Genomic DNA, 144,179 nt, shown 5'->3' on the forward strand with positions numbered 1-144,179 from the left:
TCCATGATTAAAAAATGAAAGTACTTCCATCTCCATATAGTGCATAATTTTAATTTAACAGGAAAATCTGTTATAAGTTTCCATTGATGCTGCATTCTCTTCAGTTTATGAGTGACATGTTTTTGCTATGGTGGTTTTAAGAATGGAATTGAATGGTGAGTGGATAAAAAAATAAAAAACAATTAAAAAGATCACACAGCCTAACTGCCACAAATGCAATCCTTGGGTATTTTGCAGCTAAAGGCGGCTTCATCAAAAGAGTACAATTTATTTTATCATTTTAGCAAACTAAAATATTTTTTCAAAGTATAGTATAGTAAAGTACAATAGAACAAATACTGTTAGATCTGGTGGTACATGATCACCAAGTTCTCAGGAAAGGCACTTTGCAGAATACAAGATTTTTCCCTATTACAATACAGATGAAGTATGTTTTAGGAAGTTGAGCCTACCTCCAAAATATACCTCTTGCATTGTAATGGTTCTTTTGTTTCAATCAATCCTCCGCTCTTCTTTCCTCTCCCATTGTTCGTATTTTTTTAGGTGTTGCCACTTGTTGATGTATGTAAAATATATTCATTCATTTGATTGTATTAGCTCAAAAAAGACTTATTCTGAACAGTTTAACTAGCTACATCAGTATGTTATAAAGTGCCCTTGTAAAACTCAGCTCACAAAAATCTAAAGTGTCCCTCTTTGGCCTCCTGAAATTTGGAAGATAAGCAAAATTCATACTACAGAATAGGTGTCCGTTTGTATGTAGACAATACCACTTCCATAGTGTAAAATGTATTAGGCGAATTTCCACATATGTCTGGAATAAGAAAACATCATAAAGACTCTGGATTGTGAAGCACCAGTCATAATATCTGTCCCTTGACGGGTCTGTTTTGTAGTTTATTTCCTGTACTTTTAGTTTTCAAAGTTGTCGCCGGATTCATCATCAGCCTCAATGTCATCTAATTCTGGCAGTTCATTGGAAATTTGGATTTCAGTAGTGCTAGCTTCAGAACCTAACAAAAGAAAAGAGAATGGTTTCATCTTCTAGTTCTTTACCTGATGTATCGTGTTTCACAGCTTTTCAGAATCACATAGAAACACAGAATTGGACAGCAGATAAGAACCATTCCGCCTATCTAGTCTGCCCATTTTTCCTGATTCTTAATCAGTTATTGATCTTGTCTTCGATTCAGGATAGCTTTATGCCTACCCAATGCATGTTTAGCCCCTACCACTTCACGTGGAGGATAAGTGAAACATGTGCCACGTTATATGTGATGATCAAAACTTACTGGAAAATAATCCTTCTACCTGCTTCAGTATGTGGCTTTGCATGCATGCAATGTAGGACCTCTAATGAATGATGGTCATAGACTGACCATGACTACGCATGTGTGTGCATTTAGCAGGCATCCAATTTACTATTACTAGTTCACTAAGCAAGACATACATACAGAGGATCATTCATTGAATGTATAGAAGCAGCAGGTACAGTAGATAGATGCATGTCATTTTTATAAATTACAAAAACATTTACAATTTTACAAAACATTTTTAATCATATATTATAGTATACCATATATGTATATACCGTATTGGCTCGAATATAGGCCGTACTTTTCCCCCCCACTTTAAGTCTTTAAAGTGGGGGTGCGGCCTATATTCAGGGTCTAGCGCCCGACGCCCGGGACATGCAGTCCCGGGCGCCGGGCAGGCAGCGGGGTTAGGATACAGATCCCCCGCAGCGGTGCAGAGGACCCGTATCCTACTCTCTGATACGCTCAGACAGCCTCCCCTGCCAGCACTTCCCACGGGAGATTGTCTAAGCGCATTGCGCAGACGTGCAGCGGCGATGTGCGTAAACAGCCTCTGAGGCCGGCACCTCTGCACGATGTGCTTTAACAATCTCCCTTGCCGGGAATTCCCACGGGGGGAGTCCCGGCAAGGGAGATTGTTAAAGCACATCTTGCAGACGTGCCGGCAGCGGAGGTTGTTTCTGCTCGCATCGCCGCTGCCGGTGAACGTCTACGCGAACAACCGGAAGTTGAATAGGTGTTATGTGTAGAGACCCCATGGAGTCTGCACTGGTAAGTCTGGTGGGGGGGGACATCTTGGGGACAGAGTGGCAGCATATCTTGGGGGGGGTAGAGTGGCAGCATATCTCGGGGGGGTAGAGTGGCAGCATATCTCGGGGGGAGAGTGGCAGCATATCTCGGGGGGGGTAGAGTGGCAGCATATCTCGGGGGGGAGAGTAGCAGCATATCTCGGGGGGTAGAGTGGCAGCATATCTCGGGGGAGATAGAGTGGCAGCATATCTCGGGGGGTACATGTTCGTGGCAGCATATCTCGAGGGGGCAGAAACTTTTTAATTAAAAAAGCACCTAACTTTTAGGGCGCGGCCTATATTCGGGTGCGGCCTATATCCGAGCCAATACGGTATATATATATATATACTATTTGTAAACAGTGGCATAGGAGTAATGAGCTTCCAGTTTGAAGTACCGTGAAAAAAGGTGTCAAGACCTGTGGTTATTAGCATATATTCATTGATGTATTATTTGCACAATTCCAGAGTAAGGTATACCTTATATTTGATAAATAATAATGGTCAGTCTGAGAATTTTCCTCTGTAACGCAACACTTGCTTCCAAGTAGAATTTCAGAGGACAAGTGATGAAGATTTGTATGTTCCCAACTGCGCCTATTACAGACTAGGTTGCTTATTAAAAGTGAGGAATAATCCAGAACTCATTCATTTTCCAACTGTTACCTCTATTATGCGATGTTGGAAGAAACGCCCAGAGGGAATTGCTCTTGTATTGCACATCGGGAGAACCCTGAGCAGTCAAATAAAATATACACCTGAAGATTTATGGGCCAAAACTCATTTAAGATGACTTGACTGCGCTTGGTTGAGCATGTCTTTAACATTTGTTGGCATATACTCAACAGGTAATCACACACATACAAAAAATACAATAAAATGTGTTTAAAGTTTTATTTTTAATTTTATTACGATTGCTAATTCACATTTATGTGAAAGAAATTATGGCACTTCAAAAACAGAAGGTTCTCACTGTCTTCAGAAACCCAAATCTTTTTTTTGTTATTTCAACTGGCTTGACTATTTTCCCTCTTACATAATTTCATCTTCTTGCTTTAAACAATATTTTTATAAAACAATAAAATCTTTACACTTTCCCATTTTTAGTGAGCATGCAGAAAGTAGCCCAAGCACCTTTTGTATGTTTAAAAAAAAAAAGAAATTTCATGGTGGTGCACACAAAGGATATCAGGAGTTTATGAGAACAGGTTTTATCATGCAAATGTGCCAATTTTATATCAGTCAATCACTGGCTAGTGAACTAGATGACAGTACAGTAACTCTTTCATAACCTTTATAGCCGTCCCTTACGAAAAAATTACTGCAGTTTTTCTGAAGTAATACTGCAGTTTTTTGGACATTAAAAAACTGCAATACTGCACTTTTACTGCAGTATTACTGCACATTTACTGCAGTTTTACTGCATTTGTACTTCACTGTACTGCAGTTTTACTGCAGTTATTTTTGTACGGAAGTACAAATGCAATAAAGCTGCAGTACATTGAAGTACAACTGTAGGTTTGCAATATAAAAAAAAAAGTGCAGTAAATGTGCAGTAAAACTGCGGTAAAGTGAAGTACAAATGCAGTAAAACTGCAATAAATGTGCAGTAATACTGCAGTAAAAGTGCAGTATTGCAGTTTTTTCATGTCCAAAAAACTGCAGTATTACTTCAGAAAAACTGCAGTAATTTTTTTGTAAGGGTTTAGTGGAACTAAAATAAAAAAATGGATGAGAAGCCTGTTTTATTCAGTAGTTCTACTTCAGTTTCAGATTGTATTTGGACTGGCTCCATACCTGGAAACTTCCCAGGGTGGGCCATCCAGAGCTCTCCCTCTTATGGGAGAAGTAGCATCACATTGAGGTAGGAAAGTGACCTGGAGACCTGAGGTCAAACCGAGGTATGGCTGTCTCATTTAGAAGGGTTTTGGCAGCCATTTTGTTCCATGTGCAACACATAAAAAGCTGCAGCTATTGGTGGTTAGTAATGAATTTTGAAGGTTTGAAGGCTGCGTTTTATTAATTTGATTAAAAAAAAAACATATATTTTCCGGCCATGCCCTTTAGTTGTGAAATTTTTATTAAACCTAGTTGGATAACTAATATTTTTTAACTTGAATTCAAAAACAGACCTCACTGACTGTATACAAGTTGTTGCATTCGGTTTGACAGCATTTACATCACACCTATTATTTGTTATTCTCATGTTCATCAAAGTAACATTGAAAATGTAAATACTGGCTATATAAACCATTTCAACACAGAGATGGGAGGTTGGAATGGGTAGGTAAGAATACCAAAATATGATGTGATAACTACCAGCCTTGGTAAATTGGGGAGTTATTGTTTAGTCTCCCATATATACTCCCATTACCTTCAGAGAGCATGCTCAGGGCTTCGTCTGTTTGCTGGCTATTTTCCATTGCAGTACTCTTGGGGTTCTGGATATAGCCAGGATAGTTCAAGAAAGAATTAAGTGCACCATCCTGTGCTGATTCAGAAGCAACAGATGTGGATACTGGCTCCCAAATAATTTCTTTCTGGCGAAAGTTTAAGTCCACATCACATCCTGTCCATCCATAGAAAGCTAGTGTGAAAAGGAAGCCCTGCATTGGGTTCAGTATTGCCTAAAACCGAAAAGTTGAGATGAACAATTATTACAGAGGGGTTTAATGCAGAACTGCAGAATATCTCACTTTATTGTAGAACAGGGTTTCTAGATGTCATTCATCCAGTACTCAAAATATAGTTGTTAATCAGGTGCATGTTTTCTGGATCTCCAGGTATGGCTCATATCCCTAAAAAGTAGACCTTTGCTACTAATGAATACAGTGTTTTCATTATGCATTAGGTAGATAAACTGTGGCAGGTTCCTCAAGTAAAAAGGGATATGATGGCCTTGAATGACTCAAAGTTGAATGATTCACCGCCATTTTTTGGACCAAATTCATTTTATGGTCACACTACACCCTAGTTTGGACTTTCCCAACCAGTGTCCTGATCTCGGAGGACACACTACCTGTGCTCAAAATAAGCAGAGCTGGAACTGGTCCTAAAATGATAATTGTGCTGATAGGTGTCAACACAGACTGCCCGCATTAATAGTACCTACAGTATTAAAAGGCTGCTATGTATATAAGGAAGAATGTTGGAATGCTGGACACCTCCAGCATGTATATGATTGCTAAGTGTTATTTCTGAATAGCCCTTTTTATTTCCCATGCAAATGCATTGAGGGATTCACAAGAAACATCTCTTATACATTTACTCTCATTTTCCACCACATCCATATGTACTGAATATGCAGGATACTTACTGCAAGCAAGTTCTAGCTTTGGGTTTCAAAATGGTTCCACGGGTCTAACAAGACACATGCGCATGCCTAAAAAGTGCGTCCACTGATTTTAATAGGAACTATTTTCTGCAAGTGACTGACTCTTCAGGCAGCAGAAGGTGGACAGCAGAGCATTTATAGCAAGCTAGTATTTTTGTATGCTTTTCTTAGGTAAAAGAATGTATATTGAGTAATTTAATATGCTGTTTTTTTGGTGGGGCACTTAACTGATCAAATTATGACCTCCTGTTTGATACTAAATATTATTTTACACTGCATAAACTTGGGAGTCGGCCTATTCTTAATGATATGCTGTTGCCTGCATATGGTCTAAAGAGGGAGAGTAGAGACCCAAAAATGAGTTAAAGTCATGCCTGGCTTACCATTATGAACCATGTGATGAGTGCTGCATTCTTGACATTTTTCAGCAGTTCCCCATTGATGTTTGGCTGCAGTTCCAGATAGAACAAAAGGCTCTCATTGATTATATTGGACATCCAACTGATAAGGAGATAAAAACGAGGCATACGATTTTTTTCTGGTGCCAACAACATTAAGAGTTTTTTTATTACTATTTCTTTTATTTTCAGTTCTATTTTTTTGTCTTTTTAGAATAGATGAGCCATTGTATTATTACTGAAATGCTAGAGTGCACTCTGCTATTGTGACATCTTATCATTCATCTTATCATTCACCCATCACTGACTTTGTGGAATGTGTAGTTATTGTAATAAATTAATTGGATTTTTTGTTCCTGGCAACAAACAGGTTTTATTATTTATTTTTTGACTTTTTTAGCAAATGGTCTCATAGTAAGGTGTGTTTTTGCAGATATTTTTGCTACAGTTAAGTACATTAGAAGAATTGTAGGCTCGGTTGAACAAAGCCCTCCTAACCCTTTGTTTCTGTCCAAATTGTTATGTACTACTTGTTATGCTCTGCTCACCCATTGTACAGTGCTGCAGAACATGGTTGGTTGTATAAATCAAAAAATAATAGTTATAAGAATGATTGGGAGCATGGCAGCTGCAATTTAGTATTGATAAATGTAAAATAATGCACTTGGGATGCAAAAATCCAAAAGGCATTGGGGGTACTATGCTGTCAGCAACACAACGTAAGAGGACTTAGGAGTAGTTATTTCTGATGACTTAAAGGTAAACAGACAATGTAATATAGTTTTGGAAAAACCAAGCAGGGTGCTGGGTGGTATAGCGAGAGGCATTAGTAGAAGAGAAAGGGAGGTCTGATGTCAGACCTTACCTAGAGTATTGTGTGCAGTCCTGGAGACCCCATGTCCAGAAAGATATTGACATTCTAAGCAAAGTTTGGAGAAGGGCTACTAAAATGGTTAATATTGTGTAGGAAAAAAATTATAAGGGAAGTCTCAATATGTATTGCTTGAAGAAGAGAGAAAGGGAATGTGATAGAAACATTTATTTAAATGGGGAGAAATGTTAGAACAAGAGGACTGAATCTAGAACTAGGGAGTCAAAGGCTTAGGTTTAGGCTGCTTGAACCAATCAACAATAATCAGCAATTTAACAATAGGGGAGAATATACTTAATTAAGTTAAAATGCCTGCTATCATGTCATACATACAGGGCCACGGGGATCTGCTTTATTGCAGATGGCAAAAATGCATCATATTTGATACAAGTTATGTATAAAATACAAGACTTTTTATATTACTTAAACCATTATTTATACTGCACTTTCAATTAAGTCATGTGCTGTCTGATAGAAAATAATGTGTTTTGCTCTAAATAACACACTGGGTCCATCTTTACTACAGGGTAAAAGCTCTGGCCCTAAGCATCTTCAGGGGACAAACCGCAGCTGCCCATTTCTCCACTGTCTTTTCAATGACCTGGCCCCAGGGCAGTCCTCAGATGGGGCAAGCAGGGCTCCTACTCTTCCATACACTTGTTGTCTCTGTAGCACAGAGGTGGAGTGCTAGAATATGATACCATATATCTGAGCTCGGCTTTGCTTAAACATGGAGCGGCAACGAGCAGAGAGAGATCTATAAGCAGCAGAATCTGGAGTGGGAGCCCCTTTTGCCTGTGCTTAAGGGAACCCCTTCCTTGTGTACAGTATCAAGGGTCTGATTAGAGATAGAGAAGCTGCAACAAAAGTTATGTCAAACTTAGTAGAAGACGTGTCCACTGGCAGTTCCTGTCTGGAGCATGAGCAGGGAGTGCTACCTGTTATAAGGTGTGTGTCTATCTCATAGGAACTCTTCCTTTGAAGGATGTTTCTTTCGTGTGTGCAAATGCAGATGAGATGAGTCAGTGAGTGTAGTATACTTCAACTTAAAGACAGCCCTGAACATACTGAGTCACATTTATAACTGTGTACTATGCCAATTGCTAGAAGTAAAATCCCAATGCATGTTATTCACTTCAACATCTTACCACCATACATATAACAATGCATAATATAGCTAACATCTCATTCTTGTACATTAATATACCTACCTAACTAATACTGTATGTCTCTAATACAATTTCTAAGCAAGCATATTCTTTTTACATTGAATCCAGTTGTATTCTTAAAATAAAACAAAAAGAAATATTTACCAAATTACAAACACCAACATGATCTTGAAGAAACGGATCTGAATTTCAGTCCCAAGTCGTCTTTCATTTTCTGTGTAGATTCCTTGTCTTCCCTTTAGTAGAGTAGCAACTGAGAATTCACCAAAGCACAATATTCATTATATATATATATATAAAAAATATATATATATTTTATCATATTATTGGCCTATATACGTACATGTTCATTGGGAAGCCAATAAAAAACAATGTGACATACACTACACATTGGTCCGTTGACACACTGCTCTCACCTGCTGATACTGTTCTTCTAAATAAGATTGGATTGACTATCATGACAAGTAGAAGAGGAGCATATGTTGTGACATAATGGGGAATTGCATGTTCCAATCCATTCTCGCAGCTGCAATAACAAAACCACACATTTTTATTTCCATATTTACATTTCTTGTATACATGTCAGGATATCAACCTCTTCAAGTATACAGTAAAGGTTAATGATTTGTAGTAATCTGTAGTAGCACTAATAAATGTTTACATAATTAATGCCAACAGCAAATGCTGGTACAGAGAGTACTCCAACATGTTTTTTCATAAAAATATTAAGATAGTATACCCATGTTACTGCATAGTTATAAAATGATACTATCCCTTACTCAATCCACCACTTCAATTGATTCTCTTTCGTTTTGGGTCTTTTCTGATACTTTTCTTATCTGTTTCTTAGCTGTCTACTTTAGTAGCAGGAGTCGAGGGGTCAATAATCGTAAAGTGATTAAAATGTATGGTATTGTAAAAGTATATGATCCTGTAATTCCCCTTTTCTTTTCAGTACCCATATGCTGATGTCTTATTTTTCAAAAATATAACAACCATTACAATAAAAAACTTTAATGCTGTCCCCATTCCCTCAAGATTGTGAGCATGCCAGCAGGGCCCTCTCCACCTAATGAATCAGTCTGTCAATTATAGTCTTATCATATCCTTATACTGTATGTATTGTAAGAAGCGCTGTGTAAATTGTTGGCGCTATATAAAGAAAGATAATAATAATAATATATTTTCCTAAAATTATGGGTGCTCAAGTGGCCAAAAGTTACTTGTAAGTTGAGTGGACGCTGCTTAGAATGTTTTCAGCGGAATTCGCCAGAGTGTAAGGTAACCAGTGGCTGTTTCATTTGCAGGAATGGTCTAACTCTTCGTGTTCGTCTTCGTCGGGGGTATTCTACGTATTCCGCGAATATTCACCCGTTCCTGTGTTCCGTTCGGGTGAATATTCGTGTACATTCTTCGTATTCGTTTTTTTTTCGTAATTTTTTGTAGAAGGGGTTAATACGGGGTTAACGCGGTAAGGACTACGCAGCAGCTTTGGCGCCAGGATTTTAAATGCCCGTACAAGCAAGTATATTGGTTCCCCGCAGGGGCCTCGTCTGCCATCAATGAAGTACAGGTGTACATCATTGGTTAATGGCAGCCTACGGATTTCCGCTTCCGTTAACCCCTGCAATGCTGCGTAGATAAAGTAGGCTAGATGGTGAAGGGACCAGGGAGATCTACGTTTTGCCCCAATTACGAATGCACAACTCTAGTTTTAAAGTGTCTCACTCATGCCCCAGACACCGTGGCATAACTACCCCTTCTTCCTATCCTTTCTAAACTATTTTGAACCAGCACAAGGAGACAGGAGTGTATTGGAGGTCATGTGACCCTGCGATGAAACCGAGGCTGTTCGATGTGAGAGGTAAGCGGGGAAGGTAGGAGGTTGGATGTGTGTATATGTGTGTATATATATATATATATATATATATATATATATATATATATATATAAAGCATGGATGTGTAATTGTGTATGTGAGCATGGATGTGTAAGTGGGGTGAGATGTGGTATGTGTTAGCGAGTATGAGTAAGTATGTGTAATTTGTATGTTTACATACTGTATGTTGGAATGGGGGGCAAGGGGCAATGATGGCACAGACTAGCTGTTGAAGTTGGGGTGCCCACCGGGGCCCCATACTTATGCCCCTGCCCAAACTGTTTATGAACTTAACATTGGTTGTTATTAATGTGGGTGCATTTGTAAATACATGAGGCAATGCCATATGAAGTACACTGTACATAATACTTACTTGGATACAGAAGGGTAATAAAGCATAGCAACACCTTCAACACACAGTAGGATTGCCAGGCCCCAAGTCATCATGTGATACAACATAATTGTGCTGAAAAACAATGAAAAAAACCTGTCATACCTTCATCCAAAGGACCAGATGGTATACACTTAAAAAAAAATTAAATGGCCATAAATTGCTTAGCCCACCACTAGCCCACCCACTAGTAACCCAATTCATTTTTCATGGCTATATTGCTTACCAAGGAGCTGAATTAGTGGCGCTGCACTGCATTTTAACCCAAAAGAGACTCTCATGCAATTGAATGCCTTCTCATGTGCTTCGTAAACATGCACAGTATCACTCCTTTTGATGGTAATGGGGATGGTTTCAATTGGAGTGCTACAGAGCACGTACAGGAAGCATACTTAAGTATACTTCTTGCTTACACTTCCTGGTTTCAGTAGAGGCAGCCACAAAAGAAGAATACTGAGACAGAAGTCTTATTTTCTAACTCCAGTAACTACAGAATGCCTCGGCTAACTTGAATGCAGTAAAATTTAATGGACGCCACGATGCATTAAATAAATAAAAAAATGGGGAGGGGGCATTTCTGTAAGGAGTACATTACTACTGCTACTAATATTAATCCTGGGTCAAAGTGGGCCTCACATCACAAGTGTATACCAAGTGCTGTTGCTAAGATTGGCTTTGTTGGTTAGGAGCCTGTATTAGCCAGCAACCTGTAAATTCCTGTTTTTCTAAACAGGAAACATTCTAAATCACGATGTTCCTGCATAAATTATACTGCAAGACTGAGTCCGTGAACAATATTATAAATAGAACTAAGTCTTACATTCAGAAGTTGGTAACCTATGAGTAGATGTGCTCACATAACCAGCTTTATCGCTTCATGGATCTCGAAAGATCCAGGTCATCTGTAATAGATATAGCCTGTGTAATATTCTATTGAAATCAATATACAATCATAAGAAAAGCTATGACGAAGAGCCCAGAACCGACCTTTTCAAACCTCAAAGCACTCGCTCTCATGTGAAATGCAGATGAGCTTTCATCCCGCCTGTGGCTATCCACAGAAACTAACAGCTATCTTTGTATTACATGAATTAAGTGTAAATGGAAGCATGATACTAACAGCATGAATGAAATTATTTTTACAGAGAAACGCTGTACTCCGAGCCAACACCAAAACGGAAGCGATCATTTTGTAATTTATAATTGAGTACCAATGCACTCTAAGGGTTAACTGTGTATTTTGGGGTTTTTCGCTATTTATTTCTAGCTAGGCCAAGTGCAAAAAAAATCTCTTTCCTCCCCTGCTATTTTGTAAATAAATGTATGCAGAATTTAATCACACAGCCAGTGTTCCTCACAAAGGAGAACAGTCCAGAGTTACAAGTCCGGAAAGAGACTGTGAAAAATACCACACCCTGTTGATCGTGCAGGAACAAAAAGTGTTTGCGAAAAACAGAAAAGATTTTCATAAGATGACATTATTTTTTTAACCCTTCACTCAGAATGCAACAGTAATGCACGCAGAATTGAGAAGTAATGATGTGTTTTCCCTAATTTATCGAATAAAAGAGAAACAAAATTACAATAATATCCAGAAGCTGTTTTCATTTGTAAGAACCATAATTAATAAGTTATTTTTTCCATCTCTGTTTACTCTTAACCGCTTTCTTCTTTTAGTCCATCTTTCTTTCTTGTCTCGTTCTCTCTTTATTTTGTTTTATTTTCTGCTGTATCCCCTCCTTTTTTCTTCTCTCTCCCTCTGTCTTTCTCCCTTCCTTTCTTTCATCTCAACCTCTTATTTCCTTTAACAACTTGTACCTTCTTTCTCTCCCTCACTCTCTTTTTTCTCTCACTGTTTCTCTTTTTCCCCCTCTTTTTTTGTACACCCTTTCTTCCCAATACCTCTTTCTTCCTTCCCTACTACGTACTCCCCCCCCCTTTCTGTTCCTCATTTTCTTCTATTTCCCTGTAGATCACTCTTCCTCACTATTTACTTATATGTTTTCTGTCTCTCTATGTCCCTTTTTCCTTCTTTGTTTTTTATGACATTGGGGCTGTAGCATTCAGGTACACACTGACTGATCACACACACAAAGTATTATGACAGGGGCAGGCGTGAGCATAGGGTTAGTGGCATTCAGCTTCAACACCCCTATGTAACCTATACACAACTATACTCACTTACCTCTAAGACTATAAACTTTCACATGCATACATATTCTCTTTCTATCGCTTTACACCCTTACACCATACACTAACTCACACACACATGCTAACACCATGAACTAACAAACTCAAAAACTACATGCTAACACAGACGCTCAAGGTAACACCATAGATTAAAACTCACACTCTACCACTGTGCAGGGGCAGGTCAGAGGAGAGGGATGCTAGAGGGAGTGGGTACGAGCATAAAAGAGATTCAGCACATTTTATAAGAGTAATTATAGGACAAATTTTATTTGTAATTCCACATGAAACATGAATTGCTTTTCAGTCACTGTCCAGCAAGGTGCCAGGCTTGCATTTCGCAAACGGTGGTAGGTGGTGTATCAATATATAAAGCAGGTCTCACATCAGGATAAGAGGGAACTGGGGGGCAAGTTGAAGCTGTGTGGCGCAGAGGTACAGCATGAAGCATGTGTACTCTGATCAGGCCCTACTTTAAGCCCCATCCAGCATGACCTACAATTCCTATGTTGACAAGGGTATTATATATTATATAAATAAATATATAAAATCACATACCCTCAGCAAGCGCTACCAAGAGAGAACACAGATAGAAAATATCATTGTTACCAGACAGATCAAGATCAGGTGGGGCCCTGGGCAGTACTGTAACAGGAAGCAATTTCCAGTGTCTGGTGTTAATCTGCCTAAGATTCAAATGACCGATATGCCCATCATTTAAATTAAGTACCAAAAAATAAATTTAGTAATATCAAATAAATAGATGAAACAGGACTCCTGGGCCCCCTATTAACCAAGGAAATTAACAAATGCCCATCCTGTTCCCCCAGCCATGTGCTTTGGTATAAGCCTTGTTGGTATCGGTTCCAACTATTATTGGCTTCACCCTCATCCTCTGCCCAGAGAGACATTCCTTTTATATGTACTGAGATACCTTAATCCTGCTGATCTTCGAACCACCAGGTAAGCATCGACCGCGTAACAAAACAACCACCAGAAGCTAGCACTGTAAAAGAGCTGAATCCACATCTGCAGATACAAACCACACAATAGTTAGAAGAGCAGTTTATAGAGCAATGGATCTGGATTCCAAGAAGGAAAGGGTCTTTCTTTCATTGTGTTTACTTTTTTCCACATTTAGTTTCAAATTATTCATAATATGCAGGTCCCAGACTGGCCATCGAAAAATTACTGCAGTTTTTTCTGAAGTAATACTGCAGTTTTTTGGACATGAAAAACTGCAATACTGCACTTTTACTGCAGTATTACTGCACATTTACTGCACTTTTACTGCAGTATTACTGCACATTTACTGCACTTTTACTGCAGTATTACTGCACATTTACTGCACTTTTTTTTTTAATACTGCAAACCTACAGTTGTACTTCAAAGTACTGTAGCTTTATTGCATTTGTACTTCCGTACAAAAATAACTGCAGTACAACTGCAGTACAGTGAAGTACAAATGCAGTAAAAGTGCAGTAAATGTGAAGTAATACTGCAGTAAAAGTGCAGTATTGCAGTTTTTTCATGTCCAAAAAACTGCAGTATTACTTCAGAAAAACTGCAGTATTTTTTTTGTAAGGGGCACACCGGGCAAAAACCCAGTGGGTGGATGGCCAACAATGCCCCAATACCAGCACATTATTTCCTTGCAGCCCCAACAATGAAGAATGCATATTCAAGTATTTGTAAGTATTTTAATATGCATTATTTAGCCGAAAGGAAAAACTATAAGTCAATGAGACTGCTTTATGCATATGAGTACATAAGGTCTCCTTAGAACAAGTGGAACTCTTGTGCAAGCATTTTTAATTTAAAAAGGGATACTGCACTGCATCGAAAAATTCTGGCCACTTAATCTCATTTATTGCGAAATTTTGTCACATGGATCCTAGGTTAACTTTGAAATGCATGATCTTTAAGTGGGAGCTGTATTACAAGGTTGTGTGGAAAGGGAACACCAGCCATTGTATGTAGCTGGGTAGTCCTTTTGCAGATGTAAAGGGAGTACATTCTTTTACGGTAACAAAGAATACTAATAATCACATTGGGACTGATAAAACATTCAGAAAGGTGTCATACTTACCCCACTTCCCACACAAAAGGCAGCGGGCCACAGATCTGTTGTGTTTGATAGCGACATGTTCCCAATAAAAGCTGGAGACGATATCCATATTGTTGATCTAAGGATAAGGCCTGTACAGAGTATTAAAAAAATCACGTTTTTTAAACATTTTTGTTTTATATTGTTTTTAAATTAATCTTAAAGGTATTTTATATTTCATAAATCAAAAAACCTACAGCAAAAAACCTCTTCTCTACTTTTTATTTAACTTGTGGGGTTATAGGCTTTGCAGGGGATACTTAGAATTCATAACACAAAATACGAATACATTTTGAAATGGTTCAACACTATCCTTAGTAGATATATTAGTAATGCAGTGACTTGGTATTTGAAAGCATGATCTAGAGCGTGACAACATGCAGCTGTCTCCAATTAAAGGCAATGTCGGGGGTGTGCCTAGGATTAATGGTGCCAAGGGGCAGTATATAGGAACCCTCACGGTTACTAAAACACATATCATACTCTGAAACACCATACAGTATACAAAAAAAGAAACAATTACTATCACACTCATGCTAACATCATATAGCAGCACACATATATTGAAGAAGCATACACTTACAAATTGACTGTCAACACCTGGCACCTTACAGCTCGGGGTTGCAATACCAACCAAAATGGTTGTATAGCTTTCCCAAAATCCCACAGGCTCACAGAGAACTAACAATGTCATGACAGCTCGGTTAAAGGTTGGACATACTGGGGTTGAGATAGTTACAGGGCGCCTGCAGAAAAGCTGAACATTCCAACTCCCTGATATTATCATGCATTATCAAGGACCAACCCAAGTGAACTTCCCCTGCTGTGATGAAAAATGTCTGAGTTGGCCCTCTAAAAAAAAAAAAAGGTAATATGGCAGATTTCAGAAAGCTCTCCTCACTGAAGTAGCTATGCATTATAAAAAAAAGCCTGCTCAGCCCTTCCCGCAGGAGACGTTCACTGGGATTAGCCCTTCATACTGCATACCTCCAAATTAAAAGTGTTGAAATTGCAATACTTTCGTGGAGAGGGGAAGTAGGTGAGAGGACACAGCTGGGACTGCCTGTCTACCTAACCTGAAGAGCCACCATGTGTCACAAGATGACCACATGGGGTCTTTGATGGAGGTTCTGAACTCCAACAGCTCTTACCTCCATTGATTGTACAGCTCCTTAGACGAGTACGGGAAGATCAGAGGATCTCCCCAACTAGGCTACTGGTAAGACAATAACAAAATATCAGGACCTTTTCACAGCAAACAGGACTGTTGAGAAGTATGATAACGTATAGTGATATCAGGGAGGTAAAATGCTCAACTGTTCTGCAAACCCCATCTTAAATATATAATACCTTGAGAGCAATTAGCACAAAACAGCTTACAAAAATAACTTACAAAACTGAATTTTCATTCATTTATGTTACATTTGCCATTTCTTTTTGGTTCATTCATTTTTCAGTTGATAGTCATATTGCAACATGAATAACTGTCTTTTTCAAATGTATTAAAGAATATCAATATATATTAAAAATTAAAGAATGAATGACTTATATTTAACATGTAAGAAAAAAGTACACTTTTTATTAATCTCTAGAATGAGTTTAATCTGCTGACTTTATTTATTTTATAGTTATTTTTCAGTTTTTGATCATGTATTTGAAGTAAACACTTTATTTAGCCGTTTTAACAATTTGGTAAAGGGGAATATACACATTTATTTAACTGAAACATGAATGACTGTTTGAAACTTCAAACCTTCTACAAACATTTCAAGAGAAAATTTTTACATTTACAATCATAGATGAGTATGAATAAGATGTCCTTACCTAAGCAGCCCAACTGGTCACAGATAATGACTAGGAGAAGGATCTTGGATGAGGACGGTTTAGGTAGAGCAGATCTTCCAAGTTTCTTATAACCTTGTTTTGTTTTAGGAAGAAGCTGGAAGATAGTGAGAATTATGCTTACCAATCCACTACCAATGCAAAGAGAGCCAAAGACCTCGGCTTGGTAATCAAGGACTAGTTGCGTTGCTAGGTCCCTATTGGGGCAGCAAAAGGTCTCCAGTCGTGGAGAAGCCATAACTTAGTTGGGAAACAGGTCAAGCACACACAAAGTATGAGCAGATAAGAAAAATCTAAGCAGACACGCTCTTAGTTTTATGCTTCATTCCTTAGTTCTGTTGATCACGAGTTTACTCTGATCATGTGCCCTAAAATCCCCACAGCTATGTCTCTGCCTTGCCTCTTTCTATGAAGTTTTATAGAGCTCTGCTAGTATGGTGTGTAGCTGTCATACCACCAACAGTGACCCGCTTGTTAGAAAGGAAACACAAGTTTGACATCAAGTTAACGAGGGGCAGAATGCATTTGAATGGTTAGACATGTCTCTAAGGAGATTTTGAAGGGTGTTTTTTATTTCAGTTTGTACTGATTTATCTGTAAGTTGCACATGCAGACCTTCACACTTTTAGAAAAGTTTAGAAAATGTATCACTCCTCTGAACAGGACACTATTTACTTCTATACGTTTCTACACTGATATATTGCAATAAATAATGAAGATCAATGTAGCAAAAATACCTAAAACGATGCTATATATTCTGTAAGCTTTCATTTACTCCTTTGGTGGGTACATATGCAGTGTTTACCACTTGAGAATATGCATGTATTAAAAAAAAAGAATCTGTATTTTGTGTAAAGAAAGTGTCCCGCACAAAACTTGACTAGAGAGAAACATTAAAATAAAATAAAACAATAAATAAAAAAAAGGTATGTCATTGATTGCATGGTCAGATAAACTTTTTAGGAGCCCTCATGCACAAAGCCTACTGATGGCACTGCATACTATATAAAAGCAATGTCAATATGATTATTGGGCAGTGCAATGGTATGACATGTATGGCACATAAGCAATATGGTTAGAACATGTTTAAAAATGGATGAGGAAGGAATAGTTGCTTCATACATTTGTCACCAATAGAACCTAGGTGCACATCCAGCTTGACTTGTGATCCATGCCAGCACTGTGTTGTTTTGTGGGGACCTTTTAGCACAAGCTGTCAATACTTAAACCACAAAACATTTCCAGATATTCCACAAAGTATATCATACAAACAAAATAAAACAATAGAGTTATCGCTTCTTGATGAGTCTCTTCTCATTGAGTACTTAAAAAAACCAGAGAAACGTATGGTTGCATAAAAAGTTTTAAACAATTTTACTTTCATCCTCTTGCTAACTTTTGATTTTTTTCCCACTCATCTTAAAAAAAGTCAACGTTTCATCGTAAAATCAAACCAATTAACAAACGCTGTGAATCTGGCAAACTAATTACGACTTTAAATGTTGCATGTGAAAAAAACAGCAAAGATCAAAGGGATTTGGATGAGTTCGACTTGAGATTTGTTTAAAGGAAGATACTTAACTTCAAAAGTGAGAAGTCAACTTAATCCTAACACATTCTCGGTCAAAATTCTATTTGATTTATTATGCTGAGTGTTACGGGAAACATAATTGATGTTTATAAGCTCCAATAAAGGAATCACTGAAACCTCCTATGTTAAATAGAGATTTATCTACTTAATTACATAAATAACAAGGCTGACAAAATAGGTGTATTCTTTCATAAAATCTCTGTAGACATATCCAGACAAAGACGAAACAAATAAATGTTAAAACAATATTACATTTTTAGGGGGAAACTGGATTTTTACTGGAATTTTGCCTTTTAAATCATTTTGTGAAATCCTACTTGACGTGCCCCATTCTAGTGCCATTTGTCTAATCAAACCAAGTCTTACTGTTACATGTTGTTGAGACTTGCCCAACCAAGAAAAGGTAACGCTTAATAGCTCCCAAATGATAACATCTGAGTCCCAGGTATTTATGTCATATGTGGCTAGCAAAACTGGACTACGAACTACGAACGCTGCACATGGTAATGTTGTGGGGGATCAATATAGTGATTGCTATAAAACCCAATTTGTAGTGTAGTTTTACCTCTTCATGTGTTTGAATGTATATTCAAGACTTCTGTCATGCAATGTATGGTTTGACTTAAAATGGGTATCTAGGAATAGCTTAACTGGTATTTAAAATATATGTATATCAAACAGTCTCAAACTGTTTTTTAGAAGTATTATCTTTATTAGAATCTTTATTAGATTAATCATGCTTCCTAGATCAATCAGTCATAGCCCATTGATAAAATATGTGAGTTGGAACCTAAATTTTTAACTTTATACTATTTACTTATTATTCCCTAATCATTCCTTAGTCAACAATTTAGGAATTTCTGACAACACAGATCTGTTCTTTTATAATTATATCTTTTGTTTGTTGTTTTTCAGTTGTCCATTAGGGGGCGACATATGCCAAGAAACTTAAAAGAATGCCAGTGGATCAGTGAACATATATATATACATTTAAAATAGGTTTCCATTACTGGAAAATTGTTACAACTCCAACTGTAGTCTCATGTGCCCGTACCCAGTGTTTCAGCACCGTGATGTACTAATGTTTTAAGAAAAAAGGGGACAAAAATAAAAAAGGAGTTCAGATTGTTGTCTGAAAAAGCAATAAGTTAATGGAGATTTGTACCTTGCAAACATCTAACACAATAAGGCTGTGGTATATCTTAGCGATGTCCTTTTCATCATTCTGCGCAATTACAACTTTTATGAGAAGATGGATGTGTCAATGATATAATTGAGTTACCTCTATGCAACGCCCCTTGATACCCAGTATGTGCTTTACTGTTGTAACAAGTTGTTGAGTAAAACCAATCCAAGAGAATTCGTTAATACCCTTTTTAACAACTCTTCGTAACAGGAACAGATAACTGGAAATACTTGAAAATGCATTTTACATTGCAGCAGCCCTGTGCCTTTAACCCACTAAACAAAATTCCCTATGATGCCTACAAAAACCCCAAAGTCAACATCTGTGAGCATACCCACATACATCCCTAACAACAATCTTTAGCAGGGACAGTCCCTATTTCAGGCCTTCTAAATCTTTGTCAAGGCATTGTGCTGTTCAAGTTCAAGACATTGTGATGTTTGGGCCCAAGAATTAAATAAAAAACCATGCCTACATCTATTATGCTATATTGTGATACATACATGCTCTCTCACACAGGGCCGCTGTCAGGGGGGTAAAACTAACACATCTGTAAGGGGCCTGGCTGTCCTGGGGGGCTAGCTGCAGAGGCATTAAAAGGGGATGGAGGAGGAACCCTCAATGGCAGAGGTCTTGTTGGTCTCTTGATGATATGTGTGCAATGAGACTGGACGTGATTTCCTGAACATCTTCTCAGTGCCCCCAAACAGATTGTCTGTGCCATCTTTGCCATGAAAAAGCTTGTAATTTCCCCCAAACAGCCTGCCTGAGCCATATTTGCCCCCCAAACACCCTGCCTTTGCCATCTTTGCCACCAATAAAGATGAGAAGGGCAGAAAATCTTCGTGGTGTGGGGGTCCCAAACTTTCTGATGGCAGCCCTGCTCTTATGCTCTCATCCACGCCCTTTCACACTCTCATTCACACTCTCTCTTATAACGTACCATCTATGATATCATATCCCAACACCCAATAATAAGGACAGTGGTGTGGAGGGTGTGGCAGGCAATGGTAAATGCATCACTGACTCTAAACTTATATTGCCAAACATTTTCTGCTGCATTAACTATACTGTGTGATGTTTCTTGCACTTCTAGGGAAGTAGCATAGCCAAAGCCTCCAAGACAAATCGTGAAGGCATACATCTAGATCGAAGATTTAAATTTGACAGAAATTAAATGTATCGGAAAAAATATTGTACACAATTGAAACCTAGCTTATACACAATGTTTATTAAAACAAAATTTTCAAAACTAAATTTCTGTGGATTTCTTCCATAGGACTGGTGCCACCACTGAACAAATAATTAATGTTTACCAACTTTGCACTTTATATCTATATTTCTTTTTTTTATACAATTTTTGCTTCACTTTTTTATTTATTATAATTTTTTTGTTATGCTCTGCTATTAGAGAGCACAGCGACATAACTAGAGAGCACATTGATGTCTTTATGGATTTCTGTTGTAATAAGAGAGTAACTGATAATGACTGAAGATATTCTTGGGGTATATATATATTTTTTTTTACCTGTATTTTTTTTATTACGATTATTTTAAATATTTTTCATTTCATTTTTGTTCAAGCGTGAGAAACCCCATCGACTCTTCACTACATGGACTACATTTTTTTCCAGTAGTGTCAGCATTAACAATGGAAATGCTCCCTGAGAGGCAGGATAAATGCTGGCTCCTGCTGACAGTGGGGTGCCTAGCCTGTCAGTAGACAGCATGATTTTCCTTGAATCAGCAGGGACCTCTTCAAAATAGCAGGGACATTCTAAAACATAATAGTTGTTGCATTTTTCAGGACATAATAGTATATCCTTAGGTTGTCAAAGGGTTAACTATATTTATTTGTATTGGCGATTTTAAAATTTCCGGATAAAAGTTTTAGTTGCACCCAAAAAATACCCTTTTTGCCCTATCATTTAGGGCACCCATTGGCGTTTTATACTGGAGATGTGGGCCATATAGTGCAAAATCTGGGGAGGTGTAAGGATCCACTGTGAGAATGGAATGTTTCTATAAACTATTTCCAAAGTTTAACTGTATGATATATCTATACATTCACTCATCTATCACAATGTACAGTTCCTTACTGTATATATAAGAAGACATGGATTTAGAATTTGGCAGATGGTATAGATCTTCTCTTAATTCAAGTAGTAAAGTTCATGGGAACAGAAACGATATGAATAATTGATGTATCATTTTATGCCAAGAACTGGAGTTAAATCTTAGGCCCAATATCCACAGCTTTTCATAGATCAGTGCGGCTAACAGTTACATCCGTTTACTTTTTCAGAATTCCCCTTCTTCTCCGAACGGTTTCACGGTACAAAAACAAAAGAGAAGTACTCATGGTGCCTGAAAGCCCTCATCGTCTCTCAAGACTGAGAGCAGTCTCCCAACAGAAGTGGTAGAGACAAATACAATGAGGAAATTTAAACATGCCTGGGATAGGCACAAAGATAACCTGAATCTAAAACGAGACCGAGAAATGATTAAGGTCTTTACATCAAGAAAACTGGACAGACAAGAATGGTTCTTATCTGTCGTCAATTTCTGTTGTTCTGTGTTTCAATAGCTGCTCCAGTTGTTGAGAGATTTTAAGTAGATATAGCTATATGAGCTTTGTGATTTAAACTATCCATTAACCTCAGAAATGCTACCTTTGCATTTTAATGTACCAAAACCTCAAAAAGATAAAAAAAATTATGTTTGTGTATATATATTGGTAGATACCTAAATGATATTAGCGAGGAGTTGGAAATCCTCAACACCTTTGACACGGGAGATGGTTGGAAGTCAAGTGATTTACCAATGTAAGAGGGAGAAAAGGAAAAGAGGAAAGATTTTTACACCAGGTGGCTTAGAGATGTCTCTTTAGTGGCATCAGATTGGCAAAATCTGATTAACCAAATGTATTATATATGTTATGTCTGCATGTTTTTGCATATGGATCTTGGACAGGGCCAGGTGGGTCATGGGATGTAATGCTGCCACCCAAACCATGCCCACCAAAACCACACCAACACCCATTATGTCATGATTAATACCGTAAATTCACTCTCTCACCTTCTCTCTCAATATGGCACATATTTTTACACATATTCTCACATTTGCACTTATAGACTCACGCTAAAACACATAAACACACATACAATTACCAACACCCTACACACTTATGTTAACACATACTACCTCTCACACGCCTTCTTATGCATAAACATCCATGCTTGCACGCAGACACTTACACATCCATGCACACTCGCAGACACATAGTTGACAGACTAAGACAAACCGATAGATTAGGTAGAGAAAGTCCTGATATGATAATCCATACCTTTGTCTAGAGTTCTCTCTTTTTCCGGTGTAGTTGATTCATGAAGTAGTGGGGCTGATTTAAGTTTATTCCAGAGCATAGACGGTGTGAATGGTCAGGTATCTTACAACTTTGTAAGATTTCACCCAAGTATTTCATCAAAGTTGAAACCACCCTCTTGCCAATGTATAGATGCCACTAGGTGGGAAGCCTTATCAGGGAACTCGATAAGAAATCTTGATGTTTTTGAGAGGGGACTAACATAGGTAGGGGGCCATTATTCCATGTGTAGTAATCACTAAACACTCATTAATTAAACAATGACCACTTATAAAAATTGTAGCTTGGGTACAAAAATCTCCAAAACTATCATGCTTCAGAGGCAGATCAGGTGCTGCAGCGTGCAGCCGTCGGCTGGATAAACTGGGTAAGCATAAAAGAACAACGTGTTGTTGCGCATGCCCAGTCGGTGGCCATACATGTCATTTGGCGGCCACTGTCCTTAAAGTGCCAGGGCCACAAAGTCATTTCTAGTATGTTCCTACACATTATATTATGTTTATGGAAACAATTATTCAGTTCTTTTCAAGGAGGTCTGCATTAAAGTCTCATTGAGCAGGAAGAAAAAGTTGTCAGGACAACTCCTATAAAGCATTCATACAAGTGTTAAAAAGGGGGACAGAACCTTGCTACCATACAAAGGTAAGTAGATCCACTACATTCATGTTGAGGGGACATTTCAGCCATCATAGGCACTTATGCATATGATAGCTGAGTGATCCCTTTAAATTGCCAAGGTGTTCACTTTTATTTAATTTTAACGAATGTTTATTAAAGTACCTTAAAATTACTTTAGTATGCATTATTTTGAATAATCTTGCCAGCTCTTTTAACTAGCTTCTTAAAAGAAGAGCACTGTGCCAGGGCTGCCTGAGCATGATAAGAGTTGTATCAATATCAGTAATATATGTAAAGACACATTATAAACAATTTAAAGTTGCTACATTTTATTTGGCCAACCCAGAAAAAAACATGTAAAGTTACATAAACTTTCAGGAGTCTAATAAATAATAATACAATTCAGATTAAAATAAAAAAAATAGCGTGAATTTTAAATATAAATTCTTTAAGATATTTATATATTTTACATTTTATCAGTACAAGATACAATCAGTTTTTTAAAAAAAATAAAAAATTTTTTAACAAATGTACTAAAGTTAAATAAATATATAAAAAAAAAATTAAATAACAATAAAAAAAATAATTAAAATAAATGTCAACTTTAATCCAAGTCTTGTTAGTGGTTGACTTAATGCATTTGCCCTGTCTAACAGTTAAAGCAGGAAGAAACAAAAAAAGCAACAATGTTTAGACATTGTTACAATGACACACGAATTCTCTCCAAGGGATAATCAGTGAGTGATTGCTAAGCAGGAGATGGGGGGAGGGGAAGGAGACAGCAGGGAAGCCTTGCAAACTCCCTTGGTCTCTTTTATTTAGTGTCTGCACAACCTTAAGGCAGCTCCCAATCGCCGATCGCAGTCTAACAAAACAAAAATAAGGGATCCCTTGTGACAAAAAAAAAGCAACAGGGTGAAGGCGAAAAACAGGAAAAATCCAGAGCTGATTGTTCATTCACGTTTGAAGCAGGAAGAGAGAGAGAGAGTTCTCCTGAGTCAGCCCTGCACAGTCACCTCTCTGTATGAACATAGGAGATCGGATCTTCAGGTTGTACCAGGAAGGGAATCCAATTAAGGAAACTTTGGATCTGGAGAGGTCCCTCTTTGATAGCACTGCCACTGGATTTATTCTGGATTTTCTGTTTGAACAGGTGGCTTCTGGAAAACTCTGCAAAGTGAAAATAATAGGAAGAAAGAGGAGGAGGAGGGGAGTCACAACGTTGTGTGGCTGAGGCTTGAGTGAACAGGATCCAGAAGCACAGATCGTATTTTTTCATTGCTGTATTTTGCACAGAATCCGAAAAGATCCATGTCACCTGCTCTCATGAGTGCCACTGAAGACAGGACATGGACATTGTGCTTGGAGGTGTAGCAGGCCCAGGTTGGACTTTTGGAGAGCATATGTAGACAGGGACCAGTTTTTTTTATTACTTATTTTATTTATTGTTTTCCTTTTAATAAGTCCAGATCAACTAGTTTTATACTTAAATGTTCAATACTGCCTGCCCATGACTTTCTAGTGCTCTAAGAGCTTCAGAAAGTGAGTTGTTTCTCAACCGAGATCTTAAGTATAAACAAAGTATCTATTGGCTGCTTGAGACTAAATATTTCATTTTTTCAGAATAGCTGGGAAGTTTTTGATCACCATCTGTTTATGGAGTGGATTCTGATTTAGGAGTTTTATTGACCTTTGGAGAACTGGAGATAGGAGTGTCCCTACTGCCCAAGATCATGGATAACTTGGACTCAAGAACTGGACAGGAGAGGTTCCTAAGTCAGGATATGAGGCTGCATCCAGGGCACACGGTGATGGTGGACAGAAAGACTCTTGAAGGTTACAGGCTTGTGGATGTATTAATTACCGGTGGAGCTCCTTGGGGATTTACCTTAAAAGGTGGGAGAGAACATGGAGAGCTTCTGATCATCACCAAGGTAAGAGAGTCTGTTGATCAGGGGATCAGAAAAGTGGTTAAAGACACTTCCTTTACTCTTGTACTTGGAACACTTTCTGTCCAACTTTATAATAAGATATCCAATGACATACAACTTTCTTACAGGTGCTGTGCTAACTTTTTTGTTTTAGTGTAATAATTAGAATTTTGGAGGTGAGGCTTCACTAGTATTTTTTTTTAATAAAAAAAAAGGGGGATGAATATTGAGGGTGCTGTGTCCCATAATGTTATATTTTATTATCTTTTATTTATATAGAGCCAACAATTTACGCAGCCTCTTGCAGTACATACATTCAATAAAAACTAGTATCGACAGACCAAAACAAACCGATGTTTTGCTTGTGTGCTTTCATAATTCCAGCCATGTCCAACTATAGTTACACTTTTCCGTCACGGGGAATAAAATTTTGTATTTTTCGCAAGAATCTATACCTCTCAAATATTCGGAACTGGTATGAACAGTGCAACTTTGTATGTCTTTATCGCTCATTCAGTATGATTCAGTTGTCGGTGCTGCCTGCGATGTTACAAAAAGGACCACATTGGGTGCATCTACAACAGCAACTCAATTTCCAGAAGCCCTGAACCATCTCTGCTAGTGTTAATGTGCAAGCGAAATACTGTTCCCCACTTGCTAGCAGGCACTAAGGGGAACGCAGCCGTTCAAGCTTTGAAATTTAAATCTCCATGGTACAACGTGAGAGGTTTCCATGACCACTGGATCAGCAGGGATACCCCTGCAGAAAGGTGTGTCAAATCTGGAATAAAATCTGCTTAAAATTCCTACATTGCCTGAATTCATTACATAAACTAAACCAAGTAACAAGTACAAAGGCCTAGTTGCTGGCACGCCAGAACCTAACTAAGCTGAACCCTCTTAGCCAGCAGATGCTAATACACATGATGAAGGTTTAGTAGTCGTGTGACAGAAGGGACGCGTCTGGCTGTCCACTCTTTACCGCAAAATTATCGACAGATTCAATAAACGGTAATAGTCAACCATTTGTGGACTGAAGTACTTGTATACACCAGTTTAATTTCTTTATTTTGTTCTCTTTTGTGATCGTTAATTATTTATTTTTAAAATTGCTAAAAAAATTAGGGTTGCCTCCTAGGCACAACCTTATCAGCGGACAACTTTGGGCAGTGTGAGCAGGGACAAAAATATGTGTATTTATTATTCCATTTTCAGTTGGTAACGCAACACGCAAAAACTTCTGAGACCATACTTAAAACACACTATATGTGTGGGTTAATACTCTTGAAAGCTTGTATTTAAAATGGAATGTTAGTCCAAAAAAAGGTATTAATCTTTTTTGCGGTACTCCATATTTTTGTTAAAAAAATAAATAAATATATATATATAATGTTAGTACCAGCTGTGACTGGAACTTAAGGATTTGAACCCAGGTTTCCCTGGGATCATTTTCAGAGGTGTAGCAGTCCGCACAATGTCTCTGAACTACAGTTTTAACACCTGGAGGCTGAAATACAATATATAAATTATATAACCTTTTAGGTTTGGAAAAATACTGGAACATTTTTTATATCTGTAGTTTGCATCAAGCATAGATATAAACAAATGGTTTGGTCGTAGGCTTTGCTCCGTTGTTGGCTGTACCAAGTAGTGTTTCATTTTTCCTTTGTGGCGACGTCTGTTTTGAGAAAAGGGCAAGTAACACAGGCCGTGTGTGAGTCACAGTGCCCATAAAACATGCATGGGGGTGCTCGAGAGGTTGCCTAGTGATGTTAGGCTGGCAACTATACACCATGGGAGATGTGGAACAAGACAAAAAAAAACAGGAAAAATAACTAAAAAATTGACAAATAGAATACATAGTCTAAACCGTATCAGGGTAGTTAATCACTGATTTCACTTGAGATTAATTAAGTAAACTGTGTGTTTTAGTAGATACAGTAAGATTACATTTTATATAATATTACAATTTTTAACTATGTTGCATGAAATTTGCTGAGCCTTGGCCTTTCATAAAGGATCATTGGGCTCCATCTCAACTTGCTGACAGCTCATGGTTTAGTAAATAAATATAACTGTCATAGAAGAGTTGGCATCTTCTCCATTTTGAGGAGTGCATGAACGGAATGACGGGGCAACTCTGTCCTCAAATAGGTATGGAAGGTCTTACTCGACAACTGGAAAGGCCATTGCAAACGTTTAGCCTCTTCTCGATATTATGGGTCAGCACAGTACAGCCATGAGCCGTACGGTGTGCCACTCCACTGTTTGGATAAACAAACGGAGCCAGTATATTTTATTAGCTTTTAAAGGACACTTGCATCTTAGATGCAAAAAAGGAGATCAACTTCAGTTGTGTTTTTCAGGTCTGTGTGACATGGCGAATAAAATACACAAAAAGATATGTGCAAGGTGGTTTATTTGGAAAAAAAATTTGGTTTTCCCCCATAAATATGTGATCATATAAATTATACCCAAGAATAGAAACTCATGATTACATATATAGCATTTCCCGATTACAGCGAATGGGCGAAGCTTGTGTAATGGCCTATTATTTCCTGGATGATTTAATTACATTAGCCAGTGTTTGTTCTCACGGCTTGAAAGTAAATCCATGTTTCCAGACTTAACAAGCACTTTATTGTGTTCATTCATCATTTTCAGTATGGGTTTATACAATCAAAAGAGAAATTACCCACATGTTTATTGTGCTTCAAAAGAACAACATTTTACAAGCTAAGTATGGAAAAGAAATAATCTAAGGGGTGGATGAGACTACCAATTATCAATTATCTGTCTTTAATGCTGTTTATTCGTGAATCTTTTTTCTCTTGGCAGCCCAGACCAGGAGGCTCGTTTTTTGTTACGTGTGTGTGTGTGTTGTTTCAGGATTACCAACAATTATAAACCATGAAGCACAACTTTCTGGGTTATAGAATGAGCTATCCGAAATCTGTAAATCTACAATTAAAATGAAAAAAAGGCCATGTGGTCATATATAGCTCTTCCACAGAAGCTCTTTCTGCAAATACAGGATCTCTCGATTAATAATGAAACACGATAGCCACTACACTACAGAACTGTTTCTTGTGCTTTTGATAAGGAACGAGCTTTGCCTGCTAAATCTAGAAAGTCGTTGGCTTAATAATTGTTAGATCTGCCTCATGGAAATGGTATGCTAATATTATACAAGGTATTTGGTTTCTGTTTTATTTATTATAGAGGGTTTCACCTGTTTACGCTCACATTAATATGACCTTGAACATCCCTGAGGAAAAACACCTTTGTGTTCCAACTGAGAAAATGCCTTCACGTTGCTTTCCTTTACCTGTAAAGTTGTTGATGATTATTGTTGAATGGTTCGTGCAGCCTTTGTAGGGGTGGGAAAGAGAAGGAAGGGAACTTCAGGACCGAAAATGCCATCATAAGCTGCACTGATTGACAAACACAAAGTCATAGGTAGTTTCAATAACTTATTTTATAATATGTCAGACTGTAACAGCAACAGTTCCCTGTAAGCTTTGCCTTTTCTCAACCCTTTTCACAAAGAGGTTGACATGATGATATGAAAGATGACTTGTTCTATCTTGAAAATGAACACAATAATACTAGATGGGCCAAATGGTTCTTATCTTCTGTCACATTCTCTGTTTCTGTCATTATCCACATTGGAGCCAATGGGAAGGAGCACATTTTGCAATAATGTGTGGGCAATAGGATGGGAAAATTTTTGGGTGTGTGCAGACAAAACAGTGAATGTCTCCCTCCACTTGTGTTGGTTTATAAAATCCCAGACCGTTTCTTGGCATTTGTGTATAGTAAACAAATGAGTGATAAACATAAAAAACATATTAAAAATACATAGACATATTTAGACAGTTAAAGAATCAATATAAATGTAATAGTTAAAAAATAACAGACTCAAGTGTTATCACCATGACATCATAAAGGGGACCATCCAGTTCCAAGAAAAATAAAATAAAGATAAAATGGAAATCTGGTTCCCAACCACCTTGTGCCCCGCTCTATATACCGTATTGGCTCGAATATAGGCCGCACTTTTCCCCCCCACTTTAAGTCTTTAAAGTGGGGGTGCGGCCTATATTCGGGGTCTAGCGCCCGACGCCCAGGACATGCAGTTCCGGGCAGGCAGCAGGGTTAGGATACAGATCCCCCGCAGCCAGGGCCGGCCCGACAATGGAGCCGAGTGGGGCAACCGCTCCAGGCGGCACTTTTTTTTTTTGTTTTTTTTTTTTTTAGAGAGAAAGGGGCGCCGAGTGGTTTTCGCTTACCAAGCTGTCAGTACCCGCTCGGCGCCCCTCTCTCTCTCCTCTGCGGCGAGTCTTCCTGTTCGGTCTCGGTGCCTGCTTGTAATGCTGAGTGCCGGTGCTCAGCATTACAAGCCGGCACCGAGACCGAACAGGGAGACTCGCCGCAGGACTGCTGAAAGGTAAGCACAAGGGGGGGGCGAGGAAGGGTAGATAATTGGGGGCGGGGCAGCAGGGACGGAGGGAGAGGAAGGGTAGATAAGGGGGGGGCGGCATTTTAAAATTCGCCCGAGGCGGCATTTTGCCTTGGGCCGGCCCTGCCCGCAGCGGTGCAGGAGACCCGTATCCTACTCTCTGATACGCTCAGACAGCCTCCCCTGCCAGCACTTCCCACAGGGGGAGTGCTGGCACGGGAGATTGTCTAAGCGCATCGTGCAGACGTTCACCGGCAGCGGTGAACGTCCGCACGATGCGTTTTACCTCTGCCCCCAAGACTTACCAGAGCAGACTCCAGGGTGTCTTGCGGGGCCGGCGGGGGACACCTACGCAATGTTATGGAACCAGAATAAAAAAAAAATTTTCTTTAAAAAAGCACCAAACTTTTAGGGTGCGGCCTATACACGGGGGCGGCCTATATCCGAGCCAATACAGTACATATAAAAAAACCTTTCTTGCCCCAAAGTACAAAAATAAGAAAAAATAGTGTAGAACATAAGGGGGGCCTTTTATGCCCTTATAAAATAGCAATATGCTACATGTACTTATTACTAGACTTGTGCATTCGTCTTCGGGCGAACATGAAAACGAACACGAAGAGTGCGTTTTCGTGTTCGTTCCGAAGACACGCCGAAGAGAAGAAGACATCTTGCTTTCTTGTACAAGTGTTACTGGAAAATTTAGGAATAAAGTACAAGAGGACTCCCTGATGTGAATCTTAACTTTTAAAATAAATTCCTGTTTAATTTAAGGGAATCCAGTTATTAAAAAAAGGAGTCCATATTCATTTTATAGGTTTAGTGATTTCATGTGTTTAATATAGGCCATAAATGGCTTAATGATTTACAACTCTTATTTGAGATCCCAATTCTCATCTCAGCATATCGCATTTTTTTGTTTGACTTTATTATACGTTTCCAACAATCAATGATTGTAGCACAGGCTATCTCTGTTATTAAACACCTACTGATTTACTGTATTGGGCTAATTTGGTCAGATTATTACCCACAGAGTAAAACGAGTCCTGCACATATTTAGATTATTGCTTTCCCGGCCCCCTAACTCAGCAAAGCACATCTGTCGCAACCTATGCCCTTGTGGTATACTCTCTGCCAGGCAGCTCTGGTGCTGGCCTATGGAGAATTGGGGTTAGGAGGTTAATAGACCCTACTGTGTGCAGAAAGAGCTCCTTGTGACTTAAACATTTTAATTTTACAGTTTTGATTTTGTTTGCTTCTTTCTAGAAAGGAATGGTTTATTAATGTTTTGTACAGTTTAGGAACCATACACATTTAGGCACCAACCTGATGTTTGGGGAAAGTGTTTTGCAGATCATTAGCATGGCAGCTATAGATCAGCGATCTCCTTTTTAACTGTTCCACTGAACAGTGGTGCTACATGGAGCCTGATCAGACCTAGTTGGCCTAGGCCCACTACACCACTGGCATTAATGAAAGAAAAACATAAATATAATATATAATAATAGATTAACTCTAGGAAAAACTAATGTCAATAATAATTCAGTATGTCACAGGGTCTGATCAAGGGTGCCTTATAGTAAGGTGATATTATATTGGACATTGGAAACAGGTCCCTGTGGCTAGATTAGCCAAATAGGTAAGTGAAGGTCTTAATATAGAATGACTTTAAAGATATAACTTGCAAACTAATTTTTTCTAGCCTTATATTAACTGATATAGGGCATATTAAATGTCTTACAGTACTCTGCATAATCAAACATTTCTAAATTTCACAGAATTTTAAATTATAATCTTGCTTTAGTCCATAAATTGAGTGCCTCTATGATACGGAGCTGGAAGCAAAACTGTTTACTTTACTTCAGCAAACAGAATGGTTATTAGTGTATGATCAATAGGCGTGGTATAAGATTTCATTCATTAGTTCTATATGCATTTGCACTCGTTGTAATTAAATATGTAAGAAGATTGTCCTTTTTAAAATACAAACCTTCAGAATTTAAATTAGCCAATTTCTCTAATTGCAGCTCAATTGAAACTAAATTATTAATTGACTGGGTCAGGTGAGCACTGCAGTTCCTAAACAATCAAGAAGATGAAGCTGCTGAAAGAATAAATAAAAGCTAACAGTTTGTCTTGATTCAAGTCCAAACTTGTTTTCCTGTGGTGGTTGGATGGTAGGTTCCATGACATCATCCTCATGTATTGTCTTTAATGTATTGTCTTTAATAGGTCATCAACAGAAACGATCAGTTAAGTTCTATGTTGACAGTATCCTCTTTATATACTATTTGCATAAAATACTTATTGTACCGAGTGAAGCAGATTGTTCCTATTTCTCCACTTTTGTTTTATTTGTATTCTGTGGAGCACATCCAAGATATACTTTTAATTACCTCCATTAGCCAACACATTTTGTTTTTCTCACCTGAAATGAACAGGAGCCTAAGATAATTAACTAGAGGCAGAAACCACGTCTTAGCTGTCATGCAAACCCTAGTGTGGCTCAGGGCAAGCTCTGTGCTTCAACCTTTTTCATATTAAAAGGACACGCTAGTGCCCCGTGCAGCTCCCCCAACAAAGAATGCATATTATATACTTTATATGTACTTTAAGATTCATTCTTTAGCGGAAAGAAAAAATAAATAAAAAGAACACCTTGAGTAGAAGCTGCACCTCCAGAGCCACCGTCCATCCCTCCTCAGTGACTGGCTTAAAGCAGCCGGTCACTGGCAGGAAAACTCCCCCCAATGTATTATGATCATACCTGGGAACTCTCCGGGTTTGACCCGGAGATTTCCCGGGCGAGCGCTGCTCCTCTGGTTCAAGACCCGAATCCTCTGACACCCCGCTCCCCGCCAATTTTTCCCTTGAAATGGGGGTGTTTCCCACCAAGGTCAGCGTCCTGCCGGAGCCAAAAAGTTCCCAGGTATGATTATGATGTGTTAATGTTTGCACATACATACACATGTAAATACGTCCACTGCCATTGTAGAATTGTCATCCTTCTGGGTTTATTAGAAAAGAACGAAGAAGAGCCGTTGTTACTTGGGAAGGAGCTTAAACTGTTGGCGCTATATAAATAAAGGATAATAATAATAATAATAATAATAAAAGGAGCTAGAAAGTTTCTGGCTTATAACCTTTCACCGTTAAATCACATGAGCGCTTATCCATGTAGGCCCGGTTCATATTTCCTTTTTGCCCTTTTGTAGAAGTTTTGTGTGTAAGTTTTCAAGATAAAACCTGCTCTTTTGCATGTATTTTAATACGCTTGCCATTTTTTGTTCAAATTCTTGTCAGAAGGACGCGGATCAGTCTTTGTTTAAACTGATATCATTCATGAAATGTGCCGAATGTAGGTAGCGCTTTGCATAAAATGGAGGGCCCCACAATTTCCACTGACTGCCGCAAGTATGTGAGTTGAGCGTCCATTGGCTACTAGACTAGATTCATTTTAACTAAATTTGCCAATTTTGTTAATTCGTATGAAAGTCCAAAAATGAGGAGGGGTCCTAATGAACAAGCAAAAATAAAGCAGAGAGCTCCAAATGTCTCTCTACTTTTTCCACTGACTGTTTCCATCTCCCTGTCTTCTTTTCCGCAGCATTGCTTCTTCTCCTGCCACTTCATGTCCTTCTGTCCTTTTTTCACCTGTTTCTCCCCAGTCTCAGCATACGTTATCCAGTTTCTTCCCCAAAAAAGACGGAGCCTCTCCTCACACCCTCTCCCCTTGATTGGAAGAACAGGGGAAGGCTGTCCCTATGGTCCTCACAGTGGCCCTGCCATTTTGTGGAAGTTCTCCAAGAGGCCAGAATACTGGAGACGCAGAGAAAGAGAAGCGTTTCTGCACCTCTCTTTTACCTCAAATGTCTCAAATGTCTCTAGCATCTTGGAGTATCTGAATAATGGAGCTGATACCAAGGAGGAGCGGACAAAGAAAGAACACAGAAGTAGAAAGAAGACTATATTAGAAGCATACAGGGACACAGGGTTGTCAGAGAAGGTAGAGAGACATTAAGAGAGATGGAATGAGAGAGTGTGAGCATGAGTGAGGGTGAATGGGCTCTAAATTTTGTCCAAACCGAAATGAGAGGAAATGGTCTTTGCTGGACAAATGGACCAAAATTGAAAATATGCCCAAATAATTTTTGGTTTCTTTTGCACAAGTCTAGTGCCTACTACCCTACGTATTACAACCACACTTAATTTTATCTGCTAACTTAGAGTTTAAAATTGTAGGTTTTTCTGCTATGTTTATATGTCACCTTTTACTCGCAGATCTTAATTGGCTTTGTGGCAAAGCTGAACTAGTCACTAACATATCATTTTCCCTTTGGGACTTCTTAAGTTAAATAGTCCTTGTGGGGGTTAACTCCAAGGAATTCTGATGTTTGCTGTGATGTAATAAAAAAAAAAAATCTTGCTTTTCGTGTAATGAACCAAGGTCAATCAGATTGAAGCTTTTAACTTGAATAAAGCGAGTACACAAGAGGCAAAAATACTGTCGGGAAGGAAACATTTCTGTAAGAGTTTCAACTCCTCTCTCTTTACGTAAGAACCCTGTCTGTAGGCAAGATATCAATGGAAGCATGGGCTTAATGCCTGTAAGCGCATGCTGGTACAGCGAATTCACTGATCCCTAAAAGAAAATGCATTCGAATTGCCTCATTATTACAGGCAGATTATACATTCGATAAATTGGCACTGATAACATAAATTGATTTATCCTTCTCCTTAAACTAGGGAGTGATCAGAGATCTAGAGCACGTGTTACTGATTTACATTCCTCATTCCTAACAAGTATTGTCATGGCAAATATTTAGGTGCCTTTTAACTACATACAACCATGTATTGTGGGGAAATTACTGGTTAAATCTATAGATTTTTACAGGCTACCCCTCCCAGTGCAGAATAAACTATCCTGAATTCTATTATGTCAGCTTTAAAAATCGGTAGACTTGATGGACTGATTGTTTCTTATCTGCTGTCAAATTCTGTTTCTATATTCAGGCACTTACCATTGACGTTGTTTTTTTAGCTGGTTTCTTGCAATGTTAGGTCACACAATTATGCATCACCTACTTTACTGAGCGCTGCGTAAATTGTTGGCGCTATAAAAATAAAAGATAATAATCATCATCTGAGATGGATGCAGTTATGTTGTGCATGGATAATAACCCTGGATGTGCTGCCTTGGGATCCAGATTGGGGAGGTGGGTAGAAAAAACCCCAAAAACATGAGCTATGTATCATAATGATGCCTATTATTAAGCGAAAGTGTGAAATATGTAAGGGGCTTTCCGTTTACTCCTGGTTATGATTTTGTAAGAAAAAAGTTTCTCTGTCCTACGAGCCAAGGTGCTACTGCATTGAAGCTATTAGATTATGTGATCTCTCTATGTGAAGTTGATTTTAAAATGCCAAAACCCTGACCTAAACTGTTGCCATTATAGGGACAAGATTAGATTTACTAACCTAAATTAAAAGGTATTTTTGGGCCCATGAACACATCCCCATCCAAGCAGTCCTCTGCCCCTCAAACACTGACTAGGGACCTTTTCTTCTTTTGTACAGTTTGTTATTGTGTGTGATTACATTTTTTTTTTTTTTTAATTGTAACAGTGCTACAGAATATGCTGGCACGATATAAATTAATGTAATGAAGCCCAGTTTAATTATTTTAAAACAACCGTTCTCAAAAGAAGCCAACACAAAGGAGCTGACTTGAAAGGAACAAGACCGAGCTATAACCATAGAGATTACTATAAAGTGGCACGAAAAGTTAGGAGCCAGATTTAAAAATCTAGGATCCCTTTCTATCTCCCTCCTGGAATTACCTGTATGTTTTATTACGTTTATTTAGCAATGCTAAAAGTGGTACAGTTTGAAAGTGGACAGGTGAAAGATGGTTTGTATGTTCTTTTTTGTCATATCCTCCCCTTCATGGTTTACACTGAGACCTTTATTCATATAAAGGCTTGCCGGGACTGCTTTGAATTCCTTCTAGAGTAAAAAATCAATTTAATAGGAGTGTATGGGAGTGGTACAGACATTTGTGTGGGAGCTAATGCTGCCTTCAGAGGTTAAAGCTCCCATTAGAAATGTGGGGAGTGTGCTGGTATCCAGTAAAGTGCTTTATTAAAATTATCATTACGTCCCAGTCATTTTTTATACTATGAACAGACAAGCATATTCATGTTTTAAAGATAGGAAAAGTAATTATAGTTGGCTGATAAAACAGATATTTTTTTAAACGGTAGTACCCTTTTGGTTTTTTCGTTTTTTCTTTTATACGTTTTGAATTCTATTGGTTCATGTTTGCCTAATGGACCAATATCAACAAAATATCAGAGTGTATTTGTATCAATATAAATTGTGAATGCATATGTTTCTGTGGTGTCAAGAACAATGATACAAACATATACTCAACATTCATGAGAATTTTACGTAAATACTTGATTTCTGGGTACCCTACCCATTTTTAAGGTCACAAGGTAAGTTATGGACCTCAAAAATTCCACGTCTGTACCTTTATAACAGTTCAACCTTTGGTCAAACAAAGAAGTTAAAATAGAGTGTAGAAGAAACATTGGTTATGTTGTGCGTCACTGGCCACTCTCCTAAAAGGGATCCCTCGTTTGGGAAAAATTGCCAATTTTTAGATGCAATGGAGCATATCTGGGGTCGGTGAATTCCAAGCCCTTGTAACAGAGTCTCATATGATATCAGCCATACTTCCTTAGCTGGGGGCCATTGAGTGAGAATACACCTTCAGTTGCTTTTTAGTTCCTTGTTTATCTAACTCGCTTTCATAATCGTAGCATGACATGGTGATGAGTGTGTTGTGACCTCACCCATTGGGAGGCTTAACTCTAACTGGTCTTAAGTGACACCTTTTGTTCCACATAAATAGTTAAGTTAGCCTATGTTATTTTACAATGATGCTTTAACAAGGCAGTTCCATTACTTTTTATCATCACGATTATACGTTTATAGATAGACATAGTCATAAAAAGGGAGCCTGAAAAAATAAGTTATGTATAAATAGTCGACATTCCAATATAGAAATAACAACAATGGGTGTTTTACTAACATAACAACTAACATGGGAATACTCAAATATGTTTTTTTATTTCTACTATGGCTGTATGTATACAAATGGACTGTTAGTAGTAGTTATTAAAATTAGAGTGGGGTTGGCTCAACAGCTAAAATTCATTGAATCTTCTCGTTCAGGTGTTGGTGTCAGCATTCAGGAGCTTTACTGAAATAAGAATGTTCTGAGTTATAGAGGGACCTTTCTGAATTGACTTTAACATGTACATTTTGTGTTTATCAACTTTATTGTTTCTGTTTTCTGAGAAAAATAAAAATCCTTAGTAATGAGCACTCAAGTACTGAACATGTTAAGGCTTCATTAATTTTTTTACTTAACCTTCTAAGTGACAGCTAGAAGCTTTACACAAGGAAATTACATTCTTGGCAGTAAGTTTCTGTTTATTATCTAAATAAAGACAATAGGTTTTCATCTGTGTTGGTTTTCCATTTCTTTCCACATAAAAATGTGCCTTTCCTTTCATTTGTCTTAATTTTGTATTTTTTTTTCTTGTTTTTTATAACTTGAGAACCTCAGACATATTTTTAAATATCGTATCTAAAAAGATTATGATTTGCTTTTTAACGTATTGTCTCTTGAATATTCCATTGTTCTTGTATGACAGGATAAATGAATGCCAATTTCATGGTCCATTATTTATGTCTTTGTTTTGACACTTAAACACCATCCATCTTGTCTCCTATTTTCTCTCTGTGTAACTTTCTCCTAAAATGTTTCCCCTTCCTGGCTTAACTCTGCCAGTTAACATCCTCTGCTATATACATGGTTTTTCTTCGACCGCCTCACGTTTTGTGGGAGCTAAAAATGCTGGTGTCAGCAGTAGGGTTGTTGAAAAAAGGAAAACAAGACTGAAAAAACAGGAGGTCCATTGTAATTTTGGAGTATATGACACCAATGAGTAAATCATGGAATTGTGGTGAATGTTTTACTATTTCTAACAATGGGAGCTGGGTGCCCCAGCATGTCTTGTCTCATTGTGGGGGACTTGGCCAGGGGTGACTCTTACAAGTTATTAAAAAATAATGTGTAAGCTAAGGAACAAAATACATATGACCACTTTCATCCTATAAGGGACCCCTTACTTCATATGGGCTTTAACTAGCTGCTTAATTCCCATATACCTGTCAGGCAGTATCTATGATGTTCTAGCATGTGCTGGGCTATGACATTATAAGCATACCTGGGAACATGTGGGCTCCAGCTACCTGGTGCCTACCCTTGCGAGACAAGGCTAGGGCTGCCCACTGACGTCAGTGGGCGGTCCCGCTGCGATCAGTGGTCATTCCTGCCGCTGTCCGCTAATATCACGGGAAAAACACTCCCATTTAAAGGGCAAATGGGTGGGGAGTGGGGTGTGTCAGGACCCCCCTTCCGTGAACCGGAGGATTCGGGTGTTGACCCGGAGATTCTGAGAATCTCGCATTTCCTGTAGTTCTACAGGCCAAATGCGGAGAGTTCCCAGGTATGAGTATAACCTTACTTGGAAACTTTCCAGCATAGTCTACCTGAAGCTCTCCCTCTTCTGGAGGATCGGCTGACCTGGAGACCATAGGGAGCAGCTCTTCACCCAGAGATATTGCGTCAAAGCCAGGGAGTTCCTTAGTATTGGCATAAGAAAATACCCTGTGTATTGCATCTGTATGCATCAAAAGCTATGACTTGGAGAACGGTTACATCTGTTGAAGGAAACAAACTTCGACCCCTATTGTTAAGACTAAATACAATGACTTAAAAGTAAATGAGATTTAAAGAAAACATGCAGGATAGTGTAAAGTGAAATATGAAGTGTACAACCAGAGTACGAAGTAACAAAACTGAGAAGCAAAGGTTGGGAGGGCAAGATGCATGCTGTAACCTGACTCTTTTGAATGCTTTTTTTCTGGGTTTGTCCAAATAAGATATCAATCATAGTTTTTTATGTGATTGCATTAGTACAGTTTGGGGAGATTTCACCTTTTTAGGCACAGTGGGGCATCTGTCCGATTGCTTACTCTTTGACAGCTATAGACTAATAGAAAGGAATGTGCAGATGTCCCACATCAAACATCTAAGTCACATCTTTTACTGTTTATACAATAGCAAATCCTTTCCAGGTAGGAGACAATTAATTATAATAAGCAGTTGATCAGCCGGTTTTTGTATTTCACCTGGAAAAAAAGTTTTCACATAGGGTGACATTTTTGATTAAGATCTACTTTTTGTTCATTAATGCCACCATTTTTATTACAAGCATCAGACTAAAAACACATTTTATTGTGCCGTTTTCTTTTTAAAAACAGTTCTAGTTTGTGTAATATGTTTTCAGACAGCTGCATATTAGCCTTTTATACGTATTCTGGCCCTGTTATCTTGGCCAAATCTTCCAGACAAACTCCTCCCTGGCACACTGCCTGTGCTAAACAGAATGGATCATTTTTAATAACTCGGCTAATGAAATAACCGACACTAAAGTACGTTTAGTTCCAATAAATCTGTCAGTGCTCATAAAAAGTGTGTGAGTATGTATATGTAAGTATGTGAGCATGGATGTGTATATGTAAGAGGAACTATGTGTTAACATGGGTGTGTAAGCGTGTGTGTTAGCATAAGGTTGTAGGTGTATATGTTAGTATGTTAAAGTGTGTATGTGTGAGAGCCAGTGCATATGTGATTTACTGAGTGGTCAAGGGGCAGGTGAGGCCACTTGGCTTTACCTGCCCCTTGGCAAGAAGGTGCCAACCCTGGGCAGTGGTCTTTTTAGAATTATATTGATGATGTGGAATTATATGTCATTCCTAACCTCTACTTTTTGCCTACCCTTCAGTGGGTTTGTCTAGTTATTTGCAACCTTGATTTGCATTTTTGTTCTAGCACAGGCTCCTCTTTGAATCTAATTGCAAAGTAATAAGGGAAAAGAATTACTCTTTCAGTTCGCTTTCTTATCATTCATAGTGGTTTGCGATTTACACTGAATTTGAAAAGATCTTTACTTTTCTGTCCCATGTCATGGCAATTTTTTTTACCTTGTCAAGTGTAAGTGCTATACTATATGCTGTATGATTATATGGTGTGTATGTGTGTGTATATTATATATATATATATATATATATATATATATATATATATATATATTGTAATCATTTAAATTCACAATTTTTACATTCATCTGTTCACTGTCACTCGTTTGTTAGAGATGAAGAACTTGTTTTGTTTGGCAGAAACCCAGTTGGCTTGATCACTTTTGTCTTCAGTTATAATTAACTACTATGTCAGATTCAGCCTATATAGGGACTATTGATATGTTCGAAACAGAGAAACAGATTTGATTCATGGCTTTGACTTTTAGGTGTTCAATCAGAAAAATATTTACTAGATTGAGAATGTGGCTTTAAATCCATACACCCAGTTAAGAACAACCTTCTTGAAAACTCAACTCATAATAGGTCACATCCAACTTTTATAGTATGTCTTCAGGTCACTAGGCTCCTTGAAGCTGTCATTGAGTAGGGCTGTACATTACTCTGTTTAGCTGGACATTGTTTAGCGTAAGTGCGATCAGGATTTCACGTTTGTCTAGCACACTGTTGTCAGAAGCATTTGTATTATGTGAAAACTATTATCGTTTTGAAACAGAAAAAAATAATAAAACTGTGGTGGGAGTTCTCCTGTAACGTACCATATGTATAGCATTGCAGGAGGCATGTAATCCTCCCTGAGGGCCTTTTAGTAATAATCCGGGTAAAATCTGTTTGGTCAAATTATTATGGCCCATCCTTCATTAAAGACTCAAACCTTAATTGGTCCTTGGTCTTGTCTCATATACAGGATATCCATATGGCTATGCTATATATATATATATATATATATATATATATATATATAATGTCACACGTATTTGCCGTGTTTTACAGAATTATTAATTCTAGGCAACTATCCTATTCGTTTATAACCCAATTGAGATTTCACGTCTGCTATTATTGTATATATTATTTTTCCATATTTGTCATTTTGGAACTGGAAGCAAGTTGCTTAATATCAAGAACTTCTTCTGTATAATATTTTTAACAGACTGTCTTCTTGAACTGAAAAACCTTTTGAGTAACAGTTTGAAGCGTCCAATGGTATTTGAAGAGCTTTAGCCCAGTTTTATATGGTGAGGTTTTTTTTGATCTCAAAAGAAAGAATTCAGTGGTACCAGGAACCGTCACATAATGAAAAAGCGGTTAGAACGTGTAGCAGATTCTTAGAAACACGCCAGGGCCATCTGGCTTTGATACCGACTTTGATTAAATATACGGAACAGCTCAGCTGCTATGACAGTTGCCAGAGAGCTGAACTTTAAATATGGCCTAAGACCCTGCAGTGAGTTAATCTCCTTAATGCCTTATGGTCACCTGATCTTAATGTAGGTTGCTAGCCGGGTCTACAGTACTACTTTGTTACTTTTTTAAATGTATTATTTAAAAAAACAAAAACCAATGGAATTCATTACCTAGTGAGCGATTGTTTTAAAGGTTTACACAGTGATGTGTTCTGTTGGCAGTCTAAACACAAAGCATATTTATTATATTGTCTATGTTAAACTACAGTAGAGCCAAAACAATATAAGTATTTTAGTAAGATATTAGTGAAGTGTAAGCATTAAGGGGAGCCATTTTGTGTAGATCATGTAATGCCTAATTATTTCTTTGCATTTAAGTATATTACATTTGAGATCAATAAACCCCAGTGGTCGTGGGGAAACCGTGATCACTTACGCCAATTAGTTTTTATTTTAATACTAACTTTGGGAGATTATCCATTAGGCACCCTAAGTATGTGACCGGGGGGGGGGGGTCTGAGTTCTGGGGAGTTGTGGTGCTCTGATTGATAACCTGCCGACGCACTGCCGCCGGCAGAATAGAAGTAGCTGCCTTGTGCAGGGAGACGGGCACGCCTGCTGCGTCATATAACAGGACCCTGCAGAGTACAAGTACAGCAGCTCTCGTCGCAAGAGTGCCAATAGGCTGAGATATTTTTGTGTGTGCATGTGTTCAGAGGCTCTGCACGGAGTAACCGGGCGTGTGGCGGGGTTCAATCCTGAATGCAACTGCTAGGGGAGAATGGAGAACTTTGCAGATCTATGAAAAAGATTAATGCCCCTTTAATTCTTACAGTTTGTTTTGTATCTTTTAATCAGGTTTGGTAGAACACTATTAATATGCATATACCAATGTATGTGTAGATAGATCATCATATCTATATATGTATTGGTCTTAATTTTAATGTGATTAATGTAATCACTGTACCCCTGTTGTAATAGCGCTACAGAATCTGCTGGAGCCCTATAAATAAATGTAAAGTAATAGTAATCATTTTGTAAATAGTCTAATCTCTTAAGTGACTATTAGCGCAAGTAACATATAACAACTGTGTGTCTACAAAGTAGCGTTTACTTCCAACCTTGAGACGTAGCTCACGTGTGCTTTCTGATACTGATAAGAATACTAATGATAATAGTTAAAAGCAATGCAGTGTTATAAAGATGGTTTATGGGTTTAGCATAGCATTGTATTTCCTTTCATATTAATCTTTGACAGCTTCCTATTATAAGCTATCAATTGATTTTATGGCATAGCATTTTCATACTTTCTCCCTAGATGTATTGTTTTTTTTAAAAAATATTTTTATACAATATCTCCCAAAAGTTAGTACACCCCTCACATTTTTGTAAATTTTTTTTACTATATCTTTTCATGTGACAACACTGAAGAAACGACACTCTGCTACAATGTAAAGTAGTGAGTGTACAGCCTGTATGACAGTATAAATTTGCTGTTCCCTTAAAAATAGCTCAACACGCAGCCATTAATGTCTAAACCTTGGCAACAAAAGTGAGTACACCCCTAAGTGGAAATGTCCAAATTGGGCCCAAAGTGTCAATATTTTGTGTGGCCACCATTATTTTCCAGCACTGCCTTAACCCTCTTGGGCATGGAGTTCACCAGAGCTTCACAGGTTGCCACTGGAATCTTCTTCCACATCACATGGCTGGTGGATGTTAGAAACCTTGCATTCCCCCACCTTCCGTTTGAGGATGCCCCACAGACGCTCAATAGGGTTTAAGTCTGGAGACATGCTTGGCCAGTCCATCACCTTTACCCTCAGCTTCTTTAGCAAGGCAGTGGTCGTCTCTGAGGTGTGTTTGGGGTCATTATCATGTTGGAATACTGCCCTGCGGCCCAGTCTCCGAAGGGAGGGGATCATGCTCTGCTTCAATATGTCACAGTACACTTGTCTTTGTGCTCCTCACCTGGTTGCCGCCACACACGCTTGACACCATCTGAACCAAATACGTTTATCTTGGTCTCATCGGACCACAGGACATGGTTCCAGTAATCCATGTCCTTAGTCTGCTTGTCTTCAGCAAACTGTTTGCGGGCTTTCTTGTGCATCATCTTTAGAAGAGGCTTCCTTCTGGGACGACAGCCATGGAGACCAATTTGATGCAGTGTGCAGCGTATGGTCTGAGCACTGACAGGCTGACCCCAACCCCTTCAACCTCTGCAGCAATGCTGCCAGCAGAAAACGTGAGAGGTTTACTCACTTTTGTGAGATACTGTATATATTATATTATGTATATATAAAATATTTTTATGCCCCTGTGTCTCACCCTTTGGGACACCTTTTTTTCAATTGGCCTATTTAATTTGTAAGTCGGTGATAAAGGGAAGGCGTGTAGGTGTTTACTTGTTCATGACTTTTCGCAATTACTCTGCAGTAGTCATTGTGAAATATTTAATGATAAGCATCTTAAAACCAGTAAACAACACAAGTGGGCCAAAGGGATTGGCGCAAAATGAAATCATCCCAAATGGAAACACCAAAATATCCCTTCTCAAAAATAACACTGTTGCAACACAAGGTTACAATCGAAAACTAGAGGGTCGGAGGTTTAGATGTAATATTAGGCAGGTTTACTTTAATGAAACATGGAATAGCCTCTATGCAGAAGTGATAGAGGTTAAAACAGCAAGGGAACATAAACATGCATAAGATATGCAAATGGCTATAGTGAATATAAGCCGACACCAAGGTTTGAGTCTTCACATATGGAAAATGGGCAGACTAGATGGGCCAAATGGTTCTTATCTGCCCTTTGTATTCTAGAAGTGTTTAATAGTGCACACTATATGAAGCTATAAGGCTTAAAGCTAGCAGTATAGGAGGACACACAATTTAATTTTGCTTTTCCATGTTACCTATGGGAAAAAAAAACAAGCGTTATTGCCAGCTTACTGCACGGGATTCACTTTATAAACCATCACTTGTGGGGAATTAACAAGCGTGTAAGTTATATTCCATGTGTGTTCTCTGCCCTTATTACCTGTTCTCTCTAAAATGTAGTCTCTCTTCTTTCTGAACCTTTGTGTGCTGCTTATGCCCTAATCAATGTATCTGATGATCAAAAACTTGCTAGCCATCTGGCTAGAAAAATCTCCAGGTCAAGAGTTGAGTTGTGAAGTGGAGCCACGTTCAATTTAACACATTGTCCAGTATTTACAAAATGGGATCGGTTTACATGGTTATATTTACCTACCTATCAAGTCTGATTTTAGACACAGATGACTTAAGGATTGTACATACTGTAGGAGATGTAATTTGAGAACCATTTTATTTTTTAGAACTAACTGTACAAGACCTGCACTTTTTTGTGCGGGACCACACAGAATGATGCCCTTTGTAAAACAATCACATCTGTGTGCTTCCTGCCTTCCCATGAAGGAAATTAATTTATGTGAAATCAACCTCTCCGGATCAACTATGAGAGATCTACACTAACAAGTTGTCATCTTTGATTGAGGCTTTCGCTATGTAATCAGTTCCTCCAAATGAGCTGGCATGTATCTATCATATCGGTTATTATATACCTTGTTGATGTGCCGTCTGGTGACCAGAAATACAATGGACCCTTTTTTTCTCCTTTGGAATACAAAAATTATAGTGAGGTTTACTTACTAAATGACCAGTTGTGTAGACATGGCAGCGTAGACTAGCTAATGGCTTACCTATGTTGCTCTTAAGACAGGGCTCGACAAATGCCTAGGTGTTTGTCAGCCTGTTACATTCACAAAAAATTGCCCCCGCGTCACCACGTGGGGGCGCTGCTGCTGTCTGCCCTGGAGTCTGGGCAGACAGCACAGCCACTCCGAGCCCGCCCCCAAGCCTGAGATCACTCCCACGGAGTGATTCTGTAGGCTGAAACCGCGGTTGCAGGAAAACCAGCAATCGCGTTTTCAGCTGCCACAGGCAGCTTCAGGGAAGCGGGTGATGTGTTAACACACATCCCCCTGCTGCCTGATCACTCCATGAGAGCGACAGTGCAGCGTTAACCCCTTCAATGCCGCGATCGCTGCATTTAGGGGTTAATTCCCGTTTTGTACGGGGCTCTGCTGCTGGTGGTCTGCCTGGAAGCCCAAGCAGACCAGCAACAGCAAAAACGAGCCCCTATATAGACCAGCAATTGCGTCCCAGATTCCAGAGGCAGCTTCAGGGACAGGGAAGAGGGTTCTTCGGTCTCCACATGAGTGTGGAGACCAGACCCAACACCCCCCTGCTGCCTGATCGCTCCCTGAGAGCCCCTTGTCGCATTGCAGGGGTTAACATTTGTCCCCACATGCTTGTGGGGACTAAATATCAGGCAATGCTGTGCTACAATGGAACATCAGCATTGAAAGAGTAAACCAAAAAAAAACAGTACTGACCTGAAAGTCCAGTGTGCTTCCAGGTCAAACGCTGTGATTTTAGTAAGTGGGCTGATGATCAGATCACTCCTGACCAACTGTTAGTTTAAAAAAAAAAAAAATCCTGGCTCCCAACTTTTTTAGCTGGCGCCTAGATTCACAACAAATTTGTCAAGCCCTGTCTTAAGAGATCATGACCCAACTGGCAATAAAAATAGGCTGTGGCACTTTTTACTTTTTTTTTTACTTTTTACAAGTTTTACTTTACAGAGAGGATAGTAGATAAGTGGAACAGTCTCCCAGAAGCAGTGATAGAGGCTAATATATTTTGAATCTAAGACAAGACCATGGACTGAATAATGTCTAAGCCTTTACATCAAAAAAGGGCAGACTCGATGGTCCTAAAGGCTTTTATCTGCCGTCGGATTTTGTGTCTTATATGTGGCCAAGTGTATCCATCCCCATGCCTTTTTATCCGATTGGCCACCCAGGCATCATTAATAGTGGAAGTTAATGATCCTTTAACTATATTGTACAGAACATTCTCTGATTTTAGTCATGGGTGGTTGGAGACTACTGTGGACCTCCTTGCTACTGTGTTGGGTCTGGTTTATGTCACATGGAAACATATTCCTTTTCTGCAAAATAAAATCTATAGGAGAAAAGTATAGTTAAAATGATACCATTTATTGACTAACTGAGAGTTTAATTGCGATACCATTTATTGGTAATGATACCATTTATTGGCTAAACTCTCAGTTAGCCAATAAATAGTATCATTTTAACTATACTTTTCTCCTGTTTTCTCAACGGCTAACACGGTACAAAACCTTTTTATCAAATAAAATTTATGAGAGATTGACTTTGAAGTATGTTGGTAGTTTTTACTTAAAGCGGAGAATCATTTTGCTTATTAGTGTCTTGCGCGAACAGGAACTGAGTGGAGTCATGTGATGCGATGTGCATTCACGTGACTCCACTGGGTTCCTGTGTCAACGTGACGGATCAAGAGACCCTGCTGAGCAAAACAGGTAAGCAGCAGGACCCCTTTCCGGTCCCCTTTTTAGTAAAAAAAAAAATAAAAAATAAAAAAATGTAAAAAATCTGCCACCACTGTATAAGACGCACCCCAAATTTTTCTAAAAAAGGTGCGTCTTATACATGAGGAAATACGGTACTTTGTAGAGGGTCTCTATGGTCCTTCCCTATTGTTGACCAAGATGCAGTATGATAAGGACCACATTGTTCTCAAGATGTTTTTTTTTTTGTTTTGTTCATTAATTTACGAGAAATGGTTATATGTATGTTTGGATTAATGTCGCAGGATTTTAAGAATGTCTTCCATCAGTTCTCAAAAAAAAAAAATTGACTGGAAAAATATTCACCTAATTCTCACTTTCCCTTTATATTGCATATAATTAAATAACTCTGTATGGGGCTATTTACCCTTGTAACATTGTGTGTTGCGGGGGATGTTTAATAGAAGAATGCTTTTGAATGGAATGCTAAGTTCCTTTGTAGTTGGCTCACTGGAGCAAAGCAAAGCTAATAAACTATTGGAATGACTGCACCGATCAGACAAAAATGTCTTTGCTGATAGTCAGAAAATGTTCTAAGTGTACCTGCTATTGTATAGTGCAAAATAGGTTGCCTATACCAAGTATTAGCCACTTTGTGAAATACTGATGTGCTATTTTTGTGTCATTTGACAAATGTTCCCAGAAAAAAAATATAAATGAGTTTGCAATATAAATTCTTGTAATAAAAATGAGTATATAATATTTGTAAATATTTATAAATATAAATGTTATTTATTTAGGGGGGTACTTTTGGCCATTCAGTGGTACTAGGAATGATGTTTTAATGGTGCATTTAGTTAAAATACAAATTCATGCGGGAAGTCAATAAGTATACATGAGGTCATAACTTGTATAGACATTACATAGCGATAAAAAGCATTATGTATGGTATTTGCACATTTATATGCTTTTGGGATTTTTGTTTAATCTATGTTAATATTTACATATAATCAAAGTTTTCATAAAAATGGGTGCAAATTGCTGAGGCTCTAAAAAATAAGTAAAGAAATAGGGAGATATATACCATGTTTTAGTAATATCTCAAGGTTGGTCATGTATTCACAATGGAAGTATTATACTGCCTCCGTATTGCAGTATACATTGCTTGCCAGATTCTTCTGCATACCTTCTCATTACTAAAGAATCCGAAACTACTTTAGCTGTCATCACAGTCTAAAGATAGTACATTCTGCAATTACGCTGCATTTAGTGAATAGACCGAGCTATAAGGAATCTTTTTGTCTGTTAGCAAGGAATTCCCCTTCCCTTTCAATGGGTCACCGGATGTTAATTGTATAGCCTGCAGTGCAAAACTACCTTTCAATATATGTTCTTAGCTGCTTGTATGTCTCAATTGATGATGAAGCTTGAAATTTGCAAAAATGTCGTGTTCCCACGTTTCACATTAACACATTATGATATATAACTACTACCTAGCAACGGTCCAGGATCCAGTAATTATTATCTGGGATTTGGATCCTAACCATACCTGGGAACTTCTGGGTTCCAGCTACCCGGAGCCTGCCCTTCGGGGACGCAGCCAGGACTGCCCACTTACGTCGGCAGGCAGTCCCACTCATGGTGGGCGGTCCCACTGGCATAGGGGGTGTTCCTGCCGATGTCAGGAGGTGTTTCCACTGACATCATGGGAAACACCCCCATTTAAAGGGAAAATGGGTGAGGAGTGGGGCCTGTCAAGACCCCGCTCCAGGGACTCAGAGCATTTGGGTGTTGACCAGGAGAACCAGAGCTTCTCCCGGAGTTCTCCAGGTCAAACCCGGAGTTTTGACCATGTTTTCAGCCAGGACATTTTTCTGGCTCCTTTCATCAGGACCCTCCTTACCTTTTAATTTCTGCAAGTTAATTATATTATATATGTTTATGCATTGTACAGCACTGTGGAATGTGATGGCGCTATATAAAGCAATACATAATAATAACGATCCTAGGATTACATGGCTTTTAAATTAAATGTAAGTAGGACATACCTAGTCATGTGGTGTCATAGGTTCAAGGATTGTTAATTGCCCATATTATATTCTGCAAATAATGGAGAATGACTCAAATCCCCATTGTATAAGTGACTGCTGTTTTTATAATGTTCATTTTTAGAAGGTAAGACGTTTGTTTAGAAACTAGGCTTATAATATTCTTTCTAATAAAAACATACATGGGTTTCTGCTACACTAACAACTTTTCTTCTCATCGGCATGCTCGGTTAAACCCCTCAAAACAATAGCATGATTAATTTGCGCATTATTTTTGGCTTGCCCTTCATTTTTAATGGTTGCGAAAAATGAATACAAGAATCTTAAAAGGCTTAATGCGTGTTTTGACATTTATCTTGTGGTGGCTAGATTGCTAAATAGAGCGTCTGACTATTCTCAAGTTTGTGAAATAAATTGGGCTTGTATTGCTTTGATAAAAATAGTTTTTAAGAAGGACCAGTTTGAGATACCTAGCAGAAAATAATTAATTTATACGAAGCCATGCGTTAAGCTGTAAATCTTGGATAGCGTTCTCTTATTTCCTCATTTTCTAGATTATTTATATGCACCAGGATAGAATATTTAAAGGTTTATTTTTTAAATGGCATCAATGTTTTCTCATGAAGTGATAGGTTGCAAATGTTTGCCCTATTGTCTTTAACTGTGCATTATGAAGGTCCAACTCATGCAGGATTCTCCGGCAAGAAATGTTTAATTGGTCCGGCATGGTTAATAATTCTTCATCTCAGTACTTACCTGTCCCACGAATAAATTCCCCCGACTACTTCAGCTTGTAGCTGGAATTTTATGTTTGCCCAGTTAGATATTTTAGTAATTTTAAGCTCTATGCTTAAGTTAACATGAAAAAGTAACAAACTAAAAATATATATATACTGTATTGTCCCGAATATAGGCTGCACCTCTAAAGTTTGACGCTAATCCTAAAGAAAATTAGTTAAAATAAAAAACATTTCATTCTCTCAATGTCTACCTACTTTATCCGCAGTCTTCTGCTTGTCCCAGTGTGTTCCGCAAAAAGTGGACATACCATTATGGACAATTCTTTTTCTAGTTTGGAGAAGGGTCTTTTTTATGCTAGCATGACTGTTCCCCAGCACACAAAGAAAGGTACATAAAGACATGTTGGATTAGTTTGGTGTAGAAGAACTTGACTGGTCCGCACAGAGCCCTAACCTGAACCCCATCGAGCACGTTTGGGATGAACTGGAACAGAGATTGCCTGACCTCACAAATGCTCTACTGGACAAATCGGCAAAAATTCCCACAGAAACCCTCCAAAATCTTGTGGAAAGCCTTCCCAGAAGAGTGGACGATGTTATAGCGACAAAAGGGGGGAGCCGAGGAGTTCCCAGGTATGCTGTTGGGTGTGCAGCATTAGAACAAAAATGTAACATGCAGCCGTACATGTTTAGCCGGCGGCAGCTGGCCTTAAGGTTCTAGGGCCACCAAGTCATTCTCAGTTCGGCCCAGGTGTACAAGACAACCCTTGTGACCTTAGTGGATAAGTGTGTTTATGTATAAAAGATGATTCTTGTACAAAGTTTGACTAGTTGGGCTTGTCACCATAGCAACTAGTGTAAGGCTGCTGTTATGACAGTTCCATTGGTTACTGTAGTGAGAAGATTTCAATGGTAGCTACTTTTTTTGCTTGGTATACAAGAAATACAAAAAATGTAAACTAGCTATTATATACAACCCAGCTTCAAGTGATGCATGCTGTTTTGCAAGTATCTATGATTTACAAATTTGTGAGAAATATCTACGCAGTAAAAAGCAGCTTCTGCTGAGATTCAGTGGTCATGTAGCAGCCCAATCTTCTTCAGAGGCTGCACTCCCAAAGGGAATATGCAGCGCCTTCCTTCCCTCTCAGACCGAAGTCAAGGGTGGACCGGATCTTCTAGGATCCACTGAAATCTTCAAGGGGGAATGGTGGCTCACCCCACCACCACCAAATAGCCAAGTCATCAGGGACTCGGCTCCGCTGTAGCAATAGATTGTCCTTGTTTCTCATGTCACCTACACACCATGTTTTTTTTCATGGAAACTGTGTTCCTTCTGTGCTGAAAAACGATATAGAGGTGCCTGATATGGGATGACTTGCCCTGGTTGCTATAGTTTAAGAATAATCTTGCCAAGTGTGTCAAGAATGTACATGTCGTCGTATGTACTTGTGGTATGTTTGGACCAGAACCAAAATAAGAAGAATTAATGTAACTTTTGTAAGGGGTAGAAAAAGGTCCCTTTTCAAATATATCCATAGTTCTTATCTGCCGTCAAATTTTATGCTTCTGTTTAGTGTGATATATACAGTGAATTAACATGGAGAGAAATTATTTTAGTTATATCATGTGATCAGATGCACATTTTCATTAAACCATGTATCTATGAATAGCATATATAAAAGTTATTTGTAATAAAATAGGTGTAAACACTAATGTGGCCTGGGCCACTACTTACGGTGTAATATGAATGTACTCTCAAAACCAAACTAACATTCTAAAGTAATATGTATTTTACTAAATTTATAAAGCCTTTTTTCATGTAAAAACAGATTGTTTGTAATTTATTCTGTGGAATGTGTCTTTTAAATACTTGCAGCAGCTCCAGGTGTCATGCTTCATCTTCTGAGAAATTATTTTGACATGTCATGAATTAAGTTCCTTGTAGGGGGAGCATTTTTAATAAATTCCTTTCCTGTTGGCCTTGTGCCTTCAAGAACGAGCAAAGTTCCGACCACAGTAGAATGCGTAGAACAAGCTAGAAAACCTGCTGCTAGTTTATAATTCCATTCTGGTGAGATAAGGTTATTTTCATTTCATCTTGCTGAACATGCACATTCTTCTGGTTTTTTTTTATAGTTGATAAATTCTCCAACTTCTGATGAAACAACATTTTTAATAGGCTATGCTATGTATTCTTAAAATTGGGATTTTTGCCCATAATCTATAAAATGTATAATTTGACACAATATTACTGGTGACTTTTAGATTAACCGAAAAATAAAGACTTAGATCGGCCTATGGGCTCTCGGTTGGAGAACCCTAAATTATGCAAACTTTTTCCATTCTAGTGTTATGTTTTTGTTTAATCTGTAACTGTATATGAAAGGATTTTGGATATAATTAGGTTTTTGGTGGTATGGGTTTTTCCCAAAAGAGGAACGGCTGATGTCCCTCTAGATTAGGGCTGCAACTAATGATTATTTTAATAATCGATTAGTATGCCGATTATTTTTTCGATGAATCGATTAATCGGATAAAAAAAACAATATGCAAATTTTTCATTTATTTAAAATAATTTAATGAACTGGATGTTAAAAAACAACGTAAAATTTACATTAACATTCTTATTTTGTTATGATGTAATAAAAAACAATATTTTCAAAGTACAAGAACCCAAACACAATATTTATGAAACAAAATAACCCCAAACATTCTGAAAAGAGGTGGACTATTACTGTTCAAGAAACTTTGCCCCAGCCCTGGCACTTTGCACCCAGCACTTTGCACCCAGCACTTTGCACCCAGCACCCAGCCCTGGCACTTTGCACCCAGCACTTTGCCCCAGCCCTGGCACTTTGCACCCAGCACTTTGCACCCAGCACTTTGCACCCAGCCCTGGCACTTTGCACCCAGCACTCAGCACTTTGCCCCAGCCCTGGCACTTTGCACCCAGCACTTTGCACCCAGCCCTGGCACTTTGCACCCAGCCCTGGCACTTTGCACCCAGCCCTGGCACTTTGCACCCAGCACTTTGCACTGTGCCCCTGCACCCAGTCTCCAACTCTGCCCTGCCCCCACACTCACACCCTGCACCCACTCTGCCCTGCACCCACACTCACACCCTGCCCTGCATCCCCACCCCCACTCTGCCCTGCACCCACACTCACGCCCTGCACCCAGTCTCCTGCCCTGCCCTGCATCCCCACCCCCACTCTGCCCTGCACTCAGTCTCCTACCCTGGCCTGCCCCCCCACCCCCACTCTGCGCTGCACCCACACTCACACCCTGCATCCCCTGAAACCCCACCCCCACCCCCGTGAATCGCTCTGTGCGAATGGAGCCACTCGCACAGAGCGATTCGCACAGACATGAAGAATACTTACGCATTCCGCGTCACGTAACTAAAAGAAGGCGGAGACTGCAGAGCGTGTAGCAGAAGCGGGGAACGCTCGCGGAGGTAAGTAAAAGGAGCTGAGTGCTCCAACAACGAATCGATCACTCGATTAATCGATAACGGAAATCGTCGACAATGATTTCCGTTATCGATTATTATCGATTTTATCGACTCGTTGTTTCAGCCCTACTCTAGATTGTAAGCTCATTTGAGCCGGGCCCTCCTCACCTGTTTCTGTAAGTCTAACTGTTGTGTTATATACTACTTGTCATGTCCTGCTTACTTATTGTACAGCTCAATGGAATATGATGGTGCTATATAAAACAATAATTAATGGTTTGAGGTTCTACTGTGTTCAATATTCAAACCCTGGAAGACTGCCTCAAGAAGCAAAAGTTTAAAGGTTTGCTGTCAAGATGAAAGTCTTATCTGGGAACATACCAGGTCTGATCCCTTGAAGCCTCGTGTTTATTTAAAGTATATAGCAGGTCATTACTAGCATGGTTCTTATTGTAAGATATCCAACAAAACTTATCTGCTGTGCTGTAGGTTGTATATTTTGGAAAACTTGACCCCAGTCTCGATATGTCCAGGCCTGCTTGTCTGGGTTGCATCTGTTTGCTTTGATGACCTTACAGCGCCAAGCACTTATTTGAAAGAGAACCGAGACAGATTGGATCCGGACCGAGACAAATAAAGGATTCAAACAAAATTATCACTCCTTGATAAATCCTATTATTAGGATATTTATTGAAACCGTTTCCGACTGCATTTTGCAGTTCCCGTTACCAGGAATGTTTTCCTAAGCGCGACTTCAGTATCCCGTGAATAATGTCTCATTGTTTAGGCAGGTGCTGGTGAGAATGCAGCTAATCAATTTAAAACAGGAGATAAACTCAAATATGTGTTGTGCATTAGGCATTGTGTAGATATACTTCTTTTAGCTGTTATTGGAACGCTTCTAAAAATCTGCTCTCACGTATAATCTTACCTGGAGCTGGCCAATAAAAACAAACACTGTCACATATATTTCCCGTATGGTAATTGACTTGCTATTTTCATACAGAATGCATGCTCGACCAAATGGGCCAGCAGTAACAGTTCAGTTTATGGAATTATACCATATAATGATGTAGATTCAATAGATATTTCTTTCATTAGATTGTCCCAGGATGAAACATGGGGCATTTTCTTCAAATTCAGGACTGTTTGTGTCAATTTGGGAGACGTGATCACCCAACCAATACCAAACATTTCCGCCTGACCTATGTCGGGTTACATTAAGTTTAATTAAAGAGCCCCAAGGGATTCTATACCTCTATTGCAATAGAAGAGAGTGAAAATTAACAAGATGGGACAAAACTAGCATTTTTGCAAACATTATTGAACTGTAGGATTTAAAAAGAAATGCTAAGAATCCTTTCTATATGTTCTTTGTTAAATTTAATGTTATATCTGACTTTCTTATGACAAGCTTCTTCATGTCAAAGTTGCATACGTGTAATTGTGTTTTTTTTTCTTTCTTCCTACTCAGAATGGAATTTACTTGAAATGTAAATAAATACATTTTCATCAATAACACAAACCAGTTTTTTTCGTGATTATTTTTCTTGAATGCTCACTAGAGGTAATTACACAATCATGTGGGAGTTCCTGTTTAATGTTTAGATTTAATGGAAAGTCACATTATTTACCAGAAATGTTCTTTAATTATTTTATTTCATGTTTAAGTTATGTATAATTACAGATAATGTCAATCATGCAGTTATACATTGCTCATACTGCAATATATATATATATAACCCCTACACGAGAACCGGCATGTCTCTTGAGCATTAAATATCTTTGGTTTATTGCTATAGATTGTCCTACTTGTTCCTGACGAGTGCTTGCTGTTCATATCAAGACGTGGTTACCATCTTTACATTGTTACAATACTAAGTAAGTCTGATTTTGAGCAGAGATGTAAAGAGAGCGTTTCTTATATTGCTTTTATTTACTTCTCTTTCAGGTTGAAGATGGGAGTAAAGCTGCAGATATCTTAATGGCTGGTGATGAAATAGTTAATATAAATGACCAACCACTTTCCGGTTACCGCCAGGAGGCCATTGCTCTGGTGAAGGGGTCTTACAAGACACTGAAAATGATAGTGAAGAGGTAAGAGGTCAATACTTTCGTGTGGTTGGTATTTCATACCATAATGTACTTTTAAAATATAGACGGATTCATTAAAATGTATTAACGAAAAAAATGTATTTATTTAAATGTGGGTTTATTCACTAAAGGGACTTCGGAGGAGGATTGTAGTTTCAGCTGACCAAATTGAAGGTCCATCTTTGGCAAGTTTCTCCTGCAGGAAGAGTGAGTTGGCCCTGTTTAATCTATAGTTCAAGAAATCTCACTGATACAAGGCCAGTCAAGCTCTTCATACAGCAGAAGCTAACTAGAGTTGGCATTCCATAATGTATAGCGAAGTCATGGAGATGAAACCACAGTTCTCCTCCAAACTCTTCTGCCAGCTCTCCCTTTAGTGAATAAACCCAAGTCTCATTAAGTTTGATGATAAACATATTTTGAAACTGATGTATTTCTTTTTTGTACATGGATGAGAAGGCGGACCCACTTTCGGGATCCCCGTTCCTTGTTTGGAGGACACGTTGTCTCTTCTGTGGTTTACTTCCCGTTTTCTGAATAATAGATGTGTTTAAAATAGCTGTTGCAGTTTCCGTTTCAGGGCAATACTTATCATTTTTGACCAATGCATCCGGACAATGATAACGTAAAGTGCTATTTTAAGTAATATTGGTTGAATGTTTTAAAGATAAATGAGCTGAATTCAACTTGTATATCATCGAGTGCGGGCTTACTGTAGCTGGACTGTCATGTAAATAGCCAGCACTGGGTAACGTAACATGTTGAACATACTTTAATGTATATAAGCAGGGGCGTAACTAGAAACCACAGGGCCCTGGTGCGAAAATTGTCCCGAGGCACCCCAACAGCTGGTTTGTGCCATCATTGCCCCAAACAACTTGTCTTTGCCTTCTGTGCCCCTTGCTCCCCTTCCTACATACACTCTGGCACACGTATGTAAACACACATAAATTACACACACTCATACTCACTAACACACACTCCATCTCACCCCACTTACACATGCATGCTCACACACAATTACACATCCATGATCACACACACACATAAATACACAGTTAGACATCCATGTTCACACAGACACACAATTACTCATCCATGCTTACACACACACACACACACTTACACATCCATGCTTAAACACACACAGAGACATCCATCCTCACACACACGCATACACATCCATGCTCACACACACTTATACATCCATGCTCATATTCATACATACATACATACACCCCCCCACCACCTTCACCAGCTTACCTCTCACCGCTCCTGCAGCTTGCTATCCGGCTTCCTGCACACGGTGCGCGCAGCCTCTGTTTTACTGCAGGGTCATAACGTGACCCCGATACGTTCCTGTTCCCAGCTGGTTCAGAATAGTTTAGAAAGGGCCCTTCTGACCTGGAGCAGTGCAGTCCAGGTCGGTAGTACCCTTTCTAAACTATTTTGAATTGGTTTGAGGAGACAGGAACAAGGGGTCACATGGGTCGCCCCTGGCATGCTAGAGGCATGCTGCGCCCCCTGTAGTTACGCCAGTGTATAAATTTTTTTTGGGGGGGGTTAAATGCACTTAGTTCATATTTATCCAAAATCATTACTTCAGGGCCACTATAATTGGAAACAGTAAAAGGAAATAGCTGACCTATTTTTAAACAGATGCAGCCAGTCCTTGACTCGTCGTGACATTTTATCAGGGAATGACGCAAACCATTCAACCGCTTTTGACAGTAGAATGATAGCTCATATTCAGCAAAACCACATTTGATACAATTTATTTATTTAAAATTGCGAATGGATATTTTTATATCTTTTACTAGCCATAATGGCCATTATAAATTAGCCATTAAAATTATATTGTGGTATTTTCTCTTTCCTCACTGTGTTTCCCCCCTTGCCCTCTCCTTCCAATTACTCTGTTCCTCTTGGGTCTATTCACTAGGAAATTAAGTATAAAAAGTAAGGACCCCCTATTAACCCCTGGTGAATAATAATATGAAATTCAGAGGTTATAGGGCCACTACCCCATTCATCCCACAGGGCATGGTGGAGATGCATTGTTTTAATTGTACTTTTAAATTTTATTCAGTCCTAACCCTGTCATGGAGTGGTGTTCGGGCTAATCGTAGGAGCATTAATCTCTCAATCTTCCCATTTTTTTTAACTTATTTTGATCTTTTTATTATTTATGTTTGGGGGAAGGAGGGGGCCGCATGTTACCTCTCATCCCCTTCGGAATGAATTGCCGAATGCATGTGTGTGGTCAGAGGGTGCAAACTGGAGTGTTGAGCAGGACAGGATGAAGTGATAGTGTTTGGACCTTGGCTTTAAGTCCCACCCAACATGACCTACAATTCTCACAGTGACATGGCTTTTATATTTTTAGACATGTCCCTTGTAGATTACTTTTTGACCTACACAAGAGTTTATACTTATTTGGCTTAAAATATAGTTAAGAAATATGACGTTGACACAAACCCCTTGTATCTGATGCTATGTCCAATTATCTTAGACTTTCCACAGTTTGAGATAATTATAATATGATGTAGGAGTATCTTTATTTTTAGTTTTATTCATCTTTTTATTACTATTATGTTTTAAGGGAAAGTTACATCCACAATATAATTAAAGGGGTTATATAAAGAATGATTCTGGTAAAAAACAGTGAAAAATGTTCTGTGAAAAAACAGAGTCCAATGAGGAAAGTAGAAATAGGAAGAAAGGAGTAGAAGGATGTAGAGATTGATTTTATTTAGTATGTGAAAGATGGTTTGGTCTCATAAATTGTTTTAAATACGTGGTGTTGGATATCTTTTTATTCTAGTTGTGCAAGACCCAACATCTAGCTCAAACCATCTCATCAGAAGTGAAGAAGTGTGACCCGACTCTAACAAAATATGTTCCAACTTTACATAGTATAAGTGAAAAAAGGGAAGAATGAAAAAGTAGAGACTGGTACAGTACAGTTCCAAGACAGGGCACATATTATTAAAGTGACTTTAGGGTCGCTGATTATTTTTTTTTTTAATGTTAACATTTAACAGAGAATATTTTATTCTCTTAATTGTGAAGTTGTGAATTGAAGTTGTTTTTAGCTGACAGGTCTAAGTTAATAGCAGTTTTGTAGGTTGATTGATTCCTTTGTACATAAAGCAAACATTTTCCATAACAATGGAAACCACCAAATGCAGTTAAAGGGTATGGAACAGAACACTTTCACAAAGACCCAGTCATGGGCTAGGTAAGACATTGTTTGGTTAACAATGGCCTAAGTGCTGTGTCCTTCCTGATATCACTCCTAGAATTGTATTTCGATATCTTTAGGGAAGTGTACAGATCACGCTGTTCCATAAAACTTCTCCATTTTAATTAGACTATTCAGGATTCTTTGTTTTGGACTCATATGAAATCTTGGTCATGCAACAGACCTCCCCCATATGAAGTAGCCAAGATAGGTAAAAATCTAGAAATTAACAGTCTATGGAACTTGGTATAGATGACCAAATATTAACAGATCTCATCTGCATATTGCTACAGGCTTTAGTCGATTAGGGAAGGGCATTCAATTTTGGAATTTGCAGCACCTTCTTAAATGGAACATGACATAAAGGCCAACAATTCAATTGGCGGAAGGGCATGTTAAGTCTGTCTCTATTTCTTTTGCTGCTGGCAAAAACCACCAGATAAGATCTGCTGCTGGTGAAGAAATGTTCTACATCCTGGCTAATGTGATCTATGTCAACGCATGGAATCAGTAATCCTGCGACCCTTATTATTCCCCTTAATTTACCAATTCAGTATGTTAATAATAATATGTTATAATATTTATATTATACTCATGTTTAGCTTATGCGTTACCCTAATTAACCAGCTAGGTTTAGATGTAGAATAGTTAAAAATATAAAAAATGATCACCTAGGTTACATGGGGCTACCTGATGACACTGCAAGGTGGTGCTCTGTGTAAAGTAAAAGGGCAGCCTCTTCTCCAACCCTGCCTCTAGCCATCCCCAACAGGTATCCTGAATGTCAGCCTTTAAGTCTTTTCTGTCTCTAGATAGTAAAAATGAATGTTTATATATGTTTTGCTGTGAGAGTAGCATTTTGGCTAAGATCAAGTAAGTACCTGTGAGAGAAGAAAGCTTGGTCCCCTTGCATTAAGGCTGGCATAGCATGAAGACTATGTCCCAGATCTGGGCATGTGTCTCTATAGGTGTAGTAGTGTGGGTTACACTGTACACCTTTTTTTTTTTTTTTTTTTTTTTTTGACACTGCTGGTAAGTGCACTGTGCATGGAGACCATTCCAAGCACTTTTATTATTATTATCTGTCACTAGCCTCAGCCTTTAGGCTATATTTGTGATGCAGACCAATTTTATGATGTAAAGGCTGGGGAGTAACGGGACATTTTTTATGTTTTTGTCTAGTGTCTTCATGATGGACTTTTGATTGAAATATTTTATTCAAGCAGACAGATTTTTGAACACTGAAAATGACCAGAGGGAAGCCAGATCCCCCTAAAGATGTTTTTGTTGAGGGAGGCATAGTAGCCATTGTGGGTAGATCCTCTCTGAAATGATTTGACTCCAGTAGTCCTAAGCAGAGAAGGACTAAGGAGATCCGACCCTCCAACAAGCGTTTGGGCCATGGAGGGAAAGAAGGTGTTGTATATCTCTTTGGGTAGTGCAACTGCAGAATAGGAAGATTAGGGATCTGGTCCCCACCAAGGCCTTTAAAAGACACTTTAGCACCTGTTCGACTTTTACTCTTTTCTTTACAGTAAGGCACTGACCACAAGGTCAGAAGGTTGTCAACAAAGTGGGAGTACAACATGATGCTTTTGGTTCTCTGTTGATTTAATGGTGGTGAGCAAGGCCAGTAATGATCCTAAACCCAATAGCCTAAGAGATGCCCTCTTTGGGTCACATCACACAAAGTTGCCTTCTACATATAGAGTTTTTGTACAGCCTTTTAAGTACATATTGCATAAAATAAATGTCATTGATATTTGGCTTGTTAGAAGCTGTGCAATCTTCAGGAGAAATTTCAGAACAGGGAAATGATAATCCAGACAAATGATGCAAAGGTCTGCAGATTTCCTGTCAAAAATAATGAATCTCTTTTTTTTTTGGAAGGAAAACAAGTGTAATTTCCTTCAGATACATAATAAGTAACAACCTCTGTTCTCTTTAGCGTTGCATAAAATGCTAGTCAGCCACACAATTTATAAGCCGTTATTTTAATGTAAACTTCTATAAGAAAACTAAATATTTATAACATTGTGAGATGCACTGTTAATATTATTCTCATGTTTACAAATGCAAGGTGAACTTGGTGGTTTTCACCATAGCCACAAACGTTGTGAAGGAATTTAAACATGCTTAAGATAGGCATGAAGCTACCTGAATCTAAAACGAGACCAAAGATTGATTAAGGTCTGAGTCTCTACATGAGGAAAAATCGACAGACTAGATGTTCTGAATGGTTCTTATTTGCCATCAAATTCTGTGATTCTAAAAACCCAGCTAACTGTACAATTCTGTTGTTGCAATGCAGACCAGTTACCAACTTAGCAAAATCAAAAGGGTTAAGCCAATGATGTCTGATTCCATTCCTTAGGGACTGCACTTAGGGACTGCAAAGACAAAGAGTTTTTGGACAGATACGGTTTACAATGTGTTATATAGAAGGTGATCATGGTGGAAAGGACAGAAGGTCCGTGACCATAGCAAAAATAATATTCCTGCTGATTGGAACATCCTGTTGGTGGGTTTTCACACTTTGCACTATAGTCATGTTATGTTCATAAAACTGATTTTTTTTTAACTGGTTAATTTGATTCTGTGTTAGAGAAACCTAATGGATTTGTGGCCTACCTATGGTAGGGTAGGACACCACTAGATTAAGCACACAAAGATACCAGGTAAACAGGCTAACAGTCTATATAAATCACAGACTGCCTGGCCACCAAAATATGCATCTGGATGTGTATTATTGTATTATCATCATCCATATTCTATGCTGTACGATGCCTGACAAATTCAATTCAACAAATACCAGCGACTTCAAACATGAAAGAGACCCTGTTTGCAAGCTCATACCAAGCAATTATAGAAACAGGTCCTGATAGTACCATGTTATCATTTAAAGTTTTTGGCTCCGAATTGGCACCCAACCCATGATGAGTCCGCCCTGAGTAAGAGGCTTTTGTGATGGCTACAATTACAAGGACCACTTGGTACAGGAAATACTTTATCTCAAAGTAGAGAAGGACAGCTGTGAGTGTATCTACTCCTACCCCACATACCTTAATCAATCTAGGAACCATAACATAGTGACTCATATTAGACCTTTTTCCACTATTTGGCATGAAATAAAGACTGATGCTATACTCCCTAGATTTAAAAGGCAGCTGCCTTGACACCATACACACCACTTATTTATATTTTGTCTGTTTTCATCTCAACTCATTCCCATCTGAGTTGTGGTGTGCAGCTCTGACCTGTGACCCGCCGACTTGCCAGAATTTTGGAATTCTTGAATGAAACCAAATGTTTATCTTTTACATACTTAACATTTTGTTTGCCATTGGGGCTGGGATGATGACCACTAACCGTGATCTTGGAGCATTGAAGTTACTCTTAACTCTTTGAATGCCAGCAGGATGATTCTTTTGAGACTTTGGTTACGCAGTCTGTTAGGAACCGGTTACCCTTCTGAATATTGTTCTCCTTTTATCGTATGTCATTTTCTTGTACAATTTCAGAAAGCTGGTGGCTTCTGGGTTTGATACACACAAAATAATTTTCTTTGTCCGTGCTTCGGGAGTTTCCCTGCTGAGTAGCCTCTTTGTGTGTAAGTTAAACACGTTCCTCCCCATGAATTTCTAACACTAATAAATGCTCTGCATTCCTGCGCTGACTGGATCATGATAACCTTGGCACAGCAGAGCCAACTGGTCTGCACGTTCACCTACATGCTTGTTTTTGAACGGTTCTTTAACATGTATTATACTTTGTATGTTAGAGTCCAGCAGTCCTTAACCATAACCAGGCGTCTAGGCGAAGCAAAACAGATCAGCTACAAAAGAAAGGAATAATCCCCTCTATTTAGCAACATTTTTACGATGTTCTCATGTAAAACCGTAATTTTGACAATATTTAAACTGTTTACTCAAAATGTCTAATTTTTCGATTCAGATGAAGTATGACTGTGATTAAAATATTGTTTAACACCCTAAAGCAATTCCAGCTGTTTAGTACATTAATGCCAGATGTGACGAGCTTAAGTACAGTGGGTGGTTACGTGCAAAGACCAATTTTTGCGCAGAGTGGGCTGTCACTAGTGGAATGTGCCTGCTGGTTGCCAAGTCTTTAAGGCTTTCAAAGACCTCATAGGTTCATCAAGATGTAGAGGTGGGTGACTGGTAGGTGGACTAGTCAAGCCCAAATCCAGACTTGTATCCAATTTATTGAAACCGTATCAAATAAAGCCCTATTTTGTTCAGTGTTACACTATATCACTGTGCAGTACTGTATTTGGCACTCAAAAAAGTTATTCCCTTTGGGATTCGCCTTTATATTTTTCATAAATTGTCAGGTAATAAGGAAGGTTAATGTATATACAGCCTATTTAAACCTAAAGTAATGTATGTGTGCCATTCATTTTTCTGTAGAGAATATGTAGTAGTTTTAATTTGAGGGAACATTTAAGTATTGTTTTACTATGCTTTCAGATGTATTTAATAGGTTAACTTTCATGTTTACTTTCATGAGGCTCTGGAGTTAGCGTAATTTTTTAATAGTATTCTTTTTAATTTCACATTGTACAGAGCTGTGGAATATGGCACTATAGAAATCAATAAATAATGTAATATATTAGCAATTTCGTGGCTAGTATTATTCTGAACCATAGGTCTTCTAATCACTCATCTTGTAGGTTCTTACTAATATTGTATTGCAATTTGGTAAAGTGGCTTGTAGAATAAAGGGTGTATGTAGCACCATTTTAAGAGTCTCAAGAGCCACTTTTAGTGTACAAATATTAATAAAGCCATTTGGCTTGTTTGTTGCAGATCGAATACGCTGCCCCCTTGTGGAACAATAATGAACAACATTTTTGTTAAGTTAACTGAAATAATGAAAATATACTTCATATATACTTTTTGTTTTTGTGATGATCATACTTGAGAACTCCTAGGATATCGTTTGACTTCTTAGGCTAGTACAGTGTGTGGCTGGATTCTAAGCATGCATTTTACTAGCACTCCATAGATGAAAATACTTCTTAACATAGACCGTTACCTTTTCTTTTACAAATTAACCACAGTCCATGCGTATCTTTTGGGTGTGACCCCCCCCAAACTTTTGTTTATGTAAAATTGCCAAGATTAAGCATTTTCCTTGCAAGGTTCAATGTTTGCCCCCATCCCCCCAAGAAATTAAAATAAAATAAAAATACATACACATATACGCTACATTAAAATAGGTGGTGCCCTCCACTGCAAAAAATCCCTCCCCAATTGGAAAAAAATATATATTAAATGCACAGACACTTTTTTTTTTTATTAAGTAAAAGTGAATCGTGATCTTCTATATACTACAACTCCCACCCCCTTCTGAATGATAATGACTTGTTAGGATTTGTATCCCTGAAAAGTGGGTGTACTTGCAAAAATGTGTGTTTTATACCTATATTTTATTTATACCTATATTTTTATTTCTTTTTTTTTTTTTTTTTTTTATTTCTATAGCATAATTTTGGAACTTATCCTATTGTTATGTGTGCCTACTCTGCAATAGTTTATGTACTGTCACCAACACAGGCTTCTACATGTATGTACCATTACATAAATATATAAAAAATGTACCTAGGGGTGCAGGCTTTTAAGAAAATGAGTTTGTTACTTTTGCTGTTTGGTTTGGCATATATATGGAGGAATAGTGGGAAATAAACTATTTTTCATACTATTATATCATGTGACGAGATGCAACATTTGCCTTTAATTAGGTATCTGAGACCTGTTACATCATGTATAGATTCATAGACAGCTGTGTGACATCACATCACTCTCAGCAACATCATCAAGGTGTGTTCAGCATGCAGAAAGACCTCGTTTTCTGTGTGTTCAACACCCATTTAGAGCAATTTACTTATGTGGCAGTCAGCAATTCCACAAAATGGTACATAAACCATCTTGGTGGGGCTGTCCTCCTAAATTCAGGACTGTCAGCAGCTATATTACAACCTTTCATTTAAACGTTATTACTAAATAGTCTTTGGCAAAACATCTGTCAAATATAATAGAGGCTTATTACTTTTGAAATGGATGAATACAAATAATGGAACTACACTCCATCTATTGTTTGGCTGTTTTGACGTTATGCAAAATACACTAGATAATACTCAGTATGTGCCGTGCCTTTTCTTTGAAGTAATCCGACCCACAGTGTAAGTTTGCATTGGAAAATTTGCAGGGTTAAAAGGAGACTGAAATGTCCCAGGAAGAACTCAGTGCATATTAATATGCATTAATTTCTAATTAAATATGGAAAAAAAATTACCTTAGGGATCTCCTTTTCTTCTCCATGGCCTGACCATTAGCGACACTTGTCAAGGGGGACACCTCGTAAATTTAAGTGAAGCGCATATCATTGGTGGAGTGTCTCTTTTAAGAAGATGTATTTTTATTTTAATGAATTTACACAGTGGCAAAAGCTGGTCCGGTGTCTATTGAGGTAAAGGGAGATATCCATTCTTATTATTTTGGTACAATTTTAAGGATCTTGTTCAATTTCCAAAGTTCAGGTGGACCGAAGAATTAGGGCAATGTTAACAGTTCCAGGGGATAGTCTTTCTGCTATCTGGAGATAGTGTTTAGTACAGAAGAACCTTCTTGGCCCATCAAATAGTCATATTTCCAAAAGTACAAAACCCATCCTCCTTAACCATTTGCCCTAGCTTGGAATGATACTGATTGTAGTTGAAGGCCGCAGCATGAAATGTCCTGGTTCCCGCTAGTGATTTACAGAGCTGCTGATGTGAAACATTGTTTTGCCTCTCAGGTATAGCAAGGCTCCTTTTGTGAAGCTAATTATATCTTATAAGCCTTAACAAAGGGCCAGATTAATGTGAAGCGCTAGGATACCCTAAGTTCAGCAGCCAGCAGGGGTTTCTCTTTGTTATGCACAGCTTGTGGGCTTTGCATAAGGGCAAACAATGATGTTTCACTTTCTGGGAGTGACAGTTGTGTCACAGTCTCAAGACTCTTCCTACATTGTCATGCGTTTATCGTGTTCCCAAGACTTGAATACATTGTTCACACATGGCTTTCTAAGACCTCCTTATTCCAAGTCTTCCCGTTTGGCTCTACCAATTCCGTTCTTCCATTATTAAGGCAGGACTAGCTCAGTTCTCCAACTAGCACATTTTGTTGGTTTTTGTTTTCTGGAGGTTGGATCTGCTCTAATGAAATGTATCATTATAGGCCTGTTTGGTAGTTCTCTTGGTCAACTTTACTTTACAGACTAAATTGCTCCCCTGGCTTCGTCCTCTATGAAGGTAGGTATTACATATTTTCTAGTACTATTATTATTATAGTATGAGCCAAAATAAAAAAAAATATTTTTATATAATTTATTTTTTTAGCTATACCTTTTTAAAACTGTGGTTTTCTGTCCACTGGTGCTATTTGTTAATAAGCCCGGTCTGTCAACATAGTTTGAATTAAATTGTAAAATCACCTGAATGTACAGTATATACTCAGTAATTGAACCGATTAACAAAATTATTTTTTGGTATATTTTAACAAAACTGCGTTTTCATAAAATTTAAGTAGTATGTTGTACTTTAAACTAGTGCTTAGGGTTATTGCAAAGCCACTCTTGATACATTTAAGAGTCAACATGACTTAGTTCTGATAAAAAAAAAAAGTTTATTCATTAAATGTCCTGATTTAAAGTATTTTTGCTGGTTCCTAAGTTAACAACAATAGCGCCACAAATGATCTTTGTAATTTGTTCTGAAAATGTTGGAGCGCTTAGTGGCTCTAGTGTCATCCGTATTGAATTTCTAGAACGCTGCTTTTGCTCCTGATTAAAAATTGATTCAGGACTGTTATCTGTTCACTGACAAAGCAGGTCTCCCATCCATTGTGTTTCAAATACTCAGTGCATACGGTTGCCGTAGCAACTGACAAACACATCCTGGATGGATAGGTCAAAATCTAACATGTGGATTATGTCTGCGTCTCGCAATTACTCTCAAAATAATACCAGAAGGCTGTTTCAGTGCTTATTTCTATAGAAAATGGTATGCTGCATACCAGCCTTGAAAGAGGTCTCTGTGTACCCACCTTGCCTTCTTTGGAGAACATCTGCAGAACAGATGAATACCTAATGTATCTGTAAGAAAACATCACTTTTACTATTATCCCAACTGATAATTAACTTTATTATAATTATATTATAAATTATTTATTTATATATTTTATTATTTATTGTTTTCTTCAAAAGAAATGAGTATTGCAGTATAAAATAATTCAATACTTGTTTGTTTTTGTTTTTTTAATTTACACTACCTCTGCCTTCCTGCACTCTGTAGAGTGTTTCTTGCTTGGTCTTCGAAAAGCAAACGCTCCCCGCTGAAGTATTAAAAATATTAATGTTACTAATGAGATATGTACTATCCTTGATGAGCACCGTTCTTTTAAATACTTGGCACTTGCTGCTACTTTACCTAATGTCTGCTACCACTAGAACCAGCCTCCAAAACCTTTTGTAGAGCAGCCTTAAGCTCTCAACTGAAAATGTTTGCCAAGCCTTCACTTACATTCCATTATGGAAATCCAGATATGTGTTAACATGTGCACACCTGTTAAGTGCCCTTTTCTTGTAATGTAGAACATAAGATATATGTGTTTATAATTAATTGCATGGGAGAAGACAATTGTGCAATTAAAATAATTTTTTATAGCGCTGTAAAAAATAATTATAAAAACTATCATATTCTTGGGCTATTATAAAGAGTGCATCCTATTCTTAAAAATCCTTTGATTTATATTTTAGCTGAAGGGAACAGGCCAAACAAAGGGCTTTACTTTACTTGTGGGTAAAATTATGGTAGTCTCTGGAGGATAATGAGCATTGCTGGGTTAAGGTTGAAATGGATAACAACACACCTTGATTGATACTACAGTTTAGTGGACTGATCTGGGGAGAGCCTTTGATCTCCTCAAATGGCCCATGATCACCACTGCCCACAACACCAGGACATTGCAGTGGCACAGAATATAGTAATTGAGGTACATCTCGGTGTATAGATAATAGGACTGCCCCACTTAAAACCTGACAGTTGGGAAGTAGGTGTAGTGGACTATTGGCAGGATTGTGCAGTGATGTGACATCGGCATAGCTGTTAGTGTTGTGACATGCTGTAATTTCCTATCTGGCAGGCCCTCAGCCTCAGTCCATCACGATATTCCATACTTGAGCAGGGACTGCAGGATAATATTAATTTTGCCCAACCGAGAAGGGTGCCTTTCCCTTTGCAAAACCAGACATTATAATGTACTGTATGTAAGAGGTCCATGAAAGGTCACGTGGGGACTAGTAAAATACAGCCTATTGTTTCTAAAGAGTGACTCCACTTATTAGTATTTATTAATTGTTTTATATATCCTCACCCCATTCCCTCAAGATTGTAAGCAGGGCTCTCTCCACCTAATGTATCGGTTTGTCTTAGTCTGTCAATTCTAGTCTTGTCATAACCAGGGCCGGCCCTACAATGGGGCCGACTGGGGCAATTGCCCCAGGCGGCACTTCAGAAGGGGCGGCACTTTGCCGCCCCAAGCGTTTTTTTTTTGGTTTTTTTTGAAGCGGAGGAGAGAGAGAGGGGCACCGAGTGATTTTCGCTTACCCGCTCGGCGCCCCCCTCTCTCTCTCCTCTGCGGCGAGTTTACCTGTTCGGTCTCGGTGCCGGCTTGTAATGCAGAGCGCCGGAAGTGACGCGAATTTCCGGCGCTCAGCATTACAAGCCGGCACCGTGGCAGCACAGGGAGACTCGCCGCAAGACTGTTTTAGGGTAAGTACCGGGGGGGGGTAGATAATGACGCCCCCCCCCGGCGTCGGCGGGGGCGGCATTTTAAACTTCGCCCCAGGCGGCGTTAAGTCTTCGGCCGGCCCTGGTCATACCCCTTGAATATATGTATTGTATGAAATACTGCATAAATTGCAGGCGCTATATATAAATAAACGATAATAATATAGCGCCATAATATTCCTGAACTCTGTACACTTATTTTCCCTGCCATCCCAGGTGACACTAAGGATAGACTCCTCCTCCGTACCCGATAGGGCAGGACTCAAACTTTAAAAGGGCCCTCCCCTCCTACTAACACCAGTTTTTTTCCTGCCCTACCAGGTAGGGGGACTCGTCTACCTTTTATTATTTTCTTCGGCTCTAGGTTGAGCCATTTTCCCCGGGCTAAACCCCCATTCCTGGGGGATACCTTGCACCTTAGCCGGATGGCTGGTGCTGCGTCGCCCAGCGCTTGTCCCATTTCCTGGACGCTGCTGCGGTGCCGCCGTCCCTGCAGTGATCGCGGCAGCGGTGGCGCCGTCGTCCCGGCGGTGATCACGGCCGCAGTGGCGCTGTCCCGGCGGGGATCGCGGCTGCACCGCCGTCGTCTCGGCGGTTAGCGCGGCAGCTCCGCCGGTCGTGTTTTGGAGTTGCCAGCATGTTTGCCGGCACCTCCTATGGCCGGGGACGCCTGCTGGTCTGAGGATTCAGCGGCTAGACGCCGCTGTTGCGGCTTACTGGCTTCGGCCATAATGGCGTCTGCAGATTTCCGGTTCGGGCGTCTGCACTTCCGGTTGTGCGTTCCAAGCCTCGTTTTGGTCACAATTCAAATTTTTTTGGCGCCAAACTCTCTGCTGTTGCAGATTACAGCCTAATTTCAGCTCCCTTTTCACTATATATATAGCAGATAAGTGATTTGGCTGCTATGTGTGTTCCTGCTGTTTTCTTTTGGTCAGGTGCTGTTGCATCTTTCATTATGTCGGCCCCTGATAATTCTGAGCCGCCCTCTGTTGAGGACAAACCTAAGAAAGCTGCTATGAAGTCTAAACATGCCCAATGCTCCGGGTGTCACAAGGCTTTGCAGGATTCTAGGAAGAAACTCTGCTCCGCTTGCCTGAGATCTGTAGCGGATTCTGAGCCGTCTGGGGGTAGGGAGTTTTTGACCTGGCTTAAAGAGGAGATGCAGTCTACCTTCTCTGCCTTCCGTCAGACTGTTCCTGCCTATCATCACCTTCCAGCGGTACAAGACCCCGCTCTCCTGGGGCGTCAGCCTTTGTACTCTGAGTTTGACTATCCTGAGGTAGAGGAAGGTTCCTCAGAGGAAGGAGAGATCCGGGAGGAAAGTTAATTTTTGTTCCAGGTGGAAGAAATTGAGACTTTAATTCCTGCTGTGAGGTCAGCTATGCATTTGGAGGAGGCCTCCACCCAGAAAAATGACTCTTTCTTTGGTGCCAGCTTCTCCAAGCAGTCTGCCTCATTTCCTGTTCATCCTGCGCTTTCTGACATTATCAAGCAGGAATGGAACCACCCGGAAAGGAGGGTTAACCTGTCCAGATGGGTTAAACGCATGTTTCCCTTTGATGAGAACTTTGCTGAGTTTTGTGCTACCCCGCTGGTGGATACTGCTGTTATGAAGGTCTCCAGGAAGACTACTCTGCCGCTTGAGGATGGCTCTCATTTTTCTGACCAGATGGAAAAGAAAGCCGAAGCTGCGGTTAAGAAATCTTTCGAGGCTTCAGCTGCTGTCTTTAAACCGGGAATTGCTTCTGCCTCAGTTTCCAGAGCTGTCAAGATTTGGCTCTCCCAGATCGAAGAGGATATTGCTGCCAAAACCCCCAGGGAGACTATCCTCAAGAATGTTGCTGCCGTGAAATTGGCCGTGGATTTTCTCTGTGATGCCTCCATTGAAAACATCAGAATGACGGCCAGAGCTTCAGCGCTTTCGGTTGCAGCTAGAAGAGCCTTGTGGCTCAAGGCCTGGGCGGCGGATAATGCCTCTAAGAACAGACTTCTTAATATCCCTGTTAAGGGTAAGACTTTATTTGGGGAAGAGCTGGAGTCCCTTTTGGAGAAAACCACAGGGGACAAGCATTGGATGCTTCAACGTAAGCCTCCTTCGAAAAGACGGCAGTCCTTTCGGCCTTTCTTCCCGGGACAATCTAGAGGCCATAGTTCTAGATTCAACCCCTCGTCCAGAGAGCAAAACTTCCGAGGCAGATTTCCTCGTGGAAGGGGGAGATTTGACAGGATTGCCTTCCCCAAAGCGTTTCAAGACCCCAAAAACGCTGCATGACGCCTCCTCCATTCCGGTGGGAGAAAGGCTCCGTTTTTTCACCGACAGTTGGTTCTCACTCACCCGAGACCCTTGGGTGAGAGCCATTGTATCGCACGGCTATCAACTTCAATTCCGGACCAGACCTTCAGACCATTTTTTGACCTCCCACCTTCCTCCAGACCAGGCAAGGCGGTCGGTCCTGTTATCCACCATCCAGCGGTTGTCAGACCTCAGAGTCCTGGTTCCTGTCCCCTGACCAGAACTGGGCCAAGGGGTTTATTCTCTGGTTTTTCTGGTCCCCAAGAGACCGGGTGGTCTTCGCCTAATCATAGACTTGTGTTTTTTGAACAGTCACCTCCAGTTCATCAGGTTCAAGATGGAAACCGTAAGATCCACCCTCGACACCTTATGCCTCAACGACTTCATGGCTTCATTAGATCTAAAGGATGCATATTTCCACGTTCCTATCCATCCATCTCATCAACGTTTCCTGAGAGTGGCGATTCCTCGGGGTTCAACTGTCCAGCATTTTCAGTTTCAAGCCCTTCCATTCGGATTGTCGGCGGACCCAAGAGTCTTCACGAAACTTTTGGCAGTTGTGGCGGCCCATCTCCGAGTTCAGGGAATCTCAGTCATTCCTTATCTGGACGATTGGCTTATCCATGCCCAGTCGGCGCAGATTCTTCGGGTTCACCTTGCCACGGTGGTCGACACATTACAAGATCTCGGCTGGATTTTGAACTGGGACAAATCCTGCACCGTTCCCTCTCAACAACTAGTGTTCATGGGTCTTCGTCTGGATTCCTGTTCCGGGAAAGCTTTCCTTCCGACTGCCAGGATAGAGGGGATTCGATTCCTAGTACGCAGGATTCGCTCTGCGCACTGCAGCTCCTTACGGTTATGTATGTCCCTGCTGGGCAAGATGGTCTCTGCAAAGTATGCAGTGCCCTGGGCTCTGGCCCACATGAGAGTACTTCAAGGATTTGTCCTCAACCATCTGGAAGACGACCCTTTGGCTCTGGACAGGCGTGTCTGTCTTCCTCCGCAGGTCAGAGCTTCCCTCTCCTGGTGGCTCCAACAGAACGTCCTTGCCGCAGGGAAAAGATGGTCTCTTGTCGCCAAAGTACTTCTCACCACCGACGCCAGCATCAAGGGATGGGGAGCTACGTGTCAAGACCTGTTTTTGCAAGGTCTCTGGTCCCCAGCTATGAAACTTCTTCCCTCAAACTGTCTCGAGTTACTTGCAGTAGAAAAAGCTCTGCATCACTGGGAACATCTGCTCGCAGGCAAGGACATTTTGCTTCGTTCCGACAATCAGGCAGTGGTAGCCTATGTCAACAGACAAGGGGGCACAAGAAGTCCTCGGCTTCTCCGTATATCGCTCAGGATTTCCTTTTGGGCAGAGTCCCATCACATGACTCTGGCCGCCGTCCACCTCAGAGGAACTTTGAATTCTCAAGCAGATTTCCTGAGCAGAACTCCTGTGCTAAGCGGCGAGTGGGCTCTGCATCCGGTAGCCTTCAATCTAATCGTCCAACGGTGGGGCTTGCCCGAGATCGACCTGATGGCATCCAGAGACAATGCTCAGATTCCTGTTTTCTTTTCCCTCAGACCTCAGGATCATCCCTTGGCAATAGATGCCTTCTCACAGGAATGGAATTTCCATCTCGCATACGTCTTCCCTACGTTTGCTCTAATCTCCAGGGTCCTACAGAAGATCAAGAAGGACCACACCTCTGTGATCCTGATAGCACCAGACTGGCTGAAGCGAGTCTGGTATTCCGACTTGATCGCTCTAGGTCTCTCTCCCCCTCTGAAGCTCCCAGCTTGGAGAGACCTTCTGCATCAGGGTCCGTTCCTACACCCAAACCCTGCTATGTTCCACCTGATGGCCTGGAGATTGAACGCAAACTGCTGAGAGCGCAAGGTTTTTCTTTTCCTGTAGCTGAGACTCTTCTGCAGAGTAGAAAGAAGGTTACCTCTCTGCGATACATTAAGATCTGGAAGAGATTTCACAGTTGGTGTTGTTCCAGGGGGATTTTGCCAACTGCCTGTTCCTCTGCCTCTATTCTGGACTTCTTCCAGGAAGGATTCGACTGTGGACTTCAGCCTTCTATGATCCAGGTGCATATTTCTGCCATCAGTGCTCTCCTCGGGTTTGAGCTTATATCTCTGCCTGTGATGAGACGCTTTGCCAAGGCCATCGTCAGGATGCGTCCTCGTTCTGTCACCAGGATGGTTCCGTGGGACCTGAATCTCGTCCTTCGTAGACTTACATTGCCTCCTTTTGAGCCTCTTCAGTCGGTTTCTCTGTATTTATTGTCGCTGAAGACGGCCTTCTTAGTAGCCATTACCTCCGCTCGTCGGATTTGTGAACTCCAGGCTTTGTCTATGAAGGAACCGTTTCTCCGTTTTTTCCTGGATAAGGTGGTTCTGTCTCTACCGCCAGAGTTCGCACCCAAGGTTCAGTCGCCTTTCCACAAGAACCAGGAGATCGTGTTGCCTACCTTTTTTCCTGCTCCTGGCTCAGCTGAAGAAGAGGTTCTTCACACTCTAGATCTGAAGAGATGCCTCACCATCTATTTGGAACGGATTCTACCCCTGCGTAAGTCCTCTCGTTTGTTCGTGGCCTCTTCAGGGCCCAACAAGGGTGTCAGCATCTCCAAGTCTTCCATCGCTAAGTGTTGCGACCATCAACTTGGCATATTCTGCAGCCGGCCAACCTGCTCCTGTGGGGATCCGTGCCCACTCTACTAGGGCAGTCTCCACTTCCTGGGCCGAAAGATGTTGTCTTTCGCCCGACCAGATCTGCAAGGCGGCTACTTGGCGGACTCTCCACGCTTTTGTGCAGCATTACCGTCTCGACCAGATGGCTCAGGAGGACTCTCTTTTCGGTCGGAAGATCCTTGAGGCTGTTTTGTCTCCTTAGTTTGCCCACCCTTCTGTTTTGGTAAATCTATCCTTAGTGTCACCTGGGATGGCAGGGAAACAGGAAGTTCTACTTACCGAGAGCTTCTTTTCCCTGTCGATGCCTGGTGACACGTTTTTGTTCCCTCCCTTCCTTTCAATACATTTTGTTGCATCAGATTGCTTTGCCTGTGTGGTCTTTGGTATTAACTGGTGTTAGTAGGAGGGGAGGGCCCTTTTAAAGTTTGAGTCCTGCCGTATCAGGTACGGAGGAGGAGTCTATCCTTAGTGTCACCAGGGATTGACAGGGAAAAGAAGCTCTCGGTAAGTAGAACTTCCTGTTTCTTACTTATGGCCCCTGCAACCATAAACAGTACTCTTGCAAATCTAACTGTTAGGTGTTCTATTTGTCCTGTGGGAGCAGGCAGATGCGTAAAAAGGTTTTGGTTTTTTTTTTGTACTGGCTATTGCGTATTATTCAAACTCCAGTAGCCACTAACAGTTACTATGGTTTTTCCAAAACAGTTGCCAAAACAACTCAAACCAAGATATTATTAGGTTAAAACAGGAAGTGCTGATCAATAAGTATTTACAAGGGGCTATTAAGCATACTTGTGAACTTTCTAAATGAGCTGACCCTGAGACTCTTTAAATATTAACCCCTTAAGAGCCCATTGTGATGATTATATGTAGTGACTTGTCAAACGTGTTAACCAAATGGCTGTAATAACAATTTGCATGGAGACGTTGACTTGCCATTATCTAAAGATTCAGTCACCTGCATTCAAGCAGAGATATCAACTATGACACACTAGTGGCAAAAAGCACAAATTTGGAGTCTTCTATATGATCACAGCAGTGTAGAAGAGGAATGGCTTGTTCCAGCCTGTGTGACCCAGAGAATCTGCCCCATCACCCTGAAATTGGGGCAGAACCCTGAGGTTCCCGGGTATCGCTCTTAGTTTGTACATTCAGCTATGAGTTATCAGCAAAGTACAGGTAAACATTACTAACCTGTCTGTATATACCACTAGGGCTGAAACAACTAATCGATAAAATCGATAATAATCGATAATGAAAATCGTCAACGATTTTCATTATCGATTAATCGAATCGATTTTTATCTCAAACAGAGATCGGATTATAACACTAGACTCCAGATCCCCCGCAACGCTGCAGGGGACCTGTATTCCCCTCACTGTCGGCCGGTCTCTCACTTCCGTCTCTCTCCCCCTCCCATACACCCCTCTGACTCCTCCCCCCTCCCATACATCACTCTGCCTCTCTACCCGGCTCCGTTACTGACTTCATAGAAGCCTCAGCGTAAGTGAAGGGCAGTAACGGAGGCTGTCTGTGCGCATTGTTTAGACCCCCACCGGCTGACAGAGAATCATCCTCTCTGTCAGCCGGTGGGGGTCTGCATCGCACAGACAGCCTCCGTTACTCACCTTCACTTACGCTGAGGCTTCTATGAAGCTGCAGTGAAAGTTCCTGTCAGTAACGGAGCCGGGTAGAGAGGCAGAGCGGTGTATGGGAGGGGGGAGGAGTCAGAGGGGTGTATGGGAGCCACCCTCCCATACACCACTCTGGCTCCTCCCCCTCCCATACGGCACTCTGCCTCTCTACCCGGGTCCCTGGTGTCTTGTGAACCTCTGTGGCTGACAGGAGGCAGAGTGGAGTATGGGAGGGGGGAGGAGGCAGAGTGGTGTATGGGAGGAGGCAGAGTGGTGTATGGGAGGGGGGGAGGCAGAGTGGTGTATGGGAGGGGGGGAGCCAGAGTGGAGTATGGGAGGGGGCAAAGTAACATAGTAACATAGTAACATAGTTCATAAGGTTGAAAAAAGACCAAAGTCCATCAAGTTCAACCTATATACATATTGTGTCCCTACTGTGTTGATCCAGAGGAAGGCAAAAAACCCTTATGAAGCAGATGCCAATTGCCCCATACCAGGGGGAAAATTCCTTCCCGACTCCAAATATGGCAATCAGAATAAATCCCTGGATCAACGTTCTGTCCCTATTAATCTAATATCCATAACTTGTAATATTATTGCTTTCAAGAAACACGTCCAGGCTCCTTTTGAACTCTTTTATTGAGTTTACCATCACCACTTCCTCTGGCAGAGAGTTCCATAATCTCACCGCTCTTACTGTAAAGAACCCCCGTCTGTGCTGGTGTAGAAACCTTCTTTCCTCCAGCCGTAGATGATGTCCCCTTGTTATAGATACAGTCCTGGGTATAAATAGGTCCTGGGAGTGATCTCTGTACTGTCCCCTTATATATTTATACATAGTTATTAAGTCCCCCCTAAGCCGTCTTTTTTCCAAACTAAATAACCCCAATTCTGATAATCTTTCTGGGTACTGTAGTCCTCCCATTCCCCTTATTACTCTGGTTGCCCGTCTTTGAACCCTCTCCAGCTCCACTATATCTTTCTTGTACACTGGTGCCCAGTACTGTACACAGTATTCCATGTGTGGTCTGACTAGTGACTTGTACAGGGAGGGGGGAGGAGGCAAAGTGATGTATGGGAGGGGGGAGGAGGCAAAGTGATGTATGGGAGGGGGAGGAGCCAAAGTGCTGTATGGGGAGGAGCCAAAGTGATGTATGGGAGGGGGAGGAGCCAGAGTGGTGTATGGGAGGGGCAGGAGCCAGAGTGGTGTATGGGAGGGGCAGGAGCCAGAGTGGTGTATGGGAGGGGGGAGGAGCCAGAGTGGTGTATGGGAGGGGCAGGAGCCAGAGTGGTGTATGGGAGGGGCAGGAGCCAGAGTGGTGTATGGGAGGGGGGAGGAGCCAGAGTGGTGTATGGGAGGGGGAGGAGCCAGAGTGGTGTATGGGTGAGTTATAGTGGTGTATGGGGGGTATTATGAATTTCAGGGCATATAGGGGGTATAAGGCATATCCATATTAGGCATATCAGGGGGGCATAAAACATATCTGGGGGTAAAAGGTATATCAGGGGGCTCAGTGGTATAAGGCATATCGATATTAGGCATATCAGGGGGCATAAAACATATCTGGGGGTAAAAGGTATATCAGGGGGCTCAGTTGCATATCACTGGCATATAAGAGGTATAAGGCATATATGGGGGCAGAGTGGCAAGCTGGGGGTCAGATGGGCATAACTGGGGGCAGTTTGGTAAATAAAAGAAAATATATGCAAGGCTTTTTTCTCATAGTTTTTATTAAATATGAAAAATAGTTAACATATGAATTAATATTTACTAATAACTTTGTATTAAAACCTAGTTTGAGAAACACTGTGTTTGGGTTCTTGTAGCTTTTATTATTATGTCAGTAAAATAAGGTGAATAGAGAGAGGCCATTGTGATAAAGAGATGAAAGTGTAAATTGTACGTTTTTTATTACATTATTTTAAATTGAAAAAAAAATAAAAAATTTTTTATCCGATTAATCGGCCAACTAATCGATTATTAAAATAATCGTTAGTTGCAGCCCTATATACCACACAATCTGGTATGAGTTTTTTTATGTAGTATTTATTGGCACCTTTCCATGTTTTTGTGATGCCAAATAGATGTATATTGATTAACCTGTTGAATGCCAGAATAGGAATAAAGCAGGAAGATTCCTTGTTTACTGGTTAGTTCACCAATTGTCCAGTGGAGAGAAGGTTGGGGAGCTCTCTGGCTCCCCCTGGTGTTTGAAAGTAGTAAAAACCTTTATTCATTCTATATGTTATAAGTGACATGTGTTGTCTTAAATATATTTAGCCGCACAAATTAGCAATATTCTGTTTGCATGGCACCAAATGCAACAGATTTATGTATACATGATGTATAGAACATTTAACTTTTTTGGCTATCAGCATATTTAGTGTGTTGATAACCAGTTTTTAGTAACATAGTGACTGTAGTTGCTAGAAAAAACCCTGCCTCTTTTCAAATACACGTAGTTTCAGGATACAGGTTGTAGACAATGGATGAAATTATTCATCTACAAGTCTAGAAAAATAATTAGTGCTCTGGTCCTCACCAGGTGTCCAACGAGAACAGGAATGATGGCTTAATGAATGTATTGTCTTAAAGAAACGTGTTCTAATGCTGGTAATACTGTGGTTCTTTAGAGACTTGATTGATTTAAGGGACTTGCAGTGCTCTTTGTAGACCAGAAGAAGGCAGGATGGGACTATTGAACGCTGGACAACTTAGTATGTAAATCAAACCAAACCTGTTGGGTAGCTTCTGAATTTCATTTATTTTAATGCTTTCAAAACACGGTGAAAAAACAGAAACAATAGGGTGGTTCACAACTGTTTAAGGCACTATTGTTCTGCTCTACTTGCAACCAAGGTAATTACACTTTTGTTTGCCTCCTTCTACTTTCCCCGGTCCTGTATACCAAAAAACTATATATCTTTAACTGCAGAAAAGTTGACGGAACAAAGCACGTTTGTGTATCCAATGTATATACAAGCCCTTGGATTGCATAGAAATGTGGAACAAAATCTTTAATATTAAAAACATCAAAAGAGAAATCTGTCACATTGATGGACTTCTCATATTCTGATACCGTCAACAAAATCCACTTCCCTGCTGCTTTACTGAGGATATGTGTTGTATCTTTGCATAAACGGTCTAAAGGTATACAGTAGTATGTTTATTATGTGTGTCATCATAAACTCTTTGGATTGCAAATCCAAGAAAGTTTGCGGGATCCTGTGCCAATGTAAATAGATATTATGTGGTGTTTGTTGTATAACCCATGCCGGTTTGTTCCTCTTATTGACGGGCTGCTCAGGAGGAGAAAAGTGGTGGTGAATATTATAAGACAGACAATGCCATCAGATAACGATGTTCTTGTGGCCAGAAATTTTCTAATGAAGATCTTAAGGAGTTCTATGAGGTATAGTAAAGATGTGTAGCATGCTGCATTTTGATCACAGTGGAGTGAGTGAACTTCCTGCTTGTAGGAGAATCCTAGAACATTGTCCCCTTCTGTGTCACCACTGGTCCTTTGTTGTGTGTCTAGAGCGACCACCCCTTATCAATCCCTGCTCTTACTGGAATACATCTCCCATCATCCACCTCCATGTTATGCCTAAGAGGGGACAATGGCAGTTGTACTCACAAATTTTATCATTTGTTCTTGTTGTAAGTCTTCTATATCCGTGATATGTATTTATACTTGATATCAGTTGCTTAATAGGGTTCATGTTGCAGTTTTAGCATTATTATGGCATGGTACTTTGCAATGTTCCCTTGTATATGATGATGAGCCTCACAAGGTCTTCTCCAAATAAGAAAATGGAGGCATACCTCAATTACTATATTCTTAAGTCATTTGTCACCTCCGGAAAATGTTAAGTGAAAAGGTCCAATATTTTATAGGCTTTCACACCACAGCTATGGCATATAAGGGGAACTTTGACCCTGTGACTCTGCCATTTATATGGAAGTACCAAGGCCTGGGAACTATGTAGGTTTGACACGGAGTCTGTGGGGTAAAGTCCTGCTTTCCCGGGGACCCTGGGTCAGCTTCTTCTATCTCCTAGATTTATATATGGAAACAAATTAACAAAAGGTGCTGTTCCACTTAGGCAAATATTAATTGAACATTAGTTTGTTGGTAAAACCTAAGCAGATTTCATTATTTCTTGAAAATGTTTATTCATATAAAGATGTCGATTTAGCTTCACTAGCAACAACCTATTAGTATCTGTTTTTGTATCACGTGGTAATTAAGTGTTCCCAGCAACATTATGAATATGGCAAATGGTTAAATATATATTTCTAGGAAATAATTGGTCATTCACCAGTAATAGATATTATGTTGCTGATGCTGCATTTAGTTATGGATGTGTTAGACTCAATGGAACACATGGAACAACATTTGTAAATCACTATTATAATATATGTTAGTTTCTAAAACTTTAGATACAAGTTGATGTAGAAGGCATTTCTTTGCATACGCCTTTGGCAGACTTTGGAATACTTAACATACATGTTCCGCAATGTGTTATCCAATTTAAGGCTTATATTTATAAGGCAGAATTCCTTAAAGATGCATTAGAGAAAATTTTGAATTCCATTGACTACACTGATCCTTTTAAAGTGTATTACCAAGCACCTAACTATTTTCTGTCTTAACCTGGGAAGATGTAATAGAACCCGGTTTCTGATCATTTCTGGGTGGTCCAAACCTCAGCAGTTAGAAGTTACCTAAAAAGAGCAGGTTTGAACAGGTTATGTGCTGATGTGATAGATACCTCATTAACCTACTTTTAATTGTCTTTAAATTGCCTAATATGTTGCAGAACTTTAACGTTTGGAAATTAGCCCGTACTTGCTTGGGGTCTCATGCTTGATGGATCTGTGGTCTCTGTTTCTATCAGTCCATATGTTTTCAATGGACCTAATCATTAGACGGTTTATGACAAGACTTCCAACCATAGGCAATATTGTACAAAGTATAACCACTGTGAGCTTAAATGAGATTTTTTTTCTTTGAGCATTAAAATACTATTGGTATTGGTAAATTGGTTGGAGTATGCAAACAGAGCCTGATTGGATAACTATTTCAAACATCTGAATGTTAACACGGTAATTTCAGATGTCACATACAATCCATACAATCCTTATTGAAAAAAATCATGGGTATTGGTATGTTTTAATCACTGCCGAAATTCATTAACACATTATTGCATAGAACAGCTAATATTTAAGGTTGTTTGTGTTAAAGGTTTTGTTCCACAAAAGAAAAACATTATTTTCACTCAATTATATCCTTATTTTTCCTTTCCTCTGATATAAATGGCATAAAAATGTATTTTTAGCACATTTTAAGGAAGCTTTTCCAATGTCTATGGTACCAACTTATCAGTTCCTACTTTTTTGTCACATTATTATTATTATTATTATTATCTTTTATTTATATAGCGCCAACAGTTTACGCAGCGCTTAATACAATACATAAATTCAAGGGATATGACAAGACAAGAATTGACAGACTAAGACAAACCGATACATTTGGTGGAGAGAGCCCTGCTCGCAAGCTTACAATCTAGAGGGAAAATGGGGTGATAAACATAAGGCATAGAGAAAGGGTGAGAGGTATTGTGGGGGTTGTATCAATGACAAGGATGTTCTAGCAGCTAAGATGGTATGCTTCTCTGAAGAAGTGGGTTTTTAGATGTTTCTTGAATGTCGGGAGGGAGGGTGAATTCTGAAGGTTCCTTGGGAGCAGATTCCAGGGATATGGGGCAGCTCGAGTGAAATCTTGTAGACGGGAAAAGGAAGAGGTGATGAGTGAGGAGGAGAGCCTTAGCCCATGGGAGGAACGTAGGGATCGAGTAGGAGAGTATTTGCTAATGAGGTCAGAAATGTACGGAGGAGCGGTATTGTGGATGGCCTTATATGTCAGTACCAGGATCTTAAATTTAATTCTAAAGGTAATCGGAAGCCAGTGGAGGGTTTCACAGAGGGGGGAAGCAGAAGAGGAGCGACGTGCAAGGAAGATGAGCCTAGCAGCGGCATTAAGGATAGACTGTAGTGGAGAGAGTCGAGACAGTGGAATGCCAACCAGAAGAGTGTTGCAGTAGTCAAGACGGGAAATGATAAGTGAATGAACCAGAGTTTTTGTGGATTCTTGGGTGAGGAATGGGCGGATACGAGAGATGTTTTTTAGGTGCAGGCGGCAGGATCTGGCGAGGGACTGAATGTGAGGGATGAAGGAGAGGTTTGAGTCAAGGATGACCCCAAGGCATCGGGCCTGGTTAGTAGGAGAGATTGTTGTGTTGTTAATGGTGATAGAGAATTCAGGTAGTGGAGTGGAGATGGAGGGAGGGAAGATAATGAGACATGACAAGAGTGCCTTGCAAACGTTTACACGATAACATAATTTCTGAGAAGGGTTTTGGCATTCAACTGTACTAGAAATGATAGGTTAAATTCAGAAGGCTTGGTGGAACAGCACCTTTAAATTCCCAGAGCAAGCTGTTAACCATATTTTCTAAATTATATAAACCTGTACTTTTACAGTTACAGTTTATTAAAATGTTTAACATTCCTTTTTTTGTTACTGTGTTTCAGGAGAAATGACATTGCATGTAGGCCGCATTCCTGGCATTCGGCAAAGTTTCTTGAAAATCCGATGGAGACCCCACAGCTGTCTAATTCCAGTGTCGGTTCTTCCTGGAATTCCAAATACCACTCCAGGTATACCTCTAAGGAAATTTCAGTTTCAATGAGTGCATTATTGTGATGCTTTCAAGAGCACTTGGGTCACGTCTTTAGGCATATTAAAATATGTAATAAAATATTCCCATGGATAGTGGTTATGCATTAAAAGTAATTCTGGTGTGAAGTTTGAAAAAGTGGTGGTAGTCAGACTGAAATTCTAATTTATTACCAAAAATATTGTCTTAGAAGAAACAGACCTGTGATTACAGTTCTCCCACAAATCATTAAACGATGAGCTGACATTCTAATTAATTGTGCCAATTTGCTTTTGTTCTTCCATAGCTCTTCATCTCATGACCTGACAAACCCTTGGGAGCAAACAAATTTGCAGAGGACCTCCGGACACTTTAGCTCCATGGGTAGTATGGACAGTATTGATCAAACCTATCAGTTTGGAAGACTCTCCTCTGCTAAATCTAATAACAGTATAGATCATTTAGGAAACCAAAATAAGAGAGATTCAGCCTATGGCTCTTTTTCAACTAGTTTTATGAACCCTGATCACATCCTGTCTAAATCTGGTTCTACTTCAACTGACAACATTCTGTATACAGTCGATGAATGGGATAATACAAAGCAAGGGTATGGCAAAGCAAGTCAGCTTTTGAATGAATATAGAGAAAGTGAAGATAAACCAGTATACCAAACTCCTCCCAACGTTTATGAATCTAATAAAACACAGAGGACGGATGAAATAACTGATGGTAGACATTCCAGCAGATCCAACTTTGGACCAGTTTGGTATGTTCCTGATACGAAAAAAACTACTTCTTCCCCTCCTCCCCCGCTTCCACCTCTACGCAGTGATAGCTATGCAGCAACAAAAAGTCATGAGAAGCCTTCTGGAATTGCCCACTCAGACATTACACCAAGCACACAGCACTTTACTGTTGCAAATATGCCTCACCAAAGGTCTGACCTGAACCCTGAGATCCCTGATTACCAACAAAGACTTGTAAAAGTTACTGACAGGACTTCAGCAGATATGAGGAGAATTAGTAATTCTTACCACACTGACAATTTTAATCAAGGTGCATCCTCCCACAATGACAGATATCATAACAATGCACCCAATGCCAGCAGATTGCAGTCTTTATCCACCAACGATGTCCGATATGCGCAACCTACTTACAATCATCATCACCAGCGGCAATACAGTGATGAAAGCACTTTTTATCAAAATACAAGAGCGTCTGTTTCACATAAACCACAGCAGCAACAAATATCTTATTATCCAGGTTACCCTGAATTGGCTGAGTCATCTCTTCTGTATACTCAACATCAAGCCAGAGTCTCTGGTTCTTCTTTGGACAACAACAGTGGAAAACAGAAGGTGGATAACAGTAGCCAGAGCCGTATTAACAATGTCAGTACAAAACAGCCACCTCAGGAAACCACAGCGCATCATTATAAAGAGGACCATAGTAAACCACAAACAAGTTCTGATAGACCATCTGTTCATCATGAAAACGTGGCCACTTACACCCAAGTGACAGGTCACTTTCTACCTCAACAAATTTGTGAACCTTCCCTAGAAAACTGTGAAACATTTAACCTAAAGATATCTGAGAAAAGTGACGGCCACTTCAGTAATAATGCAACATTCACTCAAAAGAAAAATACAGATTATTTCAAAGACGAGTATAACAACCAAAATTTTGCACATCATGGCTATACAGATAATAATGCCTTAAACAGTAAGCACAGATCACATCAGCGAAAATGTAGTTGGGCTGAAGAAGGAGAAAAGATAAACCCTCAAGTCACACCTATGCTGCATTCCTTAGCTCAGGAAGGAAGAAAATGCTCTGGTAGTTTTTCAGAAACTGGAAAAGAAAAGGAGCCCTTCTTAGACGGAGGCAAGCAATCACGTAGGAGTGACCGTTTTGCAACAACCCTACGGAATGAAATTCAGCAGAGGCGAGCACGTTTGCAGAAGAGCAAAAGTACCGCAACCTTGACAGATACCAGTGAAATGGAGAATTCAGAAAATTGGAGTCAAGATTCTGTGGAAAACATGAATCCTCCTTCGGATGGTTCATTTTCAAGTACATACAAGAACCATCTAAAGGAGGCTCAGGCAAGAGTCTTAAGGGCTACATCTTTTCAAAGACGAGACCTTGAGCCTAGTTTGGTGGAACATCCTTCAGTTTCTCCCGAACGTAGAATCCATAGCGCAAATATGTCCATGTCTGTATATTCACCAGAAACATCTCCTTCGTCTACAGATCAGATTCCATCAAAGCAAAATGTAGTCTCTAACAGTTCTCAAAATATATCTCGTATAGGAGGGAGAAAACGGTTTACTGCCCAGCAAAAACTCAGATCCTATTCAGAGCCTGAGAAAATTAATGAAGTTGGCATTTATGAAGACGATCATTATTATCACAGTGCTGGTGCAACCAAAGAAGCTGTGGGATCTTTTGCAGACAGATGGAAATTTTTTGAAGAGACCAGCAAATCTTCACAGCCAAAACATGTCCCCAAACCAATCCCACTCCACCAGGCAGATGTAAGAAATGGTGCACACCATATTAAAGAGATTGAAAAAGAACCTCCAGAACCCTGGCATGACAAGAGGGCTCGGGCTGTATCATTGGGACCTGCAAACTTATTTGAACGGAAGAAGAATCCCACCGAACAATTTCAGGATGTTACTAGTAGGAGTACTGATAATATTTCATCTGAACAGCCGCAAAGGTTAGGGACATTTGCTGAATACCAAGCATCTTGGAAAGAACAGAAAAAACCTTTGGAGAGAAAGAATTCTGGGAGATGCCATTCAGCTGACAACATTCTGGATGCTGGCCTTGAGCAGAATCAAAAAGCACAGTACATTCATGAGAGGTCCAGGTCATCGCCTACAACAGATTTTTATGCACAGGTAAGCTTTAAATATCTCTCACTAACTATGCAGTCCAACTATATACAAATTGGTTGTGTCCTCTGTTGACTTGTGTGCTTGAAATATGTTGGGGAATAATCAAGGTCAAGTTGGTTGTGTATGCATTTAAGGGTGGTCTGGATTTATTAATTGGCATGCACTTTAATTCAAACATTGGCAAAATCAGGGCTAAATCTGACCTCCACTGATGTCACAAATGGATTTTAACCCTTTTAGACATAATTATAGTTTGTTTGCCAACATGTGGTACAGTGCAATTAAGGATGGTCTGTAAAGGTTAAACTTTATGAACCTTACTGCAGGGCTCGACAAATCCCAGGCGCCAGGTCGCCATGGCGACAGAGAATTTTGTCCTGGCGCCTAGGTGTTTGTCAGCCTCTTACATCTGCAAAAAATCCAGGAGTCTGGGCAGACAGCACAGCCACTTCGAACCCGCCCCCAAGCCTGAGACCACTCCCACGGAGTGATCCTGTAGGCTGAAAACACGGTTGCAGGAAAACCAGCAATCGTGTTTTCAGCTGCCACAGGCAGCTTCAGGGAAGGGGGTTGTGTGTTGATTGGGTCCCCACACAAGTGTGGGACCTGACACAACACCCCCTGCTGCCTGATCGCTCCATGAGAGCGACAGTGCAGCGTTAACCCCTTCAATGCCGCGGCATTTAGGGGTTAATTCCCATTTTGTAAGGGGCTCTGCTGCTGGTGGTCTGCCTGGAAGCCCTGACAGCACTGACCTGGAAGTCCAGGGTGCTTCCAGGTCAAATGCTGTGAGTTTAGTAAGTGGGCTGATGATGATTAGATCAGTCCTAACCAACTGTTAGTTTTAAAAAAATCCTGGCGCCTAATTTTTTTAGCTGGTGCCTAGATTCACAACAAATTTGTCAAGCCCTGCCTTACTGTGTATAGTTATAGGCACCCTACCAACAAAGCAGTCATTTTAAATAGTTTAAAGTGAGGAAGGCCCATTATTATTCCCAGTTAATGTTTCCTTTTATATAATGTTGTAGGGGTTGTAGGGCCCACGTTGTCCCATTAGAGATATTCTTGAAAAATAATCAGTCTACACCCTCCAAAAAAAAAAGAAAAATCCAGTTCAAGTAAAATATATTGACCCACTTATCATTAAATTTATTTACCATACTCCATGTAATTATTAAAATCCCCATCAGGCAATTTATTTTATTGACTACTGTCTTTAAATAATACATATTTGCAGTTTTAGTGTGGATACATTTCATTTTTATTCATTTAGTATAGTGGAAACTTCATTATTTTACTATAAAACTGTTGTTAGTGTACCACCAGAGCAGTGTTCATCCATCTATTGTTAAGCCTGGTGCCCTGAATAAGAGTTCTGCCTCATAATATAACACATCACAGTAATTCGATTCAGTCCCCCTGGAACATAAAAGCATATTAAGTGTAACACAGTATCTTGCTTTAAATTCCATATGATGACAGTCTGTTTTGTCACGAAATTGCGATCTTTCCTCAAAGATCTTACTTAGTCCAAATAAATATTAAAATTAGTTTTTTTTTCCTCCCACAAAAAGTTTGCTACTTTTCGCTTGAGCGACTTTCTCAGATTGACACTTCTCGTACGAAACAGATCTGTAATGGTTCAAATGGTTATAATTATATTAAATAACCTTTCTTAAACCATACTAATGATAAAAAATGCAAGGACTGATATCTTATGCACCCCATGCTCAAAACCTTGAATGACTTAGCACAGGGCCTACAAATCCAGACCTCAGAGGCCACAGACAGGCTACTAGTCTTGTGTAGCCTTGCATCAGAACAAATAGCGTAATAGGTTTGACTTGAGCTGCCTGTTCTCAAGCTCAAATTGCGCCCTGTTTGCAGCCAACAAGGACTTTGTGACCGCTGGTCTAGCACATAGTAGGTATAGGTGGAGAACATTGGTTGGCCAGAAGAAGCATCAATATTACACTTAGATATCGACAGATTTCCATATGTTGAAGCTATGCACATTCACAATTTAGTTTTGCCTCACAAAATTGTGTCTACATTTGAACATCCCCTGTCTATCACCCTTCAAAACCTCCAATATATTAATAAAGAGGTGTTTTACAATTTTCTACCAAGAAAGACTAGCATTGCATACTTTGTCAAACTGTGCTTGCATCACTGATCATCTTTTCCAAGTGCTCAGTGCTGTTACCCTGCAGAAGAGTCAACATTCTGATGGTTTCTATGAGACTTTCAGTAGGCTACCTTACAAGGCAATTGTGTCCCTAAACGTCCCACCTAAACTTTAAGATATTTGGAATAGTCTTTATGTTAGAAAGAAGAGGTCAGTATATCCCATGCTATACATTCTATATCCCTGGGTCTTCATTTTGGGAGTCATTGAAGTCTGTAAAAGAAAAGGCAAAAAAACAGTTGATAGGTTGTAAAAGGTTTCCAGTTGTAATGTTATACATGTGGAAGTTCTGATGGGATTGGGTTCCACAATATGCAGGTCTAATATTTAGAACATCTCCTAGTTCATTAATTTACACTTCTTATTCAATGTTACTCACTTTTTTATATAGTTGTAGAGTCCAACGTTCTACAAATTAAGAGGCTACAAGTGTTTGAACTTTTCTTGGCTCTCAATCTTGTGCTGTTTACATTTTGCTTCGAGATAAGAGCACTGAATGAATAATAGGGGAAAGCACTGCAAATTGTGAGTTCATGGAGAGTCATGTGGTGTGGTTGCTACACTTCGAGCCAAACCAGCATGATAGGACAGCGCTTAGCTGGCTTCATGTACACTGAAGCAGACCAAACCCACAAATAAAGGCTTCCATAATAACACATTTTCTCCATCCTGTAACTCGATGACTGAGTGTCTGACTGCGCTTTGAAATCTTTTCATTTTTTTCCCCTACAGGGAGAAATTGTCGATTCAAAAAAACAGCCAGCAGGCATTGCAAGGGAGAGCTCTGAGACGGCTTCCCTGACACAGTACAGCAGCAGCAGCAGCAGAGAGGGCTCTTCTGTAAGGTAAGACGCGTTCCTGTTCTTCTAATCAAGGTCAGGGCTACAAAAGTACAAAAGGCACTGGTGAGGAAGTCCTGCAATGCTTTGGACAGTGAATGAATGGTTCACGTCTCGTCATAATATGTTGCTAGCCAAGACATAGTCTGATTTATGGATACAGACACAAAAGGATGAAAAGCTTTACATTGAAGATTTACATTGCTAACAAACCAAATTGAATTCCTGAAATCCAGCAAGCTTCATTAAGGACGTTCTGGTTCAAACGGTCCCAATTCATATACCTTTAATAAGAAAAACCCCAACATATTTTGTGGATGTTACTAAATACATAAAATATGTACAGACATTTGTGTGGGTTATTTTATGAGCTGTATCATACAACTAACAGACAAGAGCTTTTTGTCTGCGTTTACAAGTAGCTTGTGTTCTGTGCCTTTTTTGCCTATGTGTAGTAGCCGTCTACTAGAATATATTTGATTTGCATTACTGTGTAGGAGACTGAGCCAGAGAAAGGGGGGTGCAGAATACTGCATGTTTAATTCTATAATGCGTAAAATCTGCCATAAGTGGGATGTATACAAAAAAAAAATCTGCGTCCTCCAGGGAATGGTACTGACCTGATTTCATGAAAGTGAGAATAATAAATTAGAGATACCATTATTTCTATACCTGTGCTTATATGTATCTGTGTATACAGAGTGATAAAGTGTGTTCACCACCAAGGAAATATTTGACCCCCAGGGAGGAAAATAATGGAATGAACCAAGGGTAGAGAAAGGAAAGGGCAGGGGGCATTGGGGGTTGCATGTATAGGATTCTTTGTACAATCCTGATTATTTACCGGTTACATCTGTACCAGAGCATTATGTGGTTGGTACAGTAGTTCGATGACATATATAATTTATGTTATTCCACAGCATAGAGATGTAGATTATTATTCTTTTTTTGTATAGCGTCATAATATTCTGCAGTGCTGTAAATAGATCAACAAAGCAAGGAATCGGTGAGGACACCTATCATCCTGTCTGACCTCAACCCAACTCCTGGGTTTCTCTTGTCAGCCCAAATCATGGGTTTCTTCTCCCCTTCTCATGTCCATACCCCTCCCTGTTATGTTCATATTCCAATGGTAAAGGGGCAGTGTGCTTCCACAATTACCATGCGTGTATATAGAATCGGTGACCATAGATGCTGTAACAACCAGCAGAACATGGTTGACCCTTGATGGACAGTCCTAACCAAGTTGAGGCTTTATGGAAAATGTGAAAACTGTGTGGTTTGATTATGAGCTGCCTTCATTTTTCAAATTCTTCTTTTGTATTTTTTCATATAGTGAAATAGCGAGTTCTAGGATTAAGTTGTAGATCCTTGTGACGATGCTCTAGACTGCTTGCACCTGATGAAATTTAACTGACACTTGGTTTAGTCTCTAGGGGTTATGGTTCAGAAACAGTAAGACTTGCTACTTGACCTGTTGGTTGTTACTCATATAACACTGTATTAAAAAAGGAAAATAATGGGTTTTATTTATCCAATCTCAAAGGATTATTCTTGCTTAACTGAGATACTTTAGAAGTATACAACAATATGTCACAATCTTTGCTCATGAGCAACTTGGTGTTGCCACATAGCTCTTCATAAAGCATCTTGTTTCCCAGGCAGAAAAAAAAGCTTAATTAGTTTAGAACTGTGTATGGAGATCGATTTAACAGATGTTTCAATCGTAATCCAAAAAGCAGATCAAAATGTTTTTTTTTAAAATGTGTTGCAAATGTGATTTTTTTTTTTTTGTATTTTTATTTTTTTAGTATGCGGTTAGATTTTGTGCGCTCATCTGATGGATAGCTGATGGCCAAGATTTGACTTTTTGTTTTGCATTGGTTTAATACGTGAATATGTGTGTTTTATGCTCTGGTAAAGGGAAACGTTCAACAAAATACACAAAATGCATTAGGCAACGTATCCCTGTCAACTCACGGAAATATTTAGAAAGTTGTCACTTGAATGGAAATATGAGGAAGGAAGAGACAGAGCTTTATTTTTTTGCGATTTTGCTTTTAAATACCAAGAGGTCGGAGTGGCCCTTAGGGTAGGGAATGTATTTTGGCAGTTGGGTAGCTATTGTAGCCAACATCTCTTTCAATTAAATTGTTCTTAAAACTGTCAAGCTAATTAATATAACCTGAGCTTTTTGTGAGGAAAAATAGTTACTTGGTTTTCAACATACAAGGGCTGTCTGTATCAACAACACTTTTACCACTTTGCACCAGAACTGCCCTTTATGCATAAATTCCTTTTGCGTTTGAATTGGTTTCATTTTGTACAGCTTGTAAAGCTTCACTTGAACTTCCGATGTTTCACACTTTGCCACAAAATTGCTGTAAATATGGCCATCACATGCTTCTCCCTATAATTCAGGTAGGCATGAAAGTGTAGATAGATGAGTTGGAATATAGTTGAGGATTTAATGACTTCTTCCTAGTCTCCCCTCTCTTCTTTTATTTTTTCTCTCTTTTCTCTTCATCCTCTCCCCATCTTCCACTTCTCCTGTCTCTCCACTTTCTCTTTTCCTCTTTCCTTCCTCCCTGCTCTCTTTTTCCCTCCATTCTTCTCCTTCTTCCTCTTCTCCTTTGCATGTTCCTTTTTTTTTTACCTTTTTTCTTCTAATTCCTTAATGCACACAACACTATCCACCAGACCCTTATCGGCATGCTACTTATCAGTCACACTGGGTGAGGCATACCAAAAAGGGACAGTAATAGTGCAATTTACTTTAAAACCAGCCTGGCTGATGGGTCAAATGATATAGTCACATGCTTATATATATGGACACACGCAGAATAATAACTATGGAATGGTATTCAAGTATACAGCTCTTTCTCTGCGTGCCACCCCTCAGGGGTCTAAAGTGCTAACAACAGAATACAGATGAAATTGAAACATAGCTAGCAATGTCAAAATCCATGTGCTGCTTATAGTTGTAGTGGAATGTTAACCCCTTAAGGACCGGGCTCATTTTTCGTTTTGTACCCTGTGGGACCGAGGCTGTTTTGACACTTTTGTGGTGCTTGTGTTCAGCTGTAATTTTCTCCTCACCCATTTAGTGTACCCACATAAGTTATATATTGTTTTTTTCAGGACAAGATGGGCTTTCTTCAGATACCATTATTTTGATCGTATCATCTTATTTACTATAAAAAAAATAAAAAAAACATGGTGAAAAATTGAAAAAAAACCACATTTTATGACTTTTATTTGAAAAATCTTTTACTCACCTAAAAAAGCAAGTAAAAAAACTAGCTAAATAGATTCTACTACTTGTCCTGAGTTTAGAAATACCCAATGTTTATATGTTTTTTTGCTGTTTTTTGTAAGTTATAGGGCAATAAGTACAAGCAGCGTTTTATGATTTCCAAATCTTTTTTAACAAATCTGGTCAGTCTGCCTCCATCTCCTCTTTGGAACATCTTTGAAGCCGGTTAACTCAATTTAACCCATTCAAACCATATATTTTTGAAAACTAGACACCCCAGGGTATTCCAAATGCTGTTATTTTAACCCTTTCCATGCACCAATTATACAACTACACTTTGTCAAACTTTGTAATAGTAATTTTTTTTATTTTTTTTTTCCACACAAATTGTACTTTAGTTATAGATATACAGGTGCTGGTATATGTCACTGTCAAACAACACCCCAATATGTGTTCAGCAACATCTCCTGAGTACAGCGATACCCCACATGCATGGGTTTGTCAGATTGTTTGGCTGGTAAAAGGCTACTTTTGGGGCATGCGTAATTCAGGTGGTCATTTGGTCATTGTGCCTCCCTCTCCTCTTTGGAATATCTTTGAAGCCGGTTAACTCAATTTAACCCATTCAAACCATATATTTTTGAAAACTAGACACCCCAGGGTATTCCAAATGCTGTTATTTTAACCCTTTCCATGCACCAATTATAGAACTACACTTTGTCAAACTTTGTAATAGTAATTTTTTATTTTTATTTTTCACACAAATTGTACTTTAGTTATAGATATACAGGTCCTGGTATATGCCACTGTCAAACAACACGCCAATGTGTGTTCAGGAACATCTCCTGAGTGCAGTGATACCCGACATGCATGGGTTTGTCGGGTTGTTTCAGATTTAAAATGCCACATTTGGGAAGTGCGCTTTTTTTCTCCATTTTGGTCAGTCTGTACCTATGCCCTATATTTGAGCTAGGCCACTCCAATTTACCCCATCAGCCATTTTTTTTATATATTAGACACCCCTTGGGTATTTGAAGTGCTTTTATTTTAACTCTTTGTTGAGATTTTTGAGAATTTTTAGCACTTGCTCAAAATAATAAACTTTATTTTTTAATTTTATTTTATTTTTTTAATACTTTTTTTATATTTTTTTTTACACATTTTGCTGGTACTGGATGGTTCATCTAGTGACATCACTGCATAATTATTTTTAAATGTTAGCACATTTTTTTTAAATTTTTTTTTCCATTTTTATTTATTTTTATTTTTTTTGAATATTTTACTAATCACATAGTGATTAGAAAGCTGGGCTCCATTGACTTGCATGGTTGAATGCAGTACCTGTGTTCAACCAGCAAGTGGAGCCAGTTCTCTAGAGGGTCTGGAGACCCTCTAGCGAACTTTTTCGTCTTTATTGTTTTATTTCCCGGGCCGCCGCCATCTTGCTTGATGGCGAAGATCACCGGCAGCGGCGGCTGTGACCGCTCTCCGGAGCGGTCACAGCCCACCCAGAGGTAAGTGTTTGGTGTCGCTGGATGCCTCCTGATCGAGGCATTCCAGCGACACCATTTAAGTTTAGGAGGCGATCGTTGATCGCCTCCTAAACGCTTTTAAAACGGGCGTCCGCCGCCATACAATGTATGGCGGCTGTTGACGCCCCGGGGAGGGGCCAGACATGGCCCCCGATGCCGATCTCGGCCTTGCTGAATGCCTCGACATCGAGGCATTGCAGCAAGGCCGTTTAAGCGAAGAAAGTGATCCTTGATCACTTTCTAAGCTTATTTAATTTTTTGACGGTTCAGGACCGTCAAAGGTCATTTAGTGACCTTCTTGTTATGACGGTCCTGAACCGGCAAAGGTCGCGAAGGGGTTAAAGCATGAAAAGATAATGGGAAACAGACTTTAAATGGCAAATTTTTGGGAAATTGTTTTAAAACAATTGTTTGCTGATTGAAAGTGTCTGCTGTATATTCTGGTTTGACAGAAAATAGTCAATAGGCCTTACAATTTTTTGACATTTATAACAGCAGTAAAGTTTAAAAGTGATTTAAAGATGACCCCCCTATGCATCTTAATGAAAGAAAAGGCCTGAATATAAGAAGATTTTTTGGGGAATAAAATCAAAATCATTGTTTTTAGGGCTGAAACAACTAATCGATAAAATCGATAATAATCGATAATGAAAATCGTTGTCAACGATTTTCATTATCGATTAATTGAATAGATTTTTATAGATTATAAAAATTATAATCCGACCTCAAACAGAGATTGGATTATAACACTAGAATCCAGACCCCCCACAACGACCTGGATTCCCCTCACTGTCGGCCGGTCTCTCACTTCCGTCTCTCTCCCCCATGGGCGTAGGAACCCCTAAAAATCTGGGGGGGGCAGCATTTTCCCCCATCAGATCCCCACTTTCTCACACTATCTACCCCCTCTCCCCCTCTCACACTTTCTTACTATCTACCCCCTCCCTTCTTACTAGCTACCCTCTCCCTACCCTCCCTTCTAACTAGCTACCCTCTCCCTTTCACCCCCTTCTCACTAGCTACCCTCTCCCTACCACCCCCTTCACACTATCTACCCTCTCCCTACCACCCCCTTCACACTAGCTACCCTCTCCCTACCACCCCCTTCACACTAGCTACCCTCTCCCTAACCCCGCTTCTCACTGTCTACCCCAGGGGTGTCCAAGTTTTTTCTGAAGTGGGCCACTTCATCAGAATTGTATACGTGCGCGGGCCGCACTAATTTTTCACTGTGAGAAAATATGGCCTTTAATAAAATATGCAGATTAAAATAAAGTAAATGACACAAAACCTTTACTTTTCCTCTCACTGATTTCTGGGCCTAGAAAGTTTTGTGACTACAAATTCAGGACTCAGGATAATTAAAAATGAAATAGTTCTATTTATTCTAGGGATGCACTAAAATGAAAATTCTGGACCAAAACCGAAAATGACCCCCCACCTTTAAAAATAATAATAAAAACTCACATTTTTAATAAAAGTAGGTAACACACCACAATTGAACAAAAAAAAATTGCAATATGACTTGGCATGATAGGAGTGTGATTGCTAACAGCAATCACACTCCTATCATACCCAGGCAGCCAGTACATGCTGGTACAGGGTGGCTGTAAGTGATGTGCAGACCCCATACTGCTGGCAGCATCAATACACAAGGGGGGCAGCTAGCTAGGTTTCAGCATGTACTGGCTGACTTGGCATGATAGGAGTGTGATTGCTAACAGCAATCACAGTCCCATCATGCCTAGGTTCCAGCACTTACACATCCAACCAGTAAATGCTGTAACCTAGGCATGATGGGACTGTGATTGCTGTTAGCAATCACACTCCTATCATGCCAAGTCAGCCAGTACATGCTGGTACAGGGTGGCTGTAAGTGATGTGCAGACCCCATACTGCTGGCAGCATCAATACACAAGGGGGGCAGCTAGCTAGGTTTCAGCATGTACTGGCTGACTTGGCATGATAGGAGTGTGATTGCTAACATCAATCACAGTCCAATCATGCCTAGGTTCCAGCACTTACACATCCATTCTATCACACACACACTCATTCATTCATATACTCATTCATTCACAGATTCATTCCCTCAATCACGCATACTCATTCAAACACCCTCCCCACCCCCTTACCTGCACTGCAGCTCCTCGATGCCGCTCACAGTCTTCAGCAGAGGGCGCGGCCTCCCTCTGCGTTCTCTGGTACTGCACAGAGGATGTGATGTAATGTCACGTGAACTCTGCTCGGTTCCGGTTCCTCTGTGCAGTACAGAAGACCCTCCCACAGGTAAGTAGCAGGGCTCGAGGTGCGGACCGCGTAAGATCGGTTGCCCTGGCTGCCGATCTTACGCGGGCCGCACCTCGAGGCAGGGGAGGGCTGTCAGCCTAAGGCCTGGGGGGCAAGTCTAGTCAACTGGCCCATTGCACCATCAAAGCGGCTGCGATCGGCATTGAAAGCTGCCGTCGTGTGGCAGTCACTCCACCAGCGCCTAATGAAATTAAATTGGCCGGCGTGCACGCACCGCATGCCTCAGCTCTTCATCACACCCCTTTTAAGACGTGGGAAGAGGAGCTGAGGAATGGCCGTTGGGTCTGACAGCCGCATGATGCAGGGGGGTACCTAGAGTATTTGGCACCTGTGGCAGACCCTGTATGTGGCACCCCCCCACACACACACACTTTAAAACTGCATAGTTTCTATGGTTAGGCAAACATTGACAGGGGTACAGCATATTTGTTATCATTATATGCTTAGGGATTACGCGGTACCACCGTCAATGTGTGCATATAGATTAAGCCAGACACTGACAACCCCTATCACTATATACTAAGCCAAACATTGATGTGGTGTAGGCTTACCACTTTAGTGACTGGCATAGTATATAGTAGGGATGCACCGAAATGAAAATTCTGGACTGAAACAAAAAATTCAGCATTCACTTGGCCAAAACTGAAAAAAAACCAAAAAAAACCTTTAAAATACTTTATTAAAAGTAACACCAAAATTAGACAAAAAAATCAACAACAATATTAACATATATATATATATACACATATATATAACAACAATCACAATCCTATCATGCCCAGGTTCTAGCATGTGCTGGCTGACTTAGCATGATAGGAGTGTGATTGCTGTTTGCAAATATATATATATATATATATATATATATATATATATTAATACTGTCATTGAATTATTCTGTCCAATAAAAGTGTTAACACACCGAAGTTGGACCAAAAAATAATTTATAACAGCAATCACACTCCTATCATGCCTAGGCAGCCACTACATGCTGGAATCTGGGCATGAAAGGAATGTGATTACGGACTCCCTATGCCAAGCTATCCCCCAACACTTACACATCCATGCTATCTGAAACCCTCATTCACAAACATTCAGCATAACACCCATCACTCTCACACACTTACATTCAGCATAACACCCATCACTCTCACACACTTACATTCAGCATAACACCCATCACTCTTACACACTTACATTCAGCATAACACCCATCACTCTCACACGCTTACTAATCCACTCTCTCCTACCTTTTCTTCTTTCACTCTCACTTTTCCTCCTCCTCCTCTTTTTCTTCTACTTCTTCTTCTTCTTCTTCTTCTTCCTGTCCTTCCGGTGCACTGAGCACGGAAGACGGTGGGCGTGGCTTCAGTGTTGTGCGCCGGGATTTGACATCAAGTCCCGGCGCACAGCCACAGTTGCCGCGCGCATCGTTTCTGAAGGCGTGTCCCGGCATGGTGGCACCCCTCAGATGAGCGGCAGCCGGGCGGACCGCCCCCCCCGCCAGGTACGCATGACGGCCGCATTCAATCCTGCTCGCGGCCGCTTAGTTTTTAACTTTGCGGCCGCAGCCGCATTGAATGCTCGTCTGCCGGTCGTCCGTCCGGCCCACCGGCCCGGATTTAGGGCGGCCTGGGGGGCAATTGCCCACCGGCCCGGATTTAGGGCGGCCTGGGGGGCAATTGCCCCCCGGCCCAGCCCGCCCCTGCCTCGAGGTCTCGGGGGCCGCATTTGCGCCGTTTCTATTGGGGGGGTTCCTACGGCCCTGGGGGGGATTTCTTAATTATCAGTCCCCCCCGCATGAGTTACTGGAGGGGGATCTGTCCCCCCCGTCCCCCCCGGTTCCTACGCCCATGCTCTCCCCCCTCCCATACACCCCTCTGACTCCTCCCCCCTCCCAGACATCACTCTGCCTCTCTACCCGGCTCAGTTACTGACTTCATAGAAGCCTCAGCGTAAGTGAAGGGCAGTAACGGAGGCTCTCTGTGCGCATCGTTTAGACCCCCACCGGCTGACAGAGGATCATCCTCTCTGTCAGCCGGTGGGGGTCTGCATCGCACAGACAGCCTCCGTTACTCACCTTCACTTACGCTGAGGCTTCCTGTCAGTAACGGAGCCGGGTAGAGAGGCAGAGCGGTGTATGGGAGGGGGGAGGAGTCAGAGGGGTGTATGGGAGCCACCCTCCCATACACCACTCTGGCTCCTCCCCCTCCCATACGGAGTGGAGTATGGGAGGGGGGAGGAGGCAGAGTGGAGTATGGGAGGGGGGAGGAGGCAGAGTGGAGTATGGGAGGGGGGAGGAGGCAAAGTGATGTATGGGAGGGGGAGGAGGCAGAGTGGAGTATGGGAGGGGGCAAAGTGGTATATGGGAGGGGGGGAGGCAAAGTGATGTATGGGAGGGGGAGGAGGCAGAGTGGTGTATGGGAGGGGGGAGGAGGCAGAGTGGAGTATGGGAGGGCGTGGAGCCAAAGTGATGTATGGGAGGGGGAGGAGCCAGAGTGGTGTATGGGAGGGGGAGGAGCCAGAGTGGTGTATGAGTGAGTTATAGTGGTGTATGGGGGTATTATGAATTTCAGGGCATATAGGGGTATAAGGCATATCGATATTAGGCATATCAGGGGGGCATAAAACATATCTGGGGGTAAAAGCTATATCAGGGGGCTCAGTGGCATATAGGGGGTATAAGGCATATCGATATTAGGCATATCAGGGGGGCATAAAACATATCTGGGGGTAAAAGGTATATCAGGGGGCTCAGTTGCATATCACTGGCATATAAGAGGTATAAGGCATATATGGGGGCAGAGTGGCAAGCTGGGGGTCAGATGTGCATAACCGGGGGCAGTTTTGTAAATAAAAAAAATTTAAACAAGGCTTTTTCTCATAGTTTTTATTAAATATGAAAAATAGTTAACATATGAATTAATATTTACTAATAACTTTGTATTAAAACCTAGTTTGAGAAACACTGTGTTTGGGTTCTTGTAGCTTTTATTATTATGTCAGTAAAATAAGAAGGTGAATAGAGAGAGGCCATTGTGATAAAGAGATGAAAGTGTAAATTGTAGGTTTTTATTACATTATTTTAAATTGAAAAAAAATTACATTTTTTCATCCGATTAATCGAAAAAATAATCGGCCAACTAATCGATTATTAAAATAATCGTTAGTTGCAGCCCTAATTGTTTTTGATTTTGGTGCTCTCACTCACTCTTACTCAATCTCTCTCTGAAGCTGTAGGTCTCCCTACCTTCTCTGTCAACCGCTACTGTGTCCCTGTCTCCTTCTCCGCAGCACCTCTTGCCTCTTCATGGTCCTTTTATCTTCGTCGGCTTCTCCCTTTGTTATCCAGGTACTTCTGCAAAATTATCTTCTCCAAGAGGCCAGAATAATACAGACGTATATGCGAAGAAAGAGAATAATATCTGCATCTCTCTTTCTCCACAAATCCATCTGCAATATTCTGGCCTCTTGTATTACTTCCCCAAAAGGGCAGAGCCACGGCGCGCACCATGAGACAGCCTTTTCCCGTTCCTCCCTTCAGTGAGAGGGTGTGTAGCGTCTTTGCCCTTTTACAAAAGTACCTGGATAACACAGCTGATGCAAAGGCAAAAGTGGGTCAAGAAAGAAGAATAAGAAGAGGTGGAACTGTGGAAAAGGAGTATTCTAAAATGTAGAGGTTTGCCTTCGCATTTACACAAATATATAAAAAATGTGAGAGGCCATTGTTATTTGTTATTTAGTGCCATCATAGCCTGCTGTGATGTACAATGGCTAAACAGGACATAGCAAGTAGTTAAATACTTTGGACTTGAAGAAAGGTGGGGATGGTCCTGATTATTTTGGACCTGTATATATCTCTAAGCACCGAGATACAGGGGAACCTTAATGGTCTTCCAGTACTTGAAGTATTCCCTGCAGTGCAGTAGCCCACTCCCATGCATGATATGCATAGATGAAGATAAAGGCCCAGTAGCATTGAGTCAGATGTTCTGTTAAGGCAACGCAACAGGTTACGTTTAAACACGCCAGATGAATTATTGTTGATCGTTGCCACGCCGAGCACAGCATCACCTAGCTGTCATACCCACATACCAGATGTTGGCACAGCCTGGGTTTCTGTCCAAGAATATTTATAACGTTGTTCATTTGGAAGTGCGAAAACTGTGGTATGTAGGTACCTCATACGTGTCCGTATTCACGACTAGCCAATTTGTCTTACACATTTTTTCCCCTGGCAGAGTTGTTCTAACTACATTTCCTTTCCTGGTGGAGAGATAGATAGTACTTTATCCTTAACATCACCATATTTTATTCCTGATGGCAGGGTATGTATTTGTCTGTAATCCTGAAACTGTTACCCTTGAGATGGGCTGTAACAGGGCCAGTTCCTATTGAGGTTACGACTCCTAGACAAAACAACATCTGGTTGTAGGACATTATTTTTGAGCTTAGTAGATGCCTAGACGCTAACAACCTTTTTATGTCAAATGAGTCAGATCTGGTTTTGTTAATAAAGGATATTTCTAATATATAACATATGTAAATTCTGCTGACGATGACAATTCCTGGAGGGTTTCAGAAAATGTGACTACCTCTGTACATTATGGAATCCAATGTTTGCATAGCTTTACTTCACAATCTCATCCTGTTTCTCTTTTTTTATGTATATAAAGTTATTGAACACACAAGTTATTGAACACACATGTCCAAAAATAAGTAATTATAGAATTTCTTTTGTATTATTAATTTTCTAGTGATCTCATGTTAGAGCATAGAGGGGTTATAAATAAAGTGATAGTCACTGTAGCAAGCAAGGGTATGGTCTATTGTGCAGCAACAATCAAGTGGTTGTGATGGTGATGAAACGCTTTAGACAAGTATGTTCCTTTCCAACACAACTTCATCAAGTTATCCTGTATGGCTGACCCAGACTACCCCCAGTTTACTAAATACTGTTAATTTCCATAACACCTATTAGCTTGACTTGACCCGAAGAGCTTTCAAATAGTTTTGCTTTTTATGGAAGTGAAGGAATGTATGACCACCAGGTGGGCTTAACCCAAAAAGGGCTTCTCTCGCATTCATAGATACCTATACAGAATTCCATCTCTAAACTGTTATGCAGTTTTTAATTGACCCTATTGTAGACTGATATGTGTGTATGCGTTGTTTTTTGTGCTGAATATACATCTTTAGATAGTCTTTGTCATTTCGGCAGAAGGGAGGTGTTGGCAGAAACAAAAGTAGGGCAAAAGCTATTTAGCCATAGCACTACACAGAGATGCAATGCACAATCCTGGTTAACGAAGATGTGGTTTCTATCAACTATGTACTTTTCCTTTAAAAATGGAACAGCTCTTTTACTACATATAACCTGGCATGAGTGTTCCGACTTGCTGATAAGCTAACATTGTGTACAAACTAAGCCCTCCTGTCATCAAGGTTAAAGTTTGCAACGCTTGCACGGAGCGTCAGCTGTTGTGTGCGACAAGCGTTACAATCCTCCTTCTTCTAACAAACGAGATTCATAGACTGCATCTAATTTTGTTTCTCGCTGCGAGCCAGCGGGTGTATCAGCAAGCCCGCTCTGCTTTTAAGAGCACATCTGCTGCGGGAATTAGCACAAAACTGGCAAGACTTCTTTTCCTGGTAAGTATACCTTTAACAAAAATAAATATGACTAAACACACATGATACTTCGTGCCAAGGGCTTGCCTTAAATTTATATCGTAATGCCAAGGCAGTGGATGCTGTCATTTTTTTTTTTCTTGGTGTCTTTTGTTGCAACAAATCTTGTTTAAACATAAACCCTACTTGCCCTGCCCCAGTCCACAAGGCACAGTAGCAGATCTCAAATAACACTACGTGGAAGGACGTGTAAGTGTCTTTTTTTTCTAGATTATTACTGTATTTTCTCTTCCTACCCCGAATCGGTGGGTATGATAGGAAGCTTATCTTCTTCTTTGCATTGCTTATCTCATTACATGTCTTTTTTCGAAAATGTAGCTTTTTACCGAGAGGAATGGAGTCAGTTTGCAGCCTTGCTGTCGTCTGAAAATGCTTTGCTTTCTGGTGATATTTTGACATTCGTGCCTGTAAAGCATTCTCCGGCGCTCGTATGAAATCGCTGACGGAGAAGTCATTGAACAAATGCGTGTTCTTAAATGAGTCTGTTGTCTGTGTGATAGACAGGTGAAGTGAATTATTAGTAGCTATTTGTTTGCTGTGTTTATTGTGCTTTTTCTGCTAAGCAATATACACCCTGTTTGAGAATTCTATAGTTATATCTTATTTTCTGTTGCCAGATTTTCTTTTGTGCATGAGGGGCAGATCCAGAGCCTGACCTCAGGAGGGCCACTCATGCTAACACGCAGCCAGACACGCGTACAGACACTCATACTAACACACGTCCAAAGGCTAACACTACCGGACATTCACACGAACACAACCACAACACTCACACTATCCTTTCAAGTGTAAACTGCATATTATATAAATGTTGAGTTATGTGTTTTGAATACCACGTATGGTGGGAAGCAGGTGATTAGTTAAAGGTGTTGTTCCACTTATTCTACTGAATTAACCACCTTTCAAACTAAATGCAGCATTAGAATCATCATTCCTAATACCGCTGACCAAGAGACTCCTGGGAATAATTATTTGTTGCTTTGGGTTGTTTTAAGGTCTAACTAAAGATGTAAAGTGTTAAACTTTTACTTGCATTGGAATGTGATTAAACCTTCAGAGCAAATTTTAAAAAAAATGACAGATTTGTGCTATTTACTTAGCATACTAGAGAGTGCAATGGATGTTTTCTTATGGAACGGCACCTTTAACTGATGAAAAAGTCTTAGTTTAATTGGTTGATTAATCATAATGAGCATTTTTAATTGAGTCCATACTACAAAAACAATGCTGAAAGGTTAACTTGCCTTTGGTGCAGTGATATACAAAAAAAAATCTAAGATGAGATTTAAGGCACACTCCAGTATCATACGGAGCCCCCTTAAATAATAAATAAATTGGACCTGCAAAAAAAAGAAAAATGTATTACTTACCGTATAAAGAAGTAGCAGCAGCCTTAGGGCTGCAGCAGATCCCCCCCCCCCCCCTTAGTAGTTCATTATTCCACTCCACTGATTGGCTGATTGAAGCAACCAATCAGTAACAGGAAAGTGCACCCATTAAAAGCCGTGGGAGTGCTTACCGTGCATGTGTATGAGGAGGTCTAACAAGACCTCATCCGCAACCCTTGCCGACTGGTCTTGGCCTACGTTAGTGGGATTTAACATTGTGCTCAATAACAAACCTCTTAACCGTATGCTTTACTGAATGAGGGCAAGGATGTGATCTTGTATACGGACACAGCTAGGCATAGGACATCTGAGCATTTTTTCCATGAATGCATTGTTCATCAATAATATTTTCACATATATTCAGAACCCATTCCTCTGTGTGCTGGAAATGCATCTTGTTGCCTAGTAACAGTAAGATGCTCTGGTACGGCTCATCTGCATATCTCTTTGGGAAATACATATTTTGCGGGTTGCTTAGCAACCTCATCCCTGCTGCAAGGCATGGTGTAGCATCAAGATTAGTGTTTTACAAGCAGAAAAGAGCTAGGATTGACATTTAATTGGCACCAAATTCTTTAAATGCCCTTTGTGCTCTTGAGCGCAGCAATTAGCTAAAACAGCAGGCGATATCTGCAGCGCCTTCATTTGATCATAAATGCCCCTCATGGTGAAACAGTGAGCTTAAATGCCAATTAAATATTCGTAGTTTGATTACAGCAGAATGTTGATAATCAGTGCCTTTGGTGAGCCACTTAATAATTTCAACCTATTCATTTCACGCTTCTTCATCTTATGGAGATCAATATAGAATGCATAATAATGTGCTTTGTAAATACTTTAACTCTTTAACCAGTCTGAAAAGAAATTGCTGCGAACCTTTGTCCAGTTTTCATGCCACTTTTTGGCAATATAGACAAAAGTCGGGGCGCATAGATATGTGGGAAAAAATAGAACAAATATAGTGTAATAAGTTCGAACGAAAAAAAAAAAAATAAAGATATTTGTTGCACTCACAAGTGTACTTGAAAGTGATAGCTCGTCAAAAAATCCAGACTCTTTTCTGTCTTGGAACTTCTGTATAAAAGATAGGAAACGAGTGCAATAAAAATAGGTATTGTTTAATAAATATAGATTAAAAACTTACAAACAGATGGGCATAACATATGGGTTATGCGTAAAAGCAGTGTCCTTCACGAAGGTAAATGGGTAATCAGCAAGTCCTTGTAAAGTCCAAATTTCGATAATTATAAAGTTTCTCAACGCGTTTCGACGATTTTTGTCTCGGCTTCCTCAGGAGAAATTCAAGAATCAATCTGTCTTTTCCGTTTTATATTGTCACTTTTTGGCAATAGCAAGAAGGCATTTTCTTTAAAATTGACTGGACATGCACTTGAGGGGGTCTCATTAGACCCCCTGAAACTCATTGGAGCTGGCTGGCAGTTAGCATGCAAGCAGGAGATAAATATGGCCAAAGTCTAGGACCTGGTGGGCAAGCAGAGAAAGAGGCGAGATTCTGCAGAATGATTAGGATGGTTGGAGGGTCCATTTAAAAACGAACAAGAAGTGATAAATCACTGTTTATTGGTATAAAGTAGATATTTTTCCCTTACTGAGCACTAAGAGTTAGAAATGGAAAATTCTATAGACATTACTGTATTCTCAGATTTCATTATGACCAGATATTTCACAACAAGCTTGTTGGATTGTTTCTAAAATAAAGCAAGCTTTCAAATTGACTGTTTCATGAAGTTATTTAAGCAATAATTATAGTACATTCTAAGTTGGAAAGCTCTATGGTGTCCTTAAACAACTAAAAACTTGCCACTTCCAAACTTGCTTCCAAAACCATAAAAAATCTTTAAAAAATATGGTCCAGATTTTTGAAGCCTAATTTCTTATATAATCTGTATTCCAAATTGACCATGACCAGTGCTTGTATGCTTTACAATACATAAATATATATAATCTCATTGCCTTGATCATTTACCTGACTATATCGTTGTAGGCAATGAAATGTCAGTAGTGTTATTAGAAGCGCCACCCTGACGAAAACCAGGGCCGGTCATGGTGGCAACTCCCGGGGGTGCCTAGGCCAGGGAGGTAGGCGCTGGCTGTTGCCTTAGAATATGTCCCTAATGTGTGGAAGTAGATTTGGTGCAACAGAAGATTCTGTAGTGTGTTGTGGTGGGCCCAAGAGGTCTGTCTACATTAGCATTCTAAGTATCCGGGACACTGACGGTGTTGCAAAGACAACATTCGCCTGGGGTGCTATTTGATATCAGTCTGGCACTGTCAAAAGTAAGTTGCCCCAAAAAATAAATTACTAGAGAAACTGTTTAGAAGGACAGGGCAACAAAACAATTTTATATGTGGTGTGTAATTATTTTGTTACAACTTTTCTACTGAGTTTTCATTTTGGCAAGTGTTAGCTCTTAGACAACATGTTTTATTTGAGTAACATGCAAGAAGCATCCCTGGGTATTCCAGGAGCAGCCCAATTCTGCGAGAATGACTTTGTGTAGGGGGAGGGATAGCCCCAAAAAGCCTTTGGGAAGGAAGTGGATGGAAAGCAGTAGAAATAGGCAGGGAGTGGGCATGATAGACACGGAGCCCAGAGGAAAACAGTCACCTGGAGACCCCCGGAAGTAAAGACTCTGGACGGAGATGGCACAGACAAGCTGTTAGGATTTGCCATCTTTGTCTCCAATGTGTTCAATGTGGGTGCTAGGCAGGTCTTGTGGATGCAATCTGGGTGCTGGGGCAAGACCTATGTGTGCAATATGAGTTCCAGGGCAAGTCCTATGTGTGCTGTTTTGCTCTGGTGGTGATGACGGTGAAGGGGGCACCACAAGGGTGGTGATCACGACTCGCACTCCTTTCCGGGTCACTTGCCGAACTCGCACCATTCATTTGCTATACGATTGGCATAGTATTGTATAGCGTGAGGACGTGTCGCATGGAGTCAGGCTAGGGTCAGAAGGAGGAAATATCGTGCTGACAGTCTACATCTGTAGAGTCAGTGTGGCAAGTCCTTTAGTTTTTTGGTGTTGGAGTGGAGGGCGTGATTGCATGCTAGGAAGTGCAGGGGTTAGGGTAAATACTTGCCCAGGGTCCAATCAATATTAAAGGCGGCCCTGAATAATGGTGATTAGATTGAACCCATTTTGATACCAGCAGTAGAGATCTTTGGAATGTCTTTGGATTGGTGCGGAAGTGGAGTTCAGAATGTCAACAATTGATATGGCCTAAATGTACATCTTAACCTCTAGACATTTTTTATTTTTTTATTTGATCTCATATTTTTTTCACTTCTAAATTATTTTGTAATGGAACAAACACTGATATTTTTCAGGAAATCTTTTTAAAGGGAAATAAGTGTCCATAAGCGTTTGTACTAGCCTGTCTGTTGTTAAGCATACAAAAGGTTTCTGTAAATACAGGTTCTTCCCTTTATTTTATTTTTATTTTATTTGTGTTGCTATATTTTATTGTGATTCCTATACAGCCGATGACATGTTTAAAATGGGTTGCCTGATATGTGGGACAGATACAATATTTGTATCTGTCCAACAGTGCCTAGAACAGTTATTTTTGCAATGCAGATCAATAATCTTAAAGAGCAATTCTGCGACAAATTTCTATAGGTGGACCAGTTGCCATGGAAACTGTAGAAACTTCTATGTGGATCAGTTGCCAAGGAAACCAGTCTGGTGTCCCTGTCTAGCACTTTGTAGTATAATTTTTCTTCATTGTCATTCACATTCTCTCTCTTCTCTTGAAACATATATGTTGATTGTTGCTCATGCATACTTCATGTCAAGTAAACCAACCAAAACATGGCTTTGTCTGTTGTGACAATGTTTTCAGGTTCTTTTTATGAAAAGTGATGTTAGATTTCAGACCTCAAGGCGTGCAGGCAGACCAGGAATTCTGTGTATCCATACCCAAGCATAAGTGATTTAATCAGTTACAACAATTTTTATATCAAGAAATCTTGGCCTGTCCACAGCTCTTGGGATCTGGAGTCCAGCATCTGTGTTGTAGAATTTTTACCCCTTAAGACATGTTTTCATGTTATCTTTTCTGGATGTTTAGAAGAACAATGAGAACTTTAAATTTTTTAGGAACCAACTTTCTCATCCTTGTGTATGCGTATTGTGATTTCCAGGTGTGGACGGAGCGGATCTTCTTTCTTTTCCTCCTTTCTGGGTAGTAAGACTGAATCGGTGGTGTCTTGCATGTTTGCGTGAACAGTCGGATAACACGTACCTGTTTGCTGTGTCACGTGAGGATGGATACAGTTATGCAATGTTTCCTCACCGCTGATTGCTTTTGGAAACATTCTGGCATCGTGGTTTGTTTGTGCTTGCAGAATGCGGTGTTTACGTGGACTCTCGAAGCATCACATTAAACACAAGGCTGTGGGATATCATTCCTTCTTCTGTTTTCCTACAGGGTGGATTAACCGCTGCCTGCATTAACTCTGCACCAAATGAAACCACCCTATACAAAAACATAAACAACACAACTCTGTCACTTCAGGCTTGAATTTAACACAACCTTTGGAAGTTCTCACAGCACTGAATTCACTAGCTGCATTTTTGATTTTGACAAATATTTGACAGCGTTTTGCCTCACGCAAGCTTAGATCTGTTGCTAAACAAACAAAAAAAAAGAAATTAAAATTGGTTGCTTCCAAAGAACTGAGGAATAACTTAACGGGGATCAATAAGTATGCAAATCCTGGCAACAGATGATTTCATTCATTAAACTTATACGCAATTTATATTTTTTATGCAACATATATGCTGTTTTTAAAGATGTTCTTGGTGAGACGTCAGATGAGCTGTATAATTGGCAGGTGACTCTTTAATAACACAGTGAATTCCCGGAGGTGTTTTACAGGTGCTTGCTTCTAACAGAGGCAACATGTAACAGCCAATCGAAAAGCAGTTTAATTTGGCTCATATAGTAGGCAGTATCAGCGGTTTTCATGCCAAAGATGTTGAACGTTTCCAGAATAAGATAAATAGGAAGCATTGTTCAACAAGGAATAAAAGCTTAGCCCCCAATTCTCTTTTACTTCAGGACTGTCATTAATATCAGGCTCTGTCCTGTTTCCGGCACTGCCTAACTTTCGCAGGCAATAGGGATCATAGGACAATTGAAGAAAGTCTCTGATCTTCAGCAAAGACCCTCATGATAGCCACCATGTGGCCACATTAGAACAACTTGAAGCTCATTGTGTAACATAGGCGTGCTGTCCCACCCCACCACACGAGACAATACACTAACCAAAGTGAATGAGGCAAGGTTAGGACAACACCAGTCATGTTCATCCAAAGCCTATCTGTGCCTTATTTGACTGGTAGTCAGTTGGGATCTACCGGGCTTAGATGAGATGTCCTGTAATTTTCCAGCTGATGAAAAATGTCCATTTTCAGTTAATTAACCACAGTAAATCCATACCCTGTAACAGGGGAGGGCTGGCAGCCTAGTCAAGTGGCCCATTGCGCCACCAAAAAGGCTGCGAGCGACATTGAAAGCGGCCGTCGTGCGGCAGTCGCTCCACCGGAGCCTAATGAAATTAAAGCGGCCGGCGTGCACACACCACGCCGCCCAATGGCCGTGCCTCAGCTCTTCATCCCACCCCTTTTTAAGACGTGGGACGAAGAGCTGAGGCATGGCCATTGGGCCTGACTGCCGCACGACACAGGGGCGTACCTAGAGTATTTGGCACCTGTGGCAGATCCTGTATGAGGCACCACCCCCCACACACACTTAAAACTGCATAGTTTCTATGGTTAGGCAAACATTGACAGGGGTGCAGCATAATTGTTATCATTGTATACTGAGGCACACATTGACGGTGGTACAGCATAACTGCTATCATTATATATATGCTGTACCACCGTCAATGTGTGCCTATACATTGAGCCAGACACTGACAATACTGCAGTACAACCCCTATCACTATATACTAAGCCAAACATTGATGTGGTGTAGGCCTACAACGTCAGTGACTGGCTTAATATATAGTAGGGATGCACCAAAATCAAAATTCTGGACTGAAACTGAAAATTCAGCATTCACTTTGCCAAAACCAAAAAAAAAACAACGAAAAAAAATCTAAAATACTTTATTAAAAGTAACACACCAAAATTAGACAACAAAAATCAATAACAATATTATATATATATATATATATATATATATATATATATAAGTCCAAAATTAACAATTGAACACCAATCTCCACTTTTTTAGCCCGTTGCCAGGTAGCTGCAACAGCAAAACATAAAACATCCAAAAACATTTAAATAATCACTCGAGAAACTGCAGTTTTCTAATCAACGTTTCAACGTTTCAGTCTGTTTATTAGACTTTCATCAGGTCCTATACTATAATTCCCCATCCAATACAATCTGTGATAATCCCATATTTCTCTCAAAACGCATACTTTTTTCAATTTACTCTGCTGGATTTAACACTTTTATAACTAAATGAAGCATTAGAATCATCATTCCTAGTATTACTGAATGTCCAAAAAGAATTATTTAATGATGTAAAATACCCCTTATACTTGGTGTTGCAGAACAGTTGGTGTGACTTATCATTTTCCAAACAACTGACTTATCTTCCCTTCTTTGGGGTTTGTCATGATGCATAAACATGCAGATTGTACGGATCGACACCCAACATAATGTATTCAAGCATTCAGAGTGAGAGACATAAAGACAATCTCTTCCCCTTCCATCATCATATACAATCTCTGTTTGTTCATATACATGCTCTTTTGCCTATAAATCCGCTGTTTATGTTAATAATATGGCTTCAAATTAAGGCCCCTTAGAACCTCCTTTTAAGGCAGCAATAAATGTGTTAAAGTAGCATATACAATCTGAATTATTGGGGGGCTGATGAGCTTTCCACGCAATTTGTTTTAAATGGTATTTGTTATGCTGTAGGGTATTAGGCTCTGGGCCAATTTCTAACCCCTGAGATGGTGGAAAATTTGTAATCTGGCCCAGAAATAGGCAATGTTGGAATTATTAGCACCTGTCTATAAAATCTTGATTACCAGTACACTTAAAAAAAAATTAAAAAAAAAATTTGCTCGGAGTCAGAGACACTATTTGCTTTTTCTTCGGGGTGATGATTACTCCTCTATTAGCATTTGGAAGCTGGCCCTTCAGTTTTCTGTTTATCCTGTGTGCCTTCAATCTTTCATCCTTCCCTTTTATTACAAAATATCTTTAATTCCATTTGCCAAGGGCAATCAAAATGCTTTTAAAATAATAAAAAAAGTGTAGAAAACTATAGTGCCTTGATTTCTCTCAATAAGAGTCCGAAAAAAATAATAAGGAAATACTTTAATCTTATTTGCTTCCTTCAAAGTCCATTGCCGCACAATACCAGTGCCTGTAATAATATTAATAAAATCATTATTGCAATAAGGTGTTTTTAAAGTGCCCACAATTTTAAAGTACAATTACCCAGGGGCGGATCCAGACGCTGACCTCGGGAGGAGTTGTCACATTAACACACAATCAGACACACTTATACAAAGACACTCAACACTAAAATACATACGCCCACACATACCCAGACAAAGACACATGTTGACATACTGACATGCCCAGACACACACACACGAACATACCCAGGCAGATGTTCACACACTAATATACTCGGATACACAAACATACTGATATATCCAGACATACACACACACACACACACACACTAACGTACCCAAAGACACATGTTCACACACTAATATCCCCAAACATACTGACATAGCCAGACATACTCACAAACATACCCATAGACACATATTCACACATACTAACACGCCCAAAGACACTCAGACATATACGAACATACCGACATACACTAACATACCCAGACAAAGACGCCTGTTTACACGTGGTTACCAAGACACACGTGGCAAGCCGCCGTGCTGCTCCTGGGGGGGTCACGCAATGCAACATTACATAACCCTGCCACCTCCTGGAAACTGGCAATTGGATCTGCCAATGCCATAACCACACAATATAACAATCTTGCATCAAAGTGCTAACCTGGTTTAATAATAGCCATTGGGTGGCTCCTTTCACATGAATGTCAGAGTTAAAGAAGCCTGTATTTTCTCCCTGGTTTCAAGCTAACCAAATAAAGCATTGAGCACTGCCTGGTCCGCTGTGCGCACTTTCAAGACTATTTAAGTTGAATTTTTGTAATGCTTTGCTACGTGTAAAAGACATGGTGTTCTTCCAAGCCCAAATACCTCTGCCATCTATATACATGATGAATCAATGATAAGGAATTTAAGAATGAAGGACTTAGTAGTCTAGCCACAGCTGGAGAGCTTCACCACTCACAACTTCACCAATGTAGAACTGATAGCCTCATTCATTTTCAGAAGTAGTCTTACTTATACCATTTTTTTTTACATTTTGATTAATCCGCTCTGCATGGTGTTCCTGTTAGATCCTGCACACTATCATGTATGGTACCAATTTACCAGTTAACATTGCAAATTATATCATCATATCATCATTATGAGTGACTAGTCCCTCAAATAGAATCCTAGTTTTATAATTACAATATGTAATCTGTGTTAACTGATGACCATGATTTTAGTTCAAATTCCATTCATGGAGTTTAGCTCTCTAGTAATGTAACACATTTTTTTATTACAGGATTGCTGATGTGGAGGACCCTTCCAGATTAAAAGACAATTATTTGCATAAGTGGACACCTCCAGGTAAAGCACCTCAGATAACAGAAACTGTAAGTACACCCCAAGAAAGCAGAGCAAGATCTGGGACCCTGCCCAGCGATTATAGATTTGTGAATGAAAATGTAAATCAAGGACACAGAGATATTGGCTATTCAGCTGTTCCCATACCAGAAGCCAGGGCCGTTTCACATATAGGAGAAGAGAACCAGTGGCAGGATCAGACTTCTGTGAACAAAAGGCGTGGACCTCCTCCCCAAAGGCCTCCTCCACCCAAATTGGATAACAAATACTGGAGTCAGAACGGTTCTACATCTTCTCTTACTACATCTTCAGAATCTTTGCTTACAGCCCAAGGAAAAACCATACAGTCTGTTTCACCAAACACGTTTGATTCCACTAAATCTCAGTCAATTCATGTACCGCCTGATAAAAATCTAAATGTTCTTTCACATGATCCACAATTTTCTCGGTCATCACAAAATGAGCAGAACCTAGAGAAGAAGCATATTGACCCTCAAACCACAGTGTCTTCAAAGTCTTGCTATCTTCAAAAACCTGGGATGGAACCATCGAGATCACCTTCACCTCAGTTTGCTCCACAAAAATTAACAGACAAGCCTCCCCTTTTGGCTGAGGATGTATCCAGGTATGTGATGAACAAAGTTGATGATATGTTTCCTGTATTATTTGAAGTTTTGCTTTGTTTACATGTCTTTATGATATTTTCTATTACTGAATCAGTTACAGTGTTTACAATTAATTGGTTACACACAGGCCCGGACTGGGACAAAAAATAGGCCCGGGCATTTAAGCCTGAGCAGCCCATTTTTATTTATTTATTTATTTATTGTTAAAGCCCACCCTTCATGTACCATCTTTGCATTTACTCACACATTCACACAAATCATTAACACATTCATTAATGCAGTCTCACATGAATTAATTGTCATACGCATTCACATAATTCATCCACACATTTATTCATTCATTCTCATATGCATTCACACTACCCCTTCTCCTCATCTTATCTGCCCCCTTCTCACTGTTCCCCCTTTTCACTATGTACCCCCTTCCCCACTTCTCAATATGTATCCCCTCTCTGCCCCTTCTCACTGCACCCCCCTCCCTCACCCTACTTACCTTGTTGCCGGAGCAAGTGACCGGGCCCGCGGCAGGGCCAGATTGACTTAGGGGCTGATGGAGCTGCAGCTCCAGGCCCCTACCTTAAAATGGGCCCAGTCAGGACCGAACTGACTGGGCCTATGCGGCCTCTACGGCCGCATTAACGCAGGGCCCCTTAAGCCCGCCGCAACTGCGACCGGGTCCGCCACGCTAAGGGGCCGGGAAGCCCCCACCAGGGCCGGCTTTAGGGGTCTGCGGCCGCACAGGGCTTAAATTAAAACATCTGGGGTTTTTTTTACTTTATTTAACATCCTCCGTGTTATGAAGTAATGTTATTTGTATACAGTATAGTTCTCCAAAAAATGTAGTTGTATGCCATTGGGCCAATAACCTTGTTATTATTTTAACTGAAAAAGTTTGGTATACTAATATACTGCATCGTTCTGTTTTTTTCGTATGCAGTATCCAATCACATGTGCTCAAGAAATATGCAAATGTATATTTGTGCATCATCTAACTATCTGATCATCTCTTTTCCAGAATTGAGCGAGTGATTGACAATACCACTGTGAAAATGGTCCCAATTAAGATTGTTCACTCTGAAAGCAATGCAGAGAAAGAAAGCAGACACAACTTGCTAAGTGCAGTTGAACCTCCTGCCTTACCCACGGGACTTGCAAAGGACCAACTCAAGACTCTTAGCACATCTGAGCAATCCTATTCCCGCTTCTGTGCATACACAAGACATGAACCAGATCCTGAGGTCAATCAATTAACCCAGGACCCTGTAGGAAACACAAATGAAAACAAGGCGTCTCACCTTCCATCTAGCAGCTCGAGGAGCAAAGATGTTTATGCTGACTTTAAGTCGGAGGAACTGATGAGAGAAATTGTTGGCAAGGATAAGTCTCTGGCAGACATTTTAGATCCTAACACCAAAATGATGACCACAATGGACTTAATGGAAGGAATATTTCAAAAAGATGAGCACCTTTTAGAGGAAGCCCAGCAGCGCAGGAAGCTTCACCCAAAAGTCCAGTCTCCAAGACCTCCTGATGAGAAGTAAGCACTCAGTTTCGCATGTTACACTTTAATGTATATATAATTTGTGTTCACCTTATTAGTCTTTATATCAAAGCCCACGTTGCTTTAAGCTCAGCCTCTAGATCACCCCCTAATTGATACCTGTTTAATGGGATAACTTGCTAACGCAGATCCTTCAGTGACTGAAAGGGAGCTGAGGGCCCACCAAAAAAAACATGTATCCTCTCCAGTGATCTTCAAAAGTAAAATTCAATCTTCTAATGTAAACTTCAAGTTTCAGTAGCATGGGAGCATAAGATTTACATGGCTACCTAGGAACTATGTACTAGAAAAAGTGATTTTGTCGTTATGCTATAATGCATCATTGAGGGCACAATTAGTACTAAACCCACATAAAAGCTTTTCATAGAATGCCCTTGAAAAAAAGCAGCAATTATATAATTGTTTAAATAATCCCTGTGTGTTGAAATCATAGATGACATTGTTGAGTGCTACCATCACGCTACCTTTTATTTTTCCTCGTGGGCGCACTCTTATGTCGCTTGCCCCATGGCGCTGTACACCATGTCGACTTGACCTCACCATGTCGACTTGGGCAGTTATGCTTGGATGTATTCAATAGCCAGGGCACAGCGATGTACTAGATAATCAGGATAGGGCAGTGACCAGACTCACAGACATTACCCATTGGAAGGAAATACATTAAGACAAACAGTTGATTTTCTCTTTTTTTATTATAAAAAAATGGCTGCACAACTCCATTCCTGCATGGCCGCCAACAGGCCACCATTTTTGGACATACCAGCTTGAGCACAGGCATCTCGGCTAACTGCGCAGAATTGCGGCCCTTGGGGACTAAAGTAATGCAGCCCTGTTGTAAAACCATTTAAATGGCGTTCCTTTTTATTGGTTGGTAGATAATCAGAACAGCCACATAAGTGGTAGATGTAAATATAGTAAGGAAATTAAAACATGGATGGGAAAGGTACCTATTCTGCCATCAAATTCTGTGTTGCTGTTGTAACATATTATTATGTGGAACCCATCGCTAACTGCCTTGCTGTAGATTGCTGATGGCAGTGATTGAAAGAGATTAAACTGCCTACTGATCCGTGTTACACATTCCATAGCAGGACTGCTTTGGTTGTGTTTTACAGATATCTGAGCCTTGATGTGTCACGTCTCATACAAATATTCAATTTGTGGTTTATTTGTTTTATTCAGAATGTCAAGTTGCTAACTTGGCCATATACAGAGAAAATTCTGTACCACTGTACATTGTACCAATTTGTGTTTGAAATCCGATAGATTTTTTTTTTAACGTTCCTGCAGATTTCGTTTCAATACCGTAAATGTCTAAAAGTACATCGCCAGTCTTGTGGTATGTGATAATCGGTGCTTTTAATGGTAACCTGCCAAGGACATAGGGGGAAAAAAGCTTAACATATACTCACATGGGTGGAACACAAAATATTTCAGAACAGATCAAAGTGGGTCAAATTTTGTTTGTTCTTTCAGTAACGTGTTTCTCCTCATTCTAGCTTTGTTTCCCAGTAAGAGCTACTAGCTTTAAAAGGAGTCATGAGATTGAAGTGAATACATTGTGCAACGGCTGCCATACTAAACACGTCTCTGCAGTAAAATATTCTGTAATTCTTTATACTTCATAACCTACAGACGGTGCTAGTGAGGAAACCCTAATATATTAGTGCCCATGCATGTTTTGATTGTGTCCTATCTTGTCACAGGAAAGAAGAACAGAATGCGACAGCAGCCATTTCTCTGACAACCAGTTCTGCGTACTACAGCACGTCTGCCCCGAAAGCCGAGCTCCTCATTAAGATGAAAGACATGCAGGAGCAGCAGCACCCCGAGGAGAGCTCCGAGGACGAGTTGGATAAGGACCTGTCTGAGAAAAAGGTACGTTTGTGCTGAAAGTGAGCCTCAATCTGTTGTGTATTAGCAGTGCCACACTAATGTGGCCAGTAGAGGGCACTGTGCGAAATGCATTGTTTCATTGATTCTTTCTTGATTTATACCTTTGTTATAATCCGCAGCGCTGTACAATAGGTAGACATAACAGGTATAACAAATATAACATGGACATAACTAGTAGTGTGTAACAGTATGCATTTATAGAAAGAAAAGGTGAGGATGGCCTTGCTTAAACAACCTTAAAATTGTTACTATAAAGAGGTTGCCATAATACTTTGTGTATGCATGTTTTATGATCAAGCAGTTACAGCAGACATACAGCAAAGTACCTTTTCAGTTGTGTAATTACAACTAGTGTGTGTAGGCAGAACTGGAGCATTCACTATAGAAACAATATTAAATGCACATATTCTCTGCAAATAAAGCGCCATTCTGGTGCCATTTCTATTAAACGGTGACACTGTATAATGAACGCGTGGACTAGTGATTTAAATGGATGGTTTAAAATCTAAATGCTTGTTTTGTTTTTTTGTCAAACGCATACTGTTGTGGTATTTTAAATAGTAGGCTTTCTTCCTAGTAGAAAAACAAAAATAAAACTGGGGACAGCTGCTGTAGAAATGTAATTACAGGCGATTATACTTTGGGCTCGAAACTTAAAACCGTGTAAATATGGAGGTGACTAAAAGGTGGTGTCCTTTGTGCTGTTGCAGTGTTCCAAATAAAATAAACTAAAAGGGCATATGCGTGTTTGACGTTCTTAGTCTTAAAAAAAGGATATGAAGCGCTGTGTTCTTTAGAGGATTTAGGAATTCTCCGTCTGGGCTCCTTTGGAGAGCCTTGAAGATTGTTTTGCCTTTACTCCTGAACATTAAAAGAACAGTCTAGTGTTGCATTCATCCCACCAATTAAGAATGCATATTAAAGTACTTCATTCTGCTTAAAAGTTTGCCCTATTGAGCAGTGGCACTATGGGGAGCCTGATAGCCCAGTAGGGAGATTGGCTTGCTCCTTTGTGGCAGAGGGTCTTCCTCCCCCTAGATGCGCCACCCTACACATAGACCTTGTTCGCCTAGGCCAGAATACAACACTGGTAACGAGGAATCTGGCACACACACCACTCGCATCAAGACCAGAACAACCTTATATCATTATATTGGCTTCTCTTCCCACAGTTCTCTGACTACCAATGCGTTGTTCTAGAACAGTTGGCATACTCCATATCGGGAAGCTAATTGTCTGTTCTACAACCGACTTCCAGAAAGTAATGCTATTAAAAATAAACTTGTGACATAAAGCAGTAAATTCATAAACTATTTAAAATATATCCTTAAGCCCTATTTTTTTGCAATAAATCTTCCTAGCAGCTTTCAAAATTATTCATTAAGCATAAAGAGCTTTAATTCAATGTGTGGTTTAGTTCTGAAAATGAATTGTTTCCACCAAATGGAGAAATGATCACAGAGGCAGATCACAATGTGATAACCAAGATGAACGTTCCCCAAGTCCATCTGAACTCAGGTGAAGGCCTTCCCATCAGCAGATAGTAGTTATTTTATGGTGTAGGGTAGTCTACTGATACACAGCCCCATTGTTTTATAGTTCCACCTGAACTGAAAGTTATTCCACTAGCCATGAATTTGTTTCTTGCCAGACGGGAAACCAGTCACTCTTGTTTTGGAGAACATCCTCCTTGGAATATGACATATAAATCATTCTTACGCAAGCTTGATATTTGTTTTCTGCCAAATCTGCACAGTACTGATGCCTGTCTAAACGTGTTCAGTTTTATAAACGCTCCTGAACTTTGAGCATATAATTAAGGATTGAATATATAAGACACTGGGGGATTTATGAAGCCAAAACTATGACTTAAACTGCAACAAAAAAAAAGGATTTTGTAAGATACACAGCCATATGAATACATTGAGGAGGGTGCGTGTGTAAGTAATTGACTATGACTATAATGCCCTTAGCACATTGTACAAGGCAGTTCATATGTGACCAGAAAACGGCAGATGTAAGACTATACTCCCCATTCTTTTCATACACAATGGGTAACATAAGATTGTGGTGGCATAGAATCCCAGTGCAATAAGGCAATCACAAAAATAGTTAAATTTTGACGAATTGTTGACAAGTTTTATTTTCAGTAATCCTTTATCTAATTTGACCCAGCTAGCACAAAGGTATTCTTTTTCCTTGCCACCTATAAAAATAATTTATACAGAGGCTCTGTTGTACATGCCAATATAATAAGAAATAAAAAAAAATCCTGAAATTAACAAGCAAAGCATTTGTCAAAGTACTTTAAAAGAGCTTTTCATCCACATCATTATTTTTCTTAGAAGCTGCATTTGACTAAAATTAGCCTTGATCTGCCTGTAACTGTGTTGGTTTGTGGACCCATGGCAGCACCATATGGTACATTCGGTCAAAATTCACAACACACAGGTAGCAAAGAGATTCAGTTCTTATTTTATGTTAAGAACGTGCAGTATCTGATTTGCGAGCTGTAGTTGAGGTCTGTGTTGCAGAATCACGGATCTTACTTGGTGATAAAACAGATATTTAATAGTAACACCTGCTTAATTATTTCCTCTTTTTAAGTTTTGATGCCAGCAAACTGGGACCTGAGCCTAGAGAAATATAAAATCGCCTTGTTCTCTGTAGAGAAAAATTATTTTAATATAGCAGTAGTAACAGGGCTGGATTTTCATTTATTTCAAGTGTGGCCATTGACATGTCTACACAAGAGAAATGTGGATCATCTAAAGGAGTCTATGTTCAGTAATGCAATTTATGATGTGTCAGGCATGGAATGTTTTAGTAGGGTTAAGATGTCATAAATCAGCAACATGTGTGGTCTATTTACCTAGAGATGAGTTGGTCTCAAGATTAACTCAGAGATTATATCATCTCTGTATTGTCAAATCTCTTTACGGTCAAATTGCCCAATCCAACCTCAGTGGGAATCCAAATTCCTCTTCCTGATTGCTTTACAATTGAGAATTCAATGCAAACTTTTCAAGTCACAGTCGAAACTAAATTGAAACTGGGGACTGTAAGACCTGGAGTGGTCCTCAAAGTACGAATTTACTTTGTAACACAAATGCAGACAAAATACAGATGAGTGAAAAGGGTCCTTCTCACGATAAGCATAGTGTCTGCACACCAGTCTTTGCTAGGACATGAAACCAATTCATCTTCCATATTAAAATATGTTTAAAAACCTATTACCCATTTGGCATGCTCGTAGGACGAGGCCACGTGATGATAAATAATTGCAACACAAGGGCGCACTAACAGTGATGATACAGTACTCCTCTATTTAAGTTCTAATGGGAACAGGTAGAGAAGTTTGTCATGTTCGACGTATTATGTATCTTACATTAAAAATTATGACCGTGATGAATGTGGGACACAGTTTAACCAACCTTGGAAATCTATAAGCCAGAAATGAAAGTTTTGACGCATGAGCTGTAAAAACCCGGAAATGTTCCCTTTCCTGGCACAGCTTATTCTTTGTTGTTTGCCTTTGTAATAGATGACCTTTGCACTGCCACAAACAGCATTATAAAAAGCGTTCGCCTTTGCAAGAAGGGGGGGGGGATCTACACACCTGCGTGGTCTCCACCTTTTCTACAACAGAATGTCGGCGTCGGCAATAACTGAGCAGTTTAAACAGTCAAGTGATGTAGTCATTAATTTCCTGTATTGTACATTATTTTTAGCAGCTAACATACTCAGAGGAACATTTATGAGGTTAAAGAATCTAGCTGCTATACAGTTGTTCCACTTTTATTAATGGTATTTTTAAACTCTTCTGTTCCATAGCAAGAATTGATAGACAGCATAAGTAGAAAGCTGCAGGTTCTCCGTGAAGCCAAGGAAACTCTTCTAGAAGACATCCAGTGTAACAACGCTCTGGGCGAGGAGGTTGAAGTAATCGTAAAAGAGGTCTGCAAGCCAAATGAGTTTGACAAGTTCCGGATGTTCATTGGTGATTTAGAGAAAATTGTGAACCTTCTGCTGTCGCTTTCCGGACGTCTTGCTCGGGTGGAGAACGCCCTTAACAACTTGGATGAAACGGCTTCTCCTGAGGAAAGGGTAAGTAGTTTTTCTATAGAAAACTGGTTGACAGGCTGAGGGGCTGGAATAAACAAATATATAGTATGTCAAGATTCAACATCCAGTCTTATTCTTTCTATTTGTTTAATAATAATGACAAAAAAGAGGTCACCAAAAGCAGTATCTCAGCTGCTTCCAACAGGAGATATTAATTAGTTATAAACTAGGGCTGCAACTAACGATTATTTTAATAATCGATTAGTTGGCCGATTATTTTTTCGATTAATCAATTAATCGGATAAAAAAATTTTTTTTTTCAATTTCAAATAATGTAATAAAAAACGTACAATTTACACTTTCATCTCTTTATTGCAATGGCCTCTCTCTATTCACCTTCTTATTTTACTGACATAATAATAAAAGCTACAAGAACCCAAACACAGTGTTTCTCAAACTAGGTTTAAATACAAAGTTATTAGTAAATATTAATTCATATGTTAACTATTTTTCATATTTAATAAAAACTATGAGAAAAAAGCCTTGTTTAAAATTTTTTTATTTACCAAACTGCCCCCGGTTATGCACATCTGACCCCCAGCTTGCCACTGGGCCCCCATATATGCCTTATACCTCTTATATGCCAGTGATATGCAACTGAGCCCCCTGATATACCTTTTACCCCCAGATATGTTTTATACCCCCCTGATATGCCTAATATCGATATGCCTTATACCCCCTATATGCCCTGAAATTCATAATACCCCCATACACCACTATAACTCACCCATACACCACTCTGGCTCCTCCCCCTCCCATACACCACTCTGGCTCCTCCCCCCCCATACACCACTCTGGCTCCTCCCCCTCCCAAACCACTCTGCCTCCTCCCCTCCCATACATCACTTTGGCTCCTCCCCCCCATACTCCACTCTGCCTCCTCCCCCCTCCCATACTCCACTCTGCCTCCTCCCATACTCCACTCTGCCAACTCCCATACTCCACTCTGCCTCCTCCCATACTCCACTCTGCCTCCTCCCCCCTCCCATACTCCACTCTGCCTCCTCCCCCTCCCATACTCCACTCTGCCTCCTCCCCCCTCCCATACTCCACTCTGCCTCCTCCCCCTCCCATACTCCACTCTGCCTCCTCCCATACTCCACTCTGCCTCCTCCCATACTCCACTCTGCCTCCTCCCCCTCCCATATACCACTTTGCCCCTCCCATACTCCACTCTGGCTCCTCCCCCGCCCATACACCACTCTGGCTCCTCCCCCTCCCATACACCACTCTGGCTCCTCCCCTCCCATACATCACTTTGGCTCCTCCCCCTCCCATACTCCACTCTGCCTCCTCCCCCCTCCCATACTCCACTCTGCCTCCTCCCCCCTCCCATACTCCACTCTGCCTCCTCCCCCCTCCCATACTCCACTCTGCCTCCTCCCATACTCCACTCTGCCTCCTCCCATACTCCACTCTGCCTCCTCCCCCCTCCCATACACCACTCTGCCTCCTCCCCCTCCCATATACCACTCTGCCCCTCCCATACTCCACTCTGGCTCCTCCCCCACCCATACATCACTCTGGCTCCTCCCCCTCCCATACATCACTTTGCCTCCTCCCATACTCCACTCTGCCTCCTCCCCCCTCCCATACTCCACTCTGCCTCCTGTCAGCCACAGAGGTTCACAAGACACCAGGGTGCCGGGTAGAGAGGCAGAGTGCCGTATGGGAGGGGGAGGAGCCAGAGTGGTGTATGGGACGGTGGCGCCCATACACCCCTCTGACTCCTCCCCCCTCCCATACACTGCTCTGCCTCTCTACCCGGCTCCGTTACTGACAGGAACTTTCACTGCAGCTTCATAGAAGCCTCAGCGTAAGTGAAGGTGAGTAACGGAGGCTGTCTGTGCGATGCAGACCCCCACCTGCTGACAGAGAGGATGATCCTCTGTCAGCCGGTGGGGGTCTGTACGATGCGCACAGACAGCCTCCGTTACTGCCCTTCACTTACGCTGAGGCTTCTATGAAGTCAGTAACGGAACCGAGTAGAGAGGCAGAGTGATGTATGGGAGGGGGGAGGAGTCAGAGGGGTGTATGGGAGGGGGAGAGAAACGGAAGTGAGAGACAGGCCGACAGTGAGGGGAATCCAGGTCCCCTGCAGCGTTGCGGGGGATCTGGATTCTAGTGTTATAATCCGATCTCTGTTTGAGGTTGGATTAGAATTTTTATAATCGATAAAAATCGATTCTATTAATCGATAATGAAAATCGTTGACACCGATTTTCATTATCGATTATTATCGATTTTATCGATTAGTTGTTTCAGCCCTATTATAAACCCAGCTACTTATGTCCAGAGCATATACATACCTTGTAGGAATGGGCTATGTAGTTCACCACAGAGAAACGTGTTTAGGTAATGACAAAGATTAGATTGAAGATTGTTAAGAATAAAATCAATATGGAGAAGAGTGTGTGTCTGTATATAGTGGACTTTTCAGCGTCACACAAACTGAGGAGTTCTGATTTTTTTTTTTAAATAATTGGCTAAAATTAATGTTTCTTTTTTTTTTTCTTCAGAGAACACTAGTGGAGAAACGGAAGTTACTGACTAGACAACATGAAGATGCAAAGGAACTGAAGGAAAACCTAGACCGTCGAGAACGCACAGTGTTCGACATTTTGGCAAATTACCTTAATGAGGAAAATTTAGCAGATTACGAACACTTTGTAAAGATGAAATCGGCTCTAATTTTAGAACAACGAGAACTGGAAGATAAAATTAAACTTGGGGAAGAGCAACTGAAATGTTTGACCGACAGCCTTCCACCAGAACGATTCAAGTAAAGGGACTTTGTAGTCACAAGTGGAGTTCTGGCCAACCTTACGTTATATGATTTATATTTACTCAATGTGCAAACAAATAGCACCATTAATGTTTGTGGGTGTCACAAAAAGTGACAATACTTAACCACTAGCAATAATTTCTTGGTTTTGTTCCAATGCTATATTTAATTTTTTTATGTTTCACTGTACAGTTTTTCTCGATACTGTAGACACTTTTAATCTTTCTTTTAAAAATGAAATGTAAAGTTTTAAATCCAGTTGGAAGATGTACTCCTAAATATACTGCATGTTAACCTAGAACAGCATATGTTTCTTATCTGTACAGTACAAATGTGTTCATGGTCCAGCAGCAAAGAGATCAAATAACCATACATTGGATCTCTTAGTGATGGTGTATACATCATCTTTTTTTGTAAGCCGAATTGTTACTTCCCTTTCCTTCTCGCCAGCACCAGCTGAGGGTTGTATTTATGAAGCAGGAAACATGCTGTTGTCTTTATTTCTCTTGGAGAAATACAAGTAACAAAAAAGTCAAAATAAAACCAGGTTATACGATGAATTATGTTATGGAACAATTATTTGGAAAATCCTATTTTAGGATATCTGATTTCTGACATCATTCTGTCCACATGTATCTTCTAAGATAGGACTTTTTTATCATTATTATTATCTTTTATTCATATAGAGCCAACAGTTTACGCAGCGCTTAATACAATACATAAATTCAAGGTGTACGACAAGACAAGAATTGACAGACTAAGACAAACCAATGCATTAGGCGGAGAGAGTCCTGCTCGCATGCTTACAATCTTAAAAGTTATCTGCGTAAGAAATTAATCTTTTCGGCAAGGATCCCCCATATCCCATTGTGATGTGTGTGCTGTTGTGATGCACCATCTACTTGTTCTGTTCTATTATTCCCAGGAGCCGTTGGGGTGGCTTCTGTCCCGTTAAGCATTTGTTGTTGTCACAGACTCCTCTGAATCATATGCAGTCCTTAGATGATCTGGAATCTCAAGTTGTGCAACAATCCATCATAGTCATTCATAGCCGGAAAGAAGTATGTGTAAATGTGATAACAACCTACAACCCCATGTCATGCTCACCGTCCTAGTACAACCTCTGAATTATCATGGCAACTACTCCCAGTTAACAGACTTCATTGCCTTACAGGTCTACTACGGTAACACTGAAGGCCTGAGCCGTTTCTCTTAAAGGGGCTGTTACATGCCCAAACCCTTCTGCAGAAATAACTCTGCAATGTCAAAATGTGCCTTTTTTTTTCCCCAGGAAAGTTTAATTGTGACAAGCACTGATAGATTGTTTCAGTATAAACTGAAAGGCTTCTGTGGTGCTTTTATGTAATTAAACCTTCACAGGAAATAATAAAATGACAGATCTTATTTTTTTTAACATACTAGAAAGTGTAATTAATATTTTGTCTTAAGTGGAACAGCACCCATATCGTTTAAAAAATGGTAAATACGTTTAGAGCCAAAACTGGAGAAAGTGTGGTAAATATGGAGAAGTCGTGAGGTAAATTTCAATAGGGGTTACTTTTCTCCCAGTTTACTCAGTAATCCTCCCCAGTGTGCATAAAACCTCGTTAAAAAAAGCTGTAAATAAATATATATATATAAACAATTACAGTAAAACACTACGTTTTTTTGGGGTATAAATACTGCCCCGCCCCCCCCCCCAAAAAAAAAACAGGGGTTTCCAAGACATTCAAAAGTTGGAATTTAAAAGCAAGTTGTGTATACAAAACTTAAATAGACAATAAGATATCCAGTATATCAAGTAACTATTCTATGCAGTAAACTGTACCACTGCTAACCACACATACAAAACAGTTTACTGTGTGCTATATACTCTTATGCTTATAGGTCAATTTACTATAAATAATTTACAGATAAGCTTGCTGTGAATTAGCGATTAACTAAAATGTATGATGTAACTAAAAACCCTTCTGCCTATAGAAACCATAACTATGTTTTCGCAAATCAATGCTTCTAATTGTTTTATGGTAGATACCTGCGTACCAGGTTGCACCATAATTGACGGAGTGACCTATCATTTCTTGACTCTTGTATTTACAAGATTTTACGTATTAACTTATAAATAGATCCTTATCTGAGCCATTTTCCATACTTAGTCATGGGCACTTGACCCTCTAGTTATTGTGTAATGTGTACGATTAATCTGACAGGGCTCCACCAACGCTGAATGCATATTAACATATGTTGTAAGTATTTTAACATGTATTATTTTAGCCAAAAGAAGATGAACTCTGCAGATCTGCCCCGTCTACTGTCTGCATGTCCCTCTAGTTTGGGCTGATTAAAGTGACTTAAATAATTAAGACAGGAATCATATAATGCAGGCTGGTTCCCGCAGATTGTCTTGGTTGCAACACAGTCCCCTATACAAGGAACCAGCGGGTGGTGTTGCGAACAGATGACAGTGCTGCTACTAAATACATAACATGCAATGTTGTCATTATATGTTTTACCTATTCATAATGGCTTCGTTGAGTTTATTCATAGACAAGAAAAAAAACGAACAGCCTCACCAAATATATATATATATATATACAGGCATTATGTGTGTCCAGTCACAGTACACCTTAGACATTAATACACTCATAAGTTTGTAAATACTCTACTTTGTTGCGGCATGGCACTGACAATCATTTATACATAATAAAAGTATATGTTTTGTAAAAAAAAAAAAGTAAACCGTTCCACAGGTGCAAAACTTATGGTAATATGGCAGATATGATGCCTTTTGTTTGAGGTGATCAGGAGGTTAGGATTCCTCCTTGGGACTATCAATGATGGAGTAATTTTAAGCAAGTCTGTGATCAAACTGTAACAGTGACCTGTTCCCTACTGAGGATTAGGTGGTTCCTGCAAAGCATAACGCAACAAGCTTCTTCAATGGCGCTCTGTGTTCCTGGGAAAAGATGTTTATGCAGGAGTGGTAGGAGAGTAACTTTCTCCCACAGGCTACTTGATTTCATTTCCGAAGGATCCTAGCAAAGCCAGTGCAAAAGGACATTGCCAGAACAAATGTAGTGAAGTCTCTTTTGCTACGATGTACTGTGGGCAGTGTCTGAATCTGCATAGCCACCTAGCATGCACTATTGTGCTTAAGGGTTCTCCGCAAAGTTGGTATGCTGCCCTTGGAACATGACTGGGTGTTTTACTGTGTCCATTTTGGTGCTACAAATGAAGCAGAAACCGTTAACCAACTCAAGAATGTTTTGGTAAATAAGGTCAGTGTATGAACAGAACATATCACCTTAGCAAAAGCTTCGCAGGGCCCTGCCAACAATCAAAAGCTTTATCCTACTCGCCTTTTGGTACACAACTCCAGCTCTGATTCATAGAATGAACCCAGGCTTACTGGACTGTTCTGCTGCTTCGGGCAGAGCGGAAAACGCTACTGCATATTTGGTGGAGTTGCGAACATATTCGCCCCTTGTGGGAGAAGATCAGACTCCCCCCTGCCGTTGAAACCTGCATACTACCTCCTGCACCACACTAATAGATCCACTTCACACTAAGGATCTATTGTTAAGCATCTGCTAAATGTGGCTAAGGTCCTGGTCCCCTCTCGCTGGCGGTCTCTCACTCCACCATCTTTCCGGGATTGGGTGAATAAGGTAGAGGAAGGTCCGCTCCTTTGAACAGATGTCCCTTAGCATTTCTAATCAGTTGGAGAAGCACAACACTGCATGGTTCTACTGGCGCAGTGACGATGATTTTAAATGCTTTCTCACCCCTATAGCACAGTAGTCCCTTTGGAAAGTACTACCTGAGAGGTTCCTTTGACACTGTGGCCCTTGCTGTAAGTGGAGGGCTCTGTCTTCTTCTTCTGTGCTTTTTCTTCTTCCTGCTCTGCAACACACTTTTTTCTTTCTTTCCTTGCCTTTCTCCCCCTTTTTCCCTTCAACTACTCTTTTCCCATTCCTTCCCTGACCCCTATTTCTTCCCTTAGCTGTGTTATTATGCTACAATATTGTCACCTCGGCTCATAGTGGGCCAAGGGCATGGATGTGTGGTAAACTCAGTCTTTTGTAATTGTGGGTTCTGATAAGGACCCATGCCATGATGTAATATCAAGCTTTGTACTTTTCCCTACCCAAAATTCAATAAAAACTTGATTTTCGCAAAAGCTTTCTCCTGGTCAAGAATGATCACAGCAGCCCAAACGTTGCAGTCCTTGACCTATTCGTAATGGTCTAAAATGTTAAGAAGGCTGTAAGGGAATACTCTACAAATCAGAGTGGACCAGAGGCATGGGGGAGATGTCACTAGAGATGTCTTGTGGCTTCCTATAATCAGAAAACAACAGATTTGCAAAATGTGCACTTCATTCCAGCCCACACCACAGTGGAAAATTTAAAAGAGGTAGTGAAACATTACACTAGTGAAAATCCCCATCATCCTGTAGAGCAGACCTGGGCAAAGCACGGCCCGCGGGCCACATCCGGCCCGCTGAATAGCTCGGACCGGCCCGCAAAGAGTGTCCTGGTGACTCACCAATGAGTCCGGTGTCCCCCCCCGCCCCGGTCACTTACCTTAAACTCCTGTGTTGGAAGCGTTTGTCTCGGGTGCCGGCGCTTTACGCTGGGCGCCGGCATATGACGTCAGACGCCGGCGATCAGCAGTGAAGCGCCGGCACCCGAGACAAACGCCTCACGCTTCCAACACAGGAGTTTAAGGTAAGTGACCGGGGCGGGGGGGGAGATCCTGAGAAGGGGGGGTTAGGGAGTTAGAGGGGAGATACTGAGAAGGGGGGGTTAGGGAGTTAGAGGGGAGATACTGAGAAGGGGGGTTAGGGAGGGAGGTCTTACTGTGTGTGTCTTACTGTGTTTGTGTGTGTGTGTCTTACTGTGTGTGTGTATCTTACTGTGTCTGTGTGTGTCTCACTGTGTCTGTGTGTGTCTTACTGTGTCTGTGTGTGTCTCACTGTGTCTGTGTGTGTCTTACTGTGTCTGTGTGTGTCTTACTGTGTCTGTGTGTGTCTCACTGTGTCTGTGTGTGTCTTACTGTGTCTGTGTGTGTCTCACTGTGTCTGTGTGTGTCTCACTGTGTCTGTGTGTGTCTTACTGTGTCTGTGTGTGTCTCACTGTGTCTGTGTGTGTCTTACTGTGTCTGTGTGTGTCTTACTGTGTCTGTGTGTGTCTCACTGTGTCTGTGTGTATCTTACTGTGTCTGTGTGTGTCTCACTGTGTCTGTGTGTGTCTTACTGTGTCTGTGTGTGTCTTACTGTGTCTGTGTGTGTGTCTCACTGTGTCTGTGTGTGTCTTACTGTGTCTGTGTGTGTCTTACTGTGTCTGTGTGTGTCTTACTGTGTCTGTGTGTGTCTTACTGTGTTCATAGCTTATTCAGTTATTGTAATAAATATTTTAGCCCATTTTTTAGCTCAAAATATTTTTTCCTTTTTTTTCTCCTCTAAAATCTAGGTGCGTCTTATCAGCAGGTGCGTCTTATAGAGCGAAAAATACGGTATGCACTCCGAAGCCTTGTTCATTTTGTTCACTTCTGTGCTGTGCTAATAGTTATTCAGGCCTTACTTATTCAAGCACCTCTACCAATGATGTAGGCTTGAATAACTTTATTAAACAGCACATAAGTTAACAAAATGGACAAGGCTTCGGAGTTTGTAGTTTGTAGAGGTCTGGCCCTCTAAAACCATTCCAATTTCTCATGTGGCCCCATGGGAAAATTAATTGCCCACCCCTGCTGTAGAGCCTACATTTGTAAATATTTACTGTGATACAACAGAATACTCCCTACTTTATTTCTGCTCTATTTTTATCTGCTGTTAAACATGAGCCTGAGACAACAGTCTTCTAATGTTTTAGGAAGGTAAGGATATGGTTGCACTTACCATAAAAAATTACAGACCAATAAAATATATGGGCAAACGTGACATTCATATTTGCTCCAACACATGACACCACCATATGGTAAGTTTATAGGAACAAAACATAAAGGTACTTTTGGATTCCTAACCCATAGTTACACGTGCTCCCTCATTTGCATATTTTTCTCTTTTACACACTGAATGCACAGGGGTGTAATTAGAAACCACACGGCCATGGTGCTAAAATTGCCCTGGGGCTCCCCAACTTCACCAAGCAACATGTCCCACCTTGGCCCCAAACAGCCTGTTTGTGCCATCATTGCCCCCCAAAAAACTTGTCTGTGCCCAGGGTCAATTAACGTAACGTGACCCCGATATGATTCTATGTCCCTGTGCCAGTTCACCTGGTTGGAAGGGCCTTTTCTGGACAATTTTTAGCTGGCACGAGGAGACAGGAACAAGGGGTTGCCCAGGGCCCCTAGAGGCTTTGGCCCCATCACAGTTGCGACCGCTGCGACCCTTGTAGTTACACCACTGTGAATACACATACATGATGTTGTTTAGATCTTTTCACATTGAACAAGAACAGCTCAAACCTTGTGTATAAAGTAGCTGGATATGCAAATGAGGGAGCCCATGTAGCAGCGGGTAAGGAATCAAAAAGAGCAATAACCCTTATAAACATTTCTCCCCTGCTATTCACAAAGTGCTTAGGAAACCTTACACTTTTGTGAATGCAAAGCAGTATTGTTTCCAGATGCCTATTGGTGTCCTGTAGGTCTTGTCCTCTGGCCGTAAGGCTGAGTAGGTTAAGACGTCTCGGGTATTTTCAGAGCCCCCCAGTTTAGTCTGCCATGGTGCTCAATATGTTGGTGTACATTGCGGGGACACTTTTTGTTCTCCACACACACACACACACACACTGGGCCTGTAAATTTACTGTGGAACGCCTATAGATCCTTCAATACACCTTTTTATGTATTGTTTCTCACTTAAAACGCCTTAGCCTAGGGCTAATGAATGAAGAAAATGCATTATAATACCAGCCAAGAGAAGAGATAGTAAAGGACACACGCGATTTGTGACTCTTTGCATATTATCTGGCACTGAGGATACATCTAGGGAATATTATTATGGTAAAGATTATATTTCCCTGCACATAAGGATACATTTGGATTATCTAGAAAGCTTGCAAAACCGTCCGGTCAGCTAATCCACTAATTATATGGCTTCCAATCTGTTGAAATAAGTGAATATAGGGGGTACCAGCCTACTTACTTTGTTGAAAAAATTATTGTCTCTTTTATATAAACTCTGGTCTACTAATATTCTATTAATATACTAATATTATAGGCTGCGAACTGCCAAGCCTCTCCTGCATCAGCCATGGAGGTGTTACCCTGATATCTGTATTTGAGCTAAGAGGTTGGTCAATTATAGATTTTCCCATAGAGTACATAACCAAAGTACACACACAGGAATAGAAACATCAGTTAATAGTAGGAACATGGAAAACAGAAAAATGCCAACAATCCAATCCCATATAACTCTTCTAATCAGTTTCTAATTCAATGGAGGCTTTCCCCAACGTAAAGCCATTGTAGTACACAGTATTAAAAGTGGTCTTATTACTATAGTCATTATGACGGAACCCTCCATCACTGGGACCACTGGAGAGGCCTGAGAGCAAGCCTCCTCCCTACCGACTATGGGCCCCGGCTCTGTAAAGACTTCTGTGCCTACCCCCATCAGTATATCATCTCATCACTTGCTGAGGGTATTATCTCTGGCAGACAGACAACTAGGGAGTGACAGCCCTTGTTTTAGTTTAATGTCAGGACCCCCCACCCCATGGTGCACTACTATGTTGTCCCCCCCAGTTCCACCACTACAGACATTTACCCCCGCCAAACCTTGGAACTGATTTTGTCCAGTAATAGATAATGGAGGTTGGGACCCCTATTGTATTGTTAATGCCTCTACTGACCCGATTGCCTCTGGAAGGCAAATTAAGGGGGCGGGTTTTGGTTATACCCTACACCGAGTCTCGGCTAGTGACTGGGAAACCGGGGAAAGAGTGTGTTGTCCCAGGCTAAGGGAGCACAAATCATCGGAGGTAGACGGTTGGACTATCCAGCTCCATGACAGTCATCAATATTCCTGTTGAGTGGAGCATTTAGTTAGAAGCTAAATAAGACCTCTTTTCATACATTACCCCAAATGAGAATATTTTAAAGTTACATAACCTCACGTGATTGTGAAAATGTTGTCTTTTGAAATTATGTTCCTTCAGAGCATTTATATGCAACATATACTGTATATTCCGGCGTATAAGACGACTGGGCGTATAAGACGACTGGGCGTATAAGACGACCCCCAACTTTTGCAGTTAAAATATAGAGTTTGGGCTATACTCGCCGTATAAGATTACCTCTCTACCCTGTATACAACAACCAGCCAATCACGGCAAGCACTGTACCTTACCGGTGATTGGCTGGTTGTTGTATACAAAGCCTGCTTAGATTGGGTGGGTCAGCTCTCCCTAACATATGTACACACCAGCTTACAAACACATATATACACATACACTGCCCTTACACACACCTGTCCATACACATACACTGCCCATACACAGACATATACAGTGGGGCAAAAAAGTATTTAGTCAGCCACCAATTGTGCAAGTTCTCCCACTTAAAAAGATGAGAGAGGCCTGTAATTTTCACCATAGGTACACTTCAACTATGAGAGACACAATGGGGGGAAAGAATACAGGAAATCACATTGTAGGATTTCTAATGAATTCATTGGTAAATTCCTCGGTAACATAAGTATTTGGTCACCTACAAACAAGCAAGATATCTGGCTCTCACAGACCTGTAACATCTTCTTAAAGAGTCTCCTCTGTCCTCCACGCGTTACCTGTATTAATGGCACCTGTTTGAACTTGTTATCAGTATAAAAGACACCTGTCCACCACCTCAAACAGTCACACTCCAAACCCCACTATGGCCAAGACCAAAGAGCTGTCGAAGGACACCAGAAACAAAATTGTAGACCTGCACCAGGCTGGGAAGACTGAATCTGCAATAGGCAAGCAGCTTGGTGTGAAGAAATCAACTGTGGGAGAAATTATTCGAAAATGGAAGACATACAGGACCACTGATAATCTCCCTCGATCTGGGGCTCCACGCAAGATCTCACCCCGTGGTGTCAAAATGATCACAAGAACGGTGAGCAAAAATCCCAGAACCACACGAGGGGACCTAGTGAAAGACCTGCAGAGAGCTGGGACCAGAGTAACAAAGGCTACCATCAGTAACACACTACGCCGCCAGGGACTCAAATCATGCAGTGCCAGACGTGTCCCCCTGCTTAAGCCAGTACATGTCCGGGCCCGTCTGAAGTTTGCTAGAGAGCATTTGGATGATCCAGAAGAGGATTGGGCGAATGTCATATGGTCAGATGGTCAAATTTTTGGTAGAAACTCAACTCGTCGTGTTTGGAGGAGAAAGAATGCTGAGTTGCATCCAAAGAACACCATACCTACAGTGAAGCATGGGGGTGGAAACATCATGCTTTGGGGCTGTTTTTCTGCAAAGGGACCAGGATGACTGATCCGTGTAAAGGAAAGAATGAATGGGGCCATGTATCGTGAGATTTTGAGTGAAAACCTCCTTCCATCAGCAAGGGCATTGAAGATGAAACGGCTGGGTCTTTTAGCATGACAATGATCCCAAACACACCGCCCGGGCAACGAAGGAGTGGCTTCGTAAGAAGCATTTCAAGGTCCTGGAGTGGCCTAGCCAGTCTCCAGATCTCAACCCCATAGAAAACCTTTGGAGGGAGTTGAAAGTCCATGTTGCCCAGCGACAGCCCCAAATTTGCAAATAAATTCTTTAAAAAATCAGACAATGTGATTTATGGACTTTGTTGTCTCATTCTGTCTCTCATAGTTGAAGTGTACCTATGGTGAAAATTACAGGCCTCTCTCATCTTTTTAAGTGGGAGAACTTGCACAATTGGTGGCTGACTAAATACTTTTTTGCCCCACTGTACATACATACACTGCCCTTACACACACACACATATATATATCTACATATACTAACATACGCCTGTCCATACATACACATTTATACACTGCCCTCACCACACACCCCTGCCTTTACACACACACACACACATATATATATATATATATATATATATATATATATATATATATATATTGTGACAGTGTAAACCCCAGGGAGATGCTTAGTGTGGCATTTGGGTACAGGTGCTATCCAGATCATAAATATGGGTCCCTGGGGTGGAGCAATTGGAGAGCAGGGTGGGCCAGTGCTCCGTTTCCCCATGCTGTGGAAATTCCATGCCGGGTTTTCCAGGAGGCAAGAAATCTGCAGGATCCGGTCCGGGATTCCTATGGGACCGGCATCAGGCACAGGTGCTGGACATTAAAAACCCCTGGAGCTTGATACTCAGAGAGACTGTTGGGGGAAGAGGAAGTTCCCTGTGCTCCCAGGGCAAGGAGAGGCCCTGAAGAAGACAATCCCTGAGCCAAGTGAGGCAATACCAGCCTGGACATTTTGTGTGCTGTCTGGGGGAGGTTTTCCAGAGCCTGGCGTAGCTGGGTCTGGCTGGGAGGTTGAGTTAGTGGGTGATTAGGCTGGTCAGTCTGGACCAGCATAGTTCAGTTAGAGAGGGCTCCAATTGGGAGCTAGGTTTTATTTTTATGATTTGGTTTTTGGGGTTTCAGCAATTAAAAATAAAGATCTGTTTTGTTACAAGCTGGTGCTTCCGAGACTGATTGCCCTAGAGGACTGTGCTTAGGACCCCTAAAAGTGACATGTATGGCCCTCCTGCTATAGGGTTTGTCACAATATATATATATATACATATACGGTATATATTTATACACACACCAGCTTACAAACACACACCTGACCATACACATACACTGACCATCTCACACCAACATATAGACACATACACTTACACCCCTTTCTCCCCATCTCTTACCTTTCTCATCTTCTTTCTTCCATCCAGTTGTGGGAGCTTGAGGTCTGTCATTTCAGACCTCTGCTTTACTGCTCCCTCATCACTACGCGCCGGCAATTGATGCCGCGCGCCGGGACATGACGTCATCCCCGCGCTCGGCATCAATAGCCGGAGCGTAGTGATTAGGGAGCACGTAAGCCTAGGTCTGAAGTGCCAGGCGTCGAGCTCCCTAATGTTGGGCTAGTTAGAGGGAGGTCGTGATCTCCCCAACCAGCCCTGCTCATCGGGCGCCCGCTGATCAGGGCTAGTTGGGGAGATCACGATCTTTCAGCTACCTCGGCGCGGCCCTGAAGACCGGCCCAGGGGAGGCGGCTTCTCCGCTCGCCCCTCCCCTAGAGATACGTGATTCTCCAGTCCGGCTCGGTAAGTACGGTAAGTATACCCGGCATATAATATGACCCCCGACTTTTGAGAAGATTTTCTCGGGTAAAAAAGTCGTCTTATACGCCAGAATATACGGTACCTCTTCTGAATGTTGATGGCCCATCCCCAGGGACTGCTGCTTGTCATACTTTTTCCTACCTTATCCAAGACACCTGGATGGTTACACCATAAACGACTGTTAGCCTCATGCACATGAACTGGAGGCCAAAGTTTTTAACAAATGAACCAATGAGCATTTATTAGCACTAACGAACCTAAGTCATGTGTGTACTTTCTGTCCATGTCTAACTAGGGCTTATGCAGCAGAGAAAAATATGCATGTAAATGAAAAAGACTGCACCCAACTGTGGCCGAGCTGCTCCTTTTCCCAGTTCTGTTGGAATATAAATACATAATCTCAAGGAGGCCATAAAAGGGTTCTTGACTCCAGTCTCATACAAAGCTATTAAGACTGATGAAGTTCCTCTTACTCTATGATACAGCAGGCTATGTTTGCACCAAGCTGGATATGCTGAGATTGGGGATGCGTAGGAGCGGAACCTGTCCAAGACACAAGGGAGACTGGACAGCAGCTTGGTCCATCTTTAATTGTAATTGTAGGTATCTGGCTATAAATCCTGGCCTTTCTTAGTTGCCCACAACTTTATGGCACTTTTAATCATTTTTAGGATTGTCTACTGTTCATCAAAGATAATACACAGTTTTATTTCTGTTAAAAATTATCTTGTATGTGCTATTGAAACATGCGTGACTTGCCTGTGTGATATACAGAATATCCATATCACACAGTTGACCTACAGAGCTACAGTAATTGATCGATTCTCATTTTCTGTAATGTTGACAGTGTTTGTCTGATTTGTGGACTCGGTCAAGGTCCATCTTTTATAGATAATGTACTACTTTGATTAAACCTTTTTTTTAAAGCAGGAAAATTATAATTTACAAAAAATGATTTATTTATTCATGTTATCACAGCTAAGTGACTTCAAACACTTGAATGGTGGTGCATATACAGTAGACTTGCGCACGGCAAGCAAAGTCAATTCAGATAAAATTTTTGTTTTGATTTCGAGAACAACGTTTCGGGGCGTTTCTAAAGCGGGAGGTTTTTGACACCTTCTGGACTCACCTTGCCCCTACAGCAGCACCATCTTAATGTTAAGGACGAGATCCACACTTGGTTTTGCACTGCAAGACCACCACCACCAGCAACAGCAGCACTTCACCAATGGATACACATATCCATCAGCATTCTATGGGACTCAGTTTCTCCAACAATTGGACCAGTTTGATTAATTGATCTTTCAGAGTATTTTCCCAAAAAATATTTATCCTTCACAGTAATGAATGAAATTGAGCTGCAGAGGCAGAGCAGGGCTCAGGGCAGACACTGGCAGAAAGACTGAATCTCCCCTCCATCATTTTAGAAACAAGAGCAATAATTCATTCACCAGAGTAAGGAAGGGCATTGAGGCACAGAGCAGGGACAGAACAGGACAGGCCAAGCACTGGCAGACAGTCACATCCAGCCCCAAGACAGACCCCCCCAATATTAAAACAATAAGAGGTTGATTCCCCAGAGTAAGGAAGGGTATTAAGGGGGGGTGGTGGAGGGAACAGGACAGGACAGACACCGACAGACACAAGACTGACCCCCCATAAAAGAGAAAATAAGAATTGATTCCCAGGAGCAGTAGTAGTAGGGCACTGGGCCTGGGCAGGCAGGCACTGGCAGATGATATGCACATGCAGCCCTGTGGAGCAGGACAGAATTTCCCAAACATTATAAATTGAAGAAAAATGACAGTGAATGTGGAGCAGCAGCATGAGGTTGTAAGGGACATGAACCATAATGGACCAAAACCTATATATATATATGCATATAAAGCCATTAATAAATAAAAACACAACACACCGTATTTGGATAAATCCGGCCGTGGACTTTTATTTAGTTTATTATTTAAACAAATAACTTTCAACTGTAACTTATATAACTTTATAACCAATGTAACATAAATAAACCAAGCCCTTGGCAAAAGCCCAGAGCACCAGACTAAATTCACCTAAACTTGCCAACCGCCCTAAAAGCCAGCCGGCATAACTTAAACTTACAGTTCACCCTAATGGCTATAGGGTAACCATACCCCGATAAAAGCCATGACAAAAAGGACAAAAACAATATATACATAATATAGGGGGGGCGCATCTTTATCAACTCTTCCATGGAGTCTTCGGCTTACCAACCTCGCTACTGCTCACCAGACTCAAGGTCAGTGCAGATAGCTCAGTGGTTCGCCAGGTAAGTAGACTAGCCACACAAAAAGCCTCTATTTATAGTTAAGTTACCCGCCAAAAGCGCAGCGCGAAGCACCCGCGAGACAAGCACGAGGCAACCACGAGGCAGCGCGAGACACCTAAAAACGCAGCGAAAAACACACAAACTAGCTTACAGAAACTCTATTATTTTTTTCTATATAACTTCTGACCTTTTGATGACCTATCTAGCCTATACTATCTACAATGTTTTGACCTTTATTTGCCCCCACAACCTCATGGCTGCAGGCTTTATCAGTAGTAGAAAAGCACTGGGGCTGGGCAGGCGCTGGCAGATGATAGGCACATGCCCCTTGGAGCAGGACTGAATTTCCCCAATATTACTGTATATTATACATCTTATAATGCCTGGCTTTGTCACCAGTAATTATTTATCAATGAAAAAAATAAATGATCGGATAGAAAGATAATTAAAAAAATGTAACTTGTCCATAAATTAGAGGTTTGGTTAGTAGCATAAATGGAAAACTGTCTTAATCAATAAAACTCTACCCAGGAACAGAACAGTATTTAATAAAAAACTAAGCAAATCCTAATAAATGTCTGATTCACTTCCTGTAAGTGGTATATAAATTATATACATACACTACAGTAGTACGCTACAGCTTCTTCAATCCACCCCACACCAATACATTTTCTGCACTAAAATACACTATTAACTTGCAGTATTCTATAGGAATAATGAGCATCAATCTCAGCCTCTGCTAAGCTAACTGTCGCTGTCTCACACTCCAACTCCCATCAGTCTGTAACTGCTGCTACTGCCCTTTGTCTTCTAAATGCTGATTGGCCACAGTTGGAGCCATCAATCACAGCCATAACTATCATTGAGACCACCTATTTTGTGGCTACTTCTACCTTTTGTTAATATTGATATGTACCCTCCTATACACAGTCCCTTCCCACTATACCTCATCAGGACCGCCATAACGGCTTGTAATGGAGCCAAAACTGCTTGTAATGGCAGCTACACGTGACACCAAATGAATGAATCCTAACAAAATTTTGGCGCTTTTGCAATTCGTTTTTGGCAGTTTCGCCAGGGATCGCCCCCACGCTATCGGAGATTTGTACGAATGCATTAAAACAGGCAATGATTGATAAAAAAACAAGTTGGTATGAATCCAAATGCACAAGTCTACATAATATCACGCAGTTTTTGTACCCCTGGTAATGTTTATGGTTTTTTTTTTGCTGTTTTCATGACTTTGTTTGCTTCTTTGTACTATGACATCAATGTATGAAAGCTGTGTTGCACAGTGCAGTACTTACACATTATGTAGGTTAATGTCTGTATAAACTTGATGAAGCTGTCAATGTTCTGCTCTGCAGCATAGTATGGCTTCTATATGAAATGTATGTCCTGTATTTGAATAAAGTCAGTAAAGCTTATGTTTTATGTATGGTCTGACAGATGCTTTTGGCTATGATCAAATAATGTATCAGTAATAAAAGTAAGTGCTTTTCACATAGCCTGAGAATACGCCAATCTGTGTGTGTTTTGGCAAGCATTTACTGGGATTGTGCCGGTATTCTTTATTTCTCACCAGCCTGTCCTTTTACAGGTGATGGATTGTTTTCCAATGTAATGCTGGGCAGTACAGTAAATTTTTTCCCTGTACATTTTTGGTGTGCAACACTTTTTGTGTACACTGAAAATGCCAAAGTGAAGTCAGGTCCCTAAAGACATTAATGGTATCAATCTTGGAGTGGGATCAATAATGTGTATAGAAGCAGCAGAAAAAAGCTCAAAAATGAAATTGTGTAAATAAAATAAATTATTATTTTTCTAAAAGTCCTACTCAGTTACTTAAATAACTATCTAGAGTAGACTGATGGACAGTCCAGAGGAAGAAGACTAGTCCTGCTCATCTCCTGGCCCACTCTCCTCAGCCCCTTATATACCCATGCCTCGCTGCAAATCTACACTCTGTACCCCCTCAGTCACACCCCAACCCCATTTCCCCAGGGCCATTTTTACAGTGGATATAAAAAGTCTACACACCCCTGTTAAAATATCAGCTTCATTGATGCAGTCATTACACACCTGCCATCATTTAAAGTGACTCTGATTAAATAAAGTTCAGCTGTTCTAGTAGGATTTACCTGACATTTGCTTAGTTGCATCTCATGCAAGTCATGGTCCACCGAGAGCTTCCAAAGCATCAGAGGGATCTCATTGTTGAAAGATATCAGTCAGGAGAAGGGTACAAAATAATTTCTAAAGCATTAGATATACCATGGAATACAGTGAAGACGGTCATCATCAAGTGGAGAAAATATGGCACAACAGAAACATTACCAAGAACTGAACGTCCCTCCAAGAAAACTGGTCAGGGAGGCTTACAAGAGACCTACTGGAACATTAAAGGAACTGCAGGAATTTCTGGCAAGTACTGGCTGTGTGCTACATGTGACAACAATCTCCCGTATTCTTCATATGAATGGGCTATGGGGAAGGGTGGCAAGAAAGAATCCTTTTCTTACAAAGAAAAACATCCAAGCCTGGCTGAAGTTTGCAAAAACAAACATCAAGTCCCCCAAAAGCATGTGGGAAAATGTGTTATGGTCTGATGAAAGCAAGGTTGAACTTTTTGGCCATAAATAAAAGTATGTTTGGCGCAAAAACAACACTGCACATCACCAAAGAACACTATGCCCATAGTGAAGCATGGTGGTGGCAGCATCATGCTTTGGGGCAGTTTTTCTTCCGCTGGAATCGGGGCCTTAGTCAGGGTGGAGGGAATTATGAACAGTTCCAAATACCAGGCAATTTTGGCATAAAACCTTCCATTAGGAAGTTGAAGATGAAGAGAAAGTTCACCTTTCAGTATGACAACGACCCAAAACATGCATCCTAATCCACAAAAGCATGGCTTCACCAGAAGAAGATTCACATTTTGGAATAGCCCAGCCAGAGCCCAGACCTAAATCCAATTGAACATCTGTGGGGTGATCTGAAGAGGGCTGTGCACAGGAGATGTCCTCGCAATCTGACAGATTTGGAGCACTTTTGCAAAGTAGAGTGGGCAAATATTGCCACGTCAAGATGTGCCATGCTAATAGACTCCTACCCAAAAAGTCTGATTGCTGTAATACAATCAAAAGGTGCTTCAACAGAGTATTGGTTTAAGGGTGTGCACACTTATGCAACCAGGTTGCATTTAAAAAAAAAATTCCCCCTCAACTCAATTGCCCCATTTTGGCCGTTTGACACGTTGGGGGGTAGCCCAATGTTTCTGTATTTTCATGTTTGTGACCTAAATGAGTTGGAGATTATAATTTATGAAACTATTTTAAGCAGAACCAATGGTTAATTTTTCATTTGTGTCAAAACAAACTTTAATTTTTTTATCGCATCCTTGAAGGCCCGTATATCATTAATATGCTACTAGAAAGAAATACGGAAGTCTTTGTTAACATATATTAACATAAATTAACATAGAAACATAGAATTTGACGGTAGATTGACCATTCTGCCCATCTAGTCTATGCATTTTTATTGATTTAAAGGGTCAGACCTTAATCAGTCCTTGGTCTTGTTTTAGATACAGGATAGCCAGCAGAGCCCATTATGTAACTTCTATTAAAAATGAATGTGATTAAGACATGAAAACTTGTAAACAAATGATAATGTAGCACATCGAAAGGCAAGACATTTTTCTTTTCATGTTGCTGACAATATATGGATGGAAATCAATTCAAATATTTGGACTAAATTATTAACACTTTTTTTGCTTACGCACATTTTTTAACCCACTAGCATTTTCATATTCTGCAGCGCTGTGCATGCACATACCCCATGATGCCCTCTGCAATATGTGTATTGTCTTCTGTTATAGATAGCATGATGTAGGTATGCCAATATGTCCCAGCTCACTCAGTAGCCATATTTGTAGTTTTGCTAGCCATGCAAGCAAAGCATTTTTTCTTTTTTACGTATACTAGAAATTATATAAGAATTATATAAATACAGATATTTACACTCATTTATTTCTATAAGCCCAAGGTGCCTTGTCCTTTCAGTTTATTGTTGGGTAAAGGGTGAACCAGGTGCTCCAAACAGATACAGCCACAGTCAACACCCTAGTCTTCCTCCTCTTGAGCGGCACTTCGCAGAGTGGAATATGCACCACCTTCCATTCCTGGCTGAAATCAAAGGAGGGAAATATGAGGACCCATCGAGGCTTCAAGGAGGAGTGGTGGCCAACCAGTTTGGTTTTGTTGATTTTGTTCAGTGGTAGATAATTTGTCTAAACTAAACACTAGTCAATTGAGCCTCTGGTAAGAAAGCAAAATATATTCTAGGCCTAATCCAAGAACAGAGTACAGACAAAAAGAATACACTGTATACACGTTTTATGAGTTGTAGTAAAGTAGTGTCAAACCAAGGACAACTGTATATTAAACTGACTTTTCCAAAGACTGAAGAAACGTTGGCAGGACTAACCAGTATACCAAGAGGAAAGGAAAAGCAAACATGTACGCTAGAATTAGTAAATATATTATGGGATATTATATGAGGAGAATGTCTCCCATACAGAGTTAACACCCATTAAGGTCCATCAGGACCAATGAAATGAAAAGTGAATTAAGTAGAAAATTAAAAATAATACCACATAGCAGTCTTGTTATGTATGTCAACCCTATTAGAGAAAACATGAACAATATCTAAGGCACCCTAGTTGTGATGGGTTTTATCTAATTTGCTTTGTAAACATACCGTTTTTCAAGTTCTTTACATCTCAGTCAGTGAGCGGCAGTGAATCAAAAAAGAAAAAGGATAACAGGTGCCCAAGTGCACGTTAGGGGCCACTATGGAAACCAAATGCCCCAATCTTCACCTTCTGGGGTTGCACTTCTCAAAAGGATATGCAACCCCTTCTCTCCTCAGAACAAAAGCTGCAGTAGGGATTAATCTTCATGGTCCTTCTCCTTAAACCCCACAATTACACCAATGGTGACACACACCTAGACTTGAGCTTCTCTACATACATGGTAGTCAAATGTACTTGCTACAGATAGACGTAGAATGCACAAATCAATCTCAGCTTGATACATCCCTTTATTTTTTGTCAGATTTTATTTCTTATTTTAGTTTTTATTGGAATTTATTGGAGGAAGTTTAGACTTCTGTTCCAAGTAAGTATGACTTATCTGCATGCACGATGGGAAAAACTGAATTTTCATTTTCCAATTTTATTAAAAATGAACATGTGCAAACAAAGATTATCATTTAGACACTAGAAGTAAAAGCTCCTTAAGATTAATTTTATTATTATTGTTACTACTACTATTACACTGTGATATGTTCCTGGAGTTTATCAAAACAGTATTTTTCAATCAGCTTTCTATATCTTTGCAAGTACATATTTTATTGCACATGACGTTGAGGAGAGACTTTTCCAGTGCATTGTTTGTTCTTTAGTGCTCGGGCCAAATACAATGGCGTGCGTTATCTGGTGATCCTTACACACATTACTTGCCTCTGAGTGATATAAAGAAAAAACATATATAAAAGTGACAACATTTCTATGTCATGGTAATCATTAACTGAATTACATCTCTATTGACTTTGTGGGCTAGAGAAAAGGAGCGGTGCTTTTTGCCTGGTACCTGTATTGTACTTCCTGAAGGCGCATTGTGTGGAACAATCTTTAGTGATAGCGTTTCCCAGTCCCGGTCAGTTCCCAGCGGTTTCATGATAGAACACATCAAATTGTAAGTGACTTTTAAATGTATTTTTGTTATAATTTTTTTAGATACCTTTTTTTTTTATTGTGTAGCAGAACTAAGCTGTAAGATGTTCAGTAATCAGTTACATACAGAATGTAGATTACATCAACGTGCTTGTGTATAAAAGGTATAAAAATCCTTGATTGCTAAACTCCAAGGTTATGCAATTGAAAAATTAACCAATGACAGATATCTTGTGGATTTTTTTATTTTTTTTACAAAACCTATCTATCAATGTCAGAAATCTAAAAATGTATCATGCTAAACTATACAACAATATTGACAGATGGAAACCAAAGGGCAAGATTTATCAGGGGAAAATATGGAAGATTATGTTGCCCAAATGGATATATGTAAAAGTGGTCCTGCTGCAAAGTTTGAAAAGTGGGCTTATCCAATCAGCCTGAAAAAAGCTACCTCAATGATGATAAGACCACATCCTAAAAATTGCACTAGAATCCGTTTTCTATAGAACGTTTCACTTTGATAGGGTAGGCTGCTTTTGTCTTCAGGTTTCTCTTGTTAGATGTATAAAAAGTTACAATGCAAAGATTATGAAGTTGTGGGATATTTAAGAAGTTATTACTTCTATAGAACTTCCAAACACTGTTTATCTCTGTTGTATGAGAAACACAGTGGTGTCTGATAAATGAATATAAATATCACTCTAGTGATTTCACCATGACATCATAAGGGGAACCATCCAATTCCAATATAATGTGTAAAAAATAAAAGAAAATGTAAAAAATAATGAAAATGTAAAAAATAAAACTTAAAAATAGCTGCCCAGTGACGTTGCCATGACTTCATAAGGAGACCCATCCAGTTCCAAGCAAATATAAGCAATTTTTTTTGCTTATGGCCCTTTTTTACCTACTAGGGGTTAATTTTTGTCTTAACATTTTTAGTATGATTCAGCGTATAGCACTGAGGAGGCGTATGCCTTTTTGGTCTCAGATTCTCAGGCCACTGACTCTGTGGCTGCTGGGTCCCCTGCCACAAGCAGCCATGGCAGTACTGCTGAAGAGTAGGGGACAATTTCTCCCAATCTAACCTTTACACCCAGCAGTTCCCTGCTACTAGCCTTTTTTCTTTTTTTTGGCAAAGAAGCCATGGACCCCAATTGATGTGCCAGAATGTCTTAGATTCTGGGTACTCACAATGCTAATGGCATCATTAAAAGCCTCCCCAAACCTTCTGGATATACGAGGGAATGTATAGCCATCTTGACCCTCCAGGTTGCCCAGCTATCTGGGAACCAGTACCAAGATTGTTTGGGACCTAATATTAGTTAATATATTATTACCCCTTATGCAGTACTATATGTAAGAACCGCATATGTAAAATACTACTATTTAAAATACTCTGGTGTGATTCGTTTTTAAAAATATATGATTTGATGGGGGTAAATTGTCCCAAATATAGGACATGGTCGCAGGATATATATATATATATATACCGTATTTGCTCGATTATAAGACAAGGTTTTTTCAAATGCTCTGAAAAATAACCATCGTCTTATATTCGAGGTCGTCTTCTAATCAGACCTCAAATAGAGGTCTAACAACAAAATTAAGATCCACATCCCCCGCAGCGCTGCAGGGGACTCAGATCCTCCTCTCTGGCAGCCACCATAGAAGCCCTGGTGGAAGTGCCAGCAGCAGCGCGTCTGTGCGTATCCCGCAGCCGATGAACGTTTGCGGGGTGGGCACAGACAACCTCCGCTGCTGTCGGCAATTCAGCTGGGGCTTCTATGGTGGAGCACCGGAAGATCATGTGATGCCGGCACTCAGTCATAGAAGCTCCGGCGATAGGATTGGCCACCAGGAGTGGAGGTCTGCATCGTACAGACCTCCACCGGCTGCCGCACTAGACACCAGGGAGTCTGAAGCACGGGTCACAAGTAAAGGGATGTACTGATAACTTGGGGGGTAAGTGTGGCATGGGGGGTTTCAATGATTTTCTGGAGGCATATAAGGGTTAAAATGCATATCAGGGAGGCAGAGTGGAATGTAGGGGTTAAAAGGCATATCAGGGAGGAAGAGTGGAATATAGGGGGTTAAAAGGCATGCCTGCACTTCCTCTGAGGGCTTTTATGATGGAGCGCATATCTGGGGGAGAGTGTCAAATAGGAGGTTAAAGTGCATGTCAGGGAGGCAGAGTGGCATGTATGGATGTATAAGGCATATCTGGGGGGCAGAGTGGCATATAGGGGTATAAGGCATTTCTGGGGGGCAGAGTGGCATATAAGGCATATCTGGGGAGCAGATGTGCATAACTGGGGCAGAGTGGCAAATAAAAGGAAATAAAGTCATAGTTTTTAATAAATATGAAAAAAATAGTTTACATGTGAATCAATATTTACTAGAAAAACTTTTTTTCCTATAGGGTAGTCTTATATTCAGGCTTTTTCTTTTTTTCCTAAATTGATATTAAAAATTTGGGGGGTCGCCTTCTAATCGAGCAAATACAGTATATATTAATATACATATATCATTTTTAAACTAGGAAATTGTTATCTAATCAATGATTAATAATTATTTAGGTCACTGAACATGGATGAGTCACTAACCTAATCTGGTGGGTGCGTATTATATACATTATTTTCCTACAAAGTTAAAGTTATACTTGCGTATTATGCACAGGTGTATATTATACCCAAGATTTTATGGCAATCATCACACTGTTTACCAGTCATTTCCCTTCTTTGTAAAAACTCTGCAAAAGGTAAAGTCATAAAATGAAATATGAGCTGTAGTATTAACCAATGGGGAAACAAACACGTCACAAAATAAAGCACATTTTTCCTAGTGTAATAAAAATATAAAATCATTAACAATTGAGGTATGATTTGTCAGGCAGGTAAAGACAAAGGCATTTGCATATGTGTTTATGTTTGTGAAAAAAAACATGATTTATTCCACAGTGAACATGTTGTGAAAAAGTGCTGTTTTTAATCCACAAGTAGCCTTTTCTCAATTTTAAAACAATTGCGAAGGTTCATTTGTTTTCTATTGTGAAAAATGGCATCATTTATTGATCCATAGCTGTCAAAAATATCAATTGAACCACAGATATCGTAAGGTGACACTGGAGTGTTATGTAGCAACACTGATCTAATAATATCACTAGAACCTGCTGGAAGTAAAATTATATGTTATCTGTGACCTTATGTTGGCTGTACAGAGTTTAAGAACACAGCTAAGTGACACTAGGTGACACAAACATCCTTCGGGCACGGGAGCGGGGTCTTGACATGCCCCGCTCCCCGCCCATTTTTCCTTCAAATGGGGGTGTTTCCCCCGACGTCAGCAGGAACGCCCCCAACGTCAGCGGGAATGCCTCCGACGTCAGCGGGACCTCCCACAGACGTGTGCAGTCCTGCAGGCCGCATCCCGCAAGGGAAGGCTCTGGGTAGCCGGAGCCCAGAAGTTCCCAGGTATGAGTAAGGCCAATTAATTTTAGACCAAGGGCAGGTAGCAGGTTTATTGCACAGTGGCATCCACAATTTGATCTCATGACCTGCCATTATTATTGCAGCTAACTGAGTCCCTACTGCCCAACTGAATTCATTTCTGAATTCAATTCAATTACTGTTCAGCAAAATTACATTTTTAGACAGACATCTACTCTACAAATCACTCATTAGTGAATTCTGTCTTGCTCATGCAGCCATTTCTGTTTAATATACTATAAATTCCCAAAACGCCATGGGTTTTTGTAAATATAGATTGTTATAACTTTATACACATCCCAAGCTTTCTTGAATTCCTTTACTACAGTATGTTTGCCTGTAGTACTTCCCAGGTGTCTAGTGGGCCAGGAGGGCCACAAACTTACTGATAC

General features: G+C 40.3%; 2 protein-coding genes across 2 annotated transcripts; one reads left to right on the plus strand and one right to left on the minus strand.

Moving 5' to 3' along the window:
* Positions 1-4,419: 4,419 nt before the first annotated feature.
* LOC149280151 (G protein-coupled receptor 143-like) lies at positions 4,420-16,523 on the minus strand. The gene is made up of 8 exons (XM_089500779.1): positions 16,268-16,523; positions 14,426-14,535; positions 13,271-13,365; positions 10,129-10,221; positions 8,293-8,402; positions 8,021-8,129; positions 5,822-5,939; positions 4,420-4,731 (listed from the first exon to the last, which is right to left on the minus strand). Exons 1-8 carry the CDS (start codon positions 16,521-16,523, stop codon positions 4,420-4,422), a joined length of 1,203 nt encoding a protein of 400 aa, XP_089356905.1.
* Positions 16,524-24,798: 8,275 nt separating this feature from the next.
* On the plus strand, positions 24,799-120,938 carry LOC149280152 (protein Shroom2-like). The gene is made up of 10 exons (XM_089500770.1): positions 24,799-24,999; positions 54,496-54,641; positions 80,949-81,074; positions 81,381-83,982; positions 86,900-87,012; positions 109,883-110,569; positions 111,586-112,107; positions 113,838-114,009; positions 117,862-118,134; positions 120,672-120,938. The coding sequence occupies exons 1-10, from the start codon at positions 24,799-24,801 to the stop codon at positions 120,936-120,938; spliced, it is 5,109 nt and encodes a 1,702-aa protein (XP_089356896.1).
* Positions 120,939-144,179: the final 23,241 nt, after the last annotated feature.

Source organism: Sceloporus occidentalis, unplaced genomic scaffold (assembly GCF_023333645.1).
Source record: "Sceloporus occidentalis isolate IW3139 unplaced genomic scaffold, rSceOcc1.0.p SCAF_159, whole genome shotgun sequence".
Taxonomy (NCBI): domain Eukaryota; kingdom Metazoa; phylum Chordata; class Lepidosauria; order Squamata; family Phrynosomatidae; genus Sceloporus; species Sceloporus occidentalis.

What these genes read in the sequence shown, in the direction of transcription:
- LOC149280151 (XM_089500779.1), bottom strand. Translation starts at nt 16,523, where the DNA reads ATGGCTTCTCCACGACTGGAGACCTTTTGCTGCCCCAATAGGGACCTA. An exon ending in ATGTTGGTGTTTGTAATTTG is followed by an intron (nt 5,940 to 8,020) that starts GTAAATATTTCT and finishes TCTCCTTATCAG; the next exon opens with TTGGATGTCCAATATAATCA. An exon ending in TCATCACATGGTTCATAATG is followed by an intron (nt 4,732 to 5,821) that starts GTAAGCCAGGCA and finishes TTTCGGTTTTAG; the next exon opens with GCAATACTGAACCCAATGCA.
- LOC149280152 (XM_089500770.1), top strand. Translation starts at nt 24,799, where the DNA reads ATGGATAACTTGGACTCAAGAACTGGACAGGAGAGGTTCCTAAGTCAG. An exon ending in AATTCCAAATACCACTCCAG is followed by an intron (nt 81,075 to 81,380) that starts GTATACCTCTAA and finishes GTTCTTCCATAG; the next exon opens with CTCTTCATCTCATGACCTGA. An exon ending in AGAGAGGGCTCTTCTGTAAG is followed by an intron (nt 87,013 to 109,882) that starts GTAAGACGCGTT and finishes TTTTTATTACAG; the next exon opens with GATTGCTGATGTGGAGGACC.